The sequence below is a fragment of the Mya arenaria genome, chromosome 14 (assembly GCF_026914265.1).
Source record: "Mya arenaria isolate MELC-2E11 chromosome 14, ASM2691426v1".
In the NCBI taxonomy this organism is placed as follows: domain Eukaryota; kingdom Metazoa; phylum Mollusca; class Bivalvia; order Myida; family Myidae; genus Mya; species Mya arenaria.
In genome coordinates, this window is record NC_069135.1 from 405,403 (window position 1) to 549,581 (window position 144,179).

General features: G+C 34.9%; 13 protein-coding genes and 1 pseudogene across 14 annotated transcripts; 1 reads left to right on the forward strand and 13 right to left on the reverse strand.

Annotated features, from left to right (window-relative positions):
• Nucleotides 1–8,683: 8,683 nt before the first annotated feature.
• Nucleotides 8,684–11,582, reverse strand: LOC128216497 (streptavidin-V2-like). 2 transcript variants are annotated; one of them, XM_052923074.1, is made up of 4 exons: nucleotides 11,520–11,582; nucleotides 11,237–11,272; nucleotides 9,888–9,957; nucleotides 8,684–9,604 (listed from the first exon to the last, which is right to left on the reverse strand). In XM_052923074.1, the coding sequence occupies exons 2-4, from the start codon at nucleotides 11,249–11,251 to the stop codon at nucleotides 9,222–9,224; spliced, it is 468 nt and encodes a 155-aa protein (XP_052779034.1). In that variant the 5' UTR covers nucleotides 11,252–11,272; nucleotides 11,520–11,582; the 3' UTR covers nucleotides 8,684–9,221. The 2 variants fall into 2 exon arrangements, with proteins under 2 accessions (XP_052779034.1, XP_052779035.1); XM_052923075.1 differs by lacking the exon at nucleotides 11,520–11,582 and adding an exon at nucleotides 11,398–11,416.
• Nucleotides 11,583–30,367: 18,785 nt separating this feature from the next.
• Nucleotides 30,368–32,927, forward strand: LOC128217390 (uncharacterized). Its single transcript, XM_052924529.1, has 4 exons — nucleotides 30,368–30,455; nucleotides 31,460–31,638; nucleotides 31,932–32,184; nucleotides 32,675–32,927. The coding sequence occupies exons 1-4, from the start codon at nucleotides 30,368–30,370 to the stop codon at nucleotides 32,896–32,898; spliced, it is 744 nt and encodes a 247-aa protein (XP_052780489.1). The 3' UTR covers nucleotides 32,899–32,927.
• Nucleotides 32,928–41,039: 8,112 nt separating this feature from the next.
• On the reverse strand, nucleotides 41,040–50,323 carry LOC128217391 (uncharacterized). Its single transcript, XM_052924530.1, has 6 exons — nucleotides 50,245–50,323; nucleotides 43,217–43,267; nucleotides 42,485–42,538; nucleotides 41,994–42,172; nucleotides 41,461–41,713; nucleotides 41,040–41,260 (listed from the first exon to the last, which is right to left on the reverse strand). Exons 1-6 carry the CDS (start codon nucleotides 50,321–50,323, stop codon nucleotides 41,040–41,042), a joined length of 837 nt encoding a protein of 278 aa, XP_052780490.1.
• A 6,039-nt stretch (nucleotides 50,324–56,362) lies between these two features.
• On the reverse strand, nucleotides 56,363–64,001 carry LOC128217393 (uncharacterized; annotated as a pseudogene).
• Nucleotides 64,002–69,026: 5,025 nt separating this feature from the next.
• LOC128217394 (uncharacterized) lies at nucleotides 69,027–71,103 on the reverse strand. Its single transcript, XM_052924531.1, has 5 exons — nucleotides 71,016–71,103; nucleotides 70,526–70,579; nucleotides 70,006–70,202; nucleotides 69,464–69,701; nucleotides 69,027–69,247 (listed from the first exon to the last, which is right to left on the reverse strand). The coding sequence occupies exons 1-5, from the start codon at nucleotides 71,101–71,103 to the stop codon at nucleotides 69,027–69,029; spliced, it is 798 nt and encodes a 265-aa protein (XP_052780491.1).
• Nucleotides 71,104–76,108: 5,005 nt separating this feature from the next.
• LOC128217395 (uncharacterized) lies at nucleotides 76,109–78,395 on the reverse strand. Its single transcript, XM_052924532.1, has 5 exons — nucleotides 78,314–78,395; nucleotides 77,623–77,676; nucleotides 77,123–77,301; nucleotides 76,569–76,821; nucleotides 76,109–76,329 (listed from the first exon to the last, which is right to left on the reverse strand). The coding sequence occupies exons 1-5, from the start codon at nucleotides 78,393–78,395 to the stop codon at nucleotides 76,109–76,111; spliced, it is 789 nt and encodes a 262-aa protein (XP_052780492.1).
• A 4,646-nt stretch (nucleotides 78,396–83,041) lies between these two features.
• Nucleotides 83,042–85,347, reverse strand: LOC128217396 (uncharacterized). The gene is made up of 5 exons (XM_052924534.1): nucleotides 85,266–85,347; nucleotides 84,548–84,601; nucleotides 84,053–84,231; nucleotides 83,500–83,752; nucleotides 83,042–83,262 (listed from the first exon to the last, which is right to left on the reverse strand). The coding sequence occupies exons 1-5, from the start codon at nucleotides 85,345–85,347 to the stop codon at nucleotides 83,042–83,044; spliced, it is 789 nt and encodes a 262-aa protein (XP_052780494.1).
• A 4,559-nt stretch (nucleotides 85,348–89,906) lies between these two features.
• LOC128217397 (uncharacterized) lies at nucleotides 89,907–92,204 on the reverse strand. The gene is made up of 5 exons (XM_052924535.1): nucleotides 92,123–92,204; nucleotides 91,418–91,471; nucleotides 90,918–91,096; nucleotides 90,371–90,623; nucleotides 89,907–90,127 (listed from the first exon to the last, which is right to left on the reverse strand). Exons 1-5 carry the CDS (start codon nucleotides 92,202–92,204, stop codon nucleotides 89,907–89,909), a joined length of 789 nt encoding a protein of 262 aa, XP_052780495.1.
• A 6,522-nt stretch (nucleotides 92,205–98,726) lies between these two features.
• Nucleotides 98,727–101,021, reverse strand: LOC128217398 (uncharacterized). The gene is made up of 5 exons (XM_052924536.1): nucleotides 100,940–101,021; nucleotides 100,235–100,288; nucleotides 99,748–99,926; nucleotides 99,199–99,451; nucleotides 98,727–98,947 (listed from the first exon to the last, which is right to left on the reverse strand). Exons 1-5 carry the CDS (start codon nucleotides 101,019–101,021, stop codon nucleotides 98,727–98,729), a joined length of 789 nt encoding a protein of 262 aa, XP_052780496.1.
• Nucleotides 101,022–106,760: 5,739 nt separating this feature from the next.
• On the reverse strand, nucleotides 106,761–109,067 carry LOC128217399 (uncharacterized). Its single transcript, XM_052924537.1, has 5 exons — nucleotides 108,986–109,067; nucleotides 108,278–108,331; nucleotides 107,773–107,954; nucleotides 107,246–107,477; nucleotides 106,761–107,005 (listed from the first exon to the last, which is right to left on the reverse strand). The coding sequence occupies exons 1-5, from the start codon at nucleotides 109,065–109,067 to the stop codon at nucleotides 106,761–106,763; spliced, it is 795 nt and encodes a 264-aa protein (XP_052780497.1).
• A 6,424-nt stretch (nucleotides 109,068–115,491) lies between these two features.
• Nucleotides 115,492–117,772, reverse strand: LOC128217400 (uncharacterized). Its single transcript, XM_052924538.1, has 5 exons — nucleotides 117,691–117,772; nucleotides 116,988–117,041; nucleotides 116,502–116,680; nucleotides 115,960–116,212; nucleotides 115,492–115,712 (listed from the first exon to the last, which is right to left on the reverse strand). The coding sequence occupies exons 1-5, from the start codon at nucleotides 117,770–117,772 to the stop codon at nucleotides 115,492–115,494; spliced, it is 789 nt and encodes a 262-aa protein (XP_052780498.1).
• Nucleotides 117,773–123,536: 5,764 nt separating this feature from the next.
• Nucleotides 123,537–125,833, reverse strand: LOC128217401 (uncharacterized). Its single transcript, XM_052924539.1, has 5 exons — nucleotides 125,752–125,833; nucleotides 125,048–125,101; nucleotides 124,548–124,726; nucleotides 124,001–124,253; nucleotides 123,537–123,757 (listed from the first exon to the last, which is right to left on the reverse strand). The coding sequence occupies exons 1-5, from the start codon at nucleotides 125,831–125,833 to the stop codon at nucleotides 123,537–123,539; spliced, it is 789 nt and encodes a 262-aa protein (XP_052780499.1).
• A 6,543-nt stretch (nucleotides 125,834–132,376) lies between these two features.
• LOC128217402 (uncharacterized) lies at nucleotides 132,377–134,656 on the reverse strand. Its single transcript, XM_052924541.1, has 5 exons — nucleotides 134,575–134,656; nucleotides 133,872–133,925; nucleotides 133,397–133,563; nucleotides 132,843–133,104; nucleotides 132,377–132,597 (listed from the first exon to the last, which is right to left on the reverse strand). The coding sequence occupies exons 1-5, from the start codon at nucleotides 134,654–134,656 to the stop codon at nucleotides 132,377–132,379; spliced, it is 786 nt and encodes a 261-aa protein (XP_052780501.1).
• Nucleotides 134,657–140,420: 5,764 nt separating this feature from the next.
• On the reverse strand, nucleotides 140,421–142,717 carry LOC128217403 (uncharacterized). The gene is made up of 5 exons (XM_052924542.1): nucleotides 142,636–142,717; nucleotides 141,932–141,985; nucleotides 141,432–141,610; nucleotides 140,885–141,137; nucleotides 140,421–140,641 (listed from the first exon to the last, which is right to left on the reverse strand). Exons 1-5 carry the CDS (start codon nucleotides 142,715–142,717, stop codon nucleotides 140,421–140,423), a joined length of 789 nt encoding a protein of 262 aa, XP_052780502.1.
• Nucleotides 142,718–144,179: the final 1,462 nt, after the last annotated feature.

Below are 144,179 nucleotides of genomic sequence, written 5' to 3' on the forward strand. Positions count from 1 at the left end.
AACTAATCACGACAGAATTAAGAAGTTTATACTATGTCCCATATTCATCTCTGCTTTCCCTCTGGCTCGTTCGATTAAACTGTAAAAGTGCATACATTCAACTACCTTGGCACTTTCACAAATGCATAAGCAGCCTCAATGAGTGCCACAAGGGAGACATCATATAGGCTTTAAGGAATCGCCTTGATTCTGATCAATCTAAATCATTTAACAGATATAAGACAGATATAAGATATGTTAATCAATTGATATGTTTCTATATCGTACAACCTTGGATAATGTCAATCATTTCAATATCTTCCTAAGTAGCATTTATTACAAGTAAAATAAATGGTTTATCCGAACGTTTTTCATCTTCTGATTTCTAACATTAAGAGAACACTAAGATCACTTATTTTTTGCGTTTTGTTTACGAGATTGCCTTTCTTTACTTGTCACTGGGTAGCCTTCGTCAAAAGCAGAGTCATGTTTCCTGAGACAAAATCAATTCTACCTTATTTTAATCTGATATGTGTTATTGAATTGAATGAATTTTAAGAAGATTTATCAGAAGAATAACGAGAATGGAAAAAATTTAAATTCCCTACTTTTTGGCGAAAGCACAATTTAAATTTCAATATGGGCATGAGTAATTAGTTTTAAGCTAGTAAAATGCGTTAACTGTCTAAAACACAAAATATTTAGTCTTAAAGATAACAAATTTGCACTTTTATATTGTAACGTTTCTCTCGTAAGTTTAAGTTTCGAAATCAGCTGTTTCAGTAATAAATATTTACATGTAAAATTAAAGTGTGAGATGCAAATTAACGAATATGAATGCTCTCGATATATTAACACACAAAAAAATCATAATCTTATAGGTTTTGGGATATTTAAATATTGAACACAAGGACAAGAAACATTTCATATTTGATGAGAACGAGAAATTGTTCCAAACGTACTTCAATTTGGTGTGTAATATATGGTTTTCCTTAATACATTAATACATTAATAAAACAATCGCGAATGCTCCGTTAACCCAAATTCAATTCATTTTAGTGGCATATTCCTTGTACTTCGCTAAAGATGAATGTTAAAGCTAAAAGATAATTGTAAAATAAAGTGACAAAACACTCATTTCGAGAATTTAACTCAAGATAAATTCTTATTTTAAAAAAGTTAATACAAACATCGTTACATCAATATAGAAATATTGGAATATCTGGTCAGACCTTTCTATTTACAAAATAAAGGAAAGTTGCCAAAATGCCACCCGATCTTCATTTCACCCTGTCCTCGATAAATAGGATCTGACACTGAGAGTACATGCATTTACGCGGTTTATGTGACCTGCATCGGTCTGTTAAGTTTTACTGTGTGCACGGATTTAAAAGTGATTTGCTGTCGCTTTCTACGATGATTTTTCAGCGTTTTCTTGGTATATGGAGTTTCACAACATGCAGATGATTACGGTAAAGCCTTACTCTGTACTGCATGGATGTTGATTTTAAAAAAGTTCCACCAAGAATGTTTCAAGAGAACAAGCTGTTCTAGCCGTCATGGGATTTGTAAGGAGCCTGTGCTGCGGAATTCGTATTTGTGTTTTTGATAACCGACAGCTGATTAAACTGGCAAGCAAATAACATTGATTGCATATTGCCTGTGCTTGTCAAGATGGAGATGTTTGAAATGTTCTCGTGTTGTTTGTCACTAATGTGGCTGTATTTGTTGACTGACTGTATAATAAAGTGACTACTGTTCTGCATTATCTGGTTGGCGGAACATTGTTATAAAAAAAGTTTTGAACAAGATGCTTTCTGGCACTGTGATTTGTTTGCCATTTGTATCCCGGAAGTTCTACAGCTGTATTATTGAGGTAAGCATTTGCTGGCGTTTAAACCATTCTGTTTACAAACAATCCAGAGGGATATCTAGGTCGCGTGTGATTAGTCTAGCCAATAGAAATGTCTGATATGTTATCTTACACATGTGTAAGATAAATATATTCGTAATGGGTATATAACACGGATAACAAGGGTAAATATGTGATAAAAAGATATAAGTAAATATAAAAGGTCTATAAAAAAACTATTTGGAATATATCTGATTCCTCCGAAAATCATTTTCGCTGGCAATGATACTTTAAAAGGTCCAATCTGAAATGTATATATATTTCCAAATAGTCTTAAGCTAGCACAAGTTAACTTATTCTTCAAGAAAAATAATACCTTTTTTAAAAAATAAGTGATATAGACCGTCAGCATTTTACTATCAATGTACAAAGTCTTTTTGACCAAGTACTGACAAAGCAATAATCATGAACAAATATTTGGTCACAAAAAGCGATTAGTATAGAAAAGTACACTACTTCAGACAGACCAAAAACTCAAAAAGCCTAACTTAAGGTGATTACCGTACTTTCTGTTTTCTTGAGGAGTATTGTCTGGGATAAATAAAACAACGCCCTGACTTCAATTGAATTCTTAACATATGCTTTCACTGTTCATTTCAGCAAGCACGAAATTGAAATGTATATTGACGCCTAACTCGTTTGATGATGCCTGTTTAAAAGATGCTAGCCGGTCATTTTCTAAATATCCAAGGCCAATCATAATGTCTTAATACGGTTGCAAATGACGTTATATTGATTCAGGTAGATAAGTTGTTTCGAGCCGTTTCCTTAAAGCAGAGTGATTTTCAACATGAATGATCATCATACATAAAAATTGTTATATCATCTAAGAAAAATAGTTTAACCATAATATGTGCTTTTTGAAAACGGATGAATATATAGTTTTTATTCGAACATTTTTCCATTGTCCAATATTTAGTTCAAGCTTGTGTTTATTAGTTTAAACTTTATTTAATTTTACAACGATTGTGAAACAAGCTATAACAACTTATATTAATCACTCTCGTTGGCACGATGTTGCGCGAGAGTGTGGTCTTGTGTTGTGGGGGAAACCGGAGACCCCGGAGAAAACCCACTTGTCCGGCTTGGTGACCACTAACCAAACTCACATGCGCCCAGGCCGGGAATCGAACCCGGGTCGCCTTGGTGAGAAGCGAGTGCGCTAACCACTGCGCTAACCGGACAACCGGTGTGTTTATTAGGCAATTACATTGAACAATAGTTATTCTTTACATTGATTTTACGGAAAGTAGATGTTTCGCTCTTCGGGTTTATGAAAACTGACAAAATGATTTTTTATGATTGTTTTTCGCTAGCTCGTCCTATCCTTTTTTGGGAATCAACATCAAAATGGCCTTAAGCTCAACCTTTATGATTGCAGAAGGATCATTGAGTAACTGGATTAAGGCTTTTTGCAAAGTAACAAGATACATCCGACAGCCAACTAGGGATAGATGGGCACCATCTTAAATGTAAAAACCAGGCGCTCTGTGATCTATATTAGAGACGATTATCCTACCACTAGAACCACTACAAATAGCATGTCGACTCCAAAAAATTGCAGGTCTTCTCTTTAGGTCCATTGCCTTAGCAGGTGTATCGTCCAACCCTCCAATGCAACCGTGGAAGTATATCAAACTAACCCAATAGTGCAGTGGGCAAACGCTACGTTTATATTTTAAAATCTGAAAAGACATGCGCTTTGAATTCGCCTTGCGACATAGATGACAGATCAAAACCGCTTAGATTGATCACATGATGCGTGTCTTATTTGACATGGTCTTAAGTTAGTTGACATTTCGGCAAAACATCTTTCCAGAGCATAATAAAGCCATCGACCTTCAAACAGTGTTCATCTTACCAACTATTGATTTGACCCGCACGAGTCACAAAGGAGTAGCCATATATCAAGATATCTGAGATGCCCGATCGCCCCCCACACACACACACCCATGATCTATATATTCCAAGCGGAAGCCATAGCAACTGCAATCCGCCCTTTTATTGAGGGTATAAAACTTCCCTCTCGCACGGATAACAAAGAAACGCGATTCAGCCACTTTGGAGATGAGGTATATTAAAAAATAACTCACCGAAGTTTAAGAACATCGTGGACACATTTTATTTACGAGTCTTTCCTCGCTAAAATAAAATCTGATATTAACAATCTGAAATCACGCAATTTAACGCTGAAAGGGAAAGTATTGATAGTAGAAACGTTTGCTATACCTCAGCTTCTTTATGAAATTGAAATAAATGGTGTACCTGACAAGTATCACAAATGATGGATAAAATTATTTCGGACGTTCTCATGCGATAATTAACCAGCCATAATGATTAAATATAAATAAAAATAATTGATATTTATGTTATCATCCTTTCATACACATCATAAAGAACCCATAAAAACTAATGCTGAATGGGCTGCGTAGACATTTAATTCAAATTAAAGATCCGATGAAAGGAGATGCATGTCGAAATGGCAGCTTTAATTTCTTGACAGAGCTTAGTTTTAGATGATATTTTTATTGACGTCATTGTGTTTTTAAACCTTTTAAAAGTGTATCAATTGTAAAACAGGAAAATCAAAAAAAATCAAAAAAAATCGGTTAGTTTGCTTTAAAAGTTAACCTTCACAATAATGCGAGTAAAGTCTGCGGTTAGTAACGGTTTAAGCCATAAAACATTAATTTTCGAACGGAAATATGAAAATCTAGGATCTGATGTTTTGTCAACAATCTTATATCATTGGTTTGCAGATACTTACGCAAAAATGTGCTCTTTCCAAGACAAAAAATAAAATAGTGGTAAAATGGTATATCTGTGAGAGTGCAGCTTTAACATCAAATTGTCAAGGATAGTTTATTTCGTCAAATATTTAGAACCATACCGCTTTGCCATCAAAATGGTGTTTAATTAACTTTTTCAAGCAATACGATTTATCGCTCTGGAATGCTTAATCACCACTCGTTTTCCCGCTTAGAGCTGTTTAACTTTTTTAAGGAAGATAATTACACCATTTACTTGTTTATTTCTAGCAGTGTCTCTCAAACTCACAATTGCGTCTGCCTTAATTGATGCCAAAAGGAAAATACGAGTGTTACCAATTGAAATTTCTGTATAATTGTGTTCATCGGAAGTTCGTAATGACAACCATAAAACGATGAGGAGATTCGCAAGACTAAAAAATAAATCAGAATTGTCAGATCATTATATAATACCAGATCACCCTTCATGGAATCTGATATTTTTTTAATTATACCGAATATATATTTTGTGAAACATTAAGATTGATGTCACCTGCAACCATTGTTTACACCGCTTAAGTCTGCGAAACGCTTACCGTCTGCTACACGAATGTTCAACCATAATTTGTTAGCGCCTATTGCTCCAAGGTGCTGGAGAAAGTAACACATCTATTTAAGATTCTTCGCACGTGCCGTATTTGATACATTAAGACATAATTAATGATAAAAAAAATGATCTCATAAGGGATAATAAATTGTAGTAACACCTTAAACACCATTCAAAAGCCCACTCCGCTTTCTCTTAAATACAATTTTCTTCATTTTTTTCTTTCTGATCATATGAAGCAATGGATCGCATAGAAATGTTTCTCTTATAACAGTTTTACAGGTTTTTCAAACCAATAGCTATAAGCGGGATCAGCATACTTTTTGTTTGCAAATTGCTCACCTTGTGAGAGGCCCGTTTTAATATATATCTTAGTTAAAAGTGAAGTTTTCTTAGCGACATGTATTATTTATTTGTGTATATATTTATAAAAACTAACCTTTTGCCGGCAGATATATACACATAGTTGAGAAACCAAAAACCAAAAACGTGTTGCCAACTGAAACCTTCCTACAAGTTCATGATTTTGAAGTAACGACCAAGATCCTTTATTGATACGGGCCCCTATTTTGAATATCGCCTAGCATTCATAGCTCCTCGGCCATTTTTATCGAAAACAACCTCGGATGTATGCCGGTACATCAGCAGAAGTAGTTCGGATTTTTTTAATTATATCTTTAATTAATTGTAGTGTTTTAGATTGTATTTATTAATCTAAGTTTAAATTGATTGCCGGTGAAGTGTATTATTGCAAACATAATTAAGATGCCCAAGAGTTAAGTCATTAATTTTAGCAGCAAAATTAAATTATTACGCGATCTACTTGCCGCGGACTTAAAAATACCGATTTGTGAGTATGCAAACCGTCCATATACATCCGATGTTATTTTCGATAAAAACGGCCGAGGAGTTCTGAATGATCGCATAGAGCTCCGCCGATGATAAGTAACGATTATCACTCAGTAGTGATTAATGATTCTTAATCATAAGTATATATATAGAAGACTTAGAACGATTAAGCAGCGATATGAACACCTAAATATACCTTGTTGCACGTGACTTTACTAGACTTGCAAAAGAAACAGAACTGTGCTTTTGTCTAGTTTGATGTACTTACCACGTGTTGTTGTGTACGAAAATGCAGCACAATATAGGACAGTCGCAGATGTTCGGTTACGCTGGCAACATATAGATCCGCTAGTTCCATGTGATACAAGGGTTTACTATTTTAACAACATCGAGATTGCAACTTAAGTCTGAAAAGATATGACAATTAAGTCCGTGGATTCTTTCAGATTCATGAATGTACTTCCACTACTGCTATTTTTTATCTCAATAATGTGATGATATAGACAATGGTATATATCCAACACTTACATGTGTACTAACTGAATTGCCAAAATGCTTATACGAGGCCATAAAGAAAAGAAAACAAGAAACAAGGATAACTCTTGAATGAGTTGGAACTGTTGCTTTGGTTGAATTCATTCGTTTGCAGGTGATGTCCGTATCTGATGGTAGAGAACTTGAAGAAGTTTATCTGTTGATAAGATACGATTTACTTAATTCTTCCTCGTTTTCATGATGGTGCTGGTCCTGGTTAGCATTCGATGTTTGCAATTATTGATAAATATTGACAAAAGTGTGCAGTTGGATATCTATACACCAGTTATCGACGACATGTTATCTCCTACTTCACTGAGAGTTCCAATTCGGTAAACCCAACATGTATTGATCAAAATACTTTGAAGCTAGCCTGTCGTTTTGTGTTGTTAGTACAGTTTAAATTTCACCGAATAAATATCAAATTTGAGATACACTTCTAGTACTTTTCATTTTACATCAAACTGTGTAAACTGAGAGACATTATTACATTTTAAAAAGTGTACCTCCATACCAGTTTTATTTTTGCAGTTTTTTTGTGTTTTTTTACATGCTATTGTTCATGTTTTGTGTATAGAAACAAGTATTGCGCCACGACTTAGCCAGTTAAAGAAAACATTGATTGTACTTCATGGAGAACAACCAACTATGGAATATGCAAAACACTTTAATCGTCTCAGCTGAAATACCCGCCATATAAGCTACTTTAGCTGGCATCCGGGACAACGAACAATTATTGGCTGAAAGGAGAGCACGTCAAACTGGTTATAATGTCTAGAACAAGCTTAGTTTAAGGGGGCAATTATCTTTTAATTGTAGTTATTGTGTTTAGAGGCTTTTAAAAGTGTCTCAAGCATGAAATAAATCGGTTAATTCTTTTTAATGTTATGTTATACGAACGATAGTGCGAATATATTTTGCATCAGTACTTAACAAAAACATCTGTGTGGCGGGTAACCAGGTCGCTTTTATTAGACGAAACATCCCGTTTGGCAAGGTTAAACATTAGTTACAGTCAGGGGACTTCAATTTATTAGTTGATAAATAACTTATTGGTAACAAACCTTTTGGCTTTTAACGTATCAAGAAATAGTTAACTAACCCATATTTTGAATCTTCAAAGAAGTAAACATCTACACTAAATCTAGTTTCGGAGTTAAACCGAACAAATGTTGTGAAAAAATCACATCTTTTTATTAGGGTTAGTTTAGTTTGCTGTTTTTTCAAACTTTGTCTCGTTGCAATAAAATTGTGCTTAAGTTTCTTTGATCTTTCACCATGGAATACCTAATCACCATTTGTTTACCTGTTCAGCGCTGTTAATGGTTTAAGGGGATTAAATACACTATTTTACTTGTTTTATTTCCAGCAATGGTTTCCAAACTCACAATTTCGTCTTCCTCTATTGATTTCAATAAGACTTCTAGGGAAATATGAGTGGTAGCAACTTCAATCTCTATCTGGTTGTGTTCATCGGATGCTCGTTATGACTACTCAAAATTGCGAAAGAGCAATTCTCAATTTTCAAAATGAGATAAGCATTGTCAAAATATGTTTCATTATCACCTAAGTCAACATTTAAGAACAAAGTTAAAAGTGAACCAAGGAAAACCTTTGAGAACGCTTTATAATACCGTATTACTGTCTAATCACATATTGCTCACGCTTAAGCTCTATGTTGGGCAATGTAACGCTTATAGCTCACAATAAGTTGTTTTATTAGCAAATGTTTGGTTTGGGTAAAGTAGGAAATCATCGAAGGTTAACTATGAAAAGGAGATAATAGATAGTTACCAAGCATTTTACCCGCATTATTTACAGTACATTTGCCTTATCATTCCTTTATAACCGAGATTTAGGAGTATGGTGCTACGTCCACAATCACTGTAACGAATACTTTCTAGAAGTTGTGTTTGGTATTTTAGTATTGAATGGTGTATTCTTGGATCAAAGAACAAAAGGCGAGGGCGAACGGGTTCACCAAACTCTCGATCCACTGGCTCACTTGATGTGTTGCACCCAAGACCTAGGGGATTTTATTAAAAAAGTGTCAAATAATTATTTTAAGACTTTACTTGGCTTAATAAGAATATCCGCAACCTAAGCAAATCTCGAAAAGTCAATGTGGAATCCTTTCTTAAATTTGTGAAAACTTCTACATAAACATGCTGTTTATCGATAACGCTCGGTACAAATGAAATGTTCCCCAGAAAAAAAATACATTTATGATGAGCCTGTTAAAAGATTTATACCATTTATAGAGCTATGTTCTTGTGTACATTACCCTCTTAGGTTTAGAAACGTAATAGGGCTGAGTTAGTTTCAAGTTAGTTCACACAATAGCTTTAATTAATGTAAAACTTAATTCCAAATCCGAGTTCTACTTTAAACCAATCAATAATCATACACATCGTTCCAATAATAAATGCAATAATATCATAACACCAAAGTTCAGAACAAAATAAACGATATAGTTTTGTTTATACTTCCATAAGCTGATAAGAAGGTATTGCATTACACATTTCATACTAATTATTTGCAAGAATTAAATCAACAGAAGCGTTGTGACATTGACAGTATGCCATTTACGCTCTTAGCATATTTTCTTGAATGTATCCGTATTGAGCATGGTGGAGTTCCACAGAGCTTTGGAATACCTCATGAGGAGCCACTGTGTGTGGATGATGTTCTGGCCGCCGTACGAGAGACCCGTCCAAGAGGTAGCCGACTGGCTGTTTCCTTGTTCCTGGTTCGCCCACGAGACGGTCCATCCAAGCATGGTCGTGTTCTTTTCAGCTTGCAAGTAGCGTCCAGCCATCGGGTAATAGTAGCTTGCCTTACCTACTGCGCTACAGTATTTTCCTTCAATTTGACCATCTCTGCAAGTGAACTTCATGACCGACGTGAGTTCGTTTTGCCAGGTCCCTGCTTTCCCGCATTGGTTGCTTCCAGATGGGATAGGCTTCTCGCATAGGGCTAGAAAGACAATATATACATGGATTATATGTTATGTATTATTTCATTCACGGTGGTTTGGTACAGTAACCGTATAAACCATATTGTCAGTCGTCCGTTCCGTATGCTTCCCTGGACGTTTTAAAACAGTGATGGCGATAGTCCATAAAATTATATTGCATTTATCAAAACTGGAATGAAATCATTGTCAACAGTATTAGTTCAGTTATTTTGTACGAATATAAATGAATTGTTGTCATTTCTTGGTATAATATTTATAGTCAAATTATGTGTAGACATTTACTTGTTATTGAACAGGAGCCAGCATCGCTTCCAGTCAGATAGCAAAGGACAAGCAGGATAACAAATGGAATCTAAAAAAAACACAGAGGTGTTCCAGCACAATGTTTTTTCTTTTACTATATAACATTAGGACATGCATGTGTTGACATCTTTAGTGGGCATTGATTTTTAAAACCGCTGCAGTAAAAATATACAAATGGTGTTGTTATTTGTTTAAACCGATTAAACATAGTTTGTATAAGCATGTTTCCCAAAATGTTATGACAATTAATATTGCACCCTTGGTATGCACTATTTACATATATTGTCTGTGCTAGCTTCAATTTGTTCATGGGCATCACTTTGTCGATGTGGGCTACACATGTCCATTATTTACGAAATCGTGGTCGATAATGCTATAAGCGAATCAATTTGCAAACATATTTGCCTGAATCGCGGTGATTCTTTGATGACCCTGGTAAATCGGGAAGGTGTGTGTCAGTTTTGAGCTATTCAAACGATTTTTTACGATTTCCTTTCAAAATGCAGTTAAAGTGCAGTCTTAACATCTGGTAACTAAATATCTGATATATTATTATGGGCATCGGGTAACTGTGTGTCTATAAATTGTGTTATATGACCCAATAGATTCTTTGACGCACAACAAAATTTAATCCGGTTAATATCTTAAAAGCAAAGTAAAAAGTTTTATTGTTAATTTTCCTCAAGTTAATGCATACTCTGATAATATTTAGCTTTTTCGTCTTTTCTTTATTAAGGATTGTTGGGATAAGAGTGAGGTTTGAGCACTTAAACTGGTTTTAACCCCTAGTAAATTTTACTGATCGTTCCAAGGCGATACCTAACAATCCTTGATAAACATACCTAGTCTTTTATATATAGTATGTATACACTGTGTTGTTTGTGGAGTTTGTGGAGTTTTGTGCTGTTCTTCCATGTGTCATTGTTTGTAGTTATTTGTGTTCTATGTCTTTGTCGTTTACCCAGTGCCATTAAACCGGGTTTATGTTTAAACATTTTGCTACTGAGATTGTTTCGGTAGTTTTTCGCCTAAATATGGAATGAATTGACAGGTAGTGTAGAGAGGAATCCCAAAAATGAGATTGTCTTTATATTTACTTGAATCTTTGAAGACTTTTGGTGTTTTTGTTCTTCTCTCCCACTTAAGTTATGTTAAGCTACTTATTGTAAACATACTTGTCTTTATAGGGTTTTGATTGTGACATGTTCTATATTCATATTGTCTATATTATATTATCTATGTATGTTATCAATAAATGGGAATGGTCCAATTACTCATCACAATAAAGGACACAATTTTAAACATAAATAATACAAAGAAAGTTTTACCGTTTCAGCGAGCATGTTTACTGAGTGTTCCTATTCCTGTTTGAAAGCATAAATAAGTTTAATTTGTAAACTTCCCTGTAACATAAACGAAAATTAAAACATGCCAAAAAATGTCTGAACATATAATTGTACGATCTCTATATGTAAGCATTAAACCGCACCTTAAATATATGTTAACATCAGGATTTCCCTCTTTTTCAGGAACAAAACGATTAAGTGTATTTTATATAAAGTAACAGGCTTGCGTGAGAACTCAAAATATATATATAAACTTCCCACATACCGGTTAGTAAGCAGTTCGCTGGACCTGACTCATGTTCGTGGAAAGGAAGTTAATGCATTTTCTGTATATAGTAAAAGGTTAAAACACACTAACATACAGGATAACTCGACAATTTATACTGCATTGCTGACATTTTTGAACAATGGAAATAATGTTGAGTTGCTGTTTTATCTGTCCTTAACTTTTTTTTATTATAAGAAACACTGCTTCTCTGGTGATGAAATTAACAACTAAAGGTTGATTCAGGATTTACGATTGCACGGTGATATTTATTTACAACCGAGGTTTTCTTAATAAGCTTGGACTAGTTTAGTAATTTACTCGAACCTTCAAGTTAGAGTTTAGGAATATAACAAAATCAGATTATTTTACCCATTCTACAGCTAAACGAAGAACATAGTAAAAAGTGCTCGATCACGAAGAAAATGAGCAAATATAATTATTATGCAAACTGAATAGTTTTCCATATTACTAACGAAATAATATGCTTCCATAGAAGGTACAATGTATGTGGCTTTATTTACCAGTCTGTGCATTGTCAAGACCATTGATGCATGTCAAAAACAACCATGTTCAAAGTCCCAAAAGCAGAATCTATGAATGCAAAGGGGTAATAACATTCAATAAAAAGGTAATGAATGTTTTTATCAAAATTCGTTTCCATCGAAACACACAAATTTGTTTCCGCACACACACAAATACAAAGAAATGAGTTTTAACCCTAATGTCAATAAAATTGTGTTAAATTAGGTATTTCTTCAAATAGTAGCGATAGTAAATGTTATCAGTTCCGTTTTGTTTGACTATACCAAGAGAGTTTCTTAATTAAGACAAAGTAAGGCAAAATTTACGTGTCCGTCTATTTTTATTTATTTCAGATTTCTAATTAAGCAACTTTAACGATATAATATGTATAAAGTTTGAATTCATTCCTTTTGAATTGCATGGTTTGCGCATTAAATTAGTGAATGAACTTAAGGTTGTCACGATTTGAAATGCGATATCTTGCACACTATAGGCCATAGGTCTTGTCTGTGTTTCCCTATCGTTTTTACTTAACAAATGATCTTGGAGCTGTAGAAAGGGACGCCTTTGCTTTAAAAGTTTTGGTTGCTATTGGGCTTATCTCAGTTTTAGGTGAGATGAAAATAAGAAAACCAATTTGGCAAAATGAGTTGTTTAATGAATGAATTTTTAGTATATAGCAAAAATAGATGCAATATTCATATATTAAAAATAGTTCAATCTTGTATTCGATAAACATATAGATCGTTGCTAATATTAAAATAAATGATTGAATTTTTTGGTAAAAGTTCCATTAATGAAAGGTTACAGTACTTCGCCAAGGAGATCCAAAGTATTAGTAGTTCTAGTTTCATAACTAGGATGTTAAAATTTTAAAATGGTTCGATTAAAATTCGTCACATGAAATTGTATCTTATTTTCCAACTGCGCAATATGTTGCACTCAATAAACATTACCTATCGCTTAAAATAGACAATCACGTTTTGTTGCTATTTTTGAAATGGTTTTAGGAGTCCGTTCGTCTCCTATAAAACACTCACAACACAGAAATATTTTTAGATACATAGAAGAAAGAAATAACCAAAGTTCAAAGATTTACAATGTATTTTTCTCTGATCCTGGTTCACATGAAAAATATGAGCACTATTCAAATCCAACAACACTTTCAAAATAATTCTCACACAAGCCTGAAATGTAATTCTTGCAGAAAAATGTAATTAAATCTAAGATTTTAGAAATGTTCAAGCACTGATTTAACTGAAATACATTTTTTTACTTTCTAAAAGACAAATGATCATAGAGTTTGCCCTCATATATCAAATAAGAAACTAACTTCGAACGACCTTTTGATTCTCTCAAACGCTATCAGATTCTGAAAAATCCTGATAACTTCATTCTAACAATATCATAAAACAAAGTTTACATTAATGAATCTTCGTGATCTCACAATTGAACTTAATTATCATGAATTATTAAATAATTAAGTGTTAAATTTAAAACTTGCATATAACAACATTTTTAATATAATCATTTGAAGGAGACGTACCGTAACGACAATTAAACTTTCATTAAACACATGTAACTTTAGCTGTTATCAAGAAGAGAGAGAAAATTGGAAATATTCGAAGAGGTTATTAAACTAATGGTTGATGATGAGATGCCCTTTGTCCTTTTATACTGGAAAACGTCTGAGTTGAACATTATGTTGGAGGCGGAAGCACGCAACAAAGTTTACATTAATGAATCTTCGTGATCTCACAATTGAACTTAATTATCATGAATTATTAAATAATTAAGTGTTAAATTTAAAACTTGCATATAACAACATTTTTAATAAAATCATTTGAAGGAGACGTACCGTAACGACAATTAAACTTTCATTAAACACATGTAACTTTAGCTGTTATCAAGAAGAGAGAGAAAATTGGAAATATTCGAAGACGTTATTGAACTAATGGTTGATGATGAGATGCCCTTTGTCCTTTTATACTGGAAAACGTCTGAGTTGAACATTATGTTGGAGGCGGAAGCACGCAACTTGCGCAAACCATTTTCTTTTGTCATTCTTTTACAAATTCCAGCCGCCTGTAGTTGTTTTCTAAGTAGTTTGGGCTAGAAATAATGCATTTAGTTAGATCATAAGGTAAACCTAACGGCAGAGGTAAATCTACTGTTAGTGAAAAACTATATAATTAGTCGTGTAATGAGGACAAGGCCGTTTCAAAAACGGGTAAGATCCAACAAATACAAGCGTCAAGTCAGTCATCCGACAATGACAATTGGCAGTGGGCATGTGACCGGTTGGCTTGCATCGTCTTCTTGTGGCTTCATTCCGTGCGAGATCATAAAAAAGGACGGCTATTCTAGACGAGTTAAACCACAATATGGACAAGCAGCTACAATGACAAATTTGTAACATTTAAACTATGGAAGGTGTACAATTACCTGAGGTGCCGATTGTAATGGACATAAAAAGTAATGCTGAACTTAAAATGTTTTGTACTGTTCCCAATAAAACGTTGGTAACATTAAGTAAAATCTTTTAATTTCTTACTTTCTTGTTATGTCAGGTTTTCATATATATCATCCTAACTAATAAAAGCAAATCCGAAATATATATTCACGAACATTCTACCAAAAGAAAAAAATCTATAAACACCAAATATACAAAAAATATATATTAAATGCTCAAAATTACCAAAAATTCAAGATCGACTTTAATATTTATGTGAACAACTACTAAAACAATTTCAGTGGCCAAAAGTTTAAACATAGACCCGTTTATAGGCACAGGGTAAACGCCAAAGACATAGAACACAAACATAAAAACTCAAAAACAAGAAATATGGAACAACAGCACAAAAAAACACGAACAACACAGTGCATAAATATCATACATACAAATACATGTATGTTTATCAAGTATTATCAGATTCCGCTGTGGAACGGTCAGTAAAATGTCAATTTACTAGGGGGTTTAAACCAGTTTGTGTGCAAACCTCACTCTTATCGCAACAACCCCGAAAAAAGTAAAAACGTAAGTTATGGTTAATCTTATCACAGTATGCATTGACCTGAGGAAACATGAACTCCGGTTAATGACACAGGATAAACTTCAAGGATATAAAACACACAAACACAAAAAAACAATCACAAAACAGCAACATGGAACAGCAGCACAAAACTCCACAAACAACTCAATACATATATATATTATGAAAAAAACTAGGGGAGTTTAGTTATAATCAGTTAAAGTAGTCCCCTTCATCAGTCATTTTATCTTTAATGAGGAAAAGGAAAACTCTTAACTTCATTAAATGGATGAAAGTGTTGAAAATATAAGGCATTTTTAACAGAATAATAGGAAGGTAAGAGAAAACAAGATTATAAGAAAACATTGTTAATTTCATTGTAGAAAAATCTACTTCACTTTTTGTATTAAACAAAACTACTACTTCCACGGTCTTCATATACGCACTGATGACAAAGAAATAATAAATGTGTCCCTTTGGATGGGCTGTAACACTGTTTTGTACCATGACAATGCATCATTAAGAAAACCAAAGCCGATACGACATGAGTTGAACTGTTAAACAACCACTTAATAAAAACAGTTAATGTCTTAATTGAAGTTTGCCGTTGTTTTCGTCGGATGCTTTCTAATTAATGAAATTATATTCTGACCGCAAATAACATTGGCAAGGGCTTGAGCATTAACATTTAACTGGCTGGTTTTGATTTTGTTTTAATTATGAGATACAGTTGTTGACTGCTGCGTCAGGCCTCACAACTTTTACATAACATAACATTTACTAAGCTTTAAATGTTGCGACATTCATAGCAAACAAACAAAAACATCTGAGTGAAGACGATTTTAGAGATAGTGACAGTATATTACTAATCAGGATGTAAAGTTCATGGAATTAATGTTTTCATTTCATCAATCAGCATTCATCTTTTACAAATACGTAGTTAAACTGTAGCTTTGTTAATTCGGATTAACATGCTAAGAAGAATTATTCGATATCTTAACAGCGCAGAACTATAAATGAAACATCACATATATTCATATCAGTTAAATGCGTATCCTTAAATTAAAAGCGTTTTTCAAATATTTATTTAGAGTATAATTTTATTGAATGTAATTAAAGTAAATTTACTCGACATAAGATTTAACCTACTGTTTTGTAGGCCAATGACAACAATACGGTTTAAGATATTGTTTGCTCATGTCACTTAATCGAAAAGCAAAGATGAAAGGGTATTTTGTTTCTATCACGTTTATGTTACAGTCTTTACATATTGTGAACATACCACGTAGTTTGTGACGTCACATTTAGTTATAACGAGAAGTAAAATACTCATCGACTCAAAAAGGATTATCGCTGTAAGTTTGTTATTTTTATATCATTTTTTATAAAACATAGCGGAGGCTAAGCGGAAAAATGTATACTTCACTCGGTTACTAAGCGATACGTTGTTTATAGTTGTTGTTTTTTTCAAAAATCGTGGGCTGAAAATGCTGAAAATGGACAAAATATTGTTTGTTATGACGAGAAGCAAATTACGTTTCTGGTCCAAAAAGTTGTTTATATATATATATATTCACCATGTTTGTCTTAAAACGGAAGTCTCTGAATGCATATTCTATCCTCGGGATATATACATACCTACAAATAAGGCATGCAATATACAGAAATAGCCAATGTTTGTATTTTGTTATGACGAAAAGCAAAACTTATTTGGTTATGACAAAAAGCAGTTTTTTAGGAACAATTGGCGACTTCTCTCCATCGTGTAATGAGCCCTCTTTGGACCTGTTTGCAATGAGCATCGGTTATGTTTTACAGCAATTAAAAGACATACACATATATGACAACTACATGTCACTGCTAAGTGTGTCACTCAATTTATTGATCAGGAAACTTTATGAATCCAACAACACGTTGCAGGTTCTTCATAAGCTCGTCTGTTTTGTTGTTTCGTTATTTTAAAATAAAAAAATATTCGTAAATAGTTTTATTTTCACTATAAACGTTACTTTAAATTATAATCAATATCAGCAAAATAAAGTTTGAAAGATATCTAAATATTGATCATTGATTACCAGATTGTTTCCGTGTATTTAATGACTTCAACGCTTAAGTATTAAATGACTAGTGGTTCCTTAACTGATTCAATGTTAAGACCATGTTTGTTCTGAATTGTCTTTTAAAGGATGAAATGAAGACATCTATCTATTCCTGACTGTAAATTAAACGATTGTGTTCAATGTTGTTCTGCATTTATAGGAATAAGAGTACAACTTTTAAGTTGCCCGATCGTAAATTAACCTTATATTAGATTTTTTTTTAAATTTGCTTTATTTCGCATCATGTAGTTTGTTTTTTTCATTCTTTTATTTGAAACTAAAGGGTAAAATAATTTCTTTACAAAATATTGTGATGCACTTATTGTCAGTAGTGTCTGTGCCGTCCTTTGTTCAGAACATCATCGGTCCTAGCATTGTGCGTCTAGACAGGGTCTTACATTTCAATTTCGGAATTAATGTCTTGTCACATTTCAGAAAAATGAATTGCGGGATTGATGTCCTAATGGGGGTATGAACGCAGTTTGGATGGTAAAAGTTCATGAAATGCGTTCATATCCCCGATAATGACATCAGTCTCAAAATTCATTACTTTGTATGCGCCAATAGTTCATTATTTCATTAAAAAATTGTAAAAATATACATCTCTTAAAAAAACTTACAGTAATTATTTCCTATCCATTTTGTAAGTAGAAGGACGCGACCGTAACCGGAAACACTTTATTATATGACGTCACAACAACGCGGGATAAAATCAATCACTTTGAATCACTTTCAAACTGTAACCAATAACAATCTTCTCCAATTTTCAACGTAAAATTGAAACACTAATGACAACAATGCATTTCACATACAATAAACATGTTAAAATAATATTTCGGGAACTTCTAACAAAATACAAACAATAGCAACATAAACAATTTCCATGTATATTGACCATGACTTGCAACCGAACATATCCGAAGATGTTGCCTCCGTCGGAAAATTTTCGCAATTTCCACAAGGCAGTTTATTTAAGGAATGAAAGTTGAGGTGTAAATATACTATATGTTACCATAATGATTGTATTATTTTGACAATTAAAGATACATCTGAATCGAAGTAGCTCATCGGGTTGAGTAAAATAAACTACCAACAAAGAATACCATTTAGAATGTTTATTCGGATTGCATCTCAAAAAGTGACATCAGTATATTCTACACAATAAAGTTCACGCACGAGAAAAGGCATAATGGGACACTTCCGTTTAGCTGTTGTGGGAAAGGCTTTCCATCCAAAACAGCCCTTCAAAGACACAGGTAAACATATTTTCTGCACATATTAAACGCCACGTAAATCCGTCAATAACCTGTAGCATTGCTTATTATTCATGAACGGAACACAAATCGTTCATACAATTTATGCCCTTATATTTATTGACGATGAAACAATGGCTGTCTTCATTTTAGATGCAGTGTCCATGATGAAGAAATAACGTTCGTGTGTATTAAATGTGGCAGTGAATTTGCCACCAGAGCAGATATGCTCGTACATCGCAGAAGAGAGGACAATGAAAAAACATTTCTTGTGATATTTGTGGACACAAAATAGTTACCCAAGCTGAAATGTGGGAGCATTTAAAGACTCACGGCCACGACAAGACTTTTTCATGCACAGTGTGTGGCAAGGCCTACAAGCACTGGCATCATTGAGACGGCACATGGGCAACAAACATAAAGATTAATGTATTTATATTTGCAAAAGGAATACGCTATATTTGTATACAACTAAACGTGTAGTAACATCTTTTTAAATGCCGTTTATACGTTAAATGTACTTTTCTGAAATTAACCATTCGTAAAGGTCCGAAAGTGAAATAAGTATTTGTTTGTATTTGACGGCCGGGGACTGTGTCGTCAATATACGTATTCCACGTTCAGGCTTACCGATTACGTAAATTTTCGGGATAGACATTTGTCATGTATATGATGTAAAATAGCATGTTTGTTGCACTATAGCTTTCCTTATGTAAACAGTAAATATTACTCGGGAACCGATTGAACAAGTGCGTACGCCCCACATTCCTGTTGTTAGTTATAAGATATAAGGAGATATGTAAATTTGATTCTATGTGATCCCTTAACATTTTGATATCCTTTGAAAAAGTTTCCTTTACAACAAAGATTTTTTTTTTATCAAATTCAGCTTAACTAATATATCTATTTAGGTTTTCCTTCTATTGTTCTAAAATATTGCCTATTATTTATATGATTTAAGCGGTATTACGTATTGTGCACGTTCAGGTATTTTACAAACATATGTAGTCAATGATATGCACCCTATTTAGGCGTTTTTTGTGCCATAGAACATACTCACGGTGTTTGTACATCTAATTGCAATTGCTCCCTAGATTTAGGATCGTAATATGCATATATGGGTACACTTGTAGGAAAGTGTTTGCATTTATATGTACTATTTTTGTTTTAAACTTGGTTTAATTTTTTCCTTTTTTATTCTGATTTATTCAAATATTTTTGTTTATATTCTTCTTTTTCTTCCTTTAATAGTGACGTAAAATTAACTAAGCGTTTTGACGTTACAATTTCTTTCTTGATCGGGCGGATCTCGTATTCATGATGACGTTGATTTTATGATCACTAATTTCTCTATGTATCATGTTTTCGAATGTATGGCTTTATTATTAGCCGTTGATATCATTTAAACTGAGAAATCAGTTCCTATGTATGATTTAAAATCTGTTTTGAAACATAAGAGTACACCAATATAAGTATACCTGAATCGGTAGTGATGCATGGGTTTGTTGGTGAAATATGTACGCTAAAGCAATTTACCTAGTAATTTCAAAGGTGTATGCTTGTTTATATGTTTTGTTTCATTTTGGGTTGCACTCATTAATACAATGGGTGCTTATTGCTTTATTAGCAAATATTAAGTGTGACTGTGTTTTTCCCTACCAAATGCCTGAGTATATTTGATTACCGATATGTCCGATATGTTTCCCAAGGCATAATTACTTTTGATACCTTTTCCAATTTGAGTTTAAACTTAAATATGCAAATAAAACTATTGGTGATAGTTCTCAAATCATCCGTTTATTGTTGTGCAAGAATGCATAAATGTCGATTATATTGATTCATCTGTGATTTATATTGATTTATTTGTGATTTACATTGATATTACAGAGCATATGTGATCGTTTTCAAATTATTTTCTAATTATTGTTAAAATTACCTCAATAAATGTTGAAAACTTTTATACTTGTATTAATTAATGATGAACGATATACGCAGATGATGTTTGAAGTGATGACTAAAGTTTTATGATGATGATACAATACTGCAAGGACGATCTCAGTAGTAAAAAAAACACTTTAAGATATTTTGTTAGATACAAGGCAATGTCACCTAGATACATCACAAAAGATACACAACCCCAAAACGATCAACATTAAACTTCACGCATCGACAACGCATTTACTGGTTTCAGGTGAAACAAACGCATGTTATCTAGGGTATTTAAGTTAATTTAAGAAACAAATATCCTAAAAAATGTCGGAGTATTGATGCTCACACATCAGCTCCATTCTCCGAAATAAGTTTATGAAAAGTGTAGCTGGTTTAACTGTCCAAAACTCAAGACAGATGATTGTATGTAGTGCTTTAATCACTGGTCCTAATTTCTCGAAACATCTGAAATCTCTAAACGCATTAAGCTGACGATGTCTTATTTGGTATGAATTCTTAATTACTCAATTTCCGAGACTATAACAGAAGGTAGTAATTTAAGATGATTACGATACACTGGTTTTTGGTTATGTACAGTCAAATATAAGCCACTTTATTCGTCTGATTTTATTAATTTAGATTACCACGACCATATAAACAATTCTGAAACAGCACAGGTCATTATCAATACACATGTAATCAGCAAAAATATATTTTCAAAAGGTAAAGTTACATTCTGTTAGCTACGACCTTGGCTTCCTTGCCTTTTGGTTTAATTCTCAGTCTGCCAGGATCATCAAACTCATGGTCCCTGAAATAAATAAAATTATACAACGTAACGTTCAGTTTTCTTACACTTGAAATAGAATGTTTTGCTCTGTTGACTATGATATTAAACAATTGTACTATAGTAAAAAGTAAAACTCGATGACTCATTCATTTATTTATAAAAAAACAAAATTTCATAAATGTGTGCACATGTTTGCGAGAGCCTGAGAGATACTTTCCGTGATTCTTGTAAACTATCAGCATCCAGTGTCCGTTAGTAATTTTAGTAATATAAGTATACAAATATTAAACGAAATAATGCAATGATTATAATACCTTATCACGTCGGCTGTGATGTTTGTGTTCGTTGATGACTGATCACTCTCATCATGGTCATAAGGTCCAACAAGCTTGTATACCTTTTTTTCGAGGTCGTGTACGAGAAATTCTTAAAAAAGTGGCAGATACGTGAATAGTTCTCTTTTTCATGTTTCAGTTGAATATATCATTAGCGAAATTACCAAATAACTATTTACTTATAACGCCAATAATGTTTTAAATCAACTTAAAAGATATCAATTTAATTTGATTTGAAATCAAACATTCAAACTACCTCTTGGGATCAAGTCGCATATGCAGTTTCTCTATCGTGGTGCCAATGAAATGCCCGAATTCCTTACTGGTCACGGTCCCCTGGCCTCTCCTGTCATATAATGTCAGCTCGGAGAAGAAGGTTTATCCCATCCTACTTGAAAACGCTCGGACGTTGTACTTGTGTTTAGGTGTGGGATTGTATAAGAGATACTTTGCGTCAATGTTAGCAATGGTTGCTTTCCAAAGCTGCGTAGGCCAGCCGTTTACATACATTCCAGGAGGTGGAAATTTGCACATGTCTACGTGATCCAAAAGACGTGTGCGCAGTGAACACCGAAAATGAAGCCTATCTTCTGCTGATATACCAGCCTCGTCCTCAGCCCTCCACCAATCTCTTATATCCCGACAGAGTTGTGCCTCTTTTATATCTCCATGTTTCCGCATTCCATGTTCAACTGATTAACTGAAATGTGTATTGGCTACCGACACTGTCATAGGTTCGAGTATACAGTCCACCATCCCTAATGACAATCCCGTCGTCTTTGACTTTGCAACTTTCCTTCATGCTTCGTTGCTCAAGCCATCTAAGCCGCCTTTGCACTTTTTCTTCTCATTCGTGTCAGTAAATGAGATGAATCAACGCAGCTGACTTCTAGTTGTTTTCTTGACTCGCTGTATGCTGGGTAGTAGAATCGGGAATCCTCCTGTCTTGCAACTGGGGACGTATTGTGCTCTGTAACCCACTTCCGGCGTTCCTCGGGCCAAAGATATTCTGCATAAATAATATTTGCATCACTCTTTCTAAGAGTACTTGACACTGTTTTAAATGCTATGTCTGATAAACGTCTAGGTTCATTGATCCGCTCACGATTAGATTTATTTTGCCGTCGATCGGGGTTGTACTCAATACTCAGTAATCTACAAATTTGTTCTACCTTTGATTCTTTTATGACACTTTCTTTTAGTTTCATTTTATGAGTCCTGTTGATATATCTCACGACTAAACGTAGTTCTGAGTCTCTTAACTTTCTCAGAGATTGTCCCGTTTGGAAGTATGTCGATACATCTTGCGTTGATTTATTGTCCCACTGGTTTTTCGCATTGCATACTTTATCAACTTTAAACTGAGTCAATAATGCATTGTTGTCATTTTCATTCAAGGATATTGCCTGTCGTTCATTACGTGCGCCTAATCGCAATTGCTGATGTTTATCACAGTTAATATCTTCATCTTCTGCTTCTGCGTCATTATTTGCTACCCTATCATTTTCTATTTCATTACTTTCTTCAACGTTTTCTACTTCGATTAGGTCAGTTTGGATTTCATCTGTCGCTTTCTTCATCCCCTTTAATCTTTGTGATACGACGCTAGCAGATATCTTTGGTAATGAAACTCCACCCTTCGAGCAAATGATTGATCTCTTTATCGATCCATCATCAGTGTAGGATGTATGCACGAAGCGTATGACCGTTTTGTTAGTTTCTCCTATACTTTTCAATATGTCACGTTTCGGCTTTTTTTCTATTCTTCTCCACAAATCCTTCTGGAGCTGCAATTCTCTCAACGGATTTCCATTTGTATCTCGAACTGCTATGTTATGCCACTGGCCATCAAATGATAAAGCTGGAATATGCAGGCCGGCGTGTTTACATGTATCGAGTACGCACTCTAATATACTTCGCATCGTGGCCGTATCAAGAGAAACCCCCTTCGGAAACCAACACACAGGAACGCTGTGAGCAATGTTCTTTCCCCACTTTCTGTCTAGATCACAGCACAGAAAAACTACTGCTTCTGTTGCTGGTATACGTTGCAGTTCGTAATATTTCTCGTTATTTGTGAGCAACTGATTCAAACAGACGACAAATCGAGGGATAGGGTATTTTCCACAATTATACGTGTTGTCTACATCGTCGTTGTGCTTTAAAGAGGGAAATACTGCGACGAATTCAACTGCGGTCTCATTCGCCTTTTTGACATCTTCGTGAAGTTCTTTTGTTGCTTCTGTTACTTTTGTCGGGCGTTTTGGTTTTTCAATGTTGACAACTCTCAGCAAGAATACAGTCGTATTTCTTTTGATTTTGAAAACAGTTGCAATATCAGGACGCCAGCATAGGTACAAGAGATATTCAACGTTTAGTGCTTCAATCTCGGATAGACATTGCAGCATGTATCTCTGAGGAACACTCCGTGGAATGTCATACACTGGGCACTTCAGCTCTATGGCTACCGTCGAGAATGAGTCGTCATCAGCCAATCGCACACTTCCATCAGGCGAAACTGCCATAAATGACTTATGATGCTTTGACTTAATTTCAATAAAACCTTCTTCATACATTTTTTGACCTGGGAACATCAAAGGCAGCACTTTTCCAAACATTGCAGCCATAGCATTTATTTCGTTGTCCGTGCCATGTTGCATTGCCGACTTAATCTTTTCTGATCTTTCCTCCTCCGTTAGACCACCAACAGTAACGTCGAAATGCTCCTTTTGTCTTGTTAAGCCGTCCAGCCCGACCGCGGCAAACATCGTGCTTCCTGTCACCTTAGCATTGGATCGACGATTAAACCATTCCGGAGAACGCTGTTTAATCTGCCTGGTCGACGATGCCTTTTCAGAGTATCTTATCGGTTTGTAGTTTTCACATGTATGGAGGTTAATTTCATCTCGAGTAATAACTCCATCTGACTGTTTCAGGTTGCAAATGCATATATTAAGTTTGTCGACGAGGATGAAGCTGTCATTCAAGTAGTCGTCAATGTCATGCGAAAAGGCAATCAACGAGCTGATTGCTAGGACATATTTACCATTCTTCCAAATATTTTTTTCTTTTGCGTATTCCTTTTTTTCCTCAAATCTCTTGCATTGAGAATGTTCAATGAGACACTTTTTAAGTGCTTAATATGCATTTTAACAAGTTGTCCCTTTTCATCATCATCTAAATCAGTGCCCATTATCGCCGACTCATCTCTATCAGAGTATGTTTTAATCATATGTTCATTTGGTTTAATTGTGATTTCCACTTGTTTCCTTTTTTCAGATGGTAAGACACCCTGAGGCTCAAATCCAAATAAATCAACGTCTCCAGATGACTTCGTTAGGCCGCGTTTCAACTTTTTCCCGTCAAAAGTTACACGGTATGCGTTTTCAGATGGTGATTCAGCGAGAGTTTCTATCATGTCATTCAGTATCCCAGGGTGTCTTCCTATTCCTGCTTCTGAACATATGTCCAGACCATATGGTGAAAAGGTAGTTAATACGTCTTTACTTGGAACAGCGAAATTTATTTCAGACTGACGTGGTGGATATATTCCCTTTTCTGTGTTTTCCAACACGATTGTATTTCTGTGTTTATACCCCTACATGAAGTTGATAAATTGTCCACCAAAAAGACGATAAACTAATTTCCAAAAATGTTTGGTACTTTCAGAGTATCGCATTTCTGTTGAATTATTACAATTGAACCACTTAAGAACTTCTAGCCGAAGCTGGAAAGAAATGTTTTTCAGCGGGAATCCAGATTCACTGACCAGTTTGAAAAAGTCTAACATAGATCTGTCAACACCTTCCTTTGAAAGATTTTCCATGACTGCTGGAACTATTTGAATCATCTCATCTATTTCAAGTTCCAACACAGAGTCGTTGCTACCGGAAGCGTCGGTTTCTAAAGATACATCTATATTCTCTGTACGGCATTCCAACTTTTGTACGTTCTGTACCCTGTCATCCGCATTCAGGTTATTTTCAAATTGATCGCCTGGTGCGGCGCTTTTCTGGATTGGTTCTGCTGTATACAATGACCTTCGTACCTTTTTTGTTTTGGGATATTTCGAAGGTGTGAAAACTCCATTTCTTGTACTGGAACTGCCCGATCGTGTTGGGGTTGTTACCCGTTTTAACAAGTTCATAGGTTTTGGTGTGGTTGCTTTCAATGGGGGATTCTGGTATTTTGAATTGATTTTTTTAACAGACGGCTTTTGAGGTGAGTATGCTAGTTTAGGCGACATGGAGTAAACCACTCTGTTAAATACTTCATCTTCTGTTTTAGTCCATGCATCAGGAAAATTGAAAAATGGGGCTATTCTTTTTATTGTAGGCCTGCTGCGCTTCCCCAAGGCAAGGGGAGGCCGCATCATTCTAAAAAAGGAAATATTTTGTTGGATTAAATCATTGGGCCTCTTTATTGTGCCAATAAAAATGGTTTTACTTCAATTATACGACATCAAGGTGTGTCCCTGAAACATCCACTTTAACATATATGTATCAACAGGCTTTTAATCAAGTTTGATAACAAAAAATACGACATGTCAACTTTTACTTCAATGAATGTATGATTAAGTTACTTTCAATTGTTTAAGGGTTTTAATTGATACACGACAAAGGTGAACTAGTTTGCACTTCAAACGACGCATAATCTACATTTAAAAATTAACGAAACAACAACAACAGACGAGCTTATGAAGAACCTGCAACGTGTTGTTGGATTCATAAAGTTTCCTGATCAATAAATTGAGTGACATACTGAGCAGTGACATGTAGTTGTCATATATTTATATGTCGTTTAATTGCTGTAAAACATAACCGATGCTCATTGCAAACAGGTCCAAAGTGGGCTCATTACACGATGGAGAGAGGTCGCCAATTGTTCCTAAAAAAACTGCTTTTCGTCATAACCAAATAAATTTTGCTTTTCGTCATAACAAAATACAAACATTGGATATTTCTGTATATTGTATGCCTTATTTGTAGGTATGTATATATCCTGAGGATAGAATATGCATTCAGAGACTTCCGTTTTAAGGCAAACATGGTGAATATATATATAAACAACTTTTTGGACAGGAAACGTAATTTGCTTCTCGTCATAACAAACAATATTTTGTCCATTTTCAGCATTTGCCCACGATTTTTGAAAAAACAACAACTATAAATTACTCAACGTGTCGCTTAGTAACCGAGTGAAGTATACATTTTTTCGCTTAGCCTTTATAAAAATTGATATAAAAATAACAAACTTACAGCGATAATCCTTTTTGAGTCGATGAGTATTTTACTTCTCGCTATAACTAAATGTGACGTCACAAACCACGTGGTATGTCCACACTGTGTTCGGGGATGTTAAAACATATATCCCCTCAATTGTGCGTTCATGTGATAACAAACGAAACCTTGTTCATATTAGTTTCAGTTTATTTCATTTTATAATGTCAAATTTCCAGCCGTTAGTTGTTTCTTTAAATTGTTTATATGATATTTATCGAACCATATGTTTTACTGATTTAAACTTTAGTTTTATATGTATTTATTTTATTGCCTTTTATGGTATACAGTGTACATTTAAGCGCCAGACATGCCGAGTTTTTTATCTGAGAGGCCAATGTATGTATTAGTATTTACATTCACGTTGTTCTTCAACATTTTACATGGTTTTCTATAGAGGAAATTTTTAATTAACCGTATGTTTTTTCAATCCAACATTTGTGAAGAATGCCTTAAGGTTAAATAACTTACCATAGGGTTTAGACCTGGTTGTAGTACCAAACAGCATGTGTGTGTCATGTCATTGAGCACATACAAAAACACGAGTTAGCTCATGATATTCACGACTGGATAAATGCTACTCCATCTAACTTCTGTTAAACAAACACTCGGACTTTTGTGAATTACTTGTTTAAATGTTTGTTCTATCAAATTGTTAATAACAAAATGTTTTATATAAGCATTCTAGATTTACCTTTAATTGTAAAATAGCTCACTACTACTGACTAACAATCATTAATCTTTTTGTTCACATTTTTTTATGCTTCTCGCTAAATTTTACCTGTTTGCTCGTAAACTGTTTGTATGCTATAGGCATTATTGCCTGAATGTATTCAAAGTGTTGTTGTTGTTGTTGTTGTTGTTGTTGTTGTTGTTGTTGTTGTTGTTGTTGATGATGATGTTGTTGTTTAGATACGTTGTCATTGTCTTGGACAATCCTTCTTAATAAAACAGTGAAATGTATTTGAACAAACCAATGAAGAAGACCTTTAAATGATCCAACACGAGGTAGCAATAATCCTATCTGGTAAAACTTGACTTGTGTCCCTCAACAACCTATATGGTGAGACTTCACTACATACTCTAAAAGAAAGAACACATAATCATAACATCACACAGTGTAACACTCTTAATTTCCAACGTAAACAACTCTGAAAACTGTTCCCATTATATCGTAAGACACGCCATTTAATTACACACGTTTGGCAAACCACATACAATATGCAAATATAATTGTGTCATGCTTTAAGACAACATTGCGTTATAAGCTATACATTTCTATTTTAAAATCATATCTAATACTCTAAAACAACAAAATTTGAATTTGATTGCCTGAACATTTGACCGTTCGGATCGCTGTTGATCGTAGAACTGATTGCCAACTAATAGCCATTTGTCATCTGATTTAACCGCGCACTAAAATTTGTGCGCCAAAATGTTAAGACAAAAGTTCCGCGCTATACTACGTAATGCGTAATTCTCAACTAATTGCCTTTGAATCGCAAGACGCCACGGATCAGTTAAACTCTACAATTTAAACATATAGAAAATTACATTTGGAACACAAACTCATTTTTATTCTGTTTACAACTTACAGAAGCCCTTCGTTCATATTTTTCAAAAGTGCATACACTCCTAAAACAGTGTCCATAACTTATTCAAGACTTCCTAAAAGCCTATTCATATGCAGCTTCAATTAGCGAGAAACAGAGACATCTCACTCGTACTTTCTTATCGAGTCCGTCTAATTTAAATCATTTAACATATATAATATATGTTAACATTTCGTACACACTGTGATATATTTAAGTTTATATTCATCCATGTGCATTATTTATTAAACTAATTGTAGAACAAATTGAAGAACAAACCAAAACAAATAGATAAACTTTTCGTTTTTGCATATAAACAAGAAATGGTAACCATAACGCGGAATTGGATAGTTCTACGCTGTTTATTTGTATTATTATTCGTGAAGGGTGTTTTTAAAACTCTTAAATCCGCTTGACAACGGACATTATCCTATGCACAACAATTACTTCTATCTATAAGATTTGTACCTTTTGTGAATTCCACTGCAGTTGGTAGGTCGTTTATTTAAATAAATATTTATTGCCTATCGTAAGTGTTTTGTCGCAAACAAAATTATAAAATACATGTATTGTAAAACGTATGTCCATCCCATTTGTTTATGTCTTTATACCATTGTCGTTATGGTCATTTATAGTTCATGAGTATATTTTCATGAATTTCACATTCAATATTACTTTAAGATTTATATTCAGACAGGGTCTCGTAAAATGTAGATTTAATAACCGGAGCTATTGTATGTGCATGGCAAAAAGGTTGTTGAGAGACCATTTCATTTCCCATTCGCTGCTTTGTTATTTGACAAACGTCTTTCTGCATGAGACGTCCGTGTAATTGACAAATAAATTAGATATTTAGGAAATTATTCAAAAACAATTCTTTCTCTGGTAATCAATATCCATATGCTCGTAGGAAGTCTTTTCAATTAACCGAAATAAATAAACATGTATAAACCAATAAAATAGTTCAGTGGAAATATGGACAATCAAATTTCTAAAGTTTACCTTGATTCGTTATTGCCATAAAAATTGCATGCAATTCTACCGTCGTAACATTGCGAAGCAATGGTAAAAGTACTTCTTGTGTTGAGCTGACGTATTGGTATACCGTGTTAATATTTTATTATAAACCATAATCCCTTATATTCGTTTCACCCCAAATAAACGACATATCAATAAGAATATTCATTCTTTTATCCCCTGGGTGCACATGAAATAGTATCCAAACTATTTAAAAAACAATTGTTGCCTGCGTTACAAACTAGTCCAATTCTAAGTGTATGCAAGAACCAACACCTTATATAGTTGAAATTCATTGCAACCCATTCAATACCGATAAATTGCAAAACTGAGAATACATGCATACTCACATGAATGCATGAATACTGATTATGGTTTTAAATTGATCATTAATGGTAGTCATGACCAATGCTAATTCCTTAAAACTACTATAAAAAGTATATATATAAGGAACCCTTTTGAAACATGCTTGTACCATCTCTTTAAAATTGAAAAGTTCGTGAATGGTGTAATTTTGAAGGGAATGAATCTTATCAGGTGATGAAACGCATAGCGCGAGCACTTAGATGTAATGCGGTAAGGAAATGTTTGAGTCACAAAGAATTAATATGACTAATGGCGATCAGCTAAATAGTTCTTTCTGCATATGTTGCTATCGTTTGTTTCAAGTAGGAAACGGGATGTTATCAGTCAACATTGTTTTTTTTGTATGTCAAACATCAAACACGATGAAAGTTTTGCATTTTTCACAGAGTTGACGAAAACAACAAGAGAAATGGCAAATATATTTGACATGGGGAAACATAGATGCAAATTAAACTAAGGAAAGTTTCTATGATTAAATGCATTATGTTCGAAAGGAATACCAAACAACGTGAGTCTACCCTTATCTAAAATTACAATACTTCCTTAACGGTAGGTATAAAAGGTATGTGCTCGTTTCCTCTTCAGCACTTGTTTTAGGCGGACATCTTAAAACACTTTCCTCCTATCCAGAATGAGTTCTCTCTTGTTTCTCACGTGTGTAGGATTGTTATGTGGCATTGTGGCTGCTGAGAACAACACGGAAGTTTATGAAGACAAAGGTAAGCTAAAGATATTAGATTAAACAAAAATTAACTTAACAAAGCATAAATACGTATCATATACGTTGATGTTTGTCTTATATTTAAATTTATATTTATATAACAATGGCAGGTATCAGATTAAACTGAATAATAATTGAATGTTCATGACATTAATATCTGCTTCATTTAAACAGATACCACCTGCATAGTCTTAATAATTTATTCCACTGGGCTCGTCCGTGTAGTTCTCATTGCATCATTCGGTGTTAGTGGTTACAGTCCAGTGAAAGTTTGTGGCCAAACACTTAGTATATTAAAGTTAAAATCGTTTAATCAATGTCATACAATATATTCCTTCATCTAGTTGAACCGGCCGACCGAAGCATCATTCTGCCCGGATCAACTTTCACCCGTGCATTGTGTAAGTTACATGACAGTTATAATTATTTAGTTTAATAGTAATTGTGTATTTTTGAACTTAACACGCAAAAGGTAGTAGATGACTGATTACTTTTAATCTACCTCTTTATATTATTTCCCCCCCTCGTTCAATGATAGAAACATAGAAACACTCTAAATCTGACCTCACTTTTGGAGCTAATAATTATGTTTGCTATTACAAAGACACCGCTCATAAATTAAAAGAAAAACTAATTACAACAGTTTTCTTACAACTCCGACCGTTTACAGAAATAAATATGTACTTGTAAAACTTTCAAAATAATGAATAGCAGTATTTCAATCAGCTACATGTATAAAATTATTATTCTGCTGTATTTTGTACATCTCCAGAATGAATTGTCTATGTATCGCGAAGCTTTCTATCTAACTAAAAACTCGGAACGGTACTCTTCAGTGATTTACCTGTGTGTGTGTATGCGTTTGTGCGTGCGTTCTCACATACAGTCTTGAAAGAAATGTTAACGTTGAATAAAACAAGGAGTACTTGAAATTTCATTTATCAACCGTACTGCTAAGAAATATCCCAATGTACAATTTACATGTATGTATGTACCCCTTAGGCCAGTGGCAGGTGGTGACCAACCCGTGCCTGAACAACGTCTTACATGCCCTGAACTTTCCCCACCCGAGTGACGCCACCAAATTCATCCAGTGCGGGTTGTACGGACGCATGTTCATCGTCCAGTGTCCAGCAGGAGAGGTCTACGACCAGGCAACATCCTCATGTATTAATCTGAAGGTTCGATGACCATAGCTTAAAGTTTTCTGTCAAAGGTTCAAGTGCATTACCTAATCATTGTCATAAACATAGCACTCGCTACAAACTGATACAGCATAATTAATATTGTATTGAGGAGGGCACCCATGACTCTGCATTATAAATACATCAAACCACCAAATAAAATATTAATAAGCTGTTATTCAACCTTATCAAGCTAACAAAGCGTAATGTTTGTTTTCAAAGAACACAATATGCTATAGATGAAATGTGATTAACATGAACAACTGGCTCAACTTCCAATACCTTTTCAGGCGGTTGTATCTCCACCGATCGACATATCCTCTCTTGGAATTTACTTTCAATGCACAGCTCAAAACCTCCAAATGGGCCGGCTATGCTTCAACGTTTATACAAGCGACAAACAATTCATCCAGTGCGCCGCTGCCGGAAATGGCCGCGTGATCACCTGCCCTGACCAGCTGATCTGGGATCAGAATAGGCAATCGTGTGTGTTTGCGTTTCAGGAAGGTGTGGTGATCTCTGGCAATCTGGTTGCACTTACAGGTTAGTTCCCGTAGGTAGTTTTCAGAATCAAAGGGTGCTCCCGAGGTTGTTTATTTCTAATTTACGGTATGTATGATATTTTAGCAATTCCGTGGCAGTGATACTCATAAAACGATTCGGGTTTCATGCTATCAATGTATAAAATCGCGCTAGAAATAGTAATACTTAAAGTGGAACTCTTATTCAAAATCAATACATACACATTTTTAACAAACATCAATTTTTATTCATAAACCTTTAACTACTTAATTCATTTATGGAAAATATTAATTACTATTTACTGTGGTCTACTATAGTCTCATAAGAATAGAAATACCGTCTTTTACGCTTATTTCTTTCAAATGAAACTCAGTATCCTTCATAAAAACCATTTCGATATTTATTTATCCTATTTGGAATATTAAAATTGTTTTAATTGTGGTAAATCCTATTTGTGAGTAAGAGTGCATGTTTAAAGCAATAAAACTCGCCGGTGGATGTATATTTGCAGGTTTATTAAACGGCGCAAACCCCTGTACCCCTGAGGCAATCAACGCCCAGTCATTGTTCTTCTCGCACCCCGATCCTACCAAGTTCATCCAGTGTGACCTGCAAGGGAACGCGTTCGTCCAGAGGTGCCCGTCCAGCCTCGTGTGGAACCAGTACTTTAAGACGTGTGTCTCACAGCTTGCGACATTCACACTCACCGGGGAGACAAACTATATATGGTCGTGAAGAGGTGAACAAGTCCTCCTGGTGGCAGTATTGACATTGTTTACACAAGACCGACTTCAACTGCTCGCCATGTTCTTGTACCACATTGGTTAAATTAAAAGCAAAATTAATCATATGTTTTTGTTTTTGTTGTTTTGTAAAAAATATGAACAATTCAACGGTTATAGTGAAACATATAGGGAATGGGAGCCATTTCGGAAATATAAAAACTCTATCCTGCTCGTTACCCTATATATCCCATATCGAACCACCTACTCATCTTGCAACGTTTATATAACGCCGACACTTTTTTCACGTGTGTGTGTGCGTGCGTGTGCGTGTGTGTGTGATACAATGTATGTAAACAAACTGCAAAACTCTTGAAAGAGAATGGGAACAATAGTGAATAAGTTGACATCATGTTTAAAACAACTGTCAATATGGACGTTGTTGTTGTTTTGTTTTTTTAGTTAGGAATTCTAATCGAACTCAAAGTTTGAAAATCGTCAACAGCCTTCTTTTTATGTGTTAATAATGTCTAAAACAAACGAAAGCAGAATAATTCATGTTGACAAGCTGTAACATGGGATGCATCATGCTTTAACCTCTTCGAAATTTTGTTCTTTCTTCAAACCAAACGCAGTGACTCTATAATTGAACAACAACGAGTAAATCAACGCTGTGTTTAAAATTTTAAATTTAAATTTAAATCTTTTTTGTTGTAGTTAGCAGCAATTTAATGGATTCAAACGAGTTCGGTCTCGAGTCTTTAATGCTTGAAATGATCAAATACTTATTAAATCAAACATGGGATAATTATTCAAGAGCCTGTCCATCAAAGGGCATTCAATCTAACGGGGATTAGCAGTCCAATAATCAGTAATTTGTCCTCATTCTTAGGAAAAGGTGAACACAAAGCAAGCTGCACTCCTAGAGCCATGTCTAACTGGTGAGCCTGTCAGAACAATTTCACTTTGATTAGATATTAGCGTCAGTGTTTAGGACAGGAACTGCTAATTTGCAAGTCCGGAAAGGAATTCCGGACAAAACGAAACGTCTAATGATTAATCAACTCTATTATTTCGTATCAGAGTGCGTGGAGTACAGTACTGTTAGATCATACTGTTCTGGGTTTTTTGTCTTAAGTCTTTAAAACATGACTAATAAGAATGTCTGTTTAATATTTAACTCTACTGCTACTTGTTTGAATTGTAATTTAAAAGTTCAATCACATGTAAGAATTACGTGTGCATAGCTTTATATGCCGTATTTGTATACCTATTATTTGAATATGAATAAAATTTACCACGAAGGAATGGTATCAGGTAATTTATTTGCTTGCGAAATAGAGAATAACTGTAAACGAAATACAATGTTAACAATTAGTTGTAATATGGTAAACACATATTCAGTATGCAGCAGTGCAGGGCCGCAAGTTATTTCATTAAATAATAAAGGAAGGCCTTTTCAAGAGTAACTATGTTCAAACATTATATTGGCCAAAAGTGTCTATACCCTGTCAAATACCACAGGCGTTCATAGTTTAACACTGAATACTATTCTCAATTTTTAATATATAAATATATATGTTAATAAGGAGTTGAAGTGCCAGCAGATAGTAATTTCAATGACATTTTGAAAATGTTTAAGGGTATAAAGGTTAAAATGATTTAAAACGAGTTTCGTATACATTTCGCATATGGTAGGGTGATTTCCAATTAAAATGTGCAATATTTATTTAACAGTTATCTAAAATGGTTTAAAGAAAGAGATATATAATAAAATGCCTTATATGCGATACTATTTTTTCAATATAGACTTATTTAAGTTACCGGGCTTTTGCTTTACTTTTGCTTAATTGCAAATAACAGGATAGAAACGACGCAAAAAAACAGCAAAGGTTGAAGAATACATGTCTTCGATTTATTAACTTAACCCGATTGCTTTTGAGGCTCTACTATATGTCCTTGTTCGATGGGTTTCTTTCAAATAGGAAGTTGCCGCATAGTTGACATTAAGTTTGACAGAGAACTTCTTTAGACTAGAATAAAACGATTAAATTGTCATCGCGGTGTGTGTATATATATTAATGATTGCATATTAATACGATAAATAATATTTGCCATTGGTACGATTTATAACAAACATTAATAAAAACATTATTATATGTTAATATTTCTTATAACGAGCATGTCTCAGAAGACCGTAATATAAAACTTCATTCAATAGTTAAACATCCTTATAAACGTTAACACAGCACACATAAGTTGAGCCGTACACTTCACTTTGGTAAACTTTATTTTGTTTTATATACAAACATACCAATTTTCTTTTTAGCATTATTCTTCATTATTCAATATTTCAAACTCAAATTTTGAGGAAATGTGTATTATTGAACTAGCAACTTTATTGAAATTTAAATGAATGTTTGAAACGTAATAAACACCTGTCAAACTGCCAAATTAAGACATCTTGAAATTTCCAAGACTATTGGTAATTTCAATACCAGGTTTTCGAAACTGTCATGAAATGATAAGCCTACTTTGTTTTCTTATTTTGGTTCGCCTACTTTAACATTTCTTAAATAATTCTAACTATTTATTTCTCTTGCAACCTAAGCGAGTAAAAACGTTTCTGTACAATATTTTCAATACCGTGTCGACATGTATCTTGAGTTTTTGTAAACACTGCTCCATAGTAGGATCGCCATATTGGATGAAAAACTATTCGGTTCTCCAATTTAATCATGTAGATGTTATGCATATGCTCTCAATTGAAAATTTGCGGAAAAGTAGCAAACTACGAGGAACAATATGGCAATAACAATTATACCAAAACAGTGGAGGAGAATGGGCCCTTACAAATGGGCATTGAACATGTAACACATGAAAACATAAAAGTGTTCCCTACCTAAAACAATCTTCACGTTATGTGAAGTCTTGACTTGTAGGACCTCTTAATATATTAATGTTAGTGTGACTGTCCATTGTATTTAAATGAGTATTTTCCATTGTGTTATTGAACAGAACTATAGGCAAAACATACAGTATGTAGAATCGTGTAGAGAATTCCTTCAGGCATTCGAAAACCAAATAGCGGAAATTGATTAATAGCGGTCTTTTATCTTTGTCCGGAACATCACTCCGGGCTTGCTTCTTATATCTAATAAAACTGCAATTTAGTCTGACAGGGTTTTCTAGAACGGTATAACAAAAGGTCGGGAAGTACAGATTGCGCTTTGTTCACACTCCAATAAGACATTTCACATCGGAATTCCTTTCTTAAAGACTGGTGAGATCATATCAAGATGACAAACGCTTCTATGGATTATGTATTTTTTACCTGATTAACATTTGTTTCACGGCTCTGATTCATATTTTGATTATGCTTACGTTTCACAAACTTCCGTTTTGTTGTTGAATTATTAAGATAATAAATAGAGTTTACGTGCATTGTTTGAAGGGTATACTGTATGGCAAATAAATGGGTTTTGTTTGTGAGAAAGGATTTTGTCGTTTAAATGGAAATGCATATGTACGTTACAAAATTCCATAGAGCTTCCTTATTCACTTTAATATCCAACAAAGTAACGGTTTTTTCCTCAAATCTCGAGAGTTAGAGAGGGCCTTTCCAATCCTTTCTTATATTTTAAAACATGATTTATATAATGCAAATGTATACCAACGCTTTTATGGAAAAAATGGTCGCTTTTTTACCTAATCCAAATATCATTAGGAGTTATCCATAGTTTGAATTACTGATTAACTAATGCTTTCCTTTCAAAAACCTCTGGAAATAAATGCTTTCCGTTGTGTAGTTCAATTGTAAACATATCAAAAGTAAACTGTATGTCGATTGTTGAAGGACATATAACAACGGTATGGTATTTGATCACGGAAAACTCTGCTTTTAAATTGAAACCATGACAATGCATTTGCACAACATTAAGGAAAGAGCCAAAAACACTTTATATTAAACAAAATAACGTTTCTCTTTCATCAAAATATGTTTTATTTGGTCGAACATGAGAGTGGAAATAATTGGCAAAAAGAGAGTGCCGAGTCTATATTTTTTTATCAATAATACTGCTATATAATAACTTTTATAATAAAAAGGCTAGTGCACAATTATAACTTATTTTTTAAATACTAAATTTCGAATAAAAAATACATAACGGCATTGTCCTGATTGTTTTCTGTTTATTAAGATGGGTTTACAGAAATTGATTTGGAGGTAAAAAGATCAGCCTTTCTCGTGCAGATGTGATCTTGCTTGTTAGCGCTGATCGAGGCGCATTATTTAGCTTGTTGGTTGGTGCCTTCTGCCCCCTCACTTGTGTTGTTTACCATGAATTTTGAGGATGAATTTAGCAGGATGATAAGGAGTTCCAATGAGTTCTGATTCTGGTATATGTTTGGGTTAATTAATTGATAATTATTATTTCATGGTTGATTTGAATTGTGTATCGGTATTTCCAAGGAATACTAAAGCTTTAGGCTCGCGTTACTACTTTGGAGAATTTTATCAGTCGGCTGTTTAGCTATTTTTGACCCATATTGAATATCTCTATGCGCTCTTGTGGACATAACAACGATATCCGTGCCTTTTTTGAATGCTCTCGCATGCCAAATGTATTACCGTCATCATCTGAACAATTGGGCAATATCCGATTTGTTGCAACCCGGCAGCTTTGAAATGAAAAGTTAGTGTCCGCTGAAAACATTGATATTATCTTAGATGCTGTTTGTTGTGATTGATGTATTATGAGATGAGGGATTAATTTACAACTGGGTAAGTGTCATTTTAAAAAAATACCCATGCATTAATCCGACTAGAATTGTATTACTCAGTGAGTCGTTTTGCCACATTTTAAAACCACGATTGCCAATGTAGTTTCACGAGTGAAATAAAATACTATGTTAAACTCATACTGACGTTTTTATGCTTATTTCTGGAGATGTTTTAATAGTTTAAATCATTTTTTCTAAATACCCCCTTGTTGGAAACACCTTTACGTCCCGCCTACAATTAACAGTAAAAATAAAACCGCTGTTTTGCTTGAAAAATCAACATGTCTAAAAGGTGATTTTTGCCATACGTCATTTTTATCTTAGGCCTAGTTTTCGCAAAATGCCTCACAAATATCGTCATTTCTCATTTTCCTTTGTATAGAGATCTTAATCTCACACTTGTTTCCACATATATCGATACGAGCGCAAAATTGTTTCATAATCAGAGCAATGTACAGCTTGCAGAAAATAACGTATACAACCAAATTGTCATTTTAACCTAAGTAGTCAACGACGAGAAAGTCCGCTGAGAAAATTATGAACTTTATACTATTATTCAAATTAACAGCTTCTTTTTTTAATCATTTTAAGCTTACCTTAACCAAGGATTACATACACATAGCTTTTTTATACTATAACTTTATACTTTATATTGAATGTACTTAAACTATGCCATAAACGACGAGTCAAAGATTATATCGCTTGTGAGCAATTGAATGCATACTATATATAAAATATACCATTAAAGAGTTGTCAAATGATACATACCTTGAGGCATTAAGGTCAAATAACTGTTTTTTAATATAAATGTTGGAACTCCATTCCAGGTTTCCTTGTCAAGACTGTCCAGCAAACAAACTTTCCGTATATCTTAAACCGTAATCACTGTATACATCTTGTCATGCTTGTCTAGAACTATGCCCCTTTTATCTCCAAATAAATGACACAAATTAAAACATATGATTGGCTTTCATTTGCAGTTTGTTGATTTTGGTTTCCGAAAAATGATTTATAGAATAATAATCATACGTTTGAATGACAGTTTAATCGACTTGGAGATACGGCTAATTATAAGAAGTTGATACATTACACTTTCTTTCACAATATATGATTTCGTTATCCAAGCAAGTTGACTACAATGTCCTTATTTTGTAGTTTCAAAATAGAATTAGTGTATATTTTAGATTCAATAAGAAATATATTTATTTTTATTATTCTCGTTCCTATCCAATCTATACTCGTATATCTAGTGGTATTTCATACCGCCTTTTCACGTTCTGTACAACAAAAGACCGATTCAAGTGCTTTGTTCGACATTCGTGTTACATTGAGTAATAATATATTTTTCATGGGTTTATGGGTTATTTCAGAAAACATTCTTCATAAAAGAATGAAATGCAAGGAAATTGCAATTTCAATGACATTTAAAAATAGAAAATAGCAAACTAGATGTTTTAAATGTTAAAACGTTCATTTTGGTATAGAGTTTGCATTTGACAACGTGGTTTTCAAAGAGAAACATGAGCTTAAGTTCTGATATGGATTTGACAAGACTGTTATTACTATTCAAATGTTAAGTAAATGCTGACATTAGATGATATATCCACTGTTTTTAATTCATAACGATAGTGATATATCATAACGTATTTTGAGTTACCAGAGCTTTGCTAATTTGCAGATGCATTCTAAAAGAAGGTAAGTCTGACTCTCAAAAATGCACTGTAATCAGATGGCTTTGAAGGAGATGTTCTACGCCCTTGTTTGGTGCATTGCTTTCATTATGATGGCATTCAGTTTGTTTCAGAAATTCAGGACAATTGTTAAACGTTGTAATTTTCAGCGTCTATCCGCTTGACGTTACGTGTAATAATTTCATTAATTACTACATAATATATAGTAAGATATGGTTCCTGTTAATTAATGTATTGTCCTTGGTATTATTCAAGATATTTACTGTGTACTGAAAATAAAATAAAAAATGAAAACAATACATGAAAACACTGCTTCTTAATCACATGCTTTGAAACTAATTCACGACGTTGAAATTGTGGCCATGCCTGTAAAGTCAACCTTTTACTGACCGTTTTTGGTCATTCATGGTTGATTATATGTTAATTGTTTGTCATGTAACCAGTACGGCATGGCCATGCTATTTCATAATGTTCTTGTAAACTGCCAAATGTAAAGAACAAAATGTCAATAAAATATCAACTTGTAAGACTTAATATAAACATTTATAAATTTGGTGTTACTTTATGCTCTTCATCACGTGGTCGTGTAGGCAGTTCGCCATATGGAACCAATTACCATGCAACGACCCGTGTGCGACAATTTTTGTATGTACATTATATTTTTCTATATTCACCATAGAGTGAATTTTTATTGTTACCAAATGAGAGACAGTGTATACAAAACATTGGGCATTCGATTTATTATCATGTTATTATTTTATAATTCGTAAAATGTATACGGTGAGAAACAATCACATTCAATTTATTATGGAACCTCGGTTACCACTAATCTTGCGATTATGATTAAATGAAGCGTCAATGGGTAGCGGTTTCTGTAATATGTAAAGGGGCGGTACCCAATAGAATACGTTTGTCAATAAATGCATTCATAGGTTGCCTACCTGGCATGCTTATGGTAAATTCTGTTCTTATTCCCTGCGTAATTTTAAGTATTTGTTTTTATTTTCTAAGAGCCTGTGGATGAATGTAAGATACAATTGCGAGTAATACCCTTTCTTGTCTTACCCTTTAATTCACCGGAAGTAATATTGAGCATGACGGTATGTGTGGGAGAGCAATGTTCAATATCGGAGGCTTTGATGTCATCGAGCCTAAATGATACGGTTAAAGGCCCTAGTACTGGTAAGTATTCGTTTTGTTGAGCACAATGGAAGGTGTTCCATTATACAGTTGAATAAGCATTAAGTCGATCGTGCAGTTTTCGAAAACTAACGTTAGCCGGTTTATAAAAAGATTTTCAGAAGGGGTAAAGGGTGCTGAGAATCGGACGAACGAGGAATCAATTTGGTGTTGTTTGATCTGTGTTTTTGTCACTCGTCAATTGTTTGTTGATATTTGTGCCGTAACATAAGTTCAAAGTACGTCAAAGGCTGATGGGCATACCGCATCTAGTTTCTTTAACCTGTTTCAATATGCTTCATGTTGATTATGTTCAGCTTTCTTTTTAAAAAAATAAATAAAGTATGTTTAGGATAACCAAACAATGTACTTATGATATTTGATGACAAGAAGACTTGTGGTCGTGTTTAAGTTTGCATTTATTGTAACTCATGTACAAATAAGTGTTCTGTCGTCATTGTTCGGTTTTAAGCCAAACTTGTCGATGACGCCCAAGGACCATCTATCCCGATAAGTTTGTCTGTCCACTGAGTGTAAATGAGGCGAGCTGGGAAGCGCACGTCTCCAAGTACTGGTTCCACACGAGACCAGACGGACACCTCTGGACGAAAGCGTTCCCTTGCAGGTCACACTGGATGAACTTGGTGGGATCGGGGTGAGAGAAAAACAGGGCCTGGGCGCTGATGGCTTGAGCGGTACATGGGTTAGCGCCGTTCAAAAAACCTGCAAATACGCGGGCATTCTGTGCTTTAAGACAACTTTACATTGTTTTTTATTGACCTGAATTTAATTTAAAGATAAATACTTTCAGCCAAACTTTTGTCGACAGTACCACCAACCTCCCTTTGCATTACCGTCCTATCGGAATAAGGCCAACTACTTGTTTCCCCACTTTTTTGTTTAAACTTTTTTTATAAACTAACCTGTGACAGCACCCAGATTGCCATGGTTCGCCACGCCGCCTTGAAGTGTGTACACACACGATTGCTTGTTCTGATCCCAGATGAGCCGGTCAGGGCAGGTGATCACGCGGGCATTTCCGGCTGCGTCGCACTGGATGAATTGTTTGTTGCTATTCGCAACCGAGAAGAATATTCGGCCTGCCTGGAGGCTCTGTGCTGTGCATGGACTCGGAATGCCGAGAGAGGCGATGTAGGTCGGCTGGGCTACAATCGCCTTTTAAGGTAACGGATTCTGTGTTAAGTGTATGTTTTGACTGGAGATATTTTACAATAAAGCACTTTTATTTCATTATTTCAAAATTGAAAAAAACAACATTATCTATCAAGCATAAAACAGCAAACACACAAAAAAGGAAAAAAAAAACATAATGAGCATATCAGAATTTGTTGTTTTTGCCTTCATTCCCGAAAATAAATAACTATGACAAACTGCTTTGCAAAATGTTCAAATTTTCTTGTGAGATGCTATTGTTTTAGAACGAAGTTTAGATTACCTTTGGAGTAACGCAGGAGGACGTTGCCTGGTCGTATAGCTCTCCAGCGGGACACTGGACAACATACATTCGTTCGTACAGTCCGCATTGAAGGAACTTGGCGGCGTCGGTCGGGTGCGGGAAATTCAGAGCCTGCAGAGCATTGTTCACGCAAGGGTTGGTCGCCACCTGCCACTGGCCTGAGAGGATCATACATTGTTCATACTGATGATATTTTACGGTTTCAATTCAGGCGTGTAAATATGCTTGTTGCACTCATATTGTATTGGCGTTAAGGCTCAACTGGGAATGCAAATATCAAAATTTTATAATTGTACCAGAAATCTTTTTTTATATTATTCATGGCATGAAACTATAATTGTCTCTTTCAAGAATGTTAAGTCCTTGTAGCTACCATTGGACGCAAATAATAAAAAACAATAAACATACATAGCGATAGACGGCATTCTTTTAGTGCAAAACAATTAAATGATTCATTACTGTATACTTACAAGATGTGCGGGCGAGGGTTGCTCCAGGCAGGATGATGCTTCGGTCCGCCCGCTCTATCACATGGAAAATGATTGAGATAACACACGTGCATGTATTCATAAAAACGTCAGATAAATTCAATACGACAGGACAGTTAATACAATAACTAGTTACCTGTATAAATGTATTCCTGATATTGTATTTAATACAAACGTTTTCTTCATTTTTTTACAAAATGAACTTAATTTAATACTTTTGATTTTTTACAGAAAAAATTGCCACTTGAGTTAATTATATAATACAGGAATATCTACCACGTTACGGAATTTTTGATCAGTCAATATTCTAAGGGCACACGGGTGAATCCCCAGCATACACTCAGCGAGACACAAAACGTAGCAAGACAATGGAGAAAGAAATATCATTAACGTTATTTATCATATATGGGTTATCTCGTAACTGACAATGATTTTTGTACGATATCGCACCATACACGTGTTCCAACATTTATCAATTAGAGCAAAATTAGATGCTTTAGCCTCATTTGAGCCGGCATAAGCTTAAAGCAAACTTAAGTAAAATAGAGTGTTATTTTCATACGCAATGACACACAACACCAGAAAATAAACTGACAAACCTGAACAACAGACGAATGCTTACTTCTCCAAAGTCAGAGGCATTCATATACAGATATCCATCTTACACAGCTGAAATAATAGTTATAATTATGTTTATATGTTTTATACTATTACCCTGATCAGTGTCCGGCACGGTGGCAGTCTTCACAAGACCACACAGAACTCCTACACACGTGAGAAACAAGACAGAATTCATTCTGGAGAGGAGGAAACCGATTAAGATGTCCTGTAAAACAATTGTAGCAGAAAGAACTTGTGCAGATCTTTATACCTACCGTAAAGGAAGCATTGAGGTTGTTAGAAAGGGTGGACTCACGATTGTTGTGGAAACCTTAATTGATCATAGAAAATTCAGCTACTTCCTTCCCGGCTTTGTTTACCATGCCAAAATATGTCTGTCATTACTCTACTGAAAGCGTTCCTGTGTAAAAACTACAAATAGGCTGTATCCTTTGTATTGTTTCAAATACAATTAACCAAATCATTTAATAAAAGCCGTGTCTTATTTGTTTCTTAAAACAAAGGTCTTTGCATAGCAACAGTTTTAAAAAGAAGAATTTCAATGCGTTAATGGTATAATCCTACCGTAAAGGAAGCATTGTGGTTGTAGGTAACAGTATCTTCATGATTATTGTTAAAACCTTTGAAAATGGTACATTTGATCATAGACGTTCTCGTTATTGCATTTCCAACTTTGTTTACCATGTCAAAATATGTCTGTTATTTCTCCGTTCGAAAAGTGTTGTTGTGTGAAAACTGCAAAATACTGTATCCTTTTTTTTGTTTGAAATGCAATTAACAAAATCGTTTACTCAAAGTCCGTGTCCTATTTATGTTAAAACAAAGGTTTTTTGCAGTAGCAACAGGTTCAAAAAGAAGAATTTCAAGGCATAAATGGTTTTATCTGACTGACATCTACTCTTTATGACTCACACATTATCGTAAAACCACAGACATGTAAATTTATAAGATGCATTTATCTTCAGAAAACGATGATTTCAGATAACTTGACAAAAATATTCGTCATGGTAAAATAATTACGTTGTCCATTCAGTGAAAAACACCTTTGGTAAGGCGACCATGAGTAAAAATATCAATACTTACAACTCTGGTGTAGGACAGTCAATTAGACGTAATGAGAATATCTAACTTATCATTCACGAGAAAATGAATATTCTCTTACTATCCATAAAGCCATTCAGTGATACATGGGCAAGTAGTCCAATTACCGATCATTTGTCCTCATTTTGTAGAATAGATGAATATAAAGCAAGCTCCCAAGACCCTAGCTTACTAGTGGGCTTGTTGAAACTGTAACAGTTTTTAGCGTCAGTATTAAGGACAATAAAGCTAATTTGCAAGTCCGCGGAGAAGTTCCTGACAATAAGTCTACTGATTAATAAAGCCCTATTATTTAATTTTCAAACGGCCTGGTGTACACTTTTTTTACATGATAATTACATACGTGTCTGCATCAATGAGAAATTGCATATCAAATGATTATGATGGAAGTCCATTTCAGTGTTCTTCGCCAAAGCTGCTCATCACACAAAAAATCGGAAATCGCAAACGATAATCACTACATACATCTGGTCATGCCTGTCTAGAACATTGCTCCTTTTAAACTGTAAACATATGATACAGATTGAAACAAGTGATTGATGCTATTTTGCACATTACTGATTGGTGACTTTAAGAATGATAATTTGACGCTGGAAATGGGAATCGCATTTGCAGTGCGGTTAATTGATTCGGGAGGGGGTTGAGATTCAATAAGAAATATATCTAACTTTATTAATCTCATTCCTGTCTAATGTTATCTATCTTGTAAAATTCGATAACACCTCTACACATTATGTAAATCAAGAGACCGATAAAAGTATTTGTTCGACATTCGTGTTATAGTATGTTTGATATGTATTTCCATCGTTTATTTGTTGTTGTTTTTAAAGAATGTGCTTTGTTTCATGGACGAGGAACAGCTTTGAGGAATATAACTCGTCAGCAGATCAGCTCTATGTGGAGCTATTTTTTTCAAGATCGTATCACTCTGGGATCTTTTAGACAGATCAAACGCCGCAAATGTCACACCCTTGTACGCCAACTGTATTATTGCCAACATGCGACACATATTGCCAATAGCTCTCTGTTGGAACAAGGCATCTTTGAAATGCAATGTAAATTTCAATTGGATTCAATGTCCAACGCCTAGTATTTGTTCGTTGTGATGTATTTATTATGATATACGGGAATAATTAAGTGTAAGTGAAAGAAAATGTCCCCGTGATGTTCTCTGACTGTATTTGTTTTAAGTATTTAGGTCTTAATGAAACCATTTGATGACTATGTGACATTTTGCTTCTTAATTTAAATACTGACGTAAGCACACTTTTGCATAAATCTAGTGTTAAACTAGTTGGTTGAGTTTGACTTTGCAACAATAGGTCTTCCTGAAATCATAGGTGATAAATATTGATATTTTTTTGATGTGTTTTTTTAAAGTGTGAAGCCTTATTTTTGCATAAAAGGTATGCTTTACGCACGTTTAATGCATTAGCAAACAGAGGGAAAACGTGTATCCACAGGAGTGTTTCTCACATTGCATATTTCGGGCCCAATTTTATACAATTATATTACATTTGGTTATCGTTTGTTGTATAATAAACTTCTAAGCAATCAGCTATGATTTTTGAAAACATAAATGAGGTCGTGATAAATAAGTCCACAAACATTAATCAATACTGATATACATTTAGTTTAGTTTCTGGTGCAATGCCCTGTCATTAAAGTGTTTATAAATATAATACTTTTAATTCAATATTACATCTAACACTAGAATATAATTATGTTGAAACTCGAATCTAATCAAAACGTATGCACGATTTTGTTTGAGATTGAACTTGCATTAACCCTAAAGAAATGAAAAACATTTTGAAAACATTATTGTTATGTCGTCACATTGTTCGAATTGCGGATGTAACATACAAATTAAAAATCGTATGCGGTGTATTTGGTATGTGTTTAAATCTATTTTTCTTAAATCATCTACAAAGAAAAGGCGAAAATACATTGTTTTTAAGGCTTTAAACTTTGTCAAACGCCTAATATCATTCTAATAAATAGTAGGGATATTCAGACAAGCGGAACGCTTATAAAAATTGTTCGAATCGGTCTAAACTAACAAGATGCAGTAAATTACTACCTGTATATTAATTATTTATTCGTTTGTTTATTCGTTTTTATGCCGATGCAGACGCCTACGGGCTGCTGTGCTTGCCCCTCTAGTCGTATTGCAACCCAAGTGGATATATATTGTATTCAGTTTTATATTAGATGATTGAAATACGTTCATGATCACTTTTACTTCATATGCAGCCACAACATAATTCACTCCCCAGGTAGTTTAGCCAATCAACATGCTTATAATACTTGACTAGATAACTAAACGTCGTGTTGAAGTACGCATTTATTGTTTCTGCATTTAATGCTGTCAATTGGTGCTTTCTTGCAAATTGACATCACATTGGTATATATAACCCTTACTGAATTAAGCATAAACATAATTGCTAAGTTAGATATATTCAATATGAAAGTGTACCGACACAACCACTAACGCTCTTTTATTAAGAATGACATTACCTTCCTATAAGAATAACAGGTCGGAAAGGCCATCTACTTATTGTCCTCTTTTAATTTAAAACCTGCGTAGAAGTATCATGTGACTGAATCTTGATTGCAAGGGTTCACCACACAGCAATAGAATGTACATACACACGTTTGCCTGTGATCATTTTGGAATTTCCGTCCGCCACACACTGGATGAGTTGCTTATTGCTATAAGAAACCAAAACGAAAATCAGGCCCGCCTGAGACTCCTTGTTGTACAAGGACACGGAATACAAAAGCGAAGTAGACTGACGCAGCTAAAATCTTTTACAAGGTAAGTAAAGGATGTTGTACGGGATGTGTGTTTCAGATAAACGTGTAAATATATAGTTTATATTTCATGTCTGTAAATACTTTCTTAGCATATTATCCACAATGAATAAACAAGTATACCTTTCAAACACAAAACACACAAAACACAAACTATAAGAAGAAATTTATGTCTTAAAGAACATTATACTTTATGTTGTATTTGTACACAAAACATATCAATTTATAACCTTACATGTAGGATTATATATGCATTGTACAAATGTTCATTTTCTCATGCGGCATGGGATTTTTTTAGCCAAGATATTGTTGCATGATGGAAGAGCGCGCTAATATCCCACTAGACGATGCGCATACGTCCGCACAGTCTGGGAAAATAGTTTTCCTGAAAGTAAGAGAGAATGTGAGGCATCTTCATAAAAGTGTGTTCCTTTATTTCATTTCCAGCCTTTATTTCACTCTGCCAAAATATTTTTGTTTAGTCTGGGTGTCGAAACTGAGTCGCTTTTGTAATCAAAGTTAAACGGCAAAACATGCATCCTTTGTGGTTTGAAACACAATTAACAATATCGCGTGGCTAAAGCCCATTTCTTTTTTAGGTTTTTGAAACAAAAGTATTTACAAAAGCGACATCCTCACCAAGAACTATTTCTGGGCGGACATGATTTAAACTGGGTGGGTACATCGACGGTTTGTGACTCAAATTTTAACGTAAAACATTCGCTATGAAATCTTTAAACAATTATTTTATCGCCCGATAGCATTCTTTGATTACCCATTTATTTAAGGTTATACGTTATTCAAATCATTTAAATGGAACATTAATTAACAAGACAATTTCAACAATGCCTTAATTTTCAAATACTCCGGAATGCACCTTGTCATTCATGTTTCGCCTTAAAGCTAATGATATCGTCCTTATACAGTATTGTGAAATTGTGAAATTTTCCATGACAGTTTAAAATCCACCGTTTGTTTTTCAACTTGAGCGGCTTTATTGGAGTATCCATATAATACAATAACGATGTTGTTATTTCTATCTGCGAAAACAAATTGAGAGCAGTGCTGTCTAAATGTCAATGGCGTCGACTGAACACGGGACAATAAATTCATTCCGATCCAGACCAGACTTCAGATAATAAAATGTTTCAATTTTCAATTGATTGTAAACGTCTTTGATAAAGCGAAATTGTCCTACCTTTTGCAAATACATCGACATATGAATAAAGTAAGACTTTAACAATAAAGTAACTGTCATCTAGGTTGCCCCAAGTATATCTTGCTCTTTACTTGTTTTTGTTTTTTTAATGCGTCAATGAATATGTGAGTATTGTTTATCGTTTATTATTGCATAGATATCACATCCATAGGAGTCAGTATCATGATCCAATCGCTTTTGCAATCATGCATTCATGCGGAAAGACTTTTGCAAAATAATTTTAGAGCTAAACCCGTACTTAAATACACGCTTAGCAAACACTCACTAATAGCTCCTGTCTTTTAATAAGCGGTGATTACACACGCATATTTAAAAATACCATATGAAGTATAAATCAAAAGGTATAACGTTTTTCAATTTGTACTACAAATAATTGCATATGATGTTTTCTACTGTAACATGTTGGATATATCAGATATTGCCGGGTAACACTGGTTGAACTCTTTTTTGAGCTGTTAATTCGTTCACTCTGACACCAATCTGTACATTATTCTTCTATTTAATTCAAAGAAACGACCAGAATTAATTTTGAGTGAGATTTTTTATTGTGTAACATATGCACAGTTGCACCCGAAGAGGTGTATTCACTCCATTCTATGTTTTTTCAGGCAATTTGGTAAATATTAGGAGCGGCGGCATGTTCTAAACAAAGGTGTGTTTAATCTGACAAACAAAAATGAAACCAGTTTGGCCAAGACTTTATATTGTTTCTCGTTAATTTCTCAATTGATCATTGTGCCGTTACAAAAGTTCATAGTACGTTAAAGGCTGTTGTGATTGCCTCCTAAGTCGTATTGCCCCATTTATAATAGAAGATTGAAGTATTTTCAAATTTTATTTAATATGCAGTCGCAAGAAGATTCAATTTACTATAACATCACGCTTGTAATATATAACAAGACCATTACACAAACTGTTTAAGTATATATTTAATGTTGATGGTAAAAGCAAATGTATATTGTTGTAGTCCGATTGTGTGCCAAAACATTCCAATGCCTTCTTGAGCATCATTTATCCTGATGTGTTTGTCTACCCGATGATTGTGAAAAACGCGAGCTTGGAAGCGCACGTCTCCATGTGTTGGTTCCACGCAGGACTTGACGAGCACCTCTGGACGAACATGTTCCCTTGCAGGTCACACTAGATGAATTTGGTGGGATCGGGGTGTGAGAAGGCAAGGCCTGGGCGCTGATCGCCTAGGTGGTACACGGGTTCGCACCTTTCAAGCAATATGCAAAAAACCTTCAATTCGTGCTTTATATCAAATCGGTATTAACTATGTATTTTTTAAGCTGAGCTGATTTAACTGTTAACATTCAGGCAACGTTTTTTTTGTGATTATCAAAATAATACTTTGGAGACTTTATACTGTCCCCAATTGATAAAATCTGCCTGTGACTGCAGCCTGATTGCCAGGGTTCACAACGCCGCTTTCAATCGTGAACACACACGATTGCCAGTTATTGTTCAAACATCGGGCTGGGGCATATTACCACATGGGCATTTCCAGCTGCGTCGCACTGGATGTATTGCTTGTTACTATTTGCAACGGAGAATAATATCCGGCCTGTCTGTAGGCTGTGGGCTGTGCATGGACTTGGAATGCCGAGAGAGGTGATGTAGGTCGGTTGGGCTACAATCGTCTATAAAGGTAAAAAATGTCGTTTCGAGTGTATAATGTCGATATACGATAGAGTAGAATTAAATGTATATTTTTATGTTTTGATAGCATGGTTCCCACATTAAAGAAACCCATTGTATCTATCAGGCACAAAATGAACAATGCATACAATTAATAAGAAGCAGGGTCACAAAGAATACGTTATTGTGTGTTGTACATGTAAATAGAACACATTACTTCCCTAAAATGTAAGACTTATATAATATTACAGCATTGAACACTGCGTTTAGCTTGCCTTTGGTGAAATTCAGGAGGACATTGTCCGATCGTACAGCTCTGACGCAGGACTTTGTACGATGTACATACCTCCGTACAGCCCGCACTGGAGGAACTTGGTGGAGTCGTTAGGGTAGGGGAATGGTAGAGCCTGCAGGGCATTGTTCATGCACGAGTTGTTCGCGACCTGTCATTGGCCTGTTAGATTCACAAATAAGGTGTTACATTGTATGCATTGGTTTTATATAAAGATTATACTTGAAACGTGAATATATCCTACTACATATATGTGATCACAGAAGTTTTGGGCTCAGTTGGGAAAGTGATTGTAGATACACACAATTATACAACAAATACTTTTGTTCATGCTTTATAACTTTTTCTATTACGTTTCAGGGAGAATGTTAATGTAGCTTCCTTTTTTCACAATCAAATTACAACATATTAACATATACTAACTTACATGATATACCGGAAAGACTGGCTTCATGCAGAATGATACTTCTATCCGCCGGTTCCTTAATCAAAAAAAGGAATACTAGTAGCATGTTTATGTTGCTTAAATAAGTGATATCAATGACGTGTTGCGATCCATTTCCATTAACGTTCCTAGACGTACTTGCATTAATGTGTAAAATTGTATTTTCTTGTTTACTAAAATAAAAGTCACAAAATATACTAGTATCGAATCTGTGCAGTTTTCACTCGAGTCAATTTAATACAATAAAACATACAATGCGAGTCTGTTTTACCATGAGTTTCTTTTTAGCCCAACAAACACAAAAACGAGTCATTCAACGCCGCGAAACAACGAATACAGATAATCATACACTGGCAACCATCTCACGCCTTCTAAAATGCTAGCTATAAATATGTCAATGTTTTTATATTCTTACCTTGATCCATGTCAGTTTCCGAGTAAATTGCAGCCGTAACAATACCACTCATGACTCCTACAAACGTGAGAAACAAGAGTGAATTCATTCTGGCATGAGGAAATGTCTCTAGCCGTTCTGTATAGAAGCCCTGCAGAAAAAATAATGCAGATCCTTATATCCTACCGTAAAGGAAGGAGTGTGGTTGTAGGTAACAGTCCCCTCACGTTCGTTGTCTAAACTTTTGAAAATGGTGCATTTGATCATAAATGTTTCCGATTTGGCATTTCCAACTTCGTTTACCATGTCTGTCATTCCTCCGTTGGAAATGTGTTGTTGTGTAAAAACAGCAAAATACTGTACTTGTTTGTTGTTTGAAATGCAATTAACAAAATCGTTTACTTAAAGTCCGTGTCCTTTATGATTGTTAAAGCAAAAGTTTTTGCAGTAGCAACAGCTTCAAAAACAAAGTTTTTCAAGGCTTTGGTTGTTTAATCTGACTGACATTAATCTTTTATGACTCAAACATTATCGCAACATTTCAGACATCTCTATTGTTTAACAACTTGACAACCAAACACTTCAGGATTAAACAATCATATTAAGTATGATTCAAGCCAATTCTATAAAGGCCAACCATTCAGGAAACATTTCAAAAAGTAAAGTTATCAATACTGTCTTGATTTGCCCAAACCCTTTCATCAATATAGCCATTGATTCAAAGCTCCAGGAGAAACCATATCAAAATCATTAAAGAATTTCACACGATCATGCTGTCTGATTTAGTATTTCAGTTTTGCTCCATTTGCAATATTAATACAGCCGCAATCCTTTAATTGTTACTGGTTTGTTTATCCGGAATAAAAGAAAAAAACGGAATCATGTTGTATTGTTCTGTAAACTATAATTCGAATGCACTGCTACTTTGTTTGAATCATTATCAAGCTTATCATGGGCGAAGAATTCCATGCGCATTGGGTTTTTTAAATATATACTCCTTACGTTTAAATTGAGTATACATTACTTATGCCATTAACAACGAAATACAGATGATATCTCTTGAGGAGAATCTCATTAAACAATTGTAAAATTTTAAATACGAACATGTCCGCATCACTGACAAAATACTTGTGAAAAAGCAAATATGTTGAAACTTCATACCAGGGTTGTTCGTCCAAAGTTTCAAGCAAACAATATCTTAGAATTAAAGAAGGCTTCCGGATACAGCAAACGATAATCACTGCATACATCTGGCCATGCTTTGTCTTTATCTTTGCTCCTTTTGAATTCAATTTACATGACACAAATTGGAAATTGCGATTGACATTAATTTGCAGTCTTATTTGAGTTCCCGAATTACGGCTTAAAGAACAATAATTCAGGTTTAAAATGACAGTTAAATCAACTGATATGTGCGGCTAATTGTAAGGATTCAATATACAACTATACATTGTTACTCCGTATGTTTCCGCCTACCAAGCAAGTAAACCGAATAGTATGTCCTGATTTTGAAGTTTCATAATAAAGTCAGTGTTTATGTTTCGATGCAGAGCGAAATATGGCATAGTAAGATTTATTAATTCGTTCCCGTGTAATATATTATTTCTAGTGATACATTTAGTTCATAACGCCTTAACAAAGTCATTAGGTACAACAGAAACAATTAAAGAGAATTTGTTCGTCACTCATGTAACAATAAAAATATTCAAACATGTTCCGTTTCTTAAGAAAAACTTACTTGATTTGAACGGTATTATGAATAATTCCCATTTTTCTTAATGTATAACCTTAAGATATATCAATTGAAAGAAAATGAAATGAAAGAGGATTGCAATTTCAATGACATTTGAAACAAATAAAGAGTTAAAGAGAAGTTTAAAAATGTTAAAACGAACAATTTGTTAAAGAGTTCGCTTTTGCCAAAGAAAGCATGAAAAAAGTTCCTAAAATAACTGTAACAAGAATGTTATTACCAACAAGAAGTTTAGACGCTAGATACTATATAGTTTGTTTTAAATGCGTAACGATAGCGATATAATATTAACTTTATTGAGTGATCGGGGCTTTGCTTTTCGTTGCGTGAATGCCTTCTCAAAGGAATTAAGGTCTATCTGTCTGACTTTCATAGATGCATGGTAATCAGATTTATTCTAGAGTCAATTCTACACCCTTGTTCGATGCATTGCTTTCTTCATTGTGACATTTAGTTTATCGTCAAACTTCTAGACCATACTCAAACGTTTGAATTATTAGCGACTAATCGTTCGAGGCGTTGTGTAATACATACACTACTGATTACATAATATATAATAATATATGGTTCCTGTTTACATTCATTGCCATTGGTAACAATCTTGCAAAAGACATTTACTTTACAATGGAAATAACACACTTAAAACAAATAAAAAATGTCTCGAAGTGTTCAAACTATTACTGATTTTTAATTGATTGACAGTACATTTGTATTTGATTATATGCTCAGTGTTTGTCATGTAACGTGTACGCCTTGGTCATGCTATTCCGCAATGCACTTGTAAATGGCCAAACGAAAAAGCCGGTATGAAAATAAAATCTAAACTGGTTAGACTTAATATAAACATTAATAAAATCGGAGTTTTTAAATAAGTGTTCAGGTTCCTAATAACGTGATCGTCCTGGAAAATCGGATAGAGTTATATGTATTGAAGCATGCTGAACTCTGCATTACACAGAAATAAAGCAGATTTAACCAAATTTGTATCTGTAACTTATAGTTTACGTTTGCCAATATATTCATTCATTGGTAGCCGACCGGGCACGGTTAGGATCATATCCGTTTGAAGTATTGGGCGTAATTTCTGGCTCGTATTATAAGCATGCCGAGGAACAAAAGATAAAACTACGTTGATAAGACTTAACGTTGTTTGACTCTTTGCTTCACCGAAAGTAATGCCGAGCATGGCGGTTTATGTCTCATTGATGCTGAATGGTACGGTCAAACACCCTAGTACTGGCTGATACGCGTGTGTTAAGCACATGGGAAGGCTTCCTGTGTACAGCTGAACAAGCAGTAATTCGATTTTGGAACTCTTTCTATACAGCACTAAAAGTAAAGCTTATGGGTAGTCCGATCATTATTTAATGGGGCTGTTCAAAATGGGTGGAGTCCAAAGGTGCGCCATTGCATACCATACCCCAATAAAATGCAACATGTCGAATTTTAATACTTATATTTACATTCATTTAAATCTACAATTCTGCTAAAATAAATTGATTATTCCAGAGCATTTTCTCTTTTTTTTTCTATTTCTTATAATTGTACTACGATTTCATTAAAAAAAATAGTTCCGTAGTAAATATGCCCCGCCCCTTGATATTATTGCGCCCAATGACAGTACAAAAGTATCGAACAAACGCACGCGATATCGATGGGAAATGCCATTGCACTTTATACAGAAATAAAGTGCAATTGATAAACAACAGCCATCGTTAAGGAATGAAGTGTGAATGTAAATATATTGATATAGAAGGTGTATCAAAAGATTGAACAGAAACATACAATATAACTTATTTTATGCTTTGTCGCGTAGGCAATCGAACATACCTCTTTAATCTCACATCTGAATTCCTTCTTTGGAGGTGCACCATATAGGTTGATGCAAATTTATATTTTAATGCATTATTATAGATTTCTTATTTCACTAAAATGATCTTTATAATATACGGGAATACTTCAGTATAGTTTTAAGAAAATCACCCCATGATGTATTATGATAGGCTTTCTGTTTAGATCTTCCTGAAACCGTAAAACACATACACTGACAATTTGTTGCGTTATTCAAATGATATTGAAACCATTCTTTTGCATAAATTGAATGCTTAATGCCTAATAAAGGCTACGTGTATGCTGTCCGAAAGGCCCTATTCATTAAAAAATATTACATTTTATTATCGTGTGTTGTAAGTGACACTTCTACCCATATAGCCATGATAGTTTCGGTAAGTTTCAAACATACAGGAGTAAGCGGGGAAAATGTCAACAATCATTTATCTATACTGATTTATAATTCGTTTCTTTACTATTTTTAACGTTTATTTATTTGGTATATGTCAAACTTCGTACGAAACGCTGTAACAATGCCCTGCCATTACAGGATTTATAAACATTCTCCTCTTAATGTAATAATGTATATTTAACGTTAGAATATAATAGGATGAAACTCGTATATAATAAAATGGTATTCACGTTTGTATTCATTCGTATCATTTCAAGTGGCCATGAATACATGAGAAACATTTGGATTAAATTTATGACGTCACATTGTTCAAGCGTAACATAATTTACGAATAATATTGAACGAGATATGAATTTGGTGTGGCCATTTCTATGTGTTTGTCTCTCGTTAATTGTTTGTTAAACCTTGTGTTGTAACACAAACTCATATCACGTTTTACGCTGCTGTGCTTGTTTTTCTTTCTGCAAGTGCTGCATAACGGCTCAAGATGTTGCGTTCAGCAATTTATTAGATGTTAATGTAATAATGTATATTTAACGTTAGAATATAATAGGATGAAACTCGTATATAATAAAATGGTATTCACGTTTGTATTCATTCGTATCATTTCAAGTGGCCATGAATACATGAGAAACATTTGGATTAAATTTATGACGTCACATTGTTCAAGCGTAACATAATTTACGAATAAAATTGAACGAGATATGAATTTGGTGTGGCCATTTCTATCTGTTTGTCTCTCGTTAATTGTTTGTTAAACCTTGCGTTGTAACACAAACTCATATCACGTTTTACGCTGCTGTGCTTGTTTTTCTTTCTGCAAGTGCTGCATAACGGCTCAAGATGTTGAATTGAATATTGAAAGTTGGTGTGGCCATTTCTATCTGTTTGTCTCTCGTTAATTGTTTGTTAAACCTTGTGTTGTAACACAAACTCATATCACGTTTTACGCTGCTGTGCTTGTTTTTCTTTCTGCAAGTGCTGCATAACGGCTCAAGATGTTGAATTGAATATTGAAAGTTGGTGTGGCCATTTCTATGTGTTTGTCTCTCGTTAATTGTTTGTTAAACCTTGTGGTGTAACACAAACTCATATCACGTTTTACGCTGCTGTGCTTGTTTTTCTTTCTGCAAGTGCTGCATAACGGCTCAAGATGTTGCGTTCAGCAATTTATTAGAATATTGAAGTACTTTTAGGATTACCAATGCATTTACTTAATAATAAGACTAAAGGTTTAAGTATGCATTTATTGTAACCAAATGTTGATGGTACAAGAAAGTGTTCTTTGGTCGTTGTCCGGTGTATTGCCACAAATGTCTATTACTTCTCAATAACCATCTATCCCGATAGGTTTGTCTGTCCACTGAGTGTGAATGAGGCGAGCTGGGAAGCGCACGTCTCCAAGTACTGGTTCCACACGAGACCAGACGGGCATCTCTGGACGAAAGCGTTCCCTGGCAGGTCACACTTGATGAACTTGGTAGCATCGGGGTGCGAGAAGAACAAGGCCTTGGCGCTGATGGCTTGAGCGGTACACGGGTTAGCGCCGTTCACAAAACCTGCAAATACGCAGTCAATTTGTTATTTAATACAAATTGACACAATCTGGGGATGTTTTGAAATTAACTGAAATATATGTAGACAAAGTTGTTTAAGCCAAATGATTTGTCTATAAAAGTTTGACGACAACACCGTCATCGCTCCTTTATTTAGGATAGCAATACTGTTCTTTCGGATTAAGACCCCGGAAAGACCAACTACTTATTTCCCCACTTTTGTTAAAACGTGGTTTTAGAAACTAACCTGTGACTTCACCAAAATTTCCAGGGTTCGCAAAACCGCCTTGAAGTGTGTACACACACGACTGCTTGTTCTGATCCCAAATGAGCCGGTCTGGGAAGGTGATCACGCGGGCATTTCCAGCGGCGTCGCACTGGATGAATTTATTTTTGCTATTCGCAACGGAGAAAAATATCCGACCCGCCTGGAGGCTCTGAGCTGTGCATGGGCTTGGAATGCCAAGAGAGGCGATGTAGGTCGGCTGGGATACAATCGCCTATAAAAGTAACGGTTGTTGTAAGGAATGCAAGTTTTGGATATAGAAATTTGAAATACATTTGCTTTAAATGTTCTCCACATTATAAATATGCATCTATCAAACACATAACAAACAAAACACAAATCAAAAGAACGTAGGAACATAATGAGCAAATTTGATGTTTTTATTGTAAACGAACCGTATTATTTATTTCTCGGAAATGAACAACTATAATATATTGCATTGCCAACAGTCATGTTCAAGCCTGTCTTTTTATATGCTATTATTGTAGGGAGGCGTTTTGCTTGCCTTTGGTGTAATGCAGGGGGAAGTCGCCTGGTCGTAGAGCTCTCCAGTGGGACACTGAACGATTTACATTCGTTCGTACTGTCCGCATTGGAGAAACTTTGCTGCGTCGCTCGGGTGGGGGAAATTCAGGGCATGCAGAGCGTTTTTAACGCAAGGGTTGGCCGCCACCTGCCACTGGCCTGTGAGGTTCATACATGGTAATTCACTAATTATTTATATCAGTGCTATTCTAAGATTTGAATTGAAACGTATAAATATGCTGGTTGCACTTATATAGTATTGGTAGGTTGGGTTCATTTTGGAATGTGATAGCAAATACTAAAATTATTAATCAATTATTAGACGAGGAATGTAGTATAAATGATATATAACCAAAGCTATCTCTTTCCAGCATGTAAGGTGAATGTAGCTTCCATGATATACATATTATAAAACAATGAACATACAAAGTGATGGACAACGTCCCTTTAGTATACTACAATCACATGATACAGTACTTTATACTTACACGATGTGCGGGCGAGGTTTGATCCAGGCAGGACGATGCTTCGGTCCGCCATCTCTGTCAAAAGAAAAACGATGTAAATATTAATCGTGCATGTATTCATAAACAAGTCCGATTACTCCAATATGGCGGGGCAATCAATATAATAACAAGATTTCTGCATGAACATGTTCATGTTTCAATACAATACTATTTTTATCAAAATGAAATTAATTTAAGACTTTTGATTTTCTATAGTAGTGTTGTCCCACTCGTGTTAATAATATATTACACTAATAACTACCACGTTAAGGACAAGTCAATCAGTCAGTTGTTCTCAATGCATACGGGTGAAAACCCTGTATACAATCGGCGAGAAGCAAAACGCCACCAGACAGCAGAAAAGAAATATAATCAGCGTTATACGTTGTAAATGTCAGTGAAAAATTATGATATCTCAATCTTACACATGTTACAACATCTACCAATGACCAAAATATAAGAGAACATAACTTATCAAACCTTATAACCATGTTAAGTTATGAATAAACGACCAAATACAGACAACAACAGGAAAAACATTAATCAAACCTGCACAACAGACAAATGTTAACTTCTCCCATGTAAGTTGCATTCATACAAAGATATCCATCTTACACAGCTGAAATACTGGTATATATGTTAATAGGATTTTTTATATTCTTACCCTGATCTTCATCAGTGTCCGACACGGTGGCAGCTTTCACAAGACCACACATGACTCCTGCAAATGTGAGAAACAAAAGAGAATTCATTCTGGAGAAGAGGAACTGGATCAAGATGTCCTGTGTAAAACGAGTGTTGCAGGAAGAGCCGTGTGCAAATCTTTTCTACCTACCGTTAAGGAAGCATTGTGGTCGTTGGTAAGGGCGGACTCACGATTATTGTTGAAACCTTTTAAAATGATGCATTCGATCACAGAAGTTTCCGTTATTTCATACCCAGCTTTGTTTACTATGTCAAACTATGTATATCATATCTCTGTTGAGAAAGCGTTGTGAAAACTGCAAAAGGCTGTATCCTTTGTGTTGTTTAAAATACAATTAACCAAATCGTATAATGAAAGATCCGTGTCCTTTTTGATTGTTAGAACAAAGCTCTTTGCTTTAGCAACGGGGGTTTTAAAGAAGAATTTAAAGGCGTTGGTGTTGATATCCGTCTTGTGACTTTTATACTCAATGACTCAAACACTAACATAACACCTCAGACATGTACAATTCTTACAATGCAATTATCTATGGAAAATTCACAGGTTAAGTAATTATGTGAGACATGTTTCTCGTCAATTTAGTGAATGAAACATTTAGTAAGGAAATCAAGAGTAAGAATATCAATAATACCTTAACTTGTCAAAGTCTTCCATAAATCTTTCCATGGATACTGCGCCTCGCAAGACCAATTAAAAACTTTAAACATTAAATACAATATTTGAGTTTAATTAAATATTTCAGTTAGCTTCGTGCGGTGATATTATAATCGTTGCTTCCCTCACACCCGTGGGATTTAACTTTGTTTATTTTCAGGATCAGTACAGGAGCTACAAATGATATTCACAGTATTGCAAATATATGTCAGCAATTGTAAAGTTTAATCGTTTGTTATAGGTAGCCATTAGCCTAATAATAACTAGTAGCAACTCGAACTTGGGACAGTCAATTAGGAATCTGTATCCAATCATTCACGAGAAGTAAAACCTAACTTGCTTCTAAGGGATATGTTGTTACTATCCATAAAGTGGGCATTTATACATACATGGACAAGTAGTCCAATTGTCAATCACGTGTCCTCATTTTTTGGAATATATGACCACAAAGCAAGCCTCCAAGACAATAGCTTACTTGTTAGCCTTTTGAAACAATTACAGTTTTGTTAGGTATAACCGTCAGTTTGAATGACAATAACTGCTAATTTGCCAGTCTGCAGACAAATTCCGGACAAAATGTCTACTGATTAATGAAGCTGTATATTTTTCTTTAGGCCTGGAGGACAACTAAAGAATATTCTTTCTTAAAAGTTGAGTGATTTTTAAGCTTATCCCAGGCGGCCAGGGATTCCATATCCATATATGTTTTTAATTAAAACACTATACTTATGTATATTTAGTCGCTATGGGCATACTATAAACGAAAGAATGTCATTAAACAGTGTAAAAATGATAAATACAAACCTGTCCTCATCAATGACAAATACCAGTCGAAAAGTCGTTATGTTGAAACTCTATACCGGCGGTCTTCGTCACGAGTGTCCAGCAAGCAAAGATTTTGATGCCACAAACGATAATCACTGCATACATCTGGCCATGCTTGAGTAAAACGTGTATACATGAAGAATATTGTATTTGATTATCGCTTGTTGCAGTATAACTTTCGTTCACAGCTGATAGCTATGCTTCATTCGCTAATAATGAATCGGTAAGTTTCAGACGTAAACGATGTCTTGGTAAATACGTCCACAATTACTCATCCATATCGCTACACATTAATTTCTTTTACTATGTTAAACATCTACTTCTTTGGTATAAGTCCTACTGTGAACGAAACGCTGTACAATATCATGTCATTTAAGTGTTTATAAACACAATACTTTTAATGTAAAATAACATTTCATAGTATAAAACTCGCATCTTATGAAGGGGTATGCACGTGATTTTTTTCTCAGATTGAACTCGAAGTAGCTATGAATAAATGGAAAACATTTGCATTAGTGTCATGTCGTCTTATTGTTCGAATTGAGGATGTTACATAATTTATCAAATAAAAAATCGTAATACTATGCTGTTTATTTGGAAGAGTGTATAAATTAGATATATATTTTCCTTAAGGTATCAAATTAAGACAATGTGTTAGTCCTTGTCGTTTCCAGATGAAGCGAAAATACACCGTTTGTAAGGCTTCAAACTAACAAGGTAATGTAAATTGGAAGGGGTGTCTTGAGTTATTTAGTCGAGGTTGATCCTTGTGCTGCAGCACACGTATGTTACAGGCCCTTACAGGCCGCTGTGCTCGCCATTATAGTCGGATTGCACCACTTCCAGAACGACTTCAAGTTGGTAGGTTTTGTGTTTAGTTTTATTATATGACGCCACAAGATAATTAATTCCCCTGGTAGTTTACCCATGCAGAATGTTTATAATATTTAAATAGATAACTAAAGTTTGTATTTAAGTATGCAATTATTGTTAACAATTTTTGTGATATACAAAATGTAATATCGTCGTTTTTCGGTGTGTATGAAAAATGTCGATGACTTTTCGATGACCATCTATTCTGGTATCTGGCCGGTGAGGGTAAATGACATCAGCTTGAAGCCGAACGTCTGCAAGGTCTTGAAACTTGTTTATTTGATTAAACGCCTAATTTTATAAATATACTCAATGGCGTTGTACACAGTAATGTAAACAAATATAAAATCGACATCAGTACAATTTCATAAAACACACGAAACATACTTAAGACAGGTAAATGCGACATTATGTATATAAAAAAGCGACTGTGTGAAAATAAAAAATAAAAAGTTAAATTAAAACTTATATGTGTCTACTATAAAACATGAAAGCGTCATACCCAAAAGCGTCATATACCACTATGTGAGTACTGTGTGGCCCGTATTTAAAAGTATTGTATAATATATTTTTAAAATATAAATGAAGAAATTAAATAATATAAAAATAAATGTTGAACAAAACAGAAAATGGTTTGGGTCAAAACAGTCCGCCCACCAACACTGTGTTTATTTAGTGCATAGTAGTCCCTGAAGTAATGCGTTTTCAAGTGTTTCTTAAAGCAGTCTGAAGATACCGAGTTCCTGATGTTACTTGGAAGCTCGTTCCTGAGTTTCGGACCAACGGTACTGAAATTCCTATCGGCAAAAGTCTTTCTTTTATTAAATGGTATTTTATAACATCGTGAAGTTTGTGTTGAGCGTAGATTGCGCTTGTGTCGTTGTTCTTCAAGAAGTTCGGTAAGGTACTCAGGAGCGTTTCCAGCTGAGCAGCTGTACATAAAAGTTAAAAATTTGAACGTGATTCTAGCTTTCACGGGTAACCAGTGCAGATCGTATAAAGCTTGTTTGGAACTATCATATCGAGAGCGAGATAGAACGAGTTTTGCGCACATATTTTGTATACACTGCATTTTCTGTATGTCGCACTGGGCTATCCCATAGAGAATGACGTTGCAATAGTCAAGGTGGGACATGACTAGGGATAACACTAAAATTGCTGTTGCTTCTTTCGTCAAATATTGTCTAATGCTCTGTATTCTCATGTTATTCAAAATAGCAGTGCGGCATTTTCTTTTCACGTGTTCTTTAAATTCAATGTTTCGTCAAGGAACGCCCCTAGGTATCTTACAGTTTTCTGCTTCGATGTTATCACCAACAACTTTGATTGAATTTGTTTTGCATTTATTTAGTTGAGTATCACTGTCAAACTTGATAAACTCCATTTTGGAAGCGTTCATCTTTAATTTGTTCTGGTTCATCCATTCATTGATTATTAAGGAACATTGTTCGAGTTCATGTTTAGCATTTTCTTCGGTACCAGGATCGCTCGGGCAGAATTGTTTATCGGCAGTGTGATCATCTGCGAAACCACGCACAGTGATAGATGGCAGTATGACGTCGAATAACGTCCCCGCATTTGCTAGGTACAACCAAGGGCTGAGACAGCTTCCTTGTGGGACACTACATTCAAGTACACGTGACCTGGAATAAGCTGAACTGACACTGACCCTACAAGTTCGAGGACGCAAATAGGAGTCGATTCAGTTCAGTGCTGCAGAACAGATTCCATACTGTTTGTTTAGTACGTCTGTTAGAATGTCGTGATCGACTGTATCGAAAGCCGCACTCAGATCGATCGCTATTAAGGCTGTAACGTTTTGTTTTTCCATGCCACCAAGTATGTCATTCACCAGTCTCAAAAGCGCAGATTCGCAAGAATGTAAACGTCTGTAAGCACTTTGGGTTTTTTGGCAATAAGTTATGTTCGTTGACATGAAAATTCAATCTCAGTAGCGCAGCTTTTTCGATGACTTTGGAGAGAAAGGAGAGATTGTTTACTGGTCGATAGTTGGAGTATATCAGTTCAAGACCAACCTTCTTAAGTAAAGGTCGTACAACAGCCCGCTTCCATTTTTCAGGAAAGATGCCCTGACTGAGTGAAAAGTTATCAAGCTTGGTTATTAAAGGCAATAATTCATTCAGGAACATTTTCAAGATATTGGTTTGAATGTCAAGTTCACATGATTTTGATTGCATTTGATTGATCAGTTTTCGTATTTCATCATCAGTAAAATGTTCAAAACTTTCAAATGATTCTACATTTTTTGTTTCTGGTTTGTAGTTGACAAATGTTTTAAGCGAATCTCGTATTTTACTTATTTTATCCATAAAATAGTCTGCAAACTTGTCTGCACAAGTAGTGTCGCTTTCACCGATCGGCATCGGGTTTTCTGTTTTTGATCCAGTTATCTCAGAAACAAACTTGTATAACCTTTTTGAGTCACCTTTAAAACCAAGAACTTTTTGACTAAGTGTTTGTTGTTTTTCCTTTTTCAATTCAAAATGGTACTTATTTCGTGCATTTTTAAACAATTGATAGTGCTCTGGTTGTTTGTAGCGATTCCACAATCTTTCAGCTTTACGAATTTTTCTTTTCATTTCCTGAATATTTTCATTAAACCATGGCTTTGGAACGCGGCATATAAAGTTCTGGTTCACAACGAGACCAGACGGGCATCTCTGGACGAAAAAGTTTCCTTTCAGGTCACACTGGATCTAGTGCGAGAAGAACAGGCCTGTGCGTTGATGGCTTTGGCGGTACATGGGTTCCCACCGTTTAATTAACACGCATATATGCAGACTATTGGTGTTCTTTTGAAAACTGAAATTTACTTGGAACGTGTTTACCTGACTGAATTAAATATAATCATTATTGTTTAATCATCATAGTTTGCCTATGATAGTTTACCGACACTACCGTCAACGCTGTTTCATTTCGAATGGCATTCCCGTTATATCAGATAAAAACTCCTAAAGGCCATCTACTTATTATCCCCTTTAATATTTAAATCTGCCTCTATAAACTAACCTGTGGCTAAAGCCATAGTGCCAGGGTTCACCACACATAAAACACACGTTTTCCTGTTCTCGTCCATGAACAGGGGGTCATGACAGCTGATCAATTGGGTATATCCGTCCTCCTCATACTACATGAATTGCTTGTTTCTTTCAGCAACGGAAACAAAGACATTTAAGGCATTTTGATCATAGAATATTTCTTTATTTAATTTTCAGCTTTGCATTTATCATGCCAAAATATGTTTGTCAATTCTGGGCGTCGAAACTGAGTCGCTTTTGCAAGCGAAGTGAAAATTGCAAAACATGCATCCTTAGTGTTGTTTAAGTTACAATTAACAATATCGTGAAATTAAAGCCCATTTCCTCTTTTATTTTAAAACAAAAGTGTTTACAGTAGCGACATATTCAACTAGAACTATTTCAAGGCGTAGATTATTTAAACTTGGTGGCTACATCAATGCTTTGTGACCCAAACTTTAACGTAACACATTTGGCATGTACTCTTTAAACAATTCTTTAAACAATTCTATTAACGCCCAATATCATTAGTTTGGAAACTACTTGACTACCCATTTATTTAAAGGTATGCGTCATTTAAATTAGTTTAGTGGACCATTTAAGCACACATATTTGATACAATGCCTAATTTTTTTCCTGAATGAACCTTGTTATTGATGTTACGCCACAAAGCGAATGCTACCGTTCAGTCTTATGCAGTATTTCTAGTTTGCTGATTTAAAATGTTTTTTCAACTTGAGCGGCTTTATTGAAGTATCAAGATGATAAAATACATCTGTTGTTATTTCTATCTAAGAGATCAAATTGGATGAAGTGTTGATTAAACGTCAAAGGTGTCGACAGCAGTTACATCTTTAAGGTCCGATATAGCCCATTCTTTAAATCGAATTAAAAACAATCAAGTTTACGTCTGTGATATGAATGGCATTACATGCTATTGTCATTCAGGTTGCTAAAAGTATATTTTACTCTTTCTTGACAATTTAATGAATTTGTATAAACAGGTGATTGCGATAACAGCGAAGTATGACGTTTATAGTTGCATAGATATCACATTCTTAGTCGACAGTATCCCATCGATTTTGCACTAATGCGGAACGACTTATGTCAAATAAATTGGGGAAAAAACGCGTTTTTTAATAAATCAAAAGCATTAATTTGATTATTTCTACACCCAACGAAATAATACGACCATCTTTCGTCAGTATAATCGATCATTAATGGCGTGTGGTATTCACTGACTGTCAATGTAAACACACAACATTTTTATTGAGTCCGTAGTATTAATTCAACACAAGCATTGAACTCGTGTGCTTTGTTCAGCTAAATGACGGAAGCAAATAAATATATGGTTCAAGCGCATCAAGCAGTAATTAGTCCGTCTAACAGAAATGCCATGTTTATAACAAACATTACCATGCTAAACGGCAATTAAACATCATTTAAAAAGGCTCAGTCTCGTGTGGGACGACATATTGCGTCAGTAAAAGGCGGGTCTTAGAGTTTCAATTCCTTATTATGCGTTTTTGACCTGTATTTTCTGCCAGTGTTTGATTCTAAGCCTATCATTAAAAAAAAAAAATAATATTGATTATTTTGAAGATTTATTCTAGTTCATTTAGAAAATGGATAAGCATGAAAGACCATACCATGCAAACGATCAGTTTTATTTTGTAAGTAGTGCGTTTCATTGTCTGTCCGTGGCCGTATATCTTTTCTTAGTAATAAAAATGCCTGATAAGTAGATAAATGTAGGCTCAATAGAATAAAATATAGGTTTGAAGAAATATCGATAATGGTAATTCAAGGGTGCTAGTAAGACAAAGCATTGTTTGTGCGCAGAAGTTTGTTCATTATTACGTTTGATTTTAATAGCATTTTTGCAATCTAATGGAGATGCAAACATCGAAGCGGCAGTTTGTGATTTTGGTTCCCGAAAATTACACAAAAATTAAAATCTAACAGTTAAATATGTTTGCATGTACGGATAATTGTAACGATTTGATGATCTACATTTTGTTCTCCACGTGTACGCTCTAACCGTGCAGATATATCACGCCCTGGTGTTATTTTTGGAGTGAAGTTTGCGTTTATATTGTTGTTCAATAAGATGTTATTAATGGAATAAAAGAATATTTTTCTCGTTTACATATACTATTCCAAGTTGTATTCGTATCGCCTCTACACAAATGTACAACAAAAGACAAATTATAGAATAATTTTAGAAAAGCTTATTGATTACGAAATTTAAATGCAAGCAGATACTCGTAGCAAATTCAATTAAATTTGATAATAAGCAAGAGAAGAAACGAGTTGTTTTAAAATGTTTAAGCGATATTTGTATTCAATTTGCATTTATGGAACTTAACTTATATTTCTCTTATTTCTAAATTAAATTACAAAAAAAGAATATGAAATAAAATGCCATATGCGATTTCTGTAATATTAACTTATTTGAAGTAATCAGGATGTTCCTAAGCTTTGCGAAAAAAGGAAAAGTAGTCTAGTCATATCTTACTTCGATATATGCACTGTAATTTGTTTTTGAGAGCCATTAAAATGCCCTTGTTCGAAGGCTTTTATTTAAATAGGAAGTTACATCTGAGTTGACATTTAGTTGTAGACATTTTGGACTAGTATAATGCGTTTGTATTGTCAGCTGTGTATTGGTGTATGTTTTATATAAACTAATGATAACATGGTCTGATTACGGATGATGTGTGATTTGTGTTCAAATTTAGTACCCGCTGTAAGACTTAATATAAACATTAGTAAAGATGTTTCTCATCACAAGCTTGTCTCAGGAAATCGTCATATATGTCTCGGGCAAATTAGCATGCAACGACCAAAGTCCCAAAGTGTTATTCATATTGAACGTTTATCAAACGACTGACCAAAAACGCAGAAAAGAAATAAGCAACGATCAAAAAAACAAATTACAGAAATTGAATATTAGTGGCCATTTATCTTTGTCCAGAACATTGCTCTGAGGTTGCTTCTCATATCTACTAAAAGTGCAATAAGTCTGACAGGGTTTTCTAAAATGGTAGAACTATAGGCCAGAAAGTACATCTTGCATTTTCGTTATACATCAATAAGACTATCGCGATGGAAATACTATCTTAGAGACCACTAAGACAGTAGCATGTATAGGCATACGCTTGTATCGATAAAATGAATTGTATTTAACATGATTAATATGTTTCCACGTTTAAGTAATCTATATTTTACATTACTGTTTAACTTATGTTTGCTTTTCGCAAACCTTTGGAAATAAATGCTTACTGTCGTGTTGTTCGATCATAAACCTTGTAAAAACGTATGCGGATTGTTGGAAGGATATGTTATATGGAAACATAATGGATTTTGCCCGAGAAAAAAAAATTTGACTTTAAAAAGGAACTCATTATTAGTGATGTATTTGATATTACTCCAGATATTGCTCCAGCTAAGGGACCAGTTTATTAATTGCGGCAATGCTTTCGATATGTTCCAAGTTGCACGATCATTCAGTCGGTAGGAGTAGTTGTAAACAAGATCGAAATGTGTATGTAATTTATATTATTGAATTGGTATTTGAGTTGTTCCAAACTGTTTAAAAAGTTAAAAAAAATATTTCTTTCAGTTATCAACTTCGCCTGTTAATTGACATTATTCGGTTTGCTATCCACAAAAGTCAAATACAACAAAATCGGTTTTATTAAAATCAATTATGTTATGTAGGGTAGAAACCAAAATAGGAAATAATTTCAAAGAAGAGTATGCCATCTTTATATTTTCGTTAAGTTTGAAAACAGAAAATACCAACTTAATATTTGTATAATAGTACTCCACAGTAATACGTTTATTTATAAATTTTAAGTGTTAGTTTTATTCAGCGGTTAAATATGTTGGTGCTGAAGAGTAGTTTGAGGTCGGCTTTAAAAAGTTATTTAACTAGTTTTTTTCTGCTTCTAGTTTCAACGAAATACAGCTTTGTAGTATATCAACAGTCTGCAGTTCGCTGTTTTTGTTGCTACATTTTGTAAAGATATAATCACTTCCATGTCCCGAATTCTCTCGTACTCAACTTATACTTTTGTCACTAAACGAAAATGTTAGCCATAGCCGATTTGTTTCGACCAGACATCTTCGACCAGAAATGTAAACTTCTAATGAATACGACTTAATCAAAGTGTTTAATTCGTCCTGATTACTGTATCTAAGGTTGATATACCTAAGTGAGTAAGTGTAAACGAAAGTTCCTCTATGAGGTACTCCGACTAAAATTACTATTTTAGACTTTCTTACATCATCAAAGACATATTGTTTATTATTGCATAGTTTAACGATCTGCTGCAAGTAACGTAACTGTAACGCTGGTTGCACGGTTTTTTAACACCATTTTAACAATTTTTAACAAATGTTTTCATATTCGTTCACTTTGACAAACATCTGTTCATTATTACACCGTTTAAATTATAGAATCGACCAGAATATTTTTTTATATTTAAGCATTTTTTATATAGTGTATTCCCAACTACCCCGTTGAGGTGTATTAACCCCATTTTGTTTTTCAGGTATTTTTGCAAACTATTAGGAGCGGCCGTTTATAAAAACGTGCTTTGTCTTGCATTTTCTGAACAACGTTGAGGTTAACTGACAAACAAAACATGAAACTGGTTTGGCCGAATCTATTTTTCGTTCTCGTAAATTGTCTATTGTTCTTGTGCCGTAAAACAAGTTAACAGTATGTTAAAAGCTGCTCTGGTTGCTCCTTCAGTCGTATTGCATCGTTCACGGTTCGCCTTTAATTTGATAGTAGTGATATTTAGATATCAATCAGAAGATTTAAACATATTCAATGTTTTTCAATAAACAGCCGCAAGATCATTCAATTTTCTAAAGCACCACGCTTATAATGTGTTACTAAGCCAAAACATGGTGTGTTTAAGTATGCATTTATTTTTACCAATACAGATGGTACAAAGAAAGGTATTATTGTCGTAGTCCGGCTGTGTGCAAAACGTTTTCAATGCCTTTTGGAGCACCACCTATCCTGATGTGTTTGTCTGCCCGGTGAGTGTATAGGACGCAAGCTGAGAAGCACACGTCTCCAAATACTGGTTCCACACGAGACCAGATGGGCACCTCTGGACGAACGCGTTCCCTTGCAGGTCACACTGGATGAACTTGGTGGGATCGGGGTGCGAGAAGAACAGGGCCTGAGCGCTGATTGCCTGGGCGGTACACGGGTTCGCACCGTTCAATATACCTGCAAAACACATCCAATTCGTGCTTTTTAACAAATCGCTATTAATTATATATATTTTGAGCTTAGCTAAATAGAATGTAAACATAGTTTTAGCCAAACATATCTATGAAAGTTCCCGACCAGTGTTTTTTATGGTAATTATTTATAATATCATCACCGTCCTATCAAAATAATACTCAGGAGAGGCAAATTTCGACCCCTATTGATAAAACTTGCCTGTGACTGCAGCCATATTGCCAGGGTTAACAACACCGCCTTGAAGCGAGAAAACACACGATTGCCTGTTCTGGTCCCAGAACATCGGGTTAGGGCATGTTATCACGCGGGCATTTCCAGCTGCGTCACACTGGATGAATTGCTTGTTACTATTTGAAACGGAGAAGAATATCCGGCCTGCCTGTAGGCTTTGGGCTGTGCATGGACTTGGAATGCCGAGAGAGGTGATGTAGGTCGGCTGGGCTACAATCGCCTATAAAAGAAGGTAAATAATGTTGTCATGAGTGTATGATTTGGATATATAAGTTGTTAGATATTTGATAGTTCACACTTTTTGGGTAGTTTTACAGTATGTTATTCACATTGAAAAAAACATTGTATCTAGCTAACGCAAAATAAAGAAGCATTGTCACATAGAACATGTTATTGTATGTTGTACATGTAAAATCACGTGTCTTCCCCAAAATGTAAGACCTATATGATATGTTGCAATGCACAAATGTTCGGTTTCGTTTGTTTAATATGACAGTTTTATGGGAAACCTTGGACGTTAAGCTTGCCTTTGGTGAAATGCAGGAAGACGTTGCCTGATCGTACAGCTCCAATGCGGGACACTGGACGGTGTACATACGTCCGTACAGCCCGCACTGGAGGAACTTTGCGGAGTCGCTAGGGTGGGGGAAGGTAAGGGCCTGCAAGGCATTGTTCACGCACGGATTGGTCGCCACCTGTTCCTGGCCTGTGAGATGCACACACATGGTGATTGTACAAAGTGGTGTTATTTTTAAATTATACGTAAGGCGTGAATATATCCTGTTACAATTACATGGTATTATAGCAGTTTCGGGCTCAGTTGGGAAAAGTAGTGTAGATACCAAACAAATATAATACAAATACTTTATTCATTAAGTGGAACTATTTATTTTACGTTTCAGGGTGAATAGTTCGTGTAGCATCCATTGTACACAATCCAATTTCAATATATTGATGATTATTATAGTGTGATTGAATGTGAATGAGGAACTTCATATAGTATCTAACATTCGATGGTACAGGACTTACATGATGTACGGGGAAGACTGGCACCTGGAAGTATGATGCTTCTGGCCACCGGTTCTATAATTAGGAAAAGAACTTGTATAAGTGTGATCAATAACATATCGCGATACATCTCCAGGGAAGTTCCTAGAATTACATCAACTTGCATGAACATGCAGTTATTATGCATAACAAGATTGTAATTTTGATGATCAAAATATAAGACAATGAACACATTATTATCGACTCTATGCAGTGCAACGTTTCCACTCGAGTCAATATAATACAACAACACATACAAGGGAGAGTCCATCAGTCGACAGTTTTACCATGAGCTTGTTTGAAGCCCAACAGAAACCCAAACGAGACACACAACTCTACAAGACAGCACACACAGATATATATTGTAACGCTAACTTCATCAATGTACCATCAATTCGTTGACTGGCATCCATCTGCCAAAACTTAAATGCTACCTATAATTATGTTTATATGTTACTTTTTAGATTCTTACCTCGATTTGTTTCAGTTTCCGACACAATAGTGGCTTTTACAACACCACACAACACTCCTACAAACGTGAGAAACAAGAATGAATTCATTCTGGCGATGAGAAAATGTTTCAAGCTATCCTGTGAAATAGTGCTGAGGGAAGAACCGAGTGCAGATCTTTTATATCTACCGTAAAGACCCATTGTGCCTGTAGGTTTCAGTGACCTCATGATGGTTGTCAAAACCTTTGAAAATGGTGCATTTGATCATGAAAGTTTCCGTAATTGCATTTCCAAATTTGTTTACCATGGCAAAATATGTCATTCATTTCTTCGTTGGAAATGTCCCGGTGTGTTAAAATTGCAAAAGACTGTATCATTGTTTTCTGTTTGAAATGCAATTAACAAAATCGTTTCACAAAGTCTGCTTCCTATTTGATTGATAAAACAAAGGTTTTTGCAGTAGCAACGCTTTAAAAAGAAGAATTTCAAGGCGTTGGTGGTTTTATCTGACTGAAATCTATTCTTTATGACTCAAACTAAATCGTAACATTTCAGACCTGTATGGTTTGTGCAACGCATTTATCACCAGAAATCGTTTAACTGAAATCACTTGACATCCAAACGCTTCAGGGTTAAACAAATGTATTAAGCATGTTTCAAGTCAATTCAATGATGGGCAACTATTCAGAAAAAACATTCAAATGTAAAGATATCAATACTGACATAATTTACTCAAACACCTCGATCAATCTTGCCTGATAATGGACCAATTCAAAATCATTAAAACACCTAATATGACCTTGTTGTCCATTTTTATTTTGTATTTTAAATATTCTGCAATATTATTACAGCCGCAACCCTTCATTGTTCACTAAGTAGTTAATCCGGAACAATATAGTGCAACTAAATCATGTTTTATTGTTCTGTTAACTTTTATTCATATAGTGACTGATTCTTTGTTTGAATCCTTATCAAGGTTATCCGGGGCCAAGGATTATATGCATATTGCTTCTTATTATTTACTCTTTACTTTTAATTTAAGTATACACTACCCATGCCGTTAACACCGAAATAAATTCGCTTCAGAAAATTTTCTTTAAGCCGTTATAAAATGATAAATACAAACCTCTCGCATCACTGACAAAATATCTGTCATAAAGTATCAAGCAAACAATATCTTAGAATTAAACAAAGCTTCCGATTACAGCCAACGATAATCACTGCATCAAGCTGGCCATGCTTGTCTTTAATTTTGTCTTTGAATACAAAATAAATGACATAAATGAAAAAATGTGATTGACTTTAATTTGCAGTTTGCTCATTTAAGCTCCCGAAGAATGGCTTAAAGCACAATTATCTTACGTTGGTAATGACAGTTAAATCGGCTGTAAGTTCAGCTAATTGTAAGGTCCGATACATTACACTTTGTTACTCTATGTGTTTACACTAGCTAAGCACGTAGACCGAAAGTTTTGTCCTGATTTTGAAATTTCAAAATGAAGTCAGTGTTTATTTTTCGAAGCAATAAGAAATATCTTATCAAATATTTATTATCCTCTTTCTCGAAGTTTCTAGTGATAGTTCATTACGCCCCTACCCAGTCTTTCTGTATAACAAATGACCGATAAAAATGTATGTATTCGACAATCAAGTTACGTTAAATGAAATAATACTATTCGAACATATTCTGTTTCTATAGTTCGAATATCGGTGCTAACTGAACGAAAGCTTACTTAGTTTGAACGGTAATATAAATACTTTCTTTTTTTTCTTCTTTATATGTAATCCTAAAAAAGATCAAATGATAAAAAATAAAATGTAAGGAGATTGTATTTTCAATGATATTTGAAAATATTTCAGATTTAACCAGATGATTTTTATGTAAACACGTAATAATTGGTATGGAGTTCACTTTTGCCAAGTGATTGACAGAGACAAACATGAATTAAAGTGCCTAATATAACTCTAACAAGACTGTTATTACCAACAGCATGTTGTCCAAATGCTGATGCTAGCTACTATCTCCTCTGCTTTTAATGCATAACGATAGATATATAATATATACCTATTCTGAGTGATCGGGGCTTTGCTTATCTTTGTGTGGATGCAAAAACTGTGTGACTTTCATAGATGTACCGATATAAGATTGTTTTTAAGAGCCTTTTCTATGCCTTTTTTCGTTGTTTTCATTATAATATAATTCCGTTTTTCGTAGAACATCTAGACTTTTATAAAGCAATTAAATTGTAAGCGTCTATTAAATGTTCGAGGTGTTGTGTAACACAAACGTTACTGATTACATAATACATAATAAGATATGGTTCCTGTTTAAGTCCTTGGTAACACTCTTGCAAAAGACATTTACTTTACAATGAAATTAACTAATTGAAAACAAATGCAATAAAAACTGCTTCTTAATTTTATGTTTTGATGTTTAACTGATCTTTTAGTAATGGTCAGTATATGTCTGCGTTCACTGTTTGTCATGTAGCCTGTACGTCTTGGACATGCTATTTCTCAATATATTTGTAAATGGATCCAGACATATGCCGATATGCCAATACAATCTGAACAGGCAGAATAAAAAACGAAGTTGTTTTTTAATCAGTGTTCAAGTTCCTTATAACGGGATCGTCCTGGAAGATCGCCATATCGGACTCGGGCCAAAAATTATGCAAGGGCCCGAGTCTGACATGAATGACATATGGATAAAACAGTTTAAGTTTCCATTGTATTTCTGTACGTACATATATATTCAATTTTACCCTATAATTACTTAAATGTTAACATATGAGAAACACAGTGCGCAAAAACTAAAGCAATTCATTAATTATCATTTTGATACCGATAAATATAATTGGAATATGCTTGACTTTTGCATTACATAGGAATAATGCAGATTTGATAAAATTTGTTTCTGTAGCCTATTGTTTACGTTTTTCCAAATGCTTGCATTCATAGGTTGTTAACCTGGCACGCAAAGGTTCATATCTGCTCGTTTACTTTGGCGTTATTTCTGGCATATGTTTTCATCTATCCTTAAGAGCATGTAGGAAAATGAATGATCAACCTTGTGAATAAGATTCATCCTTGTCTGACCCTTTGCTACATCGGAAGTAATGTCGAGCATGGCGGTATGTATCGGAGAGCAATGTTCAATATTGAAGACTATAAACGCACCGATGTTAAATGATACGGCTTAGGACCCTGGTACTAGTATGCGTTTTTAATCACATGGGAAATATGTCCAGTGTACAGCTAAACAAGCAGTAATTCGATTGTGGAGAAGTTTTCGTAAACTTTATACAGCACTGAAATTAAAGCTACTGGAAGGTAGTCAGAGTTTCCATCATTACATTGATAAAGAAAGCATAGCAAATGATTGAAATATAATCGTATAACATAAATAATGTGTTGATGTGCCGCGTAGAAAATTCTAACAGGCTTTCTTAATCCCACATCTGTATTCCTTTTTCGAAGGCGCACAGAAGATATTGATGCAAAATATATATAATATCTCTAATGAATTATTATAGTCAACTCATTTCACTTAAATGATCATTATCATATACGGGATACTTAAGTATAGTTTTAAAAAATTCCCATGATGTAAAGTAACTAGGTCTCTTTTAACTTGTCATGTCTTTCTAAAAACCATCAAAAACGTATACTGACATTTTCTTGCGTTATTTGGATAATATTGAAACTATTCGTTGGCACTGATTGAATACTTTACGCCTGTTCGATGCATCTGAAATGCAGAGATACGTGTATTTGGTATCAAACAAAATGATTATTTTTGGCCCGATTTTAAACAAAAATATAACATTTCATTATAGTTTGTTGTAGAATACATTACTACTCATAAAGCAATGTTCGTTTCGGTAAATTTCATATGTAAAGGAGAAATCGGAAAATATGTCAACAATCATTTATCTAAACTGACATACATTTATTTAAGTTACTAAATATTACTTTTATTATTTGATGTAAGTCAAATTGTGTACGAAACGAAGTTATAATGTTTTGCTATTACAGTGTTTACATAGTTACACAAAACTGTTTTTTGTAACATAACAATTAAGGATCGAAGATATGATGAATCTCGTATCTAATGAAGTGCTTTTGTTCATTTGTTTGAAACATTTGGATTACATTTATGACGTCACATTGTTCAACTTCAGAACGTAACTCAGTTTATTAAATTCAACATCGTATACGGTGTATGCAAAAAAGTATACATCTCAGGTTTTTCTTTCTTAAAATATCAATACAAAAATATGTTTCAGCCTTTTTGTGTGTAGTTATATCGAATATACACCGTACTTTGGTCTTTTAAAGAGCTGAAACACTCGATGAGTTCTTAATCAATTTTTCAAAGACCATGCAAAGTTGGTAAACCCAATACTACTAATGATTATATTTTGATGGTTGTTAAATAGTATACTGACTTAAAGTAATACTTTGATGCTTAAGTTTTTCCTTCAGGTCACCTAACTGACTTAGTAGATTACAACCTCGTTGACAAATTATCAACGCAAACTCTGACACACGGAATGTCTATCGATTGAGTGGTATAAGGTGGACCTCATCAAAAAGTGACATTCTTAATAAAAGCCATTTCATCGGAGGAAATGTAGCTATCGTTCTAAGTAATGATCTTGTCCTGTAGCGCTGACGACAAATAGAAGCAGCATTCTATAAATACAATGAGGGTATCTTTACGATAAAATGTTTATATGAAAAAAAAAATGAATTTCTGAAGAGAAACAATATGTGCAGTGAATCGGACGAACGAGATATTTATAAGGTGTGGCCATTTATGTGTGTTTGTCTCTCGTTAATTGTGTGTTGATCCATATGATGTAACACAAACTCACATTACGTTTTACGTTGTTGTGCTTACTAGTCTTCTTGCACCTGTTACAGATTGGCTCAAGTTGATATTTGATGTGTTCAGCTATTTATTAGAATATTGAAGAACTTTAAGGATAACCAATCAATCAGACTAAAGGTTTAAGTATGCATTTATTGTAACCAAATGTTGATGGTACAAGAACGTGTTCTTTGGTCGTTGGTCAATTTAGGGCCACAAATGTCAATGACCCCTCATCTATCCCGATAAATATGTCTGTCCAGTGAGTGTGAATGAGGCGAGTTGGGAAGCGCACGTCTCCAAGTACTGGTTCCACACGAGACCAGACGGGCACCTCTGGACGAAAGCGTTCCCTTGCAGGTCACACTGGATGAACTTGGTTGGATCGGGGTGGGAGAAGAACAGGGCCTGAGCGCTGATGGCCTGGGCGGTACACGGATTAGCGCCGTTCACAAAACCTGCAAAAACGCAGCCATCTTGTTCTTTAATACAAATTGATTTAAACTGTTGATGTTTTGAATTTAACTGAAATGTATGTAAACGGGGTTATTTAAAGCCAAATGATATTTCTAAGTTTGACGACCGCAACACTTATGCTCCTTTATTTAGGATAACAAACCTGTCTTATCGGATAAAGACCTCTAATAGTCCAATTACTTATTTCCATTTTTTCGTAAAACTTGGTTTCAGAAGATACCTGTGACAGCAGCAAGATAACCAGGGTTCGCCACACCGCCTTGAAGTGTGTACACACACGATTGCCTGTTCTGGTCCCAGATGAGCTGGTCAGGGCAAGTGATCACACGGGCAATTCCGGCAGCGTCGCACTGGATGAATTGTTTGTTGCTATTCGCAACGGAGAAGAATATCCGGCCTGCTTGGAGGCTCTGTGCTGTGCATGGGCTCGGAATACCGAGAGAGGCGATGTAGGTCGGCTGGGCTACAATCGCCTATAAAAGTAACGGAAGCTGTACTGTGTGTATGTTTTGGCCAGTTAATCTTTAATACATGTCTTGTAAGTAATTTTAGTATATGTTCTTCACATTGGAAGAAAAACATAAATCTATCAAGCACAAAAATCACACAAAATAAAAGAAGCAAGCAGGTTCATAATGAGCAAATTTATATACGTTGTATTTGTACAAACCGTATGACTTCGTTCCCGAAAATGAATAATTATGATATAATGCATTGCACAAGTGTTCAATTTTTCTTGTGCTTGCTTTTATTGTAGGAAGGAATTTAGCTTACCTTCGGAGAAATGCACGAGGATGTTGCCTGGTCATAGAGCTCTCCAGTGGGACACTGGACAACATACATTCGTTCGTACAGTCCGCATTGGAGAAACTTTGATGCGTCGCTCGGGTGGGGGAAATTCAGGGCCTGCAGAGCGTTGTTTACGCAAGGGTTGGTCGCAACCTGCCATTGGCCTGTGTGGTTCATGAAGTGTAGTTGTATATATTAGTGATATTCTAAGATTTAAATTGAAACGTGTCAATAGGTTGGTTGCACTTTTATAATATAATATTAGCAGTAAGGGGCTCAGTTGGGTAAATGATTGCAAATGCCAAAATTATATAAGTATACCAGAAATGCATTATTCGTGAAATGTAATCATACTCATTTTTTCCGAGCATGTAAAGATAATTCAGCTCCCATCGTTCACATATAATAAAACAATGAACATACATAATTATGGACGACATCCCTTTGGTGTATTACAATCCTATAATATAGTAGTGTATACTTACAAGATGTGCGGGTGAGCGTTGATCCAGGCAGGACGATGCTTCGGTCCGCATGCTCTATTACAAGGAAAATGATTCAAATCAAACACTTGCATATATTCATAAATAAGTCAGATAAATCCAACACGGCAGGTCAATAAATTTTGGTACTGTTTTAATAAAAGATCGAATTTTAATTCTTCTAAATGAACTTAATTTAAGACTTCTGATTGTGTACAGTATGTTTTTACTGGAGTAAATAGTGTAACACAGTATGACTTCCACGTAAGTAAATCAGTCAATTGTTCTAAAGGCACACTGGTGAAAACCAAGCATCCACTAAGCGAGACACAGGACGCCACAAGATAACAGTGAAAGGAACAAATTAGAGTTATTCATCAAAATTAGGTTTACATTGTAAATGTTTGTTATTTGTTTTTCACAATATCTCGATCTTCAACAATTATCACAAAGCCCAATTTAAATATGTCAGCCTCATTGGAGCTAGCACAGCTTGAAATAAAACTAAATATCAAACCTAATAACTATGTTAACCTAAATTAACTGTACATGCAACAACCAAATACAGACAACACAATGAAATAAAAAATCAAAGCTGAACAACAGACATATATTGTAAGGTACACTAATACACGGACATATATCATACACAACATATACTTACTATAATTGTTTATATGTTTTATACTCTTACCCTGATCAGTGTCCGGCACGGTGGCAGCCTGCACAAGACCACACAAGACTCCTACACACGTGAGAAACAAGACAGAATTCATTCTGGAGAGGAAGAATTGGATCAAGATGTCCTGTTTTAAACAAGTGTAGCAGGCAGAACCGTACGCAGCTATTTTATACCTACCGTTAAGGAAGCAATGTTGATGAAGGTAAGGGTGGACTCACGATTGTTGCGGAAACCTTTTAAAACTGTGCATTTTGGTCATAGACATTTCCGTATTTCATTCCCAGCTTTGTTTACCTTGTCAAAACAAAAGTCTGTCATTTCTCTGTTGGAAACGCGTTGCTGAGTGAAAACCAAAAAATGTTGTATCCTTTAAGTTGTTTGCAATACAATTAACCAAATCGTTTAATGGAAGTCCGCTTTTTATTTGATTGTTAAAACAAAGGGTTTTGCGGTAACAACAGGTTCAAAAACAAACAATATAAAGGCGTTAGTGGTTTTATCCTGATATTTAAAATGAATGACTCAAACATTAACGGAACACCTCAGACATGTAAATTTTGTACAATGCATTTATGTCACGAAAAGGCTATTTCGAAATCACTTGATAACCAATTTCTTCAGGGTTTAATAGTTTTATTAGGCATGTTTCAAGAAAATTCAGTGAGCGAAAAACATTTTTACGGCGATCAGGAGTAGACTTAGAATACTGACTTAATTTGTCAAACCTTCAACGAATCCTGCCATGGATTCCACGCCTCTTTTAAGACCAATTAAAAATCTTAACGAACTAAATACAATGTTTGCCTTTAATTAAGTAATTTTGCTTTATTCGGAAATAATAATACAGCCACCAGCCTTCTATACGCTGGATTCAATTTGTATATTTTTCTTTCCTATAGCAGGAGCTCAAACTGGATATTATGTCGTATACACAGAAACACAGCTTGTTATCAACAGTTATAAACTTTTCCTTTTTGGAAAATGGGCATTATAACCAAACACCTAACCTCTGAAAATAACTTCCTACAAAACAACGGTATGTTTTATGTCTTTGGCATTTACACTGTGCAATCAAACGAGGTTTATGTTTAAACTTTTGGCTACTGAGTCACTGTTTGTAAAATTAAAAGGTGGTTCATTTCTGTGTTATCATTACTTCACAGGAGTGTTTTGCTAATGCTTTCTTTTCATGAATCTTTGGAAAGAAAATTAATGTGTGGCGTCATTTTGTTAAATTATACAGAAAGTAAATATAAGTTTGATGTTTATTGTTGAAATGTATGTTATATGGCAAAGAAATTGGGGTTAGGGGATTGCATGCATAATGCAATTTCCGTACATATGTCGAATACTTTTTCAAATGTTAGAAAATATCTTTTCGTCAAATTATGTGTTTTGGTGGACAGTGACAGCTGAAATAATTTGCAAGAAGACTGACATAGACATGCGTCATATAAGGCGTCTTAGTATGAGGGTGCACAAAATGGCTATTTCTCAATACATTTTGGTGATCTCACGCCCTCACGTTGTGTCCTGTTGATTTCAGGTTTTAAAAATATTTTACTAGGAGGTTAAGGCGTTCCAGTGAATAACTATTTCTAATTTTACAGCTTTATCAGTTTGGGTTTACCTATTGCTCATTGGTAAATGTATGTCTGGTGTATTTTTGCATTGTTTATCTGTATTTAAACGGATTTTATCTTGTTTCAAGGACGAGTAACATCATTGGAGAATTGTATATGTCAGCAGTTCAGCTCTTTGTGGTTCTTATTTTTATCAAGATCGTATCACCATAATTATACAAAGGTACGCTCTTCCGGGTGGATCACAGGCCCTATGGACCTAATAAAACATTACCTGTACTACGGTCCTCATTCGCAACTTATGGCCTTGGTTGCTTTGTTGGAACAATGCATCTTTAAAATATAATGAAACTTTCAACTTAATACAACGATCTTAGCCTAGTATTTGTTTATTGCAATGTATGTATTATGATATTCGGGAATTTTTAAATGTAATTTTAAGAAAATGTCCCCGTGGTGTATTCCGACTGGATTTTTCTTAACTCTTTAGGTCTTTTTGTATCCATCTGATAGCTTTATTGACATTTTGCTACTTAATTTGAATAATGTCGAAACCTCACTTTTGCATACAATTTGGTACTAGCTTCTTAAAGATTGATTTGGCAACAAAACGTTTTCCAAAAATTATAAATTACATATATTGATATTTTGTTAAGTGTTTTGAATAATGTGAAACTATATTTTTGCACAAAAGGTATAACAAAACGCATGTTTCGGGTCACGATTTTTTTTGCAATAAAATTGCATTTGATTATCGTTTACTGCAGGATAACTTTTTTAGCAAATGATATTTCAGAGTTTATAAACAAAGTTAACTTTTTATGTAATATAACGATCGAATGTATGATGAAACTCGCATCTGAAGTGTTATGCACGTGTTTTTGTTCAAAGATTGAACTTAAAAGCATGAATAAATGGAAAACATTTCGATTAGTTGTATGCTGTCAAATTGTTCGATTGGGGAATATAACACAATTTATCAAATTAAAAATCGTGTACGTGGATTTGGAAAAGTGTATAAACCTTTTGTTCTTCTTAAAGTATCAAATAAAGACTTTATTGTTTTCAATAATAGCGAGATTACACCGTTTCTTGTGCTTCAAAAACCCATAAAAACGTTAAAATAGCATTCTAAAAGGGGGGTTTCCTTACAAGGGAAACCCTTATAAAAAGAGTTGAAGCATCTTGTCAACATCTAATAAACACGTAAATCTAACAAAAGGAAAGGGCATAAAGAAATATTGTTTATGTTGTATATGTATACAAAACGTATGACTTATTCCTTTTCATATACATTGCGGGACACTGGATGATGAACAAATCCGTACAGTCCGCACTAGAGGCACTAGGCGACGAAGCTCGTTTGGCAAAGCGTTGTTCACACAAGAGTAAGTCGCTACTTGCCACTGACCTGTGAGATTCACGCACATGGTAATTTTAAACATTGGTATTATAAGATTTCCCTGTTAACGTGTATGTATGATGCTTGCATGCACATGGTTTAGCAGTAACGGGTTCAGCTGGAAATGAGACTTTAGATTCCGAATGAATCAACCAGAAATGCCTTATTCATAACATATAACATTGTAAGCATATAATTGACTATGAATGTACATAGAGATTGAGGATATTAATTATGTTTATAACCACTCAATGCTACAGAACTGGTGTTACATGATGTACGTAAGAGAGTGGCCACAGGCATGTCAATATTTCACCTGGTGTCTTTATAACTATGAAAGAAATAGCTTGTTTCCATACCGCTTTCCATTTTCATAGAATTGCTAGTAACCAAATTATATACTTCTATTTACCAACAAAATAAAACAAACTCAAGCACCCGCTGCATTGCTACCGATTATATACAGAAGATCGTTACCTTTTTAGTTAATTAATAATACTTTTGCTGACCATGGAGTTTGGATGATAATTGCCCTAGTGGGAATACTAATTACCTGAGGGTTTTATTCCTGAATAATACATATGTTTTGTCATTTGTCAATGATAGTCAATTATCGTGCAACATAGGAATTCTGTAAGGTTATATAAGAGACATAACAAATTGGTTTCGAATTGCATTATTTGAAATAAAAACAGCAAACTTATTCTCACGTGTTGTCGGAATAAGACGGCAATATTTCCTATCTTCAATTATTTCTAGTTTTTACATCGTCTGATTTTGCCGTTCATTTCAGTATGTGAGCACAATGTTATTAAGTGTGTTCTCATCACGTCCGCTTCACACAACGGCTTATTTACATCATTCCGTACACAGGCAAGTGACGTCAGCACTTCACACAGGTCAAATAATGCACTCGCACCCACCCCCTGTTTCTTCTGTTGGTCTGAATAATACATATGTGTCTATGAAAGAGTTAAAATACTCGATGAGTTCTTACTCAATTTTTCAATGACCACGCAAAGGTGAAAAGCCCAATACTACTAATGATTATATTTTGATGGTTGTTAAATAGTATAATGACTTAAAGTAGTATCTTCATGATTAAGTTTTTACTTCAGGTCATCTTACTGACCTAGATTACAACCTCATTGACACATTTTCAACGCAAACTCTGACGCACAGAATGTGTATCGATAGAGTGGTATAAGGTGGACCTCCTCAAAAAGTGACATTCTTAATAAAACGCATTTCATTTGAGGAAATGTAGGTATCGTTCTAAGTAATGTTCTTGTCCTGTAGCACTGAAGAATAATAGTAGCAGAATTCTATAAATACAATGAGGGTATCTTCACGATAGAATGTTTATATGAAAAAAAAATGAATTTCTGAAGAGAAACAATATGTGCAGTGAATCGGACGAACGAGATATTTATAAAGTGTGGCCATTTCTTTGTGTTTGTCTCTCGTTAATTGTGTGTTGAACCATGTGATGTAACACAAACTCACATTACGTTTTACGTTGTTGTGCTTACTAGCCTTCTTGCACCTGTTACAGATTGGCTCAAGTTGATAGTTGATGTGTTCAGCTATTTATTAGAATAATGAAGTACTTTAAGGATAACCAATTAATGTATTTAATAATAAAATTAAAGGTTTAAATATGCATTTATTGTAACCAAATGTTGATGGTTCAAGAAAGTGTTCTTTGGTCATTGTCCGGTTTAGGGCCACAAATGTCGATGACTTCTCATCTATCTATCCCGATAAGTTTGTCTGTCCAGTGAGTGTGAATGAGGCCAGCTGGGAAGTGCAAGTCTCAAAGTACTGGTTCCACACGAGACCAGACGGGCACCTCTGGACGAAAGCGTTCCCTTGCAGGTCACACTGGATGAACTTTGTGGGATCGGGGTGGGAGAAGAACAGTGCCTGGGCGCTGATGGCTTGAGCGGTACACGGGTTCGCGCCGTTCACAAAACCTGCAAATACGCAGTCAATTTGTTATTTAATACAAATTGACACAATCTGATGATGTTTTGAAATTAATTGAAATGTATGTAAACAAAGTTGTCCTAAGTCAAATGAAATTTCTATAAGTTAACCGCACCGTTTATGCTCCTTTATTAAGGATAGCAATTCTGTCTTATCGGATTAAGACCTCGGAGTGTCCAATTACTTATTTCTCTTTTTTCGTAAAACTTGCTTTTAGAAACTACCTGTAACAGCAGCCAGATAACCAGGGTTCGCCACACCGCCTTGAAGAGTGTAGATACACGATTGCCTGTTCTGGTCCCAGATGAGCTGGTCCGGGCAGGTGATCACGCGGGCATTTCCGGCCGCGTCGCACTGGATGAATTGTTTGTTGCTATTCGCAACGGAGAAGAATATCCGGCCTGCTTGGAGGCTCTGTGCTGTGCATGGACTCGGAATGCCGAGAGAGGCGATGTAGGTCGGCTGGGCTATAATCGCCTATAAAAGTAACGGAAGCTGTACTGTGTGTATGTTTTGGCCAGTTAATCTTTAATACATGTCTTGTAAGTAATTTTAGTATATGTTCTTCACATTGGAAGAAAAACATAAATCAATCAAGCACAAAAATCACACAAAAAAAAGAAGAAAGCAGGTTCATAATCAGCAAATTTATATACGTTGTATTTGTACAAACAATATGACTTCGTTCCCGAAAATGAGTAACTATGATATATTGCATTGCACAAGTGTTCAATTTTTCTTGTGATTGCTTTTATTGTAGGAAGGAGTTTAGCTTGCCTTTGGAGTAATGCATGAGGATGTTGCCTGGTCATAGAGCTCTCCAGTGGGACACTGGACAACATACATTCGTTCGTACAGTCCGCATTGGAGAAACTTTGCTGGGTCGCTTGGGTGGGGAAAATTCAGGGCCTGCAGAGCGTTGTTTACGCAAGGGTTGGTCGCCACCTGCCACTTGCCTATGCGGTCCATGAATGGTAATTGTATATATTAGTGACATTCTAAGATTTAAATTGAAACGTGTAAATATGCTGGTTGCACTCATATAATATTAGCAGATAGGTGCTTAGTAGAGTAATTAATTGCAAATACCAAAATAATACTTGTATACCAGAAATGCATTATTCGTAAAATGTAACCATACTCATATGATTCAAGCATATAAAGTAAATTCAGCTTCCATTGTACACATATAATAAATCAATAAACATACATATTGATGGACGACATTGTTTTAGTGTATTACAATCCTATAATACAGTACCGTATACTTACAAGATGTGCGGTAGTGGGTTGATCCAGGCAGGACGATGCTTCGGTCCGCATGCTCTATTTCAAAGAAAAGGATTCAAATTAAACACTTACATGTATTCATAATTAGTCAGATAAATCCAACACGGCAGGGCAATTAATATTGGTACTGTTTTAATAAAAGATTGAATATTCCTTTTTGAACAAAATTAATTTAATTGAAGACTTCTGATTTTGTACAGTATGTTACTAAATAAATAATATAATACAGTATTACTACCACGTAAGGACTAGTCAATCAGTCAAATGTTCTAAAGGCACACGGGTGAAAACCAAGCCTCCATTAAGGGAGACACAGGACGCCACAATAACAGTGAAAGAATCAAATTAGCGTTTTTCTTCAAATTAGGTTACTTTGTAAATCTTTGTTATTTGTTTTTCACAATATCTCAATCTTTCACGTGTACACAACATTTATCCAGAATAGATATGGAATGAATGCAAAATGGAATGTGTCAGCCTTATTAGAGCTATCACAGCTTGAGAAAAAGGATTCAAACCTAATAACCATGTTAACCTAAATTGAATGTATAGGCAACGACCAGATACAGACAACACAAGGAAATAAATCAATGAAAACTGAACAACAAACGTATGATGTAAGATGCACCTTGACACAGACATATATCATACATAGCCGAAATACTAGTTTAAATTATGTTTATATGTTTTATACTCTTACCCTGATCAGTGTCCGGCACGGTGGCAGCCTGCACAAAACCAAACAAGACTCCTACACACGTGAGAAACAAGACAGAATTCATTCTGGAGAGGAGGAAATCGAGCAAGATGTCCCGTGTAAAACGAGTGTAGCAGGCTTAACCGTTTGCAGATCTTTTATACCTACCGTTAAGGAAGTGATGTTGATGAAGGTTAGGGTGGAATCACGATTATTGTGGAAACCTTTTAAAATGGCGCATTTGATCATCATAAACATTTCCGTATTTTCATTACCAGCCTTGTTTACCATGTCAAAATATGTCTGTCATTTCTCTGTTAGAAAAGCATTGTTGAATGAAAACTACAAAAGGCTGTATCCTTTATGGTATTTGAAATACAATTAACCAATTAGTTTAATGGTCGTCCGTTTTTATTTGATTGTTGAAACAAAAGTTTTTGCGGTAGCAACAGGTTCAAAAACACAGAATTTGAAGGCGTTAGTGGTTTTTATCCTACTCGTGATATTTATACTGAATGACTCAAACATTAAAAGAACACCTAAGACATGTAATATTTGTTCAATGCAATTATATCACGAAAATGCTATTCCTAAATCACTTAAACCAGTTTCTTCAGGGTTAAATAGTTTTATTATGCATGTTTCAAGTAAATTCAGTGAACGAAAAACATTTTTAAGGCGATCAGGGGTAGAATTACAATACTGACTTAATTTGTCAAAGCCTTCCAGAAATCCTGCCATGGATTCCATGCCTCTTTAAAGACTAATTAATGAACTCAATACTATGGTTGCCTTTAGTTAAGTATTTTAATTTTGCTTTATTCGGAATAATAGTACCGCCAAAACCCTTCTAAACGCTGGATTCGTTGTGTAGTTTTCTTTCCTACAAAAGGGTTAGACATTATTTCGTATACACAGAATCGCAGCTTGTTGTCAACAGTAATAAACCTTACCTTTTCGAAAAATGGGCATTAAAACCAAACACATTACCTCTGAACATAACTTCCTACAAAACAACGATATGTTTTATGTCTTTGGCGTTTACACTGTGCAATTAAACGGCCTATTTTTAACTTTTGGCTACTGAGCTTAATTCATTAAAAAAATGAAATAAAAGGCGCTTGCAATCGCAATGAAATTGGAAAATGAAAAAGTTAACGAGATTTTAAAAAAAAATATTAAAACATACAATTTGGTACAGAGTTTGTATGTGTCACGATGATATTCCTATCAAAATGAGTTAAATTTTACTCTATTTCGAAAGTCATTCACAAAAAACACATGAACAATTAGTGCTTACTGTGAGTTTTACAAGACCTTTATGACTAAAAGTAGGTTAAACAAATGCTGACATCATATGATATAGAGTGTTATGCTAATCCACTGTTTTCAATGCATAACAAAGGCCATGTTTATTGTATAAACTGATTTTGAGTAATCAGGTCTTTGCTAAACTCTGAGTGGATTCAGGAAATGTCTAGACGGTACGATGCTTTCAATGAAGAGGACATTCAGTTTGTTCAAGTACTTCCGGAATATTATAGAACTTTTTTAATTGTTAGAGTCTATCCGTCAGAGTCGTTGTGTAATATATAAACTCATGATTACATAACACATGCATGATTAAGTGACATAAACTGGTAAATAGTCAGATACACATTACTATATAGGTGTAAATGTTCTCATAAGGTGGTCATTCTAGCAGATCGCCATATGGGACTCAGGTAAATGATCATTCAACGGTCCGAGTCGGACACATATGTCTATACAACAGGTTAAGTTTCCATATTTTTTTGTATATGGTTTCCTCTTAAGTATTAATTTTGAATTTGTCAAACAATTAAAAGAAACACAGCATTAATTATGCTCATTCGTATCGTGTAAATAAATTATAAAGGCATACTAAAACAAAAAAGGATATTAATTAATATTGGCTTTATTTTAGTCCGAAAACTTACTCTACAACTACTGCAGAACTGTTTGTTGGTCAGGCAGTACAATTTGCTTGCATCTTTTTACATGACTTCTAAATACCACATCTAAATTATTTCTTAAACGGCTGCTGAAATCAGAGTGTGTAGACATACGATTGTATTGAACAGTTGTAACTATTTATCGAATAAAAAGGGGGTTCACTTCTGTGTTTCCTAACTTTACATTAGTGTTTTGCGAATACATGTACTTACTTTTCATTTAATCTCTGGAATGAAAATTTATGTTTGGCGTCTTGTTATTAAATTATACAGAAAGTGAACATAACTTTCATGTTTATTGTTGAAAGGGTGTGCTATATTGCAAAGAAATTGAAAATGATAATAATTGTATTTGCACACCATCATACATTCCTCACATCTGCATACACTCTAATGTTAGAAAATAAACTTTTCGTCGAATTAGGTGATTTGGGTCGAGAGTAACAGAGGAAATAATTTGCAAGAAGACTGCCGTGTTCACCTATTCATATTGTTTATAAGCAGAAGCTATAAAACAAGTCTTAGTATGAGAGTGCTCAAAAATGACTCCTTTTAAAATCATGTTGGTGAACTTTCAGGGAAGTTTTTAGAATATTTTACTAGGAGGTTAAGGCGTTTCAGTGAACGAGATGGTGGTTTAATTAAGTCCATCAATCATCTACACTAATACACATTTAGTTTAAGAACTATTTATAACATCCACTTAATTGGTATAAGTCAAACTGTTTACAAAACCCTGTTATGATGCCCTGTCATTTAAGTGTTTATAAACACAATACTTTAAATGTAATATAACGATCAAATACATTATGAAACTCGCATCTAATGAAGTGTTATGCATGTGTTTGTGTTCAAAGATTGAACTCAAAGGCATGAACAAATGGAAAACATTTTGATTAGTTGTATGCTGTCAAATTGTTCGATTGGAGAATACATCACAATTTATCAAATTAAAAATTGTATGTGTGGATTTTGAAAAGTGTATAAAAATACACCGTTTCGTGGGGTTCAAAAATCAATAAAAAACTTTAAAACAGCATTCTAAAAAATAGGGATATCCTGACAGGGGAAACGCTTATAAAAAGACTTGAAGTCAATCGGACAGGGCCAAGAGAGATTGGCTGGATTGTAGGCTAGTTGGGCTATATTATAAACCAAAAAGGTAAAGGATGTTGTACGGGATGTATGTTCTAGATGTACGTGTTCATATATAGTCAATGATTTATGTTTGTAAGTAATTTCATGGCATCTTTTCAACATCTAATAAACAGGTATATCTTTTAAACACAAAAAGAAAGGGCCTAAGGAACATTGTTTATGTTGTATATGTACACAAAACGTATCACTTATTCTCTTTCATATGCTAATGTTCATTTTCTCACGCGGCTTCGAATTGCTATAAGTAAAGCTAGCCATTGGTATAAGGCAGGATGTTGTTGCTGATTGCAGAGTGCTCCAGCGGGACACTGGATAATGAACAAATCCGTACAGTCCGCACTTGAGGAACTAGGCGGCGAAGCTTGTTTGGCGTCCGGAAGTTCAGGCATTGCAAAGCGTTGTTCACGCAAGGGTAAGTCGCTACCTGTCACTGACCTGTGAGATTCACTCACATTGTAATTTTAAATATTGGGATTCTAAGATTTCCCTTTTTATGTGTATGTACGCTGCTTGCATGTACATGGTATTGGCAGTAACGGGTTCAGCTGGGAATAAGATTTTACATACCGAATGAATTAACCAGAAATGCCTTTTTCATAACTCATAACACTAGTCAACTCTTTGCATGGTTATGAGTATATTTAGCTACCATTGCACACAAATGATTGACTATTAATGTACATAGAGATTGAGGAAATCAAGTGTGTTTATTAAAATTCAAATGTACAGAACTGGGGTTACATGATGTACGGTCTAGAGTGGCTCCAGTCATGTTGATATTTCACCCAGTCTTTATAACTATGAAAGAAATAACTTGTTTCCATATCGCTTTCCATTTTAGGCCCAATACTACTTATGATTATATTGTGATGACTGTTAAATAATAAAATGACTTAAATTAATATCTTCATGATTAAGTTTTTACTTCAGGTCATCTAACTGACTAATATTACATCCTCACTGACACATTATCAACGCAAACTCTGATACACGGAGTGTTTATCGAGTGAGTGGTATAAGGTGGACCTTTGTCAAAAAGTGACATTCTTAATAAAAGCCATTTCATCTGAGGAAATGTAGGTATCGTTCTAAGTAATGATCTTGTCCTGTAGTACTGAAGACAAACAGTAGCGGCATTCTATAAATACAATGAGGGTATCTTCACGATAAAATGTTTAAATGAAAGAAAAATGAATTTCTGAAGAAGAAACAATGTGTGCAGTGAATCGGACGAACGAGATATCTATAAGATATGGCCATTTCTACGTTTAAAGTTGTTATCCTTACTAGTCTTCTTGCACATGTTACAGATTGGCTCAAATTGATATTTGATGTGTTCAGCTATTTATTAGAATATTGAAAAACTTTAAGGATAACCAATCAATTTATTTTATAATAAGACTAAAGGTTTAAGTATGCATTTATTGTAACCAAATGTTGATGGTACAAGAAAGTGTTCTTTGGTCGTTGTCCGGTTTAGGGCCACAAATGTCTATAACTTTTCAAGAACCACCTATCCCGATAAGTTTGTCTGTCCAGTGAGTGTGAATGAGGCCAGCTGGGAAGCGCACGTCTCCAAGTACTGGTTCCACACGAGACCAGACGGGCACCTCTGGACGAAAGCGTTCCCTTGCAGGTCACACTGGATGAACTTGGTTGGATCGGGGTGCGAGAAGAACAGGGCCTGAGCGCTGATGGCCTGGGCGGTACACGGATTAGCGCCGTTCAAAAAACCTGCAAAAACGCAGTCATTTTGTTCTTTAATACAAATTGACATAAACTGTTGATGTTTTGAATTTAACTGAAATGTATGTAAACGGGGCTATTAAAAGTCAAATGATATTTCTATAAAAGTTGGACGACCGCACCGCTTATTCTCCTTTATTTAGGATAACAAATCTGTCTTATCGGATAAAGACCTCTAAGAGTCCAATTACTTATTTCCATTTTTTCGTAAAACTTGGCTTCAGAAGCTACCTGTGACTGCAAGAAGATAACCAGGGTTCGCCACACCGCCTTGAAGTGTGTACACACACGATTGCCTGTTCTGGTCCCAGATGAGCTGGTCAGGGCAAGTAATCACGCGGGCAATACCGGCAGCGTCGCACTGGATGAATTGTTTGTTGCTATTCGCAACGGAGAAGAATATCCGGCCTGCTTGGAGGCTCTGAGCTGTGCATGGGCTCGGAATGCCGAGAGAGGCGATGTAGGTCGGCTGGGCTACAATCGCCTATAAAAGTAACGGAAACTGTAGCTGTTTTGGCCAGGTAATCTTTTATAAATGTCTTGTAAGTAATTTTAGTATATGTTCTTCACATTGGAAGAAAAACATAAATCTATCAAGCACAAAAATCACACAATATAAAGGAAGCAAGCAAGTTCATAATGAGCAAATTTATATACGTTGTATTTGTACAAACCGTATGACTTCGTTCCCTAAAATGAATAACTATGATATAATGCATTGCACAAGTGTTCAAATTTTCTTGTGCTTGCTTTTATTGTAGGAAGGAATTTAGCTTACCTTCGGAGAAATGCACGAGGATGTTGCCTGGTCATAGAGCTCTCCAGTGGGACACTGGACAACATACATTCGTTCGTACAGTCCGCATTGGAGAAACTTTGATGCGTCGCTCGGGTGGGGGAAATTCAGGGCCTGCAGAGCGTTGTTTACGCAAGGGTTGGTCGCAACCTGCCATTGGCCTGTGTGGTTCATGAATAGTAGTTGTATATATTAGTGATATTCTAAGATTTAAATTGAAACGTGTCAATATGTTGGTTGCACTTTTATAATATAATATTAGCAGTTAAGGGCTCAGTTGGGTAAATGATTGCAAATGCCAAAATTATATAAGTATACCAGAAATGCATTATTCGTGAAATGTAACCATACTCATTTTTTCTGAGCATGTAAAGATAATTCAGCTCCCATCGTTCACATATAATAAAACAATGAACATACATAATTATGGACGACATCCCTTTGGTGTATTACAATCCTATAATATAGTAGTGTATACTTACAAGATGTGCGGGTGAGCGTTGATCCAGGCAGGACGATGCTTCGGTCCGCATGCTCTATTACAAGGAAAAGGATTCAAATTAAACACTTGCATATATTCATAAATAAGTCAGATAAATCCAACACGGCAGGTCAATAAATTTTGGTACTGTTTTAATAAAAGATTGAATTTCAATTCTTTTAAATGAACTTAATTTAAGACATCTGATTGTGTACAGTATGTTCTTACTGGATTAAATAGTGTTTTACAGTGTGACTTCCACGTAAGTAAATCAGTCAAATGTTCTAAAGGCACACTGGTGAAAACCAAGCATCCACTAAGCGAGACACAGGACGCCACAAGATAACAGTGAAAGAAACAAATTAGAGTTATTCATCAAAATTAGGTTTACATTGTAAATGTTTATTTGTTTTTCACAATATCTCGATCTTACACGTTTTACAACAATTATCACAAAGCCCAATTTAAATATGTCAGCCGCATTGGAACTAGCACAGCTTCAAATAAAACTAACATATCAAACCTAATAACGATGTTAACCTAAATTAACTGTACATGCAACAACCAGATACAGACAACACAATGAAATAATAAAAAATAAAGCTGAACAACAGACGTATATTGTAAGATACACTAATACACGGACATCTATCATACACAACCGAAATACTAGCTATAATTATGTTTATATGTTTTATACTCTTACCCTGATCAGTGTCCGGCACGGTGGCAGCCTGCACAAGACCACACAAGACTCCTACACACGTGAGAAACAAGACAGAATTCATTCTGGAGAGGAAGAATTGGATCAAGATGTCCTGTTTTAAACAAGTGTAGCAGGCAGAACCGTACGCAGCTATTTTATACCTACCGTTAAGGAAGCAATGTTGATGAAGGTAAGGGTGGACTCACGATTGTTGTGGAAACCTTTTAAAATTGTGCCTTTGGTCATAGACATTTCCGTATTTCATTCCCAGCTTTGTTTACCTTGTCAAAACAAATGTCTGTCATTTCTGTTGGAAACGAGTTGCTGAGTGAAAACCACAAAAGGTTGTATCCTTTTAGTTGTTTGAAATACAAATAACCAAATCGTTTAATGGAAGTCCGCTTTTTATTTGATTGTTAAAACAAAGGGTTTTGCGGTAGCAACAGGTTCAAAAACAAACAATATAAAGGCGTTAGTGGTTTTATCCTGATATTTAAAATGAATGACTCAAACATTAACGGAACACCTCAGACATGTAAATTTTGTACAATGCATTTATGTCACGAAAAGGCTATTTGGAAATCACTTGATAACCAATTTCTTTAGGGTTTAATAGTTTTATTAGGCATGTTTCAAGAACATCAGTGAACGAAAAACATTTTTAAGGCGATCAGGAGTAGACTTAGAATACTGACTTAATTTGTCAAACCTTCAACGAATCCTGCCATGGACTCCATGCCTCTTTTAAGACCAATTAAAAATCTTAACGAACTAAATACAATGTTTGCTTTTAATTAAGTAATTTTGCTTTATTCGGAAATAATGATACAGCCACCAGCCTTCTATACGCTGGATTCAATTTGTATATTTTTCTTTCCTATAGCAGGAGCTCAAAATGGATATTATGTCGTATACACAGAAACACAGCTTGTTATCAACAGTTATATACTTTTCTAATTTGGAAAATGGGCATTATAACCAAACACCTAACCTCTGAAAATAACTTCCTACAAATCAACGGTATGTTTTATGTCTTTGGCGTTTACACTGTGCTATTAAACGAGGTTTATGTTTAAACTTTTGGCTATAAAGCTTGTTTCTGAAGCTTTTCATATACATATTTGTATTGAAATCATTTGATGCAAGTAGCAATATACCTGATACTTACTTGTATCAAATCGGACGTTTGACAGTTAATTAAACGTTATAAAACGCTTCACCCAACCATTAACGAGAAGTAAACACCTTACTTGCTGCTTAAAAATATGTTCTTACAATTCATAAAGAGGTCATTCAAACAGAAAGGTAGTTCAATTATCAATCATATACTTGTCCATATTCTATTGAAATTATGTATACACAAAGCAATCTCCCACGACTGTAGCTTACTTGTGGGCCATTTTAACAAGTATAGTTGTATAAGGCATTAGCGCCAGTTTTAAGTACAATATTGCTAATGTGCAAGTCCGCGGAGAAATTCCGGACAAAAAAGTCTATTGAATAATCAAGCACTATTATTTATTTCTAATAAGGCCTCGAGTACCACTGAAAATAAATCTTTCATTTTTCATTCGCTTGAAATAACAGTTTAATCGGCTTGGAGGTGCGGCTTATTGTAAGGATTCGATGAATTGCACTGATACTCCATGTGCTTTCGCTAACCGAGCAAGTTACCAGATTGTTATATCCTGATTTTGAAGTTTCGAAATAAAGTCTGTGTTTATACAAAGGTTCAATAACAATTATATTTCCATTTCATCAATCTCGACCCTGTCCGATGTATGTTTCTAGTGAAATTACATAGCGCCTCTGCACATTATGAACAATAACATTATTGTTTTTGTTCGACATGTTGCATTTAATAAAGTAATAAATGTTTAAACGTTTCTTAAGCTTGAAGATCGAAAGAAAAGTTTGCTTTATTTGAACGGTTGTATTCCTTTTCTTTATTGATGAAAAATCTTAGAAAAAAAATAATTCCTGAAAAAATGAAATGCAAGGCGATTGCAATTTCAATGACATTTGAAAGAAAACAGTTAACGAGATGTCAAAAATGGTAAAACCTACGATTTGGTACAGCGTTTGCATTTGTCATGATGATATTCCTATTTGTCCTAAATAAGAGTTTTACAAGACTGTTATGACCAAAATAGGTCAAACAATGCTGACATTAGATGATATAGAGTTTTATACTAATCCACTGTTTTCAATGCATAACAAGAGCGATATTTATTGTATAAACTGATTTTGAGTAATAGGACTTTGCTAAACTCTGAGTGGATTCAGGAAATGGCTAGACAAATCTGACTTTCATATATGCACTGTAATCACATTGCTTTATGGGCCTATTATGCATTCTTGTACGGTACGATGCTTTCAATGAAGAGGACATTCAGTTGTTTGTTCAAGTACTTCCGGACTATTATTGAACTTTTTAATTGTTAGAGTCTATCCGTCAGAGTCGTTGTGTAATATATAAACTCATTATTACTTAATACATGATAATATAAGATGAACTGGTGTTCATGTTCTTTTAACGTGATCGACCTAGCTGATCGCCATATGGGACTCGGGTAAATGATCATTCAACGGTTTGAGTCGGACATAATACAATTATTTCAGTTTCAATTGTTTTTCTGTATAAAATTTCCTCTAAAGGTATTGATTTTCAATGTTTGTCAAAAAATGAGCAGAAACACATAGCATTACACATGTTTTTTTTATCTCTTAAACATTTTATAGAGGCATACTAAAAAAAGAATTAATTATTATTGAATTTTTGAATGTTTGTCCGAAGCCTTATTCTAGGCTAGCCGCTTATACGCGTTTCTTCTGGTATAACTGTTGGCCAGGGAGTACAACTTGCACCTTGTACCCCCATGACTACTTAATACCACAGCTGATTTCTGTCTTCCTCGGCATCTTAGTTTGTAGACACACGCTTGTTTTGAACAGTTGTCACTGTTCGTAAAATTAAAAGGTGGTTCACTTCTGTGTTATCATTACTTCACAGGAGTGTTTTGCTAATGCTTTCTTTTCATGAATCTTTGGAAAGAAAATTAATGTGTGGCGTCATTTTGTTAAATTATACAGAAAGTAAATATAAGTTTGATGTTTATTGTCGAAATGTATGTTATATGGCAAAGAAAGGGTTAGAGGATTGCATGCATAATGTAATTTCCGTACATATGTCGAATACTTTTTCAAATGTTAGAAAATAACTTTTCGTCAAATTATGTGTTTTGGTGGACAGTGACAGCGGAAATAATTTGCAAGAAAACTGACATACACATGCGTCATATAAGGCGTCTTAGTATGAGGGTGCACAAAATGGCTATTTCTCAATACATGTTGGTGAACTCACGCCCTCACGTTGTGTCCTGTTGATTTCAAGTTTTAAAAATATTTTACTAGGAGGTTAAGGCGTTCCAGTGAATAACTATTTCTAATTTTACAGCTTTATCAGTTTGGGTTTACCTATTGCTCATTGGTAAACGTATGTCTGGTGTATTTTTGCATTGTTTATCTGTATTTAAACGGATTTTATCTTGTTTCAAGGACGAGTAACATCATTGGAGAATTTTATATGTCAGCAGTTCAGCTCTTTGTGTTTCTTATTTTTATCAAGATCATATCACCATATACAAAGGTACGCTCTTCCGGGCGGATCACAGGCCCTATGGACCTGATAAAACATGTACTACGGTCCTCATTCGCAACTTATGGCCTTGGTAGCTTTGTTGGAACAATGCATCTTTAAAATATAATGAAACATTCAACTTAATACAACGATCTTAGCCTAGTATTTGTTTATTGCAATGTATGTATTATGATATTCGGGAATTTTTAAATGTAATTTTAAGAAAATGTCCCCGTGGTGTATTCCGACTGGATTTTTCTTAACTCTTTAGGTCTTTTTGTATCCATCTGATACCTTTATTGACATTTTGCTACTTCATTTGAATAATGTCGAAACCTCACTTTTGCATACACTTTGGTACTAGCTTCTTAAAGATTGATTTTGCAATAAAGCGTTTTCCAAAAGTGTTTTGAATAATGTGAAACTATATTTTTGCACGAAAGGTATAACAAAACGCATGTTTCGGGTCCCGATTTTTTTGCAATAAAATTGCATTTGATTATCGTTTACTGCAGGATAACTTTTTTAGCAAATGATATTTAAGAGTTTATAAACAAAGTAACTTTTTATGTAATATAACGATCAAATGTATGATGAAACTCGCATCTGAAGTGTTATGCACGTGTTTGTGTTCAAAGATTGAACTTAAAAGCATGAATAAATGGAAAACATTTTGATTAGTTGTTTGCTGTCAAATTGTTCGATTGGGGAATATAACACAATTTTTCAATTAAAAATCGTGTACGTGGATTTGGAAAACTGTATAAAAATTGTTTTCTTAAAGTATCAAATTAAGACTTTATTGTTTCCAATAATAGCGAAATTACACCGTTTCTTGTGCTTCAAAAACCCATAAAAACGTTAAAATAGCATTCTAAAAAAGGGGTTTCCTAACAAGGGAAACCCTTATAAAAAGAGTTGAAGCATCTTGTCAACATCTAATAAACACGTATATCTATCAAAAGGAAAGGGCCTAAAGAAATATTGTTTACGTTGTATATGTATACAAAACGTACGACTTGCTCCTTTTCATATACATTGTACAAATGTTCATTTACTCGTGCGGTTTGGGGTAAAGCTTGGAATTCGTGTAAGGCAGGATGTTGTTGCCTGATTGAAGAGTGCTCCAGCGGGACACTGGATGATGAACAAATCCGTACAGTCCGCACTAGAGGCACTAGGCGGCGAAGCTCGTTTGGCGCCCGGAGGTTCAGGCCTTGCAAAGCGTTGTTTACGTAAGGGTAAGTCGCTACCTGCCACTGACCTGTGAGAGTCACTCACATGGTAATTTTAAACATTGGTATTATAAGATTTCCCTGTTAACGTGTATGTATGATGCTTGCATGCACATGGTTTTAGCAGTAACGGGTTCAGCTGGAAAAAAGACTTCAGATACCGAATGAATCAACCAGAAATGCCTTATTCATAACATATAACATTGTAAACATATAATTGACTTTACATGTACGTAGAGATTGAGGATATTAATTATGTTTATAACCACTCAATGCTACAGAACTGGTGATACATGATGTACGGAAGAGAGTGGCCACAGGCATGTCGATATTTCACCTGGTGTCATTATAACTATGAAAGAAATAGCTTGTTTCCATACCGCATTATATTATAATAGAATTGCTAGTAACCAAATGATATACTTCTGTTTACAAACAAAACAAAACAAACTCAAGCACCCGCTGTATTGCTACCGATAATATACAGTAGATCGTTATCTTTCTAGTTAATTAATAATACTTTTGCTGAACATGGAGTTTGGATGATAATTGCCCCAGTGGGAATACTAATTACCTGAGGGCTTTATCCTCAATAATACATATGTTATGTCATTTGTCAATGATAGTCAAATAATACCGTGCAACATTATTTGAAATAAAAACAGCAAACTTTTTCTCACGTGTTGTCGGAATAAGACGGCAATAGTTCCTATCTTCAATTATTTCTAGTTTTTACATCGTCTGATTTTGCCGTTCATTTCAGTATGTGAGCACAATGTTATTAAGTGTGTTCTCATCACGTCTGCTTCACACAACGGCTTATTTACATCTCTCCGCACACAGGCAAGTGACGTCAGCCCTTGATGCTCACACAGGTCAAATAATGCACTCGCACCCACCCCCTGTTTCTTCTGTTTGTCTGAATAATACATATGTGTCTATGAAAAAGTTGAAATACTCGATGAGTTCTTACTCAATTTTTCAATGACCACGCAAAGGTGAAAAGCCCAATACTACTTATGATTATATTTTGATGGTTGTTAAATAGTATAATGACTTAAAGTAGTATCTTCATGATTAAGTTTTTACTTCAGGTCATCTTACTGACCTAGATTACAACCTCATTGACACATTATCAACGCAAACTCTGACACACGAAATGTGTATCGTTAGAGTTGTATAAGGTGGACTTTTCTCAAAAAGCGACATTCTTAATAAAAGCCATTTCATTGGAGGAAATGTAGGTATCGTTCTAAGTAGTGTTCTTGTCCTGTAGCACTGAAGACAAATAGTAGCAGCATTCTATAAATTCAATGAGGGTATCTTTACGGTAAAATGTTTATATGAAAAAAAAAATGAATTTCTGAAGAGAAACAATATATGCAGTGAATCGGACGAACGGGATATTTATGAAGTGTGGCCATTTCTGTGTGTTTGTCTCTCGTTAATTGTGTGTTGAACCATGTGATGTAACACAAACTCACATTAACCTTTACATTGTTCTGCATACTAGACTTCTTGCACCTGTTACAGATTGGCTTAAGTTGATAGTAGATGTGTTCAGCTATTTATTAGAATAATGAAGAACTTTAAGGATAACCAATCAATGTATTTAATAATAAGACTAAAGCTTTAAGCATGCATTTATTGTAACCAAATATTGATGGTTCAAGAAAGTGTTCATTGGTCATTGTTCGGTTTAGGGTCACAAATGTCGATGACTTCTCATCTATCCTGAAAAGTTTGTCTGTCCATTGAGTGTGATTGAGGCGAGCTGGGAAGCGCACGTCTCCAAGTACTGGTTCCACACGAGACCAGAGGGGCACCTCTGGACGAAAGCGTTTCCTTGTAGGTCACACTGGATGAACTTGGTTGGATCGGGGTGGGAGAAAAACAGGGCCTGAGCGCTTATGGCTTGAGCGGTACACGGGTTAGCACCGTTCAAAAACCCTGCAAATACGCAGTCATTTTCGTTCTTTAATACAAATTGACATAATCTGATGATTTTTTTTTTTAATTTAACTGAAATGTATGTAAATAAAGTTGTTTTAAGTAAAATGATATTTCTATAAAAAAAGTTTGACGTCCGCACCGCTTATGCTACTTTATTTAGGATAGCAAATCTGTTTTATCGGATTTAAACCTTTGAGAGTCCAGTTACTTATTTCCCTTTGTTCTTAAAACTTGCTTTTAGAAACTACCTGTGACTGCAGCCAAATAACCAGGGTTCGCCACACCGCCTTGTAGTGTGTACACACACGATTGCCTGTTCTGGTCCCAGATGAGCTGATCAGGGCAGGTGATCACGCGAGCATTTCCGGCAGCGTCGCACTGGATGAATTGTTTGTTGCTATTCGCAACAGAGAAGAATATCCGGCCTGCTTGGAGGCTCTGAGCTGTGCATGGACTCGGAATGCCGAGAGAGGCGATGTAGGTCGGCTGGGCTACAATTGCCTATAAAAGTAACGGAAGCTGTACGGTGTGTATGTTTTGGCCAGGTAAACTTTAATACATGTCTTGTAAGTAATTTTAGTATATGTTCTTCACATTGGAACAAGAACATAAATCTATCAAGCACAAAAGTCACACGAAATAAAAGAAGAAAGCAGGTTCATAATGAGCAAATTTAAGTACGTTGATTTTTTACAAACCGTATTACTTCGTTCCCGAAAATGAATAGCTATGATATATTGCATTGCACAAGTGTTCAAATTTTGTTGGCTTTTATTGTAGGAATGAGTTTAGCTTGCCTTTGGAGTAATGCATGAGGATGTTGCCTGGTCATAGAGCTCTCCATTGGGACACTGGACAACATACATTCGTTCGTACAGTCCGCATTGGAGAAACTTTGATGCGTCGCTCGGGTGGGGGAAATTCAGGGCCTGCAGAGCGTTGTTTACGCAAGGGTTGGTCTCCACCTGCCACTGGCCTATGAGGTTCATGAATGGTAATTGTATATATTTGTGACATTCTAAGATTTAAATTAAAACGTGTAAATACGCTGGTTCCACTCATAGAATATTAGCAGATAGGGGCTCATAAGATTGCAAATACCAAAATAATACTAGTATACCAGAAATGCATTATTCGTGAAATCTAACCATACTCATATGTTTCAAGTATGTAAAGAAAATTCAGCGTCCATTGTACACATATAATAAAACAATAAACATACATATTTATGGACGACATTGTTTAAGTGTATTACAATCCTATAATACAATACCGTATACTTACAAGATGTGCGGTAGTGGGTTGATCCAGGCAGGATGATGCTTCGGTCCGCGTGCTCTATTTCAAAGAAAAGGATTCAAATTAAACACTTGCATGTAATCATAAATAAGTCAGATAAACCCAACACGGCAGAGCATTTCATATTGGTACTGTTTTAATAAAAGATTGAATATTCCTTTTTGAACAAAATTAATTTAATTGAAGACTTCTGATTTTGTACAGTATGTTACTAAAGTAAATGATATAGTACAGTATTACTTTCACGTAAGGACTATTCATTCAGTCAAATGTTCTAAAGGCACACCAAAAAAACAAGCATCCACTAAGGGAGACACAGGACGCCACAAGATAACAGTGAAAGAAACAAATTAGCGTTATTCATCAAAATTAGGTTTACTTTGTAAATCTGTGTTATTTTTTTTCAAAATATCTCAATCTTTCACGTGTTACAACATTTATCCAGACCGCAAAATGGAATGTGTCAGCCTTATTAGAGCAAGCACAGCTTGAAAAAACGGAATCAAACCTAATAACCATGTTAAACTAAATTGAATGTATATGCAACGACCAAATACAGACAACACAAGGAAATAAATAAATGAAAACTGAACAACAGACGTATGATGTAAGATGCACCTATACACAGACATGTATCATACACAGCCGAAATACTAGCTATAATTATGTTTATATGTTTTATACTCTTACCCTGATCATTGTCCGGCACGGTGGCAGCCTGCACAAGACCACACAGGACTCCTACACACGTGAGAAACAAGACAGAATTCATTCTCGAAAGGAGGAAATCGAGCAAGATGTCCCGTGTAAAACGAGTGTAGCAGGCTTAACCATTTGCAGATCTTTTATACCTACCGTTAAGGAAGCGATGTTGATGAAGGTAAGGGTGGAATCACGATTATTGTGGAAACCTTTTAAAATGGCGCATTTGATCATAGACATTTCCGTATTTTCATTACCAGCCTTTTCTACCATGTCAAAATATGTCTGTCATTTCTCTGTTAGAAAACTACAAAAGGCTGTATCCTTTTTGTTGTTTGCAATACAACTAACCAAATCGTTTAATGGATGTCCGTTTTTATTTGATTGTTGAAACAAAAGTTTTTGCGTAGCAACAGGTTCAAAAGCAAAGAATTTGAAGGCGTTAGTGTTTTTTATCCTACTCGTGATATGTATACTAAATGACTCAAACATTAAAGGAACACCTAAGACATGTAATATTTGTTCAATGCAATTATATCACGAAAAGGCTATTCCTAAATCACTTAAACCAATTTCTTCAGGATTAAATAGTTTTATTAGGCATGTTTCAAGTAAATTCAGTGAACGATCAGGAGTAAAATTACAATGCTGACTTAATTTGTCAAAGCCTTCCAAAAATCCTGCCATGGATTCCATGCCTCTTTAAAGACTAATTAACGAACTCAATTCTATGTTTTCCTTTTAGTTAAGTATTTTAATTTTGCTTTATTCGGAAATAATAGTACCGCCAAAACCCTTCTATACGCTGGATTCGTTGTATAGTTTTCTTTCCTACAAAAGGGTTAGACATTATTTCATATACACAGCATCGCAGCTTGTTGTCAACAGTAATAAACCTTAACTTTTCGGAAAAAGGGCATTAAAACCAAACACATTACCGCTGAACATAACTTCCTACAAAACAACGGTATGTTTTAAGTCTTTGGCGTTTACACTGTGCAATTAAACGGCGTTTTTTAACTTTTGGCTACTGAGCTTGTTTCTGAAGCTTTTCATAGAAATATTTGTACTGAAATTATTTTGTTGCAAGTAGCAATATACCCGATGCTTACTAGTAACAAACGGACGTTTAACAGTTATTTAGACTCTATAAAAATCTTCATCTAATCATTTAGGACAAGTAAATATCTAAGTTGCTTCTCAAAAATATGTTCTTACACTCCATAAAGAGGTCATTTAAACAGAAAGGTAGTTCAATTATCAAACATATACTTGTCCATATTCTATTGGAATTATGTATACACAAAGCAAGCTCCTATGACCGTAGCTTACTGGTTGGCCTGTTTAACAAGTATAGTTGTATAAGGCATTAGCGCCAGTGTTAAGGACAAAAATGCTAATGTGCAAGTCCGCGGAGAAATGCCGGACAAAAAAGTATATTGAATAATCAAGCTCTATTATTTATTTCTAATAAGGCCTCGAGTACCACTGAAAAACAATCTTTCTTTTTTCTTACGCTGGGTATAACAGTAAAATCGGCTTGGAGGTTCGGCTTATTGTAAGGATTCGATAAATTGCACTGTTACTCCATGTGCTTTCACTAACCGAGCAAGTAACCAGAATATTTATATACTGATTTTGAAGTTTCAAAATAAATTCTGTGTTTATCTATAGGTTCAATAAGAATTATATTTCCATTTCATCAATCTCGTCCCAGTCTGATGTATGTTTCTAGTGAAATTGCATTACGCCTCTGCACATTATGAACAACAACAGTATTGTTTTCGTTCGACATTCGTGTTGCATTTAATAAAGTTTTAAATGTTTAAACGTTTATTAAAGCTGCACTCTCACAGATTGAACGTTTTGACAACTTTTTTTTGTCTTGGAACGAGTCAATTTATGCAAAAAATGCATATAAACCAGTCATATAAGACTGCTGACAAAAAATTAGATCGCAGATTTTTATATTAAAGTTTAGAAAAATGGTGTGTTATGCATAAAACCTTAATTCTGGAACGGATATATGAAATCTGCGATATAATCTTTTGTCAGCAGTCTTTCATCACTGGTTTGCAGGTATTTACGCAAAAATTTGCTCTTTCCAAGACAAAAAAGGTAAATCTGTGAGAGTGCAGCTTTAAGCTTGAAGATCGGTAGAAAAGTTTGCTTTATTTGAACGGTTTAATGAATTATTCCTTTTTCCTCTTATTCCTTTTATATCAAAAATCTTAGAAAAGCTTAATTCATTAAAAAAATGAAATAAAAGGCGCATGCAATCGCAATGAAATTGGAAAATGAAAAAGATATCGAGATTTAAAAAAAAAATATTAAAACATACAATTTGGTACATAGTTTGTATGTGTCACGATGATATTCCTATCAAAATGAGTAAAATTTAGCTCTATTTCGAAAGTCATTCACAAAAAACACATGAACATTTAGTGCTTACTGTGAGTTTTACAAGACCTTTATGACTAAAAGTAGGTTAAACAAAAATTAATGCTGACATCATATGATATAGAGTGTTATGCTAATCCACTGTTTTCAATGCATAACAAAGGCCATGTTTATTGTATAAACTGATTTTGAGTAATCAGGTCTTTGCTAAACTCTGAGTGGATTCAGGAAATGTCTAGACGGTACGATGCTTTCAATGAAGAGGACATTCAGTTTGTTCAAGTACTTCCGGAATATTATAGAACTTTTTTAATTGTTAGAGTCTATCCGTCAGAGTCGTTGTGTAATATATAAACTCATGATTACATAACACATGCATGATTAAGTGAGATAAACTGGTAAATAGTCAGATACACATTACTATATAGGTGTAAATGTTCTCATAAGGTGGTCATTCTAGCAGATCGCCATATGGGACTCAGGTAAATGATCATTCAACGGTCCGAGTCGGACACATATGTCTATACAACAGGTTAAGTTTCCATATTTTTTTGTATATGGTTTCCTCTTAAGTATTAATTTTGAATTTGTCAAGCAATCAAATGAAACACAGCATTAATTATGCTCATTCGTATCGTGTAAATAAATTATAAAGGCATACTAAAACAAAAAAAGATATTAATTAATATTGGCTTTATTTTAGTCCGAAAACATACTCTACAACTACGGCAGAACTGTTTGTTGGTCAGGCAGTACAATTTGCGCTTTGCATCTTTTTACATGACTTCTAAATACCACATCTAAATTATTTCTTAAACGGCTGCTGAAATCAGAGTGTGTAGACATACGATTGTATTGAACAGTTGTAACTATTTATCGAATAAAAAGGGGGTTCACTTCTGTGTTTCCTAACTTTACATTAGTGTTTTGCGAATACATGTACTTACTTTTCATTTAATCTCTGGAATGAAAATATATGTTTGGCGTCTTGTTATTAAATTATACAGAAAGTGAACATAACTTTCATGTTTATTGTTGAAAGGGTGTGCTATATTGCAAAGAAATTGAAAATGATAATAATTGTATTTGCACACAATCATACATTCCTCACATCTGCATACACTCTAATGTTAGAAAATAAATCTTTTCGTCGAATTAGGTGATTTGGGTCGAGAGTAACAGAGGAAATAATTTGCAAGAAGACTGCCGTGTTCACCTATTCATATTGTTTATAAGCAGAAGCTATATAACAAGTCTTAGTATGAGAGTGCTCAAAAATGACTCCTTTTAAAATCATGTTGGTGAACTTTCAAGGGAAGTTTTTAGAATATTTTACTAGGAGGTTAAGGCGTTTCAGTGAACGAGATGGTGGTTTAATTAAGTCCATCAATCATCTACACTAATACACATTTAGTTTAAGAACTATTTATAACATCCACTTAATTGGTATAAGTCAAACTGTTTACAAAACCCTGTTATGATGCCCTGTCATTTAAGTGTTTATAAACACAATACTTTAAATGTAATATAACGATCAAATACATTATGAAACTCGCATCTAATGAAGTGTTATGCATGTGTTTGTGTTCAAAGATTGAACTCAAAGGCATGAACAAATGGAAAACATTTTGATAGTTGTTTGCTGTCAAAGTGTTCAATTGGAGAATACAACACAATTTATCAAATTAAAAATTGTATGTGTGGATTATGAAAAGTGTATAAAAATACACCGTTTCGTGGAGTTCAAAAATCAATAAAAAAACTTTAAAACAGCATTCTAAAAAATAGGGATATCCTGACAGGGAAAACACTTAAAAAATACTTGAAGTCAATCGGACAGGGCCAAGAGAGATTGGACTGGATTGTAGGTTAGTTGGGCTATATTATAAACCAAAAAGGTAAAGGATGTTGTACGGGATGTATGTTCTAGATGTACGTGTTCATATATAGTCAATGATTTATGTTTGTAAGTAATTTCATGGCATCTTTTCAACATCTAATAAACACGTATATCTTTTAAACACAAAAAGAAAGGGCCTAAGGAACATTGTTTATGTTGTATATGTACACAAAACGTATCACTTATTCTCTTTCATATGCTAATGTTCATTTTCTCACGCGGCTTCGAATTGCTATAAGTAAAGCTAGCCATTGGTATAAGGCAGGATGTTGTTGCTGATTGCAGAGTGCTCCAGCGGGACACTGGATAATGAACAAATCCGTACAGTCCGCACTGGAGGAACTAGGCGGCGAAGCTTGTTTGGCGTCCGGACGTTCAGGCATTGCAAAACGTTGTTCACGCAAGGGTAGTCGCTACCTGTCACTAACCTGTGAGATTCACTCACATTGTAATTTTAAATATTGGGATTCTAAGATTTCCCTTTGTATGTGTATGTACGCTGCTTGCATGTACATGGTATTGGCAGTAACGGGTTCAGCTGGGAATAAGATTTTACATACCGAATGAATTAACCAGAAATGCCTTTTTCATAACTCATAACAATAGTCAACTCTTTGCATGGTTATGAGTATATTAGCTACCATTGCACACAAATAATTGACTATTAATGTACATAGAGATTGAGGAAATCAAGTGTGTTTATTAAAATTCAAATGTACAGAACTGGTGTTACATGATGTACGGACTAGAGTGGCTCCAGTCATGTTGATATTTCACCCAGTCTTTATAACTATGAAAGAAATAACTTGTTTCCATATCGCTTTCCATTTTAGGCCCAATACTACTTATGATTATATTTTGATGACTGTTAAATAGTATAAATGACTTAAATTAATATCTTCATGATTAAGTTTTTACTTCAGGTCATCTAACAGACTAAATATTACAATCCTCACTGACACATTATCAACGCAAACTCTGATACACGGAGTGTTTATCGAGTGAGTGGTATAAGGTGGACCTTTGTCAAAAAGTGACATTCTTAATAAAAGCCATTTCATCTGAGGAAATGTAGGTATCGTTCTAAGTAATGATCTTGTCCTGTAGTACTGAAGACAAACAGTAGTGGCATTCTATAAATACAATGAGGGTATCTTTACGATAAAATGTTTAAATGAAAGAAAAATGAATTTCTGAAGAAGAAACAATGTGTGCAGTGAATCGGACGAACGAGATATCTATAAGATATGGCCATTTCTACGTTTAAAGTTGTTATCCTTACTAGTCTTCTTGCACATGTTACAGAATGGCTCAAATTGATATTTGATGTGTTCAGCTATTTATTAGAATATTGAAAAACTTTAAAGATAACCAATCAATTTATTTTATAATAAGACTAAAGGTTTAAGTATGCATTTATTGTAAACCAAATGTTGATGGTACAAGAAAGTGTTCTTTGGTCGTTGTCCGGTTTAGGGCCACAAATGTCTATAACTTTTCAAGAACCACCTATCCCGATAAGTTTGTCTGTCCAGTGAGTGTGAATGAGGCCAGCTGGGAAGCGCACGTCTCCAAGTACTGGTTCCACACGAGACCAGACGGGCACCTCTGGACGAAAGCGTTCCCTTGCAGGTCACACTGGATGAACTTGGTTGGATCGGGGTGCGAGAAGAACAGGGCCTGAGCGCTGATGGCCTGGGCGGTACACGGATTAGCGCCGTTCAAAAAACCTGCAAAAACGCAGTCATTTTGTTCTTTAATACAAATTGACATAAACTGTTGATGTTTTGAATTTAACTGAAATGTATGTAAACGGGGCTATTAAAAGCAAAATGATATTTCTATAAAAGTTTGACGACCGCACCGCTTATTCTCCTTTATTTAGATAACAAATCTGTCTTATCGGATAAAGACCTCTAAGAGTCCAATAACTTATTTCCATTTTTTCGTAAAACTTGGCTTCAGAAGCTACCTGTGTACTGCAAGAAGATAACCAGGGTTCGCCACACCGCCTTGAAGTGTGTACACACACGATTGCCTGTTCTGGTCCCAGATGAGCTGGTCAGGGCAGGTGATCACGCGGGCAATACCGGCAGCGTCGCACTGGATGAATTGTTTGTTGCTATTCGCAACGGAGAAGAATATCCGGCCTGCTTGGAGGTTCTGAGCTGTGCATGGGCTCGGAATGCCGAGAGAGGCGATGTAGGTCGGCTGGGCTACAATCGCCTATAAAAGTAACGGAAACTGTAGCTGTTTTGGCCAGGTAATCTTTTATACATGTCTTGTAAGTAATTTTAGTATATGTTCTTCACATTGGAAGAAAAACATAAATCTATCAAGCACAAAAATCACACAATATAAAGGAAGCAAGCAAGGTTCATAATGAGCAAATTTATATACGTTGTATTTGTACAAACCGTATGACTTCGTTCCCGAAAATGAATAATTATGATATAATGCATTGCACAAGTGTTCAATTTTCTTGTGCTTGCTTATTATTGTAGGAAGGAATTTAGCTTACCTTCGGAGAAATGCACGAGGATGTTGCCTGGTCGATAGAGCTCTCCAGTGGGACACTGGACAACAGTACATTCGTTCGTACAGTCCCGCATTGGAGAAACTTTGATGCGTCGCTCGGGTGGGGGAAATTCAGGGCCTGCAGAGCGTTGTTTACGCAAGGGTTGGTCGCAACCTGCCATTGGCCTGTGTGGTTCATGAATAGGTAGTTGTATATATTAGTGATATTCTAAGATTTAAATTGAAACGTGTCAATATGTTGGTTGCACTTTTATAATATAATATTAGCAGTAAGGGGCTCAGTTGGGTAAATGATTGCAAATAGCCAAAATTATATAAGTATACCAGAAATGCATTATTCGTGAAATGTAACCATACTCATTTTTTCTGAGCATGTAAAGATAATTCAGCTCCCATCGTTCACATATAATAAAACAATGAACATACATAATTATGGACGACATCCCTTTGGTGTATTACAATCCTATAATACAGTAGTGTATACTTACAAGATGTGCGGGTGAGCGTTGATCCAGGCAGGACGATGCTTCGGTCCGCATGCTCTATTACAAGGAAAATGATTCAAATTAAACACTTGCATGTATTCATAAATGAAGTCAGATAAATCCAACACGGCAGGTCAATAAATTTTGGTACTGTTTTAATAAAAGATTGAATTTTAATTCTTTTAAATGAACTTAATTTAAGACATCTGATTGTGTACAGTATGTTCTTACTGGATTAAATAGTGTTATACAGTAGTGACTTCCACGTAAGTAAATCAAGTCAAATGTTCTAAAGGCACACTGGTGAAAACCAAGCATCCACTAAGCGAGACACAGGACGCCACAAGATAACAGTGAAAGAAACAAATTAGAGTTATTCATCAAAATTAGGTTTACATTGTAAATGTTTATTTGTTTTTCACAATATCTCGATCTTACACGTTTTACAACAATTATCACAAAGCCCAATTTAAATATGTCAGCCGCATTGGAGCTAGCACAGCTTGAAAAAAACTAACATATCAAACCTAATAACTATGTTAACCTAAATTAACTGTACATGCAACAACCAGATACAGACAACACAAGGAAATAAAAAAAATCGAAGCTGAACAACAGACGTATATTGTAAGGATACACTAATACATGGACATCTATCATACACAACCGAAATACTAGCTATAATTATGTTTATATGTTTAATACTCTTACCCTGATCAGTGTCCGGCACGGTGGCAGCCTGCACAAAACCACACAAGACTCCTACACACGTGAGAAACAAGACAGAATTCATTCTAGAGAGGAAGAATTGGATCAAGATGTCCTGTTTTAAACAAGTGTAGCAGGCAGAACCGTACGCAGCTATTTTATACCTACCGTTAAGGAAGCAATGTTGATGAAGGTAAGGGTGGACTCACGATTGTTGTGGAAACCTTTTAAAATTGTGCATTTGGTCATAGACATTTCCGTATTTCATTCCCAGCTTTGTTTACCTTGTCAAAACAAATGTCTGTCATTTCTCTGTTGGAAACGCGTTGCTGAGTGAAAACCACAAAATGTTGTATCCTTTTAGTTGTTTGAAATACAATTAACCAAATCGTTTAATGGAAGTCCGCTTTTTATTTGATTGTTAAAACAAAGGGTTTTGCGGTAGCAACAGGTTCAAAAACAAACAATATAAAGGCGTTAGTGGTTTTTATCCTGATATTTAAAATGAATGACTCAAACATTAACGGAACACCTCAGACATGTAAATTTTGTACAATGCATTTATGTCACGAAAAGGATATTTCGAAATCACTTGATGACCAATTTCTTCAGGGTTTATTAGTTTTATTAGGCATGTTTCAAGAAAATTCAGTTAACGAAAAACATTTTTAAGGCGATCAGGAGTAGACATAGAATACTGACTTAATTTGTCAACCTTCAACGAATCCTGCCATGGATTCCAGGCCTCTTTTAAGACCAATTAAAAATCTTAACGAACTAAATACAATGTTTGCTTTTAATTAAGTAATTTTGCTTTATTCGGAAATAATAATACAGCAACCAGCCTTCTATACGCTGGATTTAATTTGTATATTTTTCTTTCCTATAGCAGGAGCTCAAAATGGATATTATGTCGTATACACAGAAACAAAGCTTGTTATCAACAGTAATAAACTTTTCCTTTTTGGAAAATGGGCATTATAACCTAACACCTAACCTCTGAAAATAACTTCCTACAAAACAACGGTATGTTTTATGTCTTTGGCGTTTACACTGTGCAATTAAACGAGGTTTATGTTTAAACTTTTGGCTACTGAAGCTTGTTTCTGAAGCTTTTCATATACATATTTGTACTGAAATCATTTGATGCAAGTAGCAATATACCTGATACTTACTAGTAACATATCGGAAGTTTGACAGATAATTAAACGTTATAAAACGCTTCACCCAACCATTAACGAGAAGTAAACACCTTACTTGCTTCTTAAAAATATGTTCTTACACTCCATAAAGAGGTCATTCAAACAGAAAGGTAGTTCAATTATCAATCATATACTTGTCCATATTCTATTGAAATTATGTATGCACAAAGGAATCACCCACGACTGTAGCTTACTTGTGGGCCAAGTATAGTTGTATAAGGCATTAGCGCCAGTGTTAAGTACAATATTGCTAATGTGCAAGTCCGCGGAGAAATGCCGGACAAAAATGTCTAGTGAATAATCAAGCACTATTATTTATTTCTAATAAGGCCTCGAGTACCACTGAAAATAAATCTTTCAATAACAATTATATTTCCATTTCATCAATCTCGACCCTGTTTGACGTATGTTTCTAGTAAAATTACATAGCGCCTCTGCACATTATGAACAATAACATTAATGTTTTTGTTCGACATTCGTGTTGCATTTAATAAAGTAATAAATGTTTAAACGTTTCTGAAGCTTGAAGATCGAAAGAAAAGTTTGCTTTATTTGAACGGTTTTATTCCTTTTCTTTATTTATGAAAAATCTTAGAAAAAAATTAATTCCTGAAAAAATGAAATGCAAGGCGATTGCAATTTCAATGATATTTGAAAGAAAACAGTTAACGAGATGTCAAAAATGGTAAAACCTATGATTTGGTACAGCGTTTGTATTTGTCATGATGATATTCCTATTTGTCCTAAATAAGAGTTTTACAAGACTGTTATGACCAAAATAGGTTAAACAATGCTGCCATTAGATGATATAGAGTTTTATGCTAATCCACTGTTTTCAATGCATAACAAGAGCGATATTTATTGTATAAACTGATTTTGAGTAATCAGGACTTTGCTAAACTCTGAGTGGATTCAGAAAATGTCTAGACAAATCTGACTTTCATATATGCACTGTAATCACATTGCTTTATGGGCCTTTTATGCGTCCTTGTACGGTACGATGCTTTCAATGAAGAGGACATTCAGTTATTTGTTCAAGTACTTCCGGGCTAGTATAAAACTACTAATTGTTAAAGGCTATCCGTCAGAGTCGTCGTGTAATATATAAATCATTATTACTTAATACATGATAATATAAGATGAACTGGTAAATATTCCGATACACATTAATAATAAGGTGTTCATGTTCTTTTAACGTGATCGTCCTAGCAGATCGCCATATTGGACTCAGTTTCAATTGTTTTTCTGTATAAAAAGTCCTCTAAAGGTATTGATTTTGAAAGTTTGTCAAAAAATGAGCAGAAACACATAGCATTACACATGCTTTTTTATCTCTTAAACATTTAATAGAGGCATACTAAAAAAAGAAATTCATTATTATTAAATTTTTGTCCGAAACCTTATTCTAGGCTAGCCGCTTATACGTGTTTCTTCTGGTATAACTGTTGGCCAGGGAGTACAACTTGCACTTTGTTCAAGCTTTCCCATGACTACTAAATACCACAGCTGATTTCTGTCTTCCTCGGCATCTTAGTTTGTAGACATACGCTTGTTTTGAACAGTTGTCACTGTTTGTAAAATTAAAAGGTGGTTCACTTCTGTGTTATCATTACTTCACAGGAGTGTTTTGCTAATGCTTTCTTTTCATGAATCTTTGGAAACAAAATTAATGTGTGGCGTCATTTTGTTAAATTATACAGAAAGTAAATATAAGTTTGATGTTTATTGTTGAAATGTATCTTATATGGCAAAGAAATTGGGGTTAAGGGATTGCATGCATAATGCAATTTCCGTACATATGTCGAATACTTTTTCAAAATGTTAGAAAATAACTTTTCGTCAAATTATGTGTTTTGGTGGACAGTGACAGCGGAAATAATTTGCAAGAAGACTGACATACACATGCGTCATATAAGGCGTCTTAGTATGAGGGTGCACAAAATGGCTATTTCTCAATACATGTTGGTGAATTCACGCCCTCACGTTGTGTCCTGTTGATTTCAGGTTTTAAAAATATTTTACTAGGAGGTTAAGGCGTTCCAGTGAATAACTATTTCTAATTTTACAGCTTTATCAGTCTGGGTTTACCTATTGCTCATTGGTAAACGTATGTCTGGTGTATTTTTGCATTGTTTATCTGTATTTAAACGGATTTTATCTTGTTTCAAGGACGAGTAACATCATTGGAGAATTTTATATGTCAGCAGTTCAGCTCTTTGTGGTTCTTATTTTTATCAAGATCGTATCACCATATACAAAGGTACGCTCTTCCGGGCGGATCACAGGCCCTATGGACCTGATAAATCATTACCTGTACTACGGTCCTCATTCGCAACTTATGGCCTTGGTCGCTTTGTTGGAACAATGCATCTTTAAAATATAATGAAACTTTCAACTTAATACAACGATCTTAGCCTAGTATTTGTTTGTTGCAATGTATGTATTATGATATTCGGGAATTTTTAAATGTAATTTTAAGAAAATGTCCCCGTGGTGTATTCCGACTGGATTTTTCTTAACTCTTTAGGTCTTTTTGGATCCATCTGATAGCTTTATTGACATTTTGCTACTTAATTTGAATAATGTCGAAACCTCACTTTTGCATACAATTTGGTACTAGTTTCTCAAAGATTGATTTGGCAACAAAACGTTTTCCAAAAATTATAAATTACATATATTGATATTTTGTTAAGTGTTTTGAATAATGTGAAACCATATTTTTGCACAAAAGGTATAACAAAACGCATGTTTCTGGTCACGATTTTTTTGCAATAAAATTGCATTTGATTATCATTTACTGCAGGATAACTTTTTTAGCAAATGATATTTCAGAGTTTATAAACAAAGTTAACTTTTAATGTAATGTAATGATCAAATGTATGATGAAACTCACATCTGAAGTGTTATGCATGTGTTTGTGTTCAACGATTGAACTTAAAAGCATGAATAAATGGAAAACATTTTGATTAGTTGTATGCTGTCAAATTGTTCGATTGGGGAATATAACACAATTTATCAAATTAAAAATCGTGTACGTGGATTTGGAAAACTGTATAAATCTTTTTTTTTCTTAAAGAATCAAATTAAGACTTTATTGTCTCCAATGATAGCGAAATTACACCGTTTCTTGTGCTTCAAAAACCCATAAACACGCTAAAATAGCATTCTAAAAAAGGGGTTTCCTAACAAGGGAAACCCTTATAAAAAGAGTTGAAGCATCTTGTCAACATCTAATAAACACGTATATCTATCAAAAGGAAAGGGCATAAAGAAATATTGTTAATGTTGTATATGTATACAAAACGTATGACTTATTTCTTTTCATATACAAATGTTCATTTTCTCGTGCGGTTTGGGGTAAAGCTAGGAATTGGTGTAAGGCAGGATGTTGTTGCCTGATTGAAGAATGCTCCAGCGGGACACTGGAGGTTGATGAACAAATCCATACAGTCCGCACTAGAGGCACTAGGCGGCGAAGCTCGTTTGGCGCCAGGGGGTTCGGGCCTTGCAAAGCGTTGTTCACGTAAGGGCAAGTCGCTACTTGCCACTGACCTGTGAGATTCACTCACATGGTAATTTTAAACATTGGTATTATAAGATTTCCCTGTTAACGTGTATGTATGATGCTTGCATGCACATGGTTTTAGCAGTAACGGGTTCAGATGGAAATAAGACTTTAGATACCGAATGAATCAACCAGAAATGCCTTATTCATAACATATAACATTGTAAACATATAATTGACTATAAATGTACATAGAGATTGAGGATATTAATTATGTTTAAAACCACTCAATGCTACAGAACTGGTGGTTACATGATGTACGGAAGAGAGTGGCCACAGGCATGTTGATATTGCACCTGGTGTCTTTATAACTATGAAAGAAATAGCTTGTTTCCATACCGCTTTCCATTTTAAGGGAAGTTAATAGAATTGCTAGTAACCAAATTATATACTTCTATTTACCAACAAAATAAAACAAACTCAAGCACCCGCTGCATTGCTACCGATTATATACAGTAGATCGTTATCTTTTTAGTTAATTAATAATACTTTTGCTGACCATGGAGTTTGGATGATAATTGCCCTAGTGGGAATACTAATTACCTGAGGGCTTTATCCTGAATAATACATATGTTTTGTCATTTGTCAATGATAGTCAATTATCGTGCAACATAGGAATTCTGTAAGGTTATATAAGAGACATAACAAAATGGTTTCGAATTGCATTATTTGAAATAAAAACAGCAAACTTATTCTCACGTGTTGTCGGAATAAGACGGCAATATTTCCTATCTTCAATTATTTCTAGTTTTTACATCGTCTGATTTTGCCGTTCATTTCAGTATGTGAGCACAATGTTATTAAGTGTGTTCTCATCACGTCCGCTTCACACAACGGCTTATTTACATCATTCCGTACACAGGCAAGTGACGTCAGCACTTCACACAGGTCAAATAATGCACTCGCACCCACCCCCTGTTTCTTCTGTTGGTCTGAATAATACATATGTGTCTATGAAAGAGTTAAAATACTCGATGAGTTCTTACTCAATTTTTCAATGACCACGCAAAGGTGAAAAGCCCAATACTACTTATGATTATATTTTGATGGTTGTTAAATAGTATAATGACTTAAAGTAGTATCTTCATGATTAAGTTTTTACTTCAGGTCATCTTACTGACTTAGTAGATTACAACCTCATTGACACATTTTCAACGCAAACTCTGATACACAGAATGTGTATCGATAGAGTGGTATAAGGTGGACTTTTGTCAAAAAGTGACATTCTTAATAAAAGCCATTTCATTGGAGGAAATGTAGGTATCGTTCTAAGTAGTGTTCTTGTCCTGTAGCACTGAAGACAAATAGTAGCAGCATTCTATAAATTCAATAAGGGTATCTTTACGACAAAATGTTTATATGAAAAAAAATGAATTTCTGAAGAGAAACAATATATGCAGTGAATCGGACGAACGGGATATTTATAAAGTGTGGCCATTTCTGTGTGTTTGTCTCTCGTTAATTGTGTGTTGAACCATGTGATGTAACACAAACTCACATTAAACTTTACGTTGTTGTGCTTACTAGCCTTCTTGCACCTGTTACAGATTGGCTCAAGTTGATAGTTGATGTGTTCAGCTATTTATTAGAATAATGAAGAACTTTAAGGATTACAAACAATGTATTTAATAATAAAACAAAAGGTTTAAGTATGCATTTATTGTAACCAAATGTTGATGGTTCAAGAAAGTGTTCTTTGGTCATTGTTCGATTTAGGGTCACAATTGTCGATGACTTCTCATCTATCCTGAAAAGTTTGTCTGTCCAGTGAGTGTGAATGAGGCGAGCTGGGAAGCGCACGTCTCCAAGTACTGGTTCCACACGAGACCAGACGGGCACCTCTGGACGAAAGCGTTTCCTTGCAGGTCACACTGGATGAACTTGGTTGGATCGGGGTGCGAGAAGAACAGGGCCTGAGCGCTGATGGCTTGAGCAGTACACGGGTTAGCACCGTTCAAAAACCCTGAAAATTCGCAGTCATTTTCGTTCTTTAATACAAATTGACATAATCTGATGATTTTTTTTAATTTAACTGAAATGTATGTAAATAAAGTTGTTTTAAGCCAAATGATATTTCTATAAACAAGTTTGACGTCCGCACCGCTTATGCTACTTTATTTAGGATAGCAAATCTGTCTTATCGGATTCAGACCTTTGAGAGTCCATTTACTTATTTCCCTTTGTTCTTAAAACTTGCTTTTAGAAACTACCTGTGACTGCAGCCAGATAACCAGGGTTCGCCACACCGCCTTGTAGTGTGTACACACACGATTGCCTGTTCTGGTCCCAGATGAGCTGATCAGGGCAGGTGATCACGCGAGCATTTCCGGCAGCGTCGCACTGGATGAATTGTTTGTTGCTATTCGCAACAGAGAAGAATATCCGGCCTGCTTGGAGGCTCTGTGCTGTGCATGGACTCGGAATGCCGAGAGAGGCGATGTAGGTCGGCTGGGCTACAATCGCCTATAGAAGTAACGGAAACTGTAGCTGTTTTTGCCAGGTAATCTTTTATACATGTCTTGTAAGTAATTTTAGTATATGTTCTTCACATTGGAAGAAAAACATAAATCTATCAAGCACAAAAATCACACAATATAAAGGAAGCAAGCAGGTTCATAATGAGCAAATTTATATACGTTGTATTTGTACAAACCGTATGACTTCGTTCCCGAAAATGAATAGCTATGATATATTGCATTGCACAAGTGTTCAAATTTTGCTGGCTTTTATTGTAGGAAGGAAGTTAGCTTGCCTTTTGAGTAATGCATGAGGATGTTGCCTGGTCATAGAGCTCTCCAGTGGGACACTGGACAACATACATTCGTTCGTACAGTCCGCATTGGAGAAACTTTGATGCGTCGCTCGGGTGGGGGAAATTCAGGGCCTGCAGAGCGTTGTTTACGCAAGGGTTGGTCGCCACCTGCAACTGGCCTATGAGGTTCATGAATGGTAATTGTATATATTTGTGACATTCTAAGATTTAAATTGAAACGTGTAAATACGCTGGTTCCACTCATATAATATTAGCAGATAGGGGCTCATAAGATTGCAAATACCAAAATAATACTAGTATACCAGAAATGCATTATTCGTGAAATCTAACCATACTCATATGTTTCAAGCATGTAAACAAAATCAGCTTCCATTGTACACATATAATAAAACAATAAACATACATATTTATGGACGACATTGTTTAAGTTTATTACAATCCTATAATACAGTACCGTACACTTACAAGATGTGCGGGTGAGCGTTGATCCAGGCAGGACGATGCTTCGGTCCGCATGCTCTATTTCAAAAATAAGGATTCAAATTAAACACTTGCATGTAATCATAAATAAGTCAGATAAACCCAACACGGCAGGGCATTTAATATTGGTACTGTTTTAATAAAAGATTGAATATTCTTTTTTGAACAAAATTAATTTAATTGAAGACTTCTGATTTTGTACAGTATGTTACTAAAGTAAATAATATAGTACAGTATTACTTCCACGTAAGGACTATTCAATCAACCAAATGTTCTAAAGGCACGCCAAAAAAAACAAGCATCCACTAAGGGAGACACAGGACGCCACAAGATAACAGTGAAAGAAACAAATTAGCGTTATTCATCAAAATTAGGTTTACTTTGTAAACCTGTGTTATTTGTTTTCAAAATATCTCAATCTTTCACGTGTTACCACATTTATCCAGAGCGCAAAATGGAATGTGTCAGCCTTATTAGAGCAAGCACAGCTTGAAAAAAACGGAATCAAACCTAATAACCATGTTAAACTAGATTGAATGTATAGGCAACGACCAGATACAGACAACACAAGGAAATCAATGAAAACTGAACAACAGACGTATGATGTAAGATGCACCTATACACAGACATATATCATACACAGCCGAAATACTAGCTATAATTATGTTTATATGTTTTATACTCTTACCCTGATCAGTGTCCAGCACGGTGACAGCCTGCACAAGACCACACAGGACTCCTACACACGTGAGAAACAAGACAGAATTCATTCTGGAGAGGAGGAAATCGAGCAAGATGTCCCGTGTAAAACGAGTGTAGCAGGCTTAACCGTTTGCAGATCTTTTATACCTACCGTTAAGGAAGCGATGTTGATGAAGGTAAGGGTGGAATCACGATTATTGTGGAAACCTTTTAAAATGGCGCATTTGATCATAGACATTTCCGTATTTTCATTACCAGCCTTTTCTACCATGTCAAAATATGTCTGTCATTTCTCTGTTAAAAAAGCATTGCTGAGTGAAAACTACAAAAGGCTGTATCCTTTTTGTTGTTTGAAATACAACTAACCAAATCGTTTAATGGATGTCCGTTTTTATTTGATTGTTGAAACAAAGGTTTTTGCGGTAGCAACAGGTTCAAAAACAAAGAATTTGAAGGCGTTAGTGTTTTTTATCCTACTCGTGATATTTATACTGTATGACTCGAACATTAAAGGAACATCTCAGACATGTAATATTTGTTCATTGCAATTATGTCACGAAAACGCTATTCCTAAACCACTTAAACCAGTTTCTTCAGGGTTAAATAGTTTTATTATGCATGTTTCAAGTAAATTCAGTGAACGAAAAACATTTTTTAAGGCGATCAGGGGTAGAATTACAATACTGACTTAATTTGTCAAAGCCTTCCAGAAATCCTGCCATGGATTCCATGCCTCTTAAAAGACTAATTAACGAACTCAATACTATGGTTGCCTTTAGTTAAGTATTTTAATTTTGCTTTATTCGGAAATAATAGTACCGCCAAAACCCTTCTAAACGCTGGATTCGTTGTATAGTTTTCTTTCCTACAAAAGGGTTAGACATTATTTCATATACACAGAATCGCAGCTTGTTGTCAACAGTAATAAACCTTACCTTTTCGGGAAAAGGGAATTAAAACCAAACACATTACCGTTGAACATAACTTCCTACAAAACAACGATATGTTTTATGTCTTTGGCGTTTACACTGTGCAATTAAACGGCGTTTTTTAACTTTTGGCTACTAAGCTTGTTTCTGAAGCTTTTCATAGAAATATTTGTACTGAAATCATTTTGTTGCAAGTAGCAATATACCCGATGCTTACTAGTAACAAACGGACGTTTGACAGTTATTTAGACTCGATAAAAAGCTTCATCGTACCATTTAGGACAAGTAAATATCTAAGTTGCTTCTTAAAAATATGTTCTTACACTCCATAAAGAGGTCATTCAAACAGAAAGGTAGTTCAATTATCAAACATATACTTGTCCATATTCTATTGGAATTATGTATACTAAAAGCAAGCTCCTATGACCGTAGCTTACTGGTTGGCCTGTTTAACAAGTATAGTTGTATAAGGCATTAGCGCCAGTGTTAAGGACAAAAATGCTAATGTGCAAGTCCGCGGAGAAATGCCGGACAAAAAAGTCTATTGAATAATCAAGCTCTATTATTTATTTCTAATAAGGCCTCGAGTACCACTGAAAAACAATCTTTCTTTTTTCTTACGCTGGGTATAACAGTAAAATCGGCTTGGAGGTTCGGCTTATTGTAAGGATTCGATAAATTGCACTGTTACTCCATGTGCTTTCACTAACCAAGCAAGTAACCAGAATATTTATATCCTGATTTTGAAGTTTCAAAATAAAGTCTGTGTTTATCTATAGGTTCAATAAGAATTATATTTCCATTTCATCAATCTCGTCCCAGTCTGATGTATGTTTCTAGTGAAATTGCATTACGCCTCTGCACATTATGAACAACAACAGTATTGTTTTCGTTCGACATTCGTGTTGCATTTAATAAAGTTTTAAATGTTTAAACGTTTATTAAAGCTGCACTCTCACAGATTGAACGTTTTGACAACTTTTTTTGTCTTGGAACGAGTCAATTTATGCGAAAAATGCATATAAACCAGTCATATAAGACTGCTGACAAAAATTTAGATCGCAGATTTTTATATTAAAGTTTAGAAAAATGGTGTGTTATGCATAAAACCTTAATTCTGGAACGGAAATATGAAATCTGCGATATGATCTTTTGTCAGCAGTCTTTTATCACTGGTTTGCAGGTATTTACGCAAAAATTTGCTCTTTCCAAGACAAAAAAGGTAAATCTGTGAGAGTGCAGCTTTAAGCTTGAAGATCGGTAGAAAAGTTTGCTTTATTTGAACGGTTTAATGAATTATTCCTTTTTCCTCTTATTCCTTTTATATCAAAAATCTTAGAAAAGCTTAATTCATTAAAAAAATGAAATAAAAGGCGCATGCAATCGCAATGAAATTGGAAAATGAAAAAGTTAACGAGATTTTAAAAAAATATATTAAAACATACAATTTGGTACATAGAGTGTATGTGTCACGATGATATTCCTATCAAAATGAGTAAAATTTAGCTCTATTTCGAAAGTCATTCACAAAAAAACACATGAACATTTAGTGCTTACTGTGAGTTTTACAAGACCTTTATGACTAAAAGTAGGTTAAACAAATGCTGACATCATATGATATAGAGTGTTATGCTAATCCACTGTTTTCAATGCATAACAAAGGCCATGTTTATTGTATAAACTGATTTTGAGTAATCAGGTCTTTACTAAACTCTGAGTGGATTCAGGAAATGTCTAGACGGTACGATGCTTTCAATGAAGAGGACATTCAGTTTGTTCAAGTACTTCCGGAATATTATAGAACTTTTTTAATTGTTAGAGTCTATCCGTCAGAGTCGTTGTGTAATATATAAACTCATGATTACATAACACATGCATGATTAAGTGACATAAACTGGTAAATAGTCAGATACACATTACTATATAGGTGTAAATGTTCTCATAAGGTGGTCATTCTAGCAGATCGCCATATGGGACTCAGGTAAATGATCATTCAACGGTCCGAGTCGGACACATATGTCTATACAACAGGTTAAGTTTCCATATTTTTTTGTATATGGTTTCCTCTTAAGTATTAATTTTGAATTTGTCAAGCAATCAAATGAAACACAGCATTAATTATGCTCATTCGTATCGTGTAAATAAATTATAAAGGCATACTAAAACAAAAAAAGATATTAATTAATATTGGCTTTATTTTAGTCCGAAAACTTACTCTACAACTACGGCAGAACTGTTTGTTGGTCAGGCAGTACAATTTGCGCTTTGCATCTTTTTACATGACTTCTAAATACCACATCTAAATTATTTCTTAAACGGCTGCTGAAATCAGAGTGTGTAGACATACGATTGTATTGAACAGTTGTAACTATTTATCGAATAAAAAGGGGGTTCACTTCTGTGTTTCCTAACTTTACATTAGTGTTTTGCGAATACATGTACTTACTTTTCATTTAATCTCTGGAATGAAAATTTATGTTTGGCGTCTTGTTATTAAATTATACAGAAAGTGAACATAACTTTCATGTTTATTGTTGAAAGGGTGTGCTATATTGCAAAGAAATTGAAAATGATAATAATTGTATTTGCACACAATCATACATTCCTCACATCTGCATACACTCTAATGTTAGAAAATAAACATTTCGTCGAATTAGGTGATTTGGGTCGAGAGTAACAGAGGAAATAATTTGCAAGAAGACTGCCGTGTTCACCTATTCATATTGTTTATAAGCAGAAGCTATATAACAAGTCTTAGTATGAGAGTGCTCAAAAATGACTCCTTTTAAAATCATGTTGGTGAACTTTCAGGGAAGTTTTTAGAATATTTTACTAGGAGGTTAAGGCGTTTCAGTGAACGAGATGGTGGTTTAATTAAGTCCATCAATCATCTACACTAATACACATTTAGTTTAAGAACTATTTATAACATCCACTTAATTGGTATAAGTCAAACTGTTTACAAAACCCTGTTATGATGCCCTGTCATTTAAGTGTTTATAAACACAATACTTTAAATGTAATATAACGATCAAATACATTATGAAACTCGCATCTAATGAAGTGTTATGCATGTGTTTGTGTTCAAAGATTGAACTCAAAGGCATGAACAAATGGAAAACATTTTGATAGTTGTTTGCTGTCAAAGTGTTCAATTGGAGAATACAACACAATTTATCAAATTAAAAATTGTATGTGTGGATTATGAAAAGTGTATAAAAAAACACCGTTTCGTGGGGTTCAAAAATCAATAAAAAAAACTTTAAAACAGCATTCTAAAAAATAGGGATATCCTGACAGGGAAAACACTTAAAAAAATACTTGAAGTCAATCGGACAGGGCCAAGAGAGATTGGCTGGATTGTAGGTTAGTTGGGCTATATTATAAACCAAAAAGGTAAAGGATGTTGTACGGGATGTATGTTCTAGATGTACGTGTTCATATATAGTCAATGATTTATGTTTGTAAGTAATTTCATGGCATCTTTTCAACATCTAATAAACACGTATATCTTTTAAACACAAAAAGAAAGGGCCTAAGGAACATTGTTTATGTTGTATATGTACACAAAACGTATCACTTATTCTCTTTCATATGCTAATGTTCATTTTCTCACGCGGCTTCGAATTGCTATAAGTAAAGCTAGCCATTGGTATAAGGCAGGATGTTGTTGCTGATTGCAGAGTGCTCCAGCGGGACACTGGATAATGAACAAATCCGTACAGTCCGCACTGGAGGAACTAGGCGGCGAAGCTTGTTTGGCGTCCGGAAGTTCAGGCATTGCAAAACGTTGTTCACGCAAGGGTAAGTCGCTACCTGTCACTAACCTGTGAGATTCACTCACATTGTAATTTTAAATATTGGGATTCTAAGATTTCCCTTTGTATGTGTATGTATGCTGCTTGCATGTACATGGTATTGGCAGTAAGGGGTTCAGCTGGGAATAAGATTTTACATACCGAATGAATTAACCAGAAATGCCTTTTTCATAACTCATAACAATAGTCAACTCTTTGCATGGTTATGAGTATATTTAGCTACCATTGCACACAATAATTGACTATTAATGTACATAGAGATTGAGGAAATCAAGTGTGTTTATTAAAATTCAAATGTACAGAACTGGTGTTACATGATGTACGGACTAGAGTGGCTCCAGTCATGTTGATATTTCACCCAGTCTTTATAACTATGAAAGAAATAACTTGTTTCCATATCGCTTTCCATTTTAGGCCCAATACTACTTATGATTATATTTTGATGATTGTTAAATAGTATAATGACTTAAATTAATATATTCATGATTAAGTTTTTACTTCAGGTCATCTAACAGACTAAAATTACAACCTCACTGACACATTATCAACGCAAACTCTGATACACGGAGTGTTTATCGAGTGAGTGGTATAAGGTGGACCTTTGTCAAAAAGTGACATTCTTAATAAAAGCCATTTCATTGGAGGAAATGTAGGTATCGTTCTAAGTAATGATCTTGTCCTGTAGTACTGAAGACAAACAGTAGTGGCATTCTATAAATACAATGAGGGTATCTTTACGATAAAATGTTTAAATGAAAGAAAAATGAATTTCTGAAGAAGAAACAATGTGTGCAGTGAATCGGACGAACGATATATCTGTAAGATATGGCCATTTCTACGTTTAAAGTTGTTATCCTTACTAGTCTTCTTGCACATGTTACAGATTGGCTCAAATTGATATTTGATGTGTTCAGCTATTTATTAGAATATTGAAAAACTTTAAAGATAACCAATCAATTTATTTTATAATAAGACTAAGGTTTAAGCATGCATTTATTGTAACCAAATGTTGATGGTACAAGAAAGTGTTCTTTGGTCGTTGTCCGGTTTAGGGCCACAAATGTCTATAACTTTTCAAGAACCACCTATCCCGATAAGTTTGTCTGTCCAGTGAGTGTGAATGAGGCCAGCTGGGAAGCGCACGTCTCCAAGTACTGGTTCCACACGAGACCAGACGGACACCTCTGGACGAAAGCGTTCCCTTGCAGGTCACACTGGATGAACTTGGTTGGATCGGGGTGCGAGAAGAACAGGGCCTGAGCGCTGATGGCCTGGGCGGTACACGGATTAGCGCCGTTCAAAAAACCTGCAAAAACGCAGTCATTTTGTTCTTTAATACAAATTGACATAAACTGTTGATGTTTTGAATTTAACTGAAATGTATGTAAACGGGGCTATTAAAAGCAAAATGATATTTCTATAAAAGTTTGACGACCGCACCGCTTATTCTCCTTTATTTAGGATAACAAATCTGTCTTATCGGATAAAGACCTCTAAGAGTCCAATAACTTATTTCCATTTTTTCGTAAAACTTGGCTTCAGAAGCTACCTGTGACTGCAAGAAGATAACCAGGGTTCGCCACACCGCCTTGAAGTGTGTACACACACGATTGCCTGTTCTGGTCCCAGATGAGCTGGTCAGGGCAGGTGATCACGCGGGCAATACCGGCAGCGTCGCACTGGATGAATTGTTTGTTGCTATTCGCAACGGAGAAGAATATCCGGCCTGCTTGGAGGCTCTGAGCTGTGCATGGGCTCGGAATGCCGAGAGAGGCGATGTAGGTCGGCTGGGCTACAATCGCCTATAAAAGTAACGGAAACTGTAGCTGTTTTGGCCAGGTAATCTTTTATAAATGTCTTGTAAGTAATTTTAGTATATGTTCTTCACATTGGAAGAAAAACATAAATCTATCAAGCACAAAAATCACACAATATAAAGGAAGCAAGCAAGTTCATAATGAGCAAATTTATATACGTTGTATTTGTACAAACCGTATGACTTCGTTCCCGAAAATGAATAACTATGATATAATGCATTGCACAAGTGTTCAAATTTTCTTGTGCTTCCTATTATTGTAGGAAGGAATTTAGCTTACCTTTGGAGAAATGCACGAGGATGTTGCCTGGTCGTAGAGCTCTCCAGTGGGACACTGGACAACGTACATTCGTTCGTACAGCCCGCATTGGAGAAACTTTGATGCGTCGCTCGGGTGGGGGAAATTCAGGGCCTGCAGAGCGTTGTTTACGCAAGGGTTGGTCGCAACCTGCCATTGGCCTGTGTGGTTCATGAATAGTAGTTGTATATATTAGTGATATTCTAAGATTTAAATTGAAACGTGTCAATATGTTGGTTGCACTTTTATAATATAATATTAGCAGTTAAGGGCTCAGTTGGGTAAATGATTGCAAATGCCAAAATTATATAAGTATACCAGAAATGCATTATTCGTGAAATGTAACCATACTCATTTTTTCCGAGCATGTAAAGATAATTCAGCTCCCATCGTTCACATATAATAAAACAATGAACATACATAATTATGGACGACATCCCTTTGGTGTATTACAATCCTATAATACAGTAATGTATACTTACAAGATGTGCGGGTGAGCGTTGATCCAGGCAGGACGATGCTTCGGTCCGCATGCTCTATTACAAGGAAAATGATTCAAATCAAACACTTGCATATATTCATAAATAAGTCAGATAAATCCAACACGGCAGGTCAATAAATTTTGGTACCGTTTTAATAAAAGATTGAATTTTAATTCTTTTAAATGAACTTAATTTAAGACATCTGATTGTGTACAGTATGTTCTTACTGGATTAAATAGTGTTATACAGTGTGACTTCCACGTAAGTAAATCAGTCAAATGTTCTAAAGGCACACTGGTGAAAACCAAGCATCCACTAAGCGAGACACAGGACGCCACAAGATAACAGTGAAAGAAACAAATTAGAGTTATTCATCAAAATTAGGTTTACATTGTAAATGTTTATTTGTTTTTCACAATATCTCGATCTTACACGTTTTACAACAATTATCACAAAGCCCAATTTAAATATGTCAGCCGCATTGGAACTAGCACAGCTTCAAATAAAACTAACATATCAAACCTAATAACGATGTTAACCTAAATTAACTGTACATGCAACAACCAGATACAGACAACACAACGAAATAAAAAAAATAAAGCTGAACAACAGACGTATATTGTAAGATACACTAATACACGGACATCTATCATACACAACCGAAATACTAGCTATAATTATGTTTATATGTTTTATACTCTTACCCTGATCAGTGTCCGGCACGGTGGCAGCCTGCACAAGACCACACAAGACTCCTACACACGTGAGAAACAAGACAGAATTCATTCTGGAGAGGAAGAATTGGATCAAGATGTCCTGTTTTAAACAAGTGTAGCAGGCAGAACCGTACGCAGCTATTTTATACCTACCGTTAAGGAAGCAATGTTGATGAAGGTAAGGGTGGACTCACGATTGTTGTGGAAACCTTTTAAAATTGTGCCTTTGGTCATAGACATTTCCGTATTTCATTCCCAGCTTTGTTTACCTTGTCAAAACAAATGTCTGTCATTTCTGTTGGAAACGAGTTTGCTGAGTGAAAACCACAAAAGGTTGTATCCTTTTAGTTGTTTTAAATACAATTAACCAAATCGTTTAATGGAAGTCCGCTTTTTATTTGATTGTTAAAACAAAGGGTTTTTGCGGGTAGCAACAGGTTCAAAAACAAACAATATAAAGGCGTTAGTGGTTTTATCCTGATATTTAAAATGAATGACTCAAACATTAACGGAACACCTCAGACATGTAAATTTTGTACAATGCATTTATGTCACGAAAAGGCTATTTGGAAATCACTTGATAACCAATTTCTTTAGGGTTTAATAGTTTTATTAGGCATGTTTCAAGAACATCAGTGAACGAAAAACATTTTAAGGCGATCAGGAGTAGACTTAGAATACTGACTTAATTTGTCAAACCTTCAACGAATCCTGCCATGGACTCCATGCCTCTTTTAAGACCAATTAAAAATCTTAACGAACTAAATACAATGTTTGCTTTTAATTAAGTAATTTTGCTTTATTCGGAAATAATGATACAGCCACCAGCCTTCTATACGCTGGATTCAATTTGTATATTTTTCTTTCCTATAGCAGGAGCTCAAACTGGATATTATGTCGTATACACAGAAACACAGCTTGTTATCAACAGTTATAAACTTTTCTAATTTGGAAAATGGGCATTATAACCAAACACCTAACCTCTGAAAATAACTTCCTACAAATCAACGGTATGTTTTATGTCTTTGGCGTTTACACTGTGCAATTAAACAAGGTTTATGTTTAAACTTTTGGCTATAAAGCTTGTTTCTGAAGCTTTTCATATACATATTTGTATTGAAATCATTTGATGCAAGTAGCAATATACCTGATACTTACTTGTATCAAATCGGACGTTTGACAGTTAATTGAACGTTATAAAACGCTTCACCCAACCAACGAGAAGTAAACACCTTACTTGCTTCTTAAAAATATGTTCTTACAATTCATAAAGAGGTCATTCAAACAGAAAGGTAGTTCACTTATCAATCATATACTTGTCCATATTCTATTGAAATTATGTATACACAAAGCAATCACCCACGACTGTAGCTTACTTGTGGGCCATTTTAACAAGTATAGTTGTAAAAGGCATGAGCGCCAGTGTTAAGTACAATATTGCTAATGTGCAAGTCCGCGGAGAAATTCCGGACAAAAAAGTCTATTGAATAATCAAGCACTATTATTTATTTCTAATAAGGTCTCGAGTACCACTGAAAATAAATCTTTCTTTTTTCTTTCGCTGGAAATAACAGTTTAATCGGCTTGGAGGTTCGGCTTATTGTAAGGATTCGATGAATTGCACTGTTACTCCATGTGCTTTCGCTAACCGAGCAAGTTACCAGATTGTTATATCCTGATTTTGAAGTTTCGAAATAAAGTCTGTGTTTATACAAAGGTTCAATAAGAAATTATATTTCCATTTCATCAATCTCGACCCTGTCTGATGTATGTTTCTAGTGAAATTACATAGCGCCTCTGCACATTATGAACAATAACATTATTGTTTTGTTCGACATGTTGCATTTAATAAAGTAATAAATGTTTAAACGTTCCTTAATCTTGAAGATTGAAAGAAAAGTTTGCTTTATTTGAACGGTTTTATTCCTTTTCTTTATTGATGAAAAATCTTAGAAAAAAAATAATTCCTGAAAAAATGAAATGCAAGGCGATTGCAATTTCAATGACATTTGAAAGAAAACAGTTAACGAGATGTCAAAAATGGTAAAACCTACGGTTTGGTACAGCGTTTGCATTTGTCATGATGATATTCCTATTTGTCCTAAATAAGAGTTTTACAAGACTGTTATGACCAAAATAGGTCAGAAAATGCTGACATTAGATGATAAGAGTTTTATACTAATCCACAGTTTTCAATGCATAACAAGAGCGATATCTATTGTATAAACTGATTTTGAGTAATAGGACTTTGCTAAACTCTGAATGGATTCAGGAAATGGCTAGACAAATCTGACTTTCATATATGCACTGTAATCACATTGCTTTATGGGCCTATTATGCATTCTTGTACCGTACGATGCTTACAACGAAGAGGACATTCAGTTGTTTGTTCAAGTACTTCCGGACTATTATTGAACTTTTAATTGTTAGAGTCTATCCGTCAGAGTCGTTGTGTAATATATAAACTCATTATTACTTAATACATGATAATATAAGATGAACTGGTAAATATTCCGATACACATTAATAATAAGGTGTTCATGTTCTTTTAATGTTCCATATGGGACTCGGGTAAATGATCATTCAACGGTTTGAGTCGGACACTTAATACAATAATTTCAGTTTCAATTGTTTTTCTGTATAAAATTTCCTCTAAAGGTATTGATTTTGAATGTTTGTCAAAAAATGAGCAGAAACACATAGCATTACACATGTTTTTTATCTCTTAAACATTTTATAGAGGCATACTAAAAAAAGAAATTAATTATTATTGAATTTTGAATGTTTGTACGAAACCTTATTCTAGGCTAGCCGCTTATACGTGTTTCTTCTGGTATAACTGTTGGCCAGGGAGTACAACTTGCACCTTGTACCCCCCCATGACTACTTAATACCACAGCTGATTTCTGTCTTCCTCGGCATCTTAGTTTGTAGACACACGCTTGTTTGAACAGTTGTCACTGTTTGTAAAATTAAAAGGTGGTTCACTTCTGTGTTATCATTACTTCACAGGAGTGTTTTGCTAATGCTTTCTTTTCATGAATCTTTGGAAAAAAAATAATGTGTGGCGTCATTTTGTTAAATTATACAGAAAGTAAATATAAGTTTGATGTTTATTGTTGAAATGTATGTTATATGGCAAAGAAATGGGTTAGAGGATTGCATGCATAATGTAATTTCCGTACATATGTCGAATACTTTTTCAAAATGTTAGAAAATAACTTTTCGTCAAATTATGTGTTTTGGTGGACAGTGACAGCGGAAATAATTTGCAAGAAAACTGACATACACATGCGTCATATAAGGCGTCTTAGTATGAGGGTGCACAAAATGGCTATTTCTCAATACATGTTGGTAACCTCACGCCCTCACGTTGTGTCCTGTTGATTTCAAGTTTTAAAAATATTTTACTAGGAGGTTAGGCGTTCCAGTGAATAACTATTTCTAATTTTACAGCTTTATCAGTTTGGGTTTACCTATTGCTCATTGGTAAACGTATGTATGGTGTATTTTTGCATTGTTTATCTGTATTTAAACGGATTTTATCTTGTTTCAAGGACGAATAACATCATTGGAGCATTTTATATGTCAGCAGTTCAGCTCTTTGTGTTTCTTATTTTTATCAAGATCATATCACCATATACAAAGGTACGCTCTTCCGGGCGAATCACAGGCCCTATGGACCTGATAAAACATTACTTGTACTTCGGTCCTCATTCGCAACTTATGGCCTTGGTAGCTTTGTTGGAACAATGCATCTTTAAAATATAATGAAACATTCAACTTAATACAACGATCTTAGCCTAGTATTTGTTTATTGCAATGTATGTATTATGATATTCGGGAATTTTTAAATGTAATTTTAAGAAAATGTCCCGTGGTGTATTCCGACTGGATTTTTCTTAACTCTTTAGGTCTTTTTGTATCAATCTGATACCTTTATTGACATTTTGCTACTTAATTTGAATAATGTCGAAACCTCACTTTTGCATACACTTTGGTACTAGCTTCTTAAAGATTGATTTGGCAACAAAACGTTTTCCAAAAGTGTTTTGAATAATGTGAAACTATATTTTTGCACAAAAGGTATAACAAAACGCATGTTTCGAGTCCCGATTTTTTGAAATAAAATTGCATTTGATTATCGTTTACTGCAGGATAACGTTTTTAGAAAATGATATTTCAGAGTTTATAAACAAAGTAACTTTTATGTAATATAACGATCAAATGTATGATGAAACTCGCATCTGAAGTGTTATGCACGTGTTTGTGTTCAAAGATTGAACTTAAAAGCATGAATAAATGGAAAACATTTTGATTAGTTGTATGCTGTCAAATTGTTCGATTGGGGAATATAACACAATTTTTAAATTAAAAATCGTGTACGTGGATTTAAAAAACTGTATAAAAATTGTTTTCTTAAAGAATCAAATTAAGACTTTATTGTTTCCAATAATAGCGAAATTACACCGTTTCTTGTGCTTCAAAAACCCATAAACACGTTAAAATAGCATTCTAAAAAAGGGGTTTCCTAACAAGGGAAACCCTTATAAAAAGAGTTCAAGCATCTTGTCAACATCTAATAAACACGTATATCTATCAAAAGGAAAGGGCATAAAGAAATATTGTTTATGTTGTATATGTATACAAAACGTATGACTTATTCCTTTTCATATACATTGTACAAATGTTTATTTTCTCGTGCGGTTTGGGTAAAGCTTGGAATTCGTGCAAGGCAGGATGTTGTTGCCTGATTGAAGAGTGCTCCAGCGGGACACTGGATGATGAACAAATCCATACAGTCCGCACTAGAGGCACTAGGCGGCGAAGCTCGTTTGGCGCCCGGAGGTTCAGGCCTTGCAAAGCGTTGTTCACGTAAGGGTAAGTCGCTACCTGCCACTGACCTGTGAGAGTCACTCACATGGTAACTTTAAACATTGGTATTATAAGATTTCCCTGTTAACGTGTATGTATGATGCTTGCATGCACATGGTTTTAGCAGTAACGGGTTCAGCTGGAAAAAAGACTTCAGATACCGAATGAATCAACCAGAAATGCCTTATTCATAACATATAACATTGTAAACATATAATTGACTTTAAATGTACATAGAGATTGAGGATATTAATTATGTTTATAATCACTCAATGCTACAGAAATGGTGTTACATGATGTACGGAAGAGAGTGGCCACAGGCATGTCGATATTTCACCTGGTGTCTTTATAACTATGAAAGAAATAGCTTGTTTCCATACCGCTTTCCATTTTAAGGTAAGTTAATAGAATTGCTAGTAACCAAATGATATACTTCTATTTACCAACAAAATAAAACAAACTCAAGCACCCGCTGCATTGCTGCCGATTATATACAGTAAATCGTTATCTTTCTAGTTAATTAATAATACTTTTGCTGAACATGGAGTTTGGATGATAATTGCCCCAGTGGGAATACTAATTACCTGAGGGCTTTATCCTCAATAAAACATATGTTTTGTCATTTGTCAATGATAGTCAAATAATATCGTGCAACATTATTTGAAATAAAAACAGCAAACTTTTTCTCACGTGTTGTCGGAATAAGACGGCAATAGTTCCTGTCTTCAATTATTTCTAGTTTTTACATCGTCTGATTTTGCCGTTCATTTCAGTATGTGAGCACAATGTTATTAAGTGTGTTCTCATCACGTCCTGCTTCACACAACGGCTTATTTACATCTCTCCGCACACAGGCAAATGACGTCAGCACTTGATGTTCACACAGGTCAAATAATGTACTCGCACCCACCCCCTGTTTCTTCTGTTTGTCTGAATAATACATATGTGTCTATGAAAAAGTTGAAATACTCGATGAGTTCTTACTCAATTTTTCAATGACCACGCAAAGGTGAAAAGCCCAATACTACTAATGATTATATTTTGATGGTTGTTAAATAGTATAATGACTTAAAGTAGTATCTTCATGATTAAGTTTTTACTTCAGGTCATCTTACTGACCTAGATTACAACCTCATTGACACATTATCAACGCAAACTCTGACACACGAAATGTGTATCGTTAGAGTTGTATAAGGTGGACTTTTCTCAAAAAGCGACATTCTTAATAAAAGCCATTTCATTGGAGGAAATGTAGGTATCGTTCTAAGTAGTGTTCTTGTCCTGTAGCACTGAAGACAAATAGTAGCAGCATTCTATAAATTCAATGAGGGTATCTTTACGGTAAAATGTTTATATGAAAAAAAAATGAATTTCTGAAGAGAAACAATATATGCAGTGAATCGGACGAACGGGATATTTATGAAGTGTGGCCATTTCTGTATGTTTGTCTCTCGTTAATTGTGTGTTGAACCATGTGATGTAACACAAACTCACATTAACCTTTACGTTGTTGTGCTTACTAGACTTCTTGCACATGTTACAGATTGGCTTAAGTTGATAGTAGATGTGTTCAGCTATTTATTAGAATAATGAAGAACTTTAAGGATACCAATCAATGTATTTAATAATAAGACTAAAGCTTTAAGCATGCATTTATTGTAACCAAATATTGATGGTTCAAGAAAGTGTTCATTGGTCATTGTTCGGTTTAGGGTCACAAATGTCGATGACTTCTCATCTATCCCGAAAAGTTTGTCTGTCCAGTGAGTGTGATTGAGGCGAGCTGGGAAGCGCACGTCTCCAAGTACTGGTTCCACACGAGACCAGACGGGCACCTCTGGACGAAAGCGTTTCCTTGCAGGTCACACTGGATGAACTTGGTTGGATCGGGGTGCGAGAAGAACAGGGCCTGAGCGCTGATGGCTTGAGCAGTACACGGGTTAGCACCGTTCAAAAACCCTGCAAATTCGCAGTCATTTTCGTTCTTTAATACAAATTGACATAATCTGATGATTTTTTTTAATTTAACTGAAATGTATGTAAATAAACTTGTTTTAAGCCAAATGATATTTCTATAAACAAGTTTGACGTCCGCACCGCTTATGCTACTTTATTTAGGATAGCAAATCTCTTATCGGATTCAGACCTTTGAGAGTCCATTTACTTATTTCCCTTTGTTCTTAAAACTTGCTTTTAGAAACTACCTGTGACTGCAGCCAGATAACCAGGGTTCGCCACACCGCCTTGTAGTGTGTACACACACGATTGCCTGTTCTGGTCCCAGATGAGCTGATCAGGGCAGGTGATCACGCGAGCATTTCCGGCAGCGTCGCACTGGATGAATTGTTTGTTGCTATTCGCAACAGAGAAGAATATCCGGCCTGCTTGGAGGCTCTGTGCTGTGCATGGACTCGGAATGCCGAGAGAGGCGATGTAGGTCGGCTGGGCTAACAATCGCCTATAGAAGTAACGGAAACTGTAGCTGTTTTTGCCAGGTAATCTTTTATACATGTCTTGTAAGTAATTTTAGTATATGTTCTTCACATTGGAAGAAAACATAAATCTATCAAGCACAAAAATCACACAATATAAAGGAAGCAAGCAGGTTCATAATGAGCAATTTATATACGTTGTATTTGTACAAACCGTATGACTTCGTTCCCGAAAATGAATAGCTATGATATATTGCATTGCACAAGTGTTCAAATTTTGCTGGCTTTTATTGTAGGAAGGAAGTTTAGCTTGCCTTTTGAGTAATGCATGAGGATGTTGCCTGGTCATAGAGCTCTCCAGTGGGACACTGGACAACATACATTCGTTCGTACAGTCCGCATTGGAGAAACTTTGATGCGTCGCTCGGGTGAGGGAAATTCAGGGCCTGCAGAGCGTTGTTTACGCAAGGGTTGGTCGCCACCTGCAACTGGCCTATGAGGTTCATGAATGGTAATTGTATATATTTGTGACATTCTAAGATTTAAATTGAAACGTGTAAATACGCTGGTTCCACTCATATAATATTAGCAGATAGGGGCTCATAAGATTGCAAATACCAAAATAATACTAGTATACCAGAAATGCATTATTCGTGAAATCTAACCATACTCATATGTTTCAAGCATGTAAACAAAATCAGCTTCCATTGTACACATATAATAAAACAATAAACATACATATTTATGGACGACATTGTTTAAGTTTATTACAATCCTATAATACAGTACCGTACTACTTACAAGATGTGCGGGTGAGCGTTGATCCAGGCAGGACGATGCTTCGGTCCGCATGCTCTATTTCAAAAATAAGGATTCAAATTAAACACTTGCATGTAATCATAAATAAGTCAGATAAACCCAACACGGCAGGGCATTTAATATTGGTACTGTTTTAATAAAAGATTGAATATTCTTTTTTGAACAAAATTAATTTAATTGAAGACTTCTGATTTTGTACAGTATGTTACTAAAGTAAATAATATAGTACAGTATTACTTCCACGTAAGGACTATTCAATCAACCAAATGTTCTAAAGGCACGCCAAAAAAAACAAGCATCCACTAAGGGAGACACAGGACGCCACAAGATAACAGTGAAAGAAACAAATTAGCGTTATTCATCAAAATTAGGTTTACTTTGTAAACCTGTGTTATTTGTTTTCAAAATATCTCAATCTTTCACGTGTTACCACATTTATCCAGAGCGCAAAATGGAATGTGTCAGCCTTATTAGAGCAAGCACAGCTTGAAAAAAACGGAATCAAACCTAATAACCATGTTAAACTAGATTGAATGTATAGGCAACGACCAGATACAGACAACACAAGGAAATCAATGAAAACTGAACAACAGACGTATGATGTAAGATGCACCTATACACAGACATATATCATACACAGCCGAAATACTAGCTATAATTATGTTTATATGTTTTATACTCTTACCCTGATCAGTGTCCAGCACGGTGACAGCCTGCACAAGACCACACAGGACTCCTACACACGTGAGAAACAAGACAGAATTCATTCTGGAGAGGAGGAAATCGAGCAAGATGTCCCGTGTAAAACGAGTGTAGCAGGCTTAACCGTTTGCAGATCTTTTATACCTACCGTTAAGGAAGCGATGTTGATGAAGGTAAGGGTGGAATCACGATTATTGTGGAAACCTTTTAAAATGGCGCATTTGATCATAGACATTTCCGTATTTTCATTACCAGCCTTTTCTACCATGTCAAAATATGTCTGTCATTTCTCTGTTAAAAAAGCATTGCTGAGTGAAAACTACAAAAGGCTGTATCCTTTTTGTTGTTTGAAATACAACTAACCAAATCGTTTAATGGATGTCCGTTTTTATTTGATTGTTGAAACAAAGGTTTTTTGCGGTAGCAACAGGTTCAAAAACAAAGAATTTGAAGGCGTTAGTGTTTTTTATCCTACTCGTGATATTTATACTGTATGACTCGAACATTAAAGGAACATCTCAGACATGTAATATTTGTTCATTGCAATTATGTCACGAAAACGCTATTCCTAAACCACTTAAACCAGTTTCTTCAGGGTTAAATAGTTTTATTATGCATGTTTCAAGTAAATTCAGTGAACGAAAAACATTTTTTAAGGCGATCAGGGGTAGAATTACAATACTGACTTAATTTGTCAAAGCCTTCCAGAAATCCTGCCATGGATTCCATGCCTCTTAAAAGACTAATTAACGAACTCAATACTATGGTTGCCTTTAGTTAAGTATTTTAATTTTGCTTTATTCGGAAATAATAGTACCGCCAAAACCCTTCTAAACGCTGGATTCGTTGTATAGTTTTCTTTCCTACAAAAGGGTTAGACATTATTTCATATACACAGAATCGCAGCTTGTTGTCAACAGTAATAAACCTTACCTTTTCGGGAAAAGGGAATTAAAACCAAACACATTACCGTTGAACATAACTTCCTACAAAACAACGATATGTTTTATGTCTTTGGCGTTTACACTGTGCAATTAAACGGCGTTTTTTAACTTTTGGCTACTAAGCTTGTTTCTGAAGCTTTTCATAGAAATATTTGTACTGAAATCATTTTGTTGCAAGTAGCAATATACCCGATGCTTACTAGTAACAAACGGACGTTTGACAGTTATTTAGACTCGATAAAAGCTTCATCGTACCATTTAGGACAAGTAAATATCTAAGTTGCTTCTTAAAAATATGTTCTTACACTCCATAAAGAGGTCATTCAAACAGAAAGGTAGTTCAATTATCAAACATATACTTGTCCATATTCTATTGGAATTATGTATACTAAAAGCAAGCTCCTATGACCGTAGCTTACTGGTTGGCCTGTTTAACAAGTATAGTTGTATAAGGCATTAGCGCCAGTGTTAAGGACAAAAATGCTAATGTGCAAGTCCGCGGAGAAATGCCGGACAAAAAAGTCTATTGAATAATCAAGCTCTATTATTTATTTCTAATAAGGCCTCGAGTACCACTGAAAAACAATCTTTCTTTTTTCTTACGCTGGGTATAACAGTAAAATCGGCTTGGAGGTTCGGCTTATTGTAAGGATTCGATAAATTGCACTGTTACTCCATGTGCTTTCACTAACCAAGCAAGTAACCAGAATATTTATATCCTGATTTTGAAGTTTCAAAATAAAGTCTGTGTTTATCTATAGGTTCAATAAGAATTATATTTCCATTTCATCAATCTCGTCCCAGTCTGATGTATGTTTCTAGTGAAATTGCATTACGCCTCTGCACATTATGAACAACAACAGTATTGTTTTCGTTCGACATTCGTGTTGCATTTAATAAAGTTTTAAATGTTTAAACGTTTATTAAAGCTGCACTCTCACAGATTGAACGTTTTGACAACTTTTTTTGTCTTGGAACGAGTCAATTTATGCGAAAAATGCATATAAACCAGTCATATAAGACTGCTGACAAAAATTTAGATCGCAGATTTTTATATTAAAGTTTAGAAAAATGGTGTGTTATGCATAAAACCTTAATTCTGGAACGGAAATATGAAATCTGCGATATGATCTTTTGTCAGCAGTCTTTTATCACTGGTTTGCAGGTATTTACGCAAAAATTTGCTCTTTCCAAGACAAAAAAGGTAAATCTGTGAGAGTGCAGCTTTAAGCTTGAAGATCGGTAGAAAAGTTTGCTTTATTTGAACGGTTTAATGAATTATTCCTTTTTCCTCTTATTCCTTTTATATCAAAAATCTTAGAAAAGCTTAATTCATTAAAAAAATGAAATAAAAGGCGCATGCAATCGCAATGAAATTGGAAAATGAAAAAGTTAACGAGATTTTAAAAAAATATATTAAAACATACAATTTGGTACATAGAGTGTATGTGTCACGATGATATTCCTATCAAAATGAGTAAAATTTAGCTCTATTTCGAAAGTCATTCACAAAAAACACATGAACATTTAGTGCTTACTGTGAGTTTTACAAGACCTTTATGACTAAAAGTAGGTTAAACAAATGCTGACATCATATGATATAGAGTGTTATGCTAATCCACTGTTTTCAATGCATAACAAAGGCCATGTTTATTGTATAAACTGATTTTGAGTAATCAGGTCTTTACTAAACTCTGAGTGGATTCAGGAAATGTCTAGACGGTACGATGCTTTCAATGAAGAGGACATTCAGTTTGTTCAAGTACTTCCGGAATATTATAGAACTTTTTTAATTGTTAGAGTCTATCCGTCAGAGTCGTTGTGTAATATATAAACTCATGATTACATAACACATGCATGATTAAGTGACATAAACTGGTAAATAGTCAGATACACATTACTATATAGGTGTAAATGTTCTCATAAGGTGGTCATTCTAGCAGATCGCCATATGGGACTCAGGTAAATGATCATTCAACGGTCCGAGTCGGACACATATGTCTATACAACAGGTTAAGTTTCCATATTTTTTTGTATATGGTTTCCTCTTAAGTATTAATTTTGAATTTGTCAAGCAATCAAATGAAACACAGCATTAATTATGCTCATTCGTATCGTGTAAATAAATTATAAAGGCATACTAAAACAAAAAAAGATATTAATTAATATTGGCTTTATTTTAGTCCGAAAACTTACTCTACAACTACGGCAGAACTGTTTGTTGGTCAGGCAGTACAATTTGCGCTTTGCATCTTTTTACATGACTTCTAAATACCACATCTAAATTATTTCTTAAACGGCTGCTGAAATCAGAGTGTGTAGACATACGATTGTATTGAACAGTTGTAACTATTTATCGAATAAAAAGGGGGTTCACTTCTGTGTTTCCTAACTTTACATTAGTGTTTTGCGAATACATGTACTTACTTTTCATTTAATCTCTGGAATGAAAATTTATGTTTGGCGTCTTGTTATTAAATTATACAGAAAGTGAACATAACTTTCATGTTTATTGTTGAAAGGGTGTGCTATATTGCAAAGAAATTGAAAATGATAATAATTGTATTTGCACACAATCATACATTCCTCACATCTGCATACACTCTAATGTTAGAAAATAAACATTTCGTCGAATTAGGTGATTTGGGTCGAGAGTAACAGAGGAAATAATTTGCAAGAAGACTGCCGTGTTCACCTATTCATATTGTTTATAAGCAGAAGCTATATAACAAGTCTTAGTATGAGAGTGCTCAAAAATGACTCCTTTTAAAATCATGTTGGTGAACTTTCAGGGAAGTTTTTAGAATATTTTACTAGGAGGTTAAGGCGTTTCAGTGAACGAGATGGTGGTTTAATTAAGTCCATCAATCATCTACACTAATACACATTTAGTTTAAGAACTATTTATAACATCCACTTAATTGGTATAAGTCAAACTGTTTACAAAACCCTGTTATGATGCCCTGTCATTTAAGTGTTTATAAACACAATACTTTAAATGTAATATAACGATCAAATACATTATGAAACTCGCATCTAATGAAGTGTTATGCATGTGTTTGTGTTCAAAGATTGAACTCAAAGGCATGAACAAATGGAAAACATTTTGATAGTTGTTTGCTGTCAAAGTGTTCAATTGGAGAATACAACACAATTTATCAAATTAAAAATTGTATGTGTGGATTATGAAAAGTGTATAAAAAAACACCGTTTCGTGGGGTTCAAAAATCAATAAAAAAAACTTTAAAACAGCATTCTAAAAAATAGGGATATCCTGACAGGGAAAACACTTAAAAAAATACTTGAAGTCAATCGGACAGGGCCAAGAGAGATTGGCTGGATTGTAGGTTAGTTGGGCTATATTATAAACCAAAAAGGTAAAGGATGTTGTACGGGATGTATGTTCTAGATGTACGTGTTCATATATAGTCAATGATTTATGTTTGTAAGTAATTTCATGGCATCTTTTCAACATCTAATAAACACGTATATCTTTTAAACACAAAAAGAAAGGGCCTAAGGAACATTGTTTATGTTGTATATGTACACAAAACGTATCACTTATTCTCTTTCATATGCTAATGTTCATTTTCTCACGCGGCTTCGAATTGCTATAAGTAAAGCTAGCCATTGGTATAAGGCAGGATGTTGTTGCTGATTGCAGAGTGCTCCAGCGGGACACTGGATAATGAACAAATCCGTACAGTCCGCACTGGAGGAACTAGGCGGCGAAGCTTGTTTGGCGTCCGGAAGTTCAGGCATTGCAAAACGTTGTTCACGCAAGGGTAAGTCGCTACCTGTCACTAACCTGTGAGATTCACTCACATTGTAATTTTAAATATTGGGATTCTAAGATTTCCCTTTGTATGTGTATGTATGCTGCTTGCATGTACATGGTATTGGCAGTAAGGGGTTCAGCTGGGAATAAGATTTTACATACCGAATGAATTAACCAGAAATGCCTTTTTCATAACTCATAACAATAGTCAACTCTTTGCATGGTTATGAGTATATTTAGCTACCATTGCACACAATAATTGACTATTAATGTACATAGAGATTGAGGAAATCAAGTGTGTTTATTAAAATTCAAATGTACAGAACTGGTGTTACATGATGTACGGACTAGAGTGGCTCCAGTCATGTTGATATTTCACCCAGTCTTTATAACTATGAAAGAAATAACTTGTTTCCATATCGCTTTCCATTTTAGGCCCAATACTACTTATGATTATATTTTGATGATTGTTAAATAGTATAATGACTTAAATTAATATATTCATGATTAAGTTTTTACTTCAGGTCATCTAACAGACTAAAATTACAACCTCACTGACACATTATCAACGCAAACTCTGATACACGGAGTGTTTATCGAGTGAGTGGTATAAGGTGGACCTTTGTCAAAAAGTGACATTCTTAATAAAAGCCATTTCATTGGAGGAAATGTAGGTATCGTTCTAAGTAATGATCTTGTCCTGTAGTACTGAAGACAAACAGTAGTGGCATTCTATAAATACAATGAGGGTATCTTTACGATAAAATGTTTAAATGAAAGAAAAATGAATTTCTGAAGAAGAAACAATGTGTGCAGTGAATCGGACGAACGATATATCTGTAAGATATGGCCATTTCTACGTTTAAAGTTGTTATCCTTACTAGTCTTCTTGCACATGTTACAGATTGGCTCAAATTGATATTTGATGTGTTCAGCTATTTATTAGAATATTGAAAAACTTTAAAGATAACCAATCAATTTATTTTATAATAAGACTAAAGGTTTAAGCATGCATTTATTGTAACCAAATGTTGATGGTACAAGAAAGTGTTCTTTGGTCGTTGTCCGGTTTAGGGCCACAAATGTCTATAACTTTTCAAGAACCACCTATCCCGATAAGTTTGTCTGTCCAGTGAGTGTGAATGAGGCCAGCTGGGAAGCGCACGTCTCCAAGTACTGGTTCCACACGAGACCAGACGGACACCTCTGGACGAAAGCGTTCCCTTGCAGGTCACACTGGATGAACTTGGTTGGATCGGGGTGCGAGAAGAACAGGGCCTGAGCGCTGATGGCCTGGGCGGTACACGGATTAGCGCCGTTCAAAAAACCTGCAAAAACGCAGTCATTTTGTTCTTTAATACAAATTGACATAAACTGTTGATGTTTTGAATTTAACTGAAATGTATGTAAACGGGGCTATTAAAAGCAAAATGATATTTCTATAAAAGTTTGACGACCGCACCGCTTATTCTCCTTTATTTAGGATAACAAATCTGTCTTATCGGATAAAGACCTCTAAGAGTCCAATAACTTATTTCCATTTTTTCGTAAAACTTGGCTTCAGAAGCTACCTGTGACTGCAAGAAGATAACCAGGGTTCGCCACACCGCCTTGAAGTGTGTACACACACGATTGCCTGTTCTGGTCCCAGATGAGCTGGTCAGGGCAGGTGATCACGCGGGCAATACCGGCAGCGTCGCACTGGATGAATTGTTTGTTGCTATTCGCAACGGAGAAGAATATCCGGCCTGCTTGGAGGCTCTGAGCTGTGCATGGGCTCGGAATGCCGAGAGAGGCGATGTAGGTCGGCTGGGCTACAATCGCCTATAAAAGTAACGGAAACTGTAGCTGTTTTGGCCAGGTAATCTTTTATAAATGTCTTGTAAGTAATTTTAGTATATGTTCTTCACATTGGAAGAAAAACATAAATCTATCAAGCACAAAAATCACACAATATAAAGGAAGCAAGCAAGTTCATAATGAGCAAATTTATATACGTTGTATTTGTACAAACCGTATGACTTCGTTCCCGAAAATGAATAACTATGATATAATGCATTGCACAAGTGTTCAAATTTTCTTGTGCTTCCTATTATTGTAGGAAGGAATTTAGCTTACCTTTGGAGAAATGCACGAGGATGTTGCCTGGTCGTAGAGCTCTCCAGTGGGACACTGGACAACGTACATTCGTTCGTACAGCCCGCATTGGAGAAACTTTGATGCGTCGCTCGGGTGGGGGAAATTCAGGGCCTGCAGAGCGTTGTTTACGCAAGGGTTGGTCGCAACCTGCCATTGGCCTGTGTGGTTCATGAATAGTAGTTGTATATATTAGTGATATTCTAAGATTTAAATTGAAACGTGTCAATATGTTGGTTGCACTTTTATAATATAATATTAGCAGTTAAGGGCTCAGTTGGGTAAATGATTGCAAATGCCAAAATTATATAAGTATACCAGAAATGCATTATTCGTGAAATGTAACCATACTCATTTTTTCCGAGCATGTAAAGATAATTCAGCTCCCATCGTTCACATATAATAAAACAATGAACATACATAATTATGGACGACATCCCTTTGGTGTATTACAATCCTATAATACAGTAATGTATACTTACAAGATGTGCGGGTGAGCGTTGATCCAGGCAGGACGATGCTTCGGTCCGCATGCTCTATTACAAGGAAAATGATTCAAATCAAACACTTGCATATATTCATAAATAAGTCAGATAAATCCAACACGGCAGGTCAATAAATTTTGGTACCGTTTTAATAAAAGATTGAATTTTAATTCTTTTAAATGAACTTAATTTAAGACATCTGATTGTGTACAGTATGTTCTTACTGGATTAAATAGTGTTATACAGTGTGACTTCCACGTAAGTAAATCAGTCAAATGTTCTAAAGGCACACTGGTGAAAACCAAGCATCCACTAAGCGAGACACAGGACGCCACAAGATAACAGTGAAAGAAACAAATTAGAGTTATTCATCAAAATTAGGTTTACATTGTAAATGTTTATTTGTTTTTCACAATATCTCGATCTTACACGTTTTACAACAATTATCACAAAGCCCAATTTAAATATGTCAGCCGCATTGGAACTAGCACAGCTTCAAATAAAACTAACATATCAAACCTAATAACGATGTTAACCTAAATTAACTGTACATGCAACAACCAGATACAGACAACACAACGAAATAAAAAAAATAAAGCTGAACAACAGACGTATATTGTAAGATACACTAATACACGGACATCTATCATACACAACCGAAATACTAGCTATAATTATGTTTATATGTTTTATACTCTTACCCTGATCAGTGTCCGGCACGGTGGCAGCCTGCACAAGACCACACAAGACTCCTACACACGTGAGAAACAAGACAGAATTCATTCTGGAGAGGAAGAATTGGATCAAGATGTCCTGTTTTAAACAAGTGTAGCAGGCAGAACCGTACGCAGCTATTTTATACCTACCGTTAAGGAAGCAATGTTGATGAAGGTAAGGGTGGACTCACGATTGTTGTGGAAACCTTTTAAAATTGTGCCTTTGGTCATAGACATTTCCGTATTTCATTCCCAGCTTTGTTTACCTTGTCAAAACAAATGTCTGTCATTTCTGTTGGAAACGAGTTGCTGAGTGAAAACCACAAAAGGTTGTATCCTTTTAGTTGTTTTAAATACAATTAACCAAATCGTTTAATGGAAGTCCGCTTTTTATTTGATTGTTAAAACAAAGGGTTTTGCGGTAGCAACAGGTTCAAAAACAAACAATATAAAGGCGTTAGTGGTTTTATCCTGATATTTAAAATGAATGACTCAAACATTAACGGAACACCTCAGACATGTAAATTTTGTACAATGCATTTATGTCACGAAAAGGCTATTTGGAAATCACTTGATAACCAATTTCTTTAGGGTTTAATAGTTTTATTAGGCATGTTTCAAGAACATCAGTGAACGAAAAACATTTTTAAGGCGATCAGGAGTAGACTTAGAATACTGACTTAATTTGTCAAACCTTCAACGAATCCTGCCATGGACTCCATGCCTCTTTTAAGACCAATTAAAAATCTTAACGAACTAAATACAATGTTTGCTTTTAATTAAGTAATTTTGCTTTATTCGGAAATAATGATACAGCCACCAGCCTTCTATACGCTGGATTCAATTTGTATATTTTTCTTTCCTATAGCAGGAGCTCAAACTGGATATTATGTCGTATACACAGAAACACAGCTTGTTATCAACAGTTATAAACTTTTCTAATTTGGAAAATGGGCATTATAACCAAACACCTAACCTCTGAAAATAACTTCCTACAAATCAACGGTATGTTTTATGTCTTTGGCGTTTACACTGTGCAATTAAACAAGGTTTATGTTTAAACTTTTGGCTATAAAGCTTGTTTCTGAAGCTTTTCATATACATATTTGTATTGAAATCATTTGATGCAAGTAGCAATATACCTGATACTTACTTGTATCAAATCGGACGTTTGACAGTTAATTGAACGTTATAAAACGCTTCACCCAACCAACGAGAAGTAAACACCTTACTTGCTTCTTAAAAATATGTTCTTACAATTCATAAAGAGGTCATTCAAACAGAAAGGTAGTTCACTTATCAATCATATACTTGTCCATATTCTATTGAAATTATGTATACACAAAGCAATCACCCACGACTGTAGCTTACTTGTGGGCCATTTTAACAAGTATAGTTGTAAAAGGCATGAGCGCCAGTGTTAAGTACAATATTGCTAATGTGCAAGTCCGCGGAGAAATTCCGGACAAAAAAGTCTATTGAATAATCAAGCACTATTATTTATTTCTAATAAGGTCTCGAGTACCACT

What these genes read in the sequence shown, in the direction of transcription:
- LOC128216497 (XM_052923074.1), bottom strand. An exon ending in TGGCTCCTGTTCAATAACAA is followed by an intron (nt 9,605 to 9,887) that starts GTAAATGTCTAC and finishes TTGTCTTTCTAG; the next exon opens with CCCTATGCGAGAAGCCTATC.
- LOC128217390 (XM_052924529.1), top strand. Translation starts at nt 30,368, where the DNA reads ATGAGTTCTCTCTTGTTTCTCACGTGTGTAGGATTGTTATGTGGCATT. An exon ending in CCTCATGTATTAATCTGAAG is followed by an intron (nt 31,639 to 31,931) that starts GTTCGATGACCA and finishes ATACCTTTTCAG; the next exon opens with GCGGTTGTATCTCCACCGAT. An exon ending in CAATCTGGTTGCACTTACAG is followed by an intron (nt 32,185 to 32,674) that starts GTTAGTTCCCGT and finishes GTATATTTGCAG; the next exon opens with GTTTATTAAACGGCGCAAAC.
- LOC128217391 (XM_052924530.1), bottom strand. Translation starts at nt 50,323, where the DNA reads ATGAACAATGCCCTGCAGGCTCTACCATTCCCCTACCCTAACGACTCC. An exon ending in CGTGCCGGACACTGATCAGG is followed by an intron (nt 42,539 to 43,216) that starts GTAATAGTATAA and finishes TCCATGTGATAG; the next exon opens with AGCGGGCGGACCGAAGCATC. An exon ending in AACCCTCGCCCGCACATCTT is followed by an intron (nt 42,173 to 42,484) that starts GTAAGTATACAG and finishes TGATCCTCTCAG; the next exon opens with GCCAGTGGCAGGTGGCGACC.
- LOC128217394 (XM_052924531.1), bottom strand. Translation starts at nt 71,103, where the DNA reads ATGAATTCATTCTTGTTTCTCACGTTTGTAGGAGTGTTGTGTGGTGTT. An exon ending in AGGCAAGCTTAACGTCCAAG is followed by an intron (nt 69,702 to 70,005) that starts GTTTCCCATAAA and finishes ATTGTAGCCCAG; the next exon opens with CCGACCTACATCACCTCTCT. An exon ending in CAATATGGCTGCAGTCACAG is followed by an intron (nt 69,248 to 69,463) that starts GCAAGTTTTATC and finishes TGTGTTTTGCAG; the next exon opens with GTATATTGAACGGTGCGAAC.
- LOC128217395 (XM_052924532.1), bottom strand. Translation starts at nt 78,395, where the DNA reads ATGAATTCTGTCTTGTTTCTCACGTGTGTAGGAGTCTTGTGTGGTCTT. An exon ending in CCTCGTGCATTTCTCCGAAG is followed by an intron (nt 76,822 to 77,122) that starts GTAAGCTAAATT and finishes TTACTTTTATAG; the next exon opens with GCGATTGTAGCCCAGCCGAC. An exon ending in TTATCTTGCTGCTGTCACAG is followed by an intron (nt 76,330 to 76,568) that starts GTATCTTCTGAA and finishes GCGTTTTTGCAG; the next exon opens with GTTTTGTGAACGGCGCTAAT.
- LOC128217396 (XM_052924534.1), bottom strand. Translation starts at nt 85,347, where the DNA reads ATGAATTCTGTCTTGTTTCTCACGTGTGTAGGAGTCTTGTTTGGTTTT. An exon ending in AACCCACTACCGCACATCTT is followed by an intron (nt 84,232 to 84,547) that starts GTAAGTATACGG and finishes TGGACCGCATAG; the next exon opens with GCAAGTGGCAGGTGGCGACC. An exon ending in TTATCTGGCTGCTGTTACAG is followed by an intron (nt 83,263 to 83,499) that starts GTAGTTTCTAAA and finishes GCGTATTTGCAG; the next exon opens with GTTTTGTGAACGGCGCGAAC.
- LOC128217397 (XM_052924535.1), bottom strand. Translation starts at nt 92,204, where the DNA reads ATGAATTCTGTCTTGTTTCTCACGTGTGTAGGAGTCTTGTGTGGTCTT. An exon ending in AACGCTCACCCGCACATCTT is followed by an intron (nt 91,097 to 91,417) that starts GTAAGTATACAC and finishes TGAACCACACAG; the next exon opens with GCCAATGGCAGGTTGCGACC. An exon ending in CCTCGTGCATTTCTCCGAAG is followed by an intron (nt 90,624 to 90,917) that starts GTAAGCTAAATT and finishes TTACTTTTATAG; the next exon opens with GCGATTGTAGCCCAGCCGAC.
- LOC128217398 (XM_052924536.1), bottom strand. Translation starts at nt 101,021, where the DNA reads ATGAATTCTGTCTTGTTTCTCACGTGTGTAGGAGTCCTGTGTGGTCTT. An exon ending in AACCCACTACCGCACATCTT is followed by an intron (nt 99,927 to 100,234) that starts GTAAGTATACGG and finishes TGAACCTCATAG; the next exon opens with GCCAGTGGCAGGTGGAGACC. An exon ending in TTATTTGGCTGCAGTCACAG is followed by an intron (nt 98,948 to 99,198) that starts GTAGTTTCTAAA and finishes GCGTATTTGCAG; the next exon opens with GGTTTTTGAACGGTGCTAAC.
- LOC128217399 (XM_052924537.1), bottom strand. Translation starts at nt 109,067, where the DNA reads ATGAATTCTGTCTTGTTTCTCACGTGTGTAGGAGTCTTGTGTGGTTTT. An exon ending in AACGCTCACCCGCACATCTT is followed by an intron (nt 107,955 to 108,277) that starts GTAAGTATACAC and finishes TGAACCACACAG; the next exon opens with GCCAATGGCAGGTTGCGACC. An exon ending in AGGCGGTGTGGCGAACCCTG is followed by an intron (nt 107,006 to 107,245) that starts GTTATCTTCTTG and finishes TTTGTATTAAAG; the next exon opens with AACAAAATGACTGCGTTTTT.
- LOC128217400 (XM_052924538.1), bottom strand. Translation starts at nt 117,772, where the DNA reads ATGAATTCTGTCTTGTTTCTCACGTGTGTAGGAGTCCTGTGTGGTCTT. An exon ending in AACGCTCACCCGCACATCTT is followed by an intron (nt 116,681 to 116,987) that starts GTAAGTGTACGG and finishes TGAACCTCATAG; the next exon opens with GCCAGTTGCAGGTGGCGACC. An exon ending in TTATCTGGCTGCAGTCACAG is followed by an intron (nt 115,713 to 115,959) that starts GTAGTTTCTAAA and finishes GCGAATTTTCAG; the next exon opens with GGTTTTTGAACGGTGCTAAC.
- LOC128217401 (XM_052924539.1), bottom strand. Translation starts at nt 125,833, where the DNA reads ATGAATTCTGTCTTGTTTCTCACGTGTGTAGGAGTCTTGTGTGGTCTT. An exon ending in CGTGCCGGACACTGATCAGG is followed by an intron (nt 125,102 to 125,751) that starts GTAAGAGTATAA and finishes TCCTTGTAATAG; the next exon opens with AGCATGCGGACCGAAGCATC. An exon ending in TTATCTTCTTGCAGTCACAG is followed by an intron (nt 123,758 to 124,000) that starts GTAGCTTCTGAA and finishes GCGTTTTTGCAG; the next exon opens with GTTTTTTGAACGGCGCTAAT.
- LOC128217402 (XM_052924541.1), bottom strand. Translation starts at nt 134,656, where the DNA reads ATGAATTCTGTCTTGTTTCTCACGTGTGTAGGAGTCCTGTGTGGTCTT. An exon ending in AACGCTCACCCGCACATCTT is followed by an intron (nt 133,564 to 133,871) that starts GTAAGTAGTACG and finishes TGAACCTCATAG; the next exon opens with GCCAGTTGCAGGTGGCGACC. An exon ending in TTATCTGGCTGCAGTCACAG is followed by an intron (nt 132,598 to 132,842) that starts GTAGTTTCTAAA and finishes GCGAATTTGCAG; the next exon opens with GGTTTTTGAACGGTGCTAAC.
- LOC128217403 (XM_052924542.1), bottom strand. Translation starts at nt 142,717, where the DNA reads ATGAATTCTGTCTTGTTTCTCACGTGTGTAGGAGTCTTGTGTGGTCTT. An exon ending in AACGCTCACCCGCACATCTT is followed by an intron (nt 141,611 to 141,931) that starts GTAAGTATACAT and finishes TGAACCACACAG; the next exon opens with GCCAATGGCAGGTTGCGACC. An exon ending in TTATCTTCTTGCAGTCACAG is followed by an intron (nt 140,642 to 140,884) that starts GTAGCTTCTGAA and finishes GCGTTTTTGCAG; the next exon opens with GTTTTTTGAACGGCGCTAAT.